Source organism: Phacochoerus africanus, chromosome 3 (genome assembly GCF_016906955.1).
Source record: "Phacochoerus africanus isolate WHEZ1 chromosome 3, ROS_Pafr_v1, whole genome shotgun sequence".
Lineage (NCBI taxonomy): Eukaryota > Metazoa > Chordata > Mammalia > Artiodactyla > Suidae > Phacochoerus > Phacochoerus africanus.
Window position 1 is genome coordinate 96,188,570 of NC_062546.1, and position 123,608 is coordinate 96,312,177.

General features: G+C 47.7%; 2 protein-coding genes across 4 annotated transcripts; one reads left to right on the forward strand and one right to left on the reverse strand.

The window, feature by feature from the left end:
- The first annotated feature begins 7,591 nt into the window (after positions 1-7,591).
- SCTR (secretin receptor) lies at positions 7,592-83,967 on the forward strand. Its single transcript, XM_047772190.1, has 13 exons — positions 7,592-7,856; positions 20,275-20,395; positions 43,181-43,288; positions 51,378-51,484; positions 55,613-55,710; positions 57,654-57,786; positions 58,403-58,556; positions 67,189-67,249; positions 68,594-68,663; positions 74,360-74,451; positions 76,884-77,010; positions 81,445-81,486; positions 81,909-83,967. The coding sequence occupies exons 1-13, from the start codon at positions 7,755-7,757 to the stop codon at positions 82,056-82,058; spliced, it is 1,365 nt and encodes a 454-aa protein (XP_047628146.1). The 5' UTR covers positions 7,592-7,754; the 3' UTR covers positions 82,059-83,967.
- Positions 83,968-84,397: 430 nt separating this feature from the next.
- Positions 84,398-90,406, reverse strand: TMEM37 (transmembrane protein 37). 3 transcript variants are annotated; one of them, XM_047772191.1, is made up of 2 exons: positions 90,297-90,406; positions 84,398-85,195 (listed from the first exon to the last, which is right to left on the reverse strand). In XM_047772191.1, exons 1-2 carry the CDS (start codon positions 90,315-90,317, stop codon positions 84,542-84,544), a joined length of 675 nt encoding a protein of 224 aa, XP_047628147.1. In that variant the 5' UTR covers positions 90,318-90,406; the 3' UTR covers positions 84,398-84,541. The 3 variants fall into 3 exon arrangements, with proteins under 3 accessions (XP_047628147.1, XP_047628149.1, XP_047628148.1); XM_047772193.1 differs by lacking the exon at positions 90,297-90,406 and adding an exon at positions 90,167-90,290; XM_047772192.1 differs by lacking the exon at positions 90,297-90,406 and adding an exon at positions 89,989-90,160.
- Positions 90,407-123,608: the final 33,202 nt, after the last annotated feature.

Consider the following 123,608-nt stretch of genomic DNA (forward strand, 5'->3'; position numbering starts at 1 on the left):
TTTATGACTGAGTAATATTCCATTGTGTATATGTACCACATCTTCTTTATCCATTCCTCTGTCATGGACATTTAGGTTTTTTCCATGTTTGGGCTATTGTAAATAGTGCTGATGTGAACACTGGGGTGCGTGTATCTTTTCGAATTATGGTTTCAGGGTAACTTTTAAATTACTGTTATAAGAACATGATTTGTAGTGTTTGGGGCTGTCATTCTTAGGTTTGTAGGTCCTCCACCTCTGTAGTATAACTCTGAGAAGGGAGAAAGATTTAAGATCTGGAAAATCATCAAAATCAAAGAGCTAGCCCTCTCTGTCTCTCAGGGGCCGAGTGAGTGAATGAATTTAGAGGGTGGACATCTAATATTCCCCACAGCCCCCTTAATGCCTCACAGGCTCCTCCAGAATCTTCCTACTCTCCCATCAAGAAGTAGAGTCTAGGTGTTCCCTGGTGGTGCAGCAGGTCAAGGATCTGGCATTGTCATTGCTGTGGCTCAGGTTGCTGCTGTGACATGGGTTTGATCCCTGGCCCGGGAATGTCCACACACCAAGGGCGTGGCCAAAAAAAAAAAAAAAATAGAGGCAGTGTCTATGCTGCCTTCCCTAGAATTGGCATTGGCTTTTGGCATTGTCTTGACAACAAAGCAGCAGAAGCAGCACCATGTGACTTCCAAGGAGGCTGGGTCATAAATCACAGCCTACTTTCCACCAGCTCTCTTTTTTGGGACTACAACTTTGGGATCAAGAGCTACTATGTAAGAGGTCCAGGGACCCTGAAGCTGCCTGATCCTGAGACTATGTGGTGAGAGCACACAGCCACAGAAAGGGACACTGAGTGAGTACATCGTTTTTTTTCTTTTTAGGGCTGCACCTGTGGCATATGGAAGTTCCCAGTTTATGCCAAAGCCACAGCAGCACCGGATCTGAGCTGCACCTGTAACCTATGCTGCAGCTCACATCAACACCAGATCCTTAACCCACTGAGCAAGGCCAGGGATCTAACTGGCATCCTCATGGATGCTATACTGGGTTCTTAACCCACTGAGCCACAATCAGAACTCCTGAACAAGCGCATGTTAGGGCGACTGTTTGACTGCAACCATGTAAGATAGCCCGAACCAGGACTACCTGCTGAGCCCAGTCAAACCCCAGAACTGTGAAATGATGGTGAATAATTGCTGAAATTTTCCTAGATTTGGATGTAATGGGGTTAAGTCTGATGGAGACAGCTCAGGAATGGGAATCAAAAGTACTAGCAATCCAGGAGTTCTCTGCTAGTCTAGTAGTTAAGAATCAGGTGTTGTCACTGCTGTGATTTTATCCCTGGCCCAGGAACTTCCACATTCTGTGAATGTGACGAAAGAAAGGGAGAAAGGGAGAAAGAAAGATGAGGAAAGAAAGAAAGAAAGAAAGAAAGAAAGAAAGAAAGAAAGAAAGAAAGAAAGAAAGAAAGAAAGAAAGAAAGAAAGAAAGAAAGAAAGAAAGAAAGAAAGAAAGAAAGGAAGAAAGAAAGAAAGAAAGAGAGAGAGAAAAAGAAAGAAGGAAGGAAGGAAGGAAAGGAAGAAAGAAAGAGAGAAAGAGAGAGGAGGATTTCCCATTGTGGCTCAGTGGGTTAAGAACCCAACGAGTATCCATGAGGATGTGGATTCAATCCCTGGCCTTGCTAAGTGGGTGAAGGATCCAGCACTGCCAAAAGCTGTGGTGTAGGTCACAGATGTACCTCAGATCTGGCGTTGCTGTGGCTGTGGTGTAGGCCGGCAGCTGCAGTTCTGATTTGACTCCTAGCTTGGGAATTTCCATATGCCACAGGTACAGTCATTAAAAAAAAAAAAAAAAAAAGTCAACAACCTTCTCTCCCAACTGCATGATCTGGAGTTCTAGCCCCATCCACCTCAGCTTTTCCATCTGTTTAATGGGTATGAAAATATTTTCAAGTGGAGTTATTCTCCTTTTGCATCACTGCTCCCAAATCTATTTTCTACTTTCTCCACCCAGGAGGTTAAACTCTGTGGACAGTTTCTCCCCCATCAATCTGCCTTGTCTCTGGCTTTGGAATGGTCTCCACCAATAGAGGACATCGCCTGGAGACTCGGCCGGTGGAAGAGAGGTCAGGGTGTCCATCCCACCACCTGAGTCCCTCCCCAGGCCACAGTGTTGATGGGCTGCCTTCCTCAGTGGGTAAGACCCTATGGGTGGCTCCACTCCCAAGGTCAGTTCTTGCCAGCTTCAGGGAGAACCGCTTTCCCACTCTGCTCCTTGTTAGTGGATAACTTTCTGACACTTGTTTAAATGGTCCGGAAGCATTTTATGCAAGACTGTTACAATGGGCATATTGCAAAAGGGGAGAGAGCTGGGGCTCAACTTCGAATTCAGCAGGACAAACTGGGAGGCATAGCCGAGATGCAGGGTGAGGGGGTGAGGGGATGGAAGATGACTAAGAGGGGACAGCAAATAGGCAGGTTCTTGCTGAACTGACTTAACAGCTTTCCTGCAGAAGGCACGACAGGATTTAGAAGTCCATGGTGGGGGTGTTCCCATCGTGGCTCAGTAGTTAGTGAACCTGACTAGCAGCCATGCTGGGTGGGTTAAGGATTCAGCGTTGCCATGAGCTGTGGTGTAGGTCACAGACGCGGCTCAGATCTGGCATTGCTGTGGCTCTGGTGTAGGCCCGCAGCTACAGCTCAGATTGGACCCCTAGCCTGGGAACCTCCATATGCCACAGGTGCAGCCCCAAAAGCCAAAAAGACACACGCACATATACACATGCACACACAAAACTGAAATCCATGGTGGGGAGTTCCCATTGTGGTTCAGTGGCTTAAGAACCTCATATTTTCTTTGTGAGGATACAGGTTCGATCCACTCAGTGGGTTAAGGATCCAGTGTTGCCATGGCTGGACTATGGCTATGATGTAGGCCAGCTGCTACAGCTCTGATTCAACCCACAGCCTAGGAACTCCCATATGCTTCAGGTGTGGCCATAAAAAGAAAAAGGAAGAAGAAATCAAAGGTGGGGAATGAGGAGGGAGTTCCCTGGTGGTCTAGTGGTTAGGATTTGGTGCTTTCACTGTGGAAGAATCTTGCCGAGGTTGCATGAAGCCGTCCAAAGACAGATGGGGCCTAGTCAAGAAGAGGCTGAGAGCAGCCTGAGTAAAGTTTGGCTAAGGAGAGAGTGTCTGTCACCCTTCAGGCCCACTGCTGCTGACCCTGGCACCTCATATCCCTTGTCCATTCCCTTGACCCTGTCCACACCTCTGCATGTCATCCTTTCCTTAAACTTGCTCCCATGAAACCATGTAAGCAATGGTTTCTCCCTCTCCTATGGGCCCCTAACGGCTGGTCCTACTGACCCCAAGGAATTGTTTTGAGGACCAAATGAGATGACGCATGCAAAACAGCTCTGGAAACTGAGATAAGGAAGTCATCTTCACAACAGAGAGAACTTCTAGAGATGAGCGAAGGACACGGGGGCCCTGGTTTGGGACTCAGTCCTGGCCTCGAATCCTGGCCCCGCCCCTTGTTAGCTGTGTTATGAGGGTGGGGGAGGAAGGTTTATTTTCTCCAAGCCTCAGGTTCCCAAATGTTGACTTAAAAAAAAAAAAAAAAAAAAAAAAGCACGACCTATGGGGTTCCCATCGTGGCTCAGTGGTTAACGAATCTGACTAGGCATCATGAGGTTGCAGGTTCCATCCTTGGCCTCAGTGGGCTAAAGATCTGGCGTTGCTGTGAGATGTGTTGTAGGTCCCAGATGGGGCTCGGATCTGGCGTTGTTGTGGCTGTGGTCAGCAGCTACAGCTCCGATTAGACCCCTAGGCTGGGAGCCTCCATATGCCACGGGTATGGCCCTAAAAAGCAAAAAAACAAAAACAAAAAACAAAAAACCCCACAACCTAAAAGTTGACAGTTAAGTTTTTATTTTGGGCAAAATGAGGACATAAGCCCAAGAGGCAGCATCTCAAGAAACTGCTCTGAGGAGGTGGGTGGGTGGGGGAGTTAGGATATATAGGGGTTTTTGCAACAAAGAGCAGGTAATAAGAACAAAGGGTTACTGCTAATAGCAGAAAACAGGATATCTCAAAGCTAAGGAATTTAGTGCTTTTCTCTGGGAAGATGCAAATGTCTGGGTTCCCTGAAATCACTCCTCTGATTTGTACCTCCGCTCTCAGGGCCAGTATCATGAGCTTTCACAATCTGAGTGCCCTCCGGGCTCACTATTAGGACTGGCTGCAGTCTGATGGCCGCTAAATGGCAGGTATTCCTTGTTTCCTTCCTGAGTTCCCTCGGGGCTCACTGGCAGCCTTGCATACTTTTCCAGAAGTTTACTGCTGGTCTCATGAAGCTTACTGCTAGTCATGAGAAGCAGATGCTAGTCACCGTGAAGGATTTTAGTTTTTTTCGATACCAGGAGATGCAAGAATTGGGCTCATAAAATCTTTTCCTAAAAATATCTAATTATCTGAAGACTTGTTCCGCCAGTTTTCTCAGAGCACAGAATGCCTCACTCCTGGTCTCCACTCTGAGCTCTGCTCAGGAGGTCCTGCAGGTCGGCAGCTGCAGTGGCTCATGATTCAGTCTGTGTAAAGGCAGATGGCAAGTGATGGCAAGTGCCAATTTCCTGTTCACACATCATATTAACCAAGGAGAGCAAATGTCCCTCATAGAGGCCTGGAGGATTGGCTATGATAACATTTCAAATTATTAAAAGACTCCCCAGCACGTGGCAGATATTAAATATAGTGTTAGGGATTTCCCTTTGTGGCTCAACGGAAACAAATCCAACTAGTAACCATGAGGATGCAGGTTTGATCCCTGGCCTCGCTCAATGTGTTGGGGATCCAGCGTTGCCACACGTGGCTTGGATCCTGCATTGCTGTGGCTGTGGCTGTGGCCAGCAGCTGTAGCTCCAATTGGACCCCTAGCCTGGAAACCTCCGTATGCCAAGGGTTCGGCCCTAAAAAGCAAAAAAAAAAAAAAAAAAAGTATTAGTTTCCTAGCCTTCCCTTTCCACCCTTATTATGAAATTGTTTTCTCTGGCAGGTTTTACAAAGCCACTAACTACATCCACAGCTTCCCACAGGGCACTTCTGATCCTTTTCTCAAAATACTCTGAGAGACACAGCCTCCTGTTTAAAGACAAATGGCTTGCCACAGGTTAGAACTTTATTGAATTGCCCAGAACAAATTTCCTTTTGCTTTTTCACTGGAGATCACAAGGGTCTAATATAGAGCACAAATTACCTTGTTTTCTTTTTATGTCTTTCCATCAAAAAAGCAATACAGACTGTGCTTATAGAAAATATTCAAGCAACACGAAAGTCTATACAGTAAAAATGGCAAGTTCTTACCTCACGCACTTTCTAATGCACATTTAGGGTGTCAGAGTTTAGGGGACCCAGTTAATATTTTTTCCAGTCTCAATCTTGAACCAACAGGGAAACAAGATTAACACAGATGGGGCCCTATATCACTTTTATTAGTGATAATGCTGGTCTTGGAGAATGTGGTGTATACTTGTGGGCAAGCGGGTTTATTAGTGCTGTTTGTCTTAGAGAATGTGGTTTACACTTGTGGGCCAGAATTAGATAAATCACCTCCTGCCACTGGCTATGCTGGATCAAGGCAGTCAGAACCTTGACCTCCAATGGCAGCCTGGCCCAGGGCCATCTAGGTACAGGCTCTCTGCTGGTGGGAATGCTGTGAAAGGCAAGAAGTGTGTGTGTGTGTGTGTGTGTGTGTGTGTGTGTGTGTGTGTGTGTGTGTGTATGAGGAACCTCATGCCAGTCCTCACCCCAAAGCATCAATCATGTAGAGTTTGCCTCACCTTCACATGTGGGGGAGGGGGGTTAATGAGGGGTAGAGAGAGGAAGATTACATCACCTCCTTCCTGCTTTCTGCTACTGGAATAGTACTTCTAACAAACTTGTGCATATTTCATTGGGCCTTTGGGTAAGTACTTCTACAGCAAAAGTTCCTAAAAGTGACTTAGTGGTTATGCACATATTAGGTTGACATGGACTGAATGTTGACTGCGGACCTGGGAGAACTGAAAGCCATTTTTCCCCCTTCTATTTTTTTAGGACCATACCGGTGGCATATGGAAGTTCCCAGACTAGGGGTCGAATTGGAGCTACAGCTGCCAGCCTACACCACAGCCACAGCAACACCAGATCTGAGCCATGTCTGCGACGAACAGATCCCCGACCCACTGATCAAACCCGCATCCTCACGGATACTAGTTGGATTCATTTCTGCTGCACCACAATGGGAACTTCCTCCCCCCATCTATTTCTGCTATGGTTTATCAACCTCATCTCACTTGAGCAATAGCATCTTCAGTAGGGAAGGCTGCTAAGGGCTCCAGTAAGTTACTTTTTTTTTAGGGCCACACCCAAGGCATATGGAGTTTCCCAGGCTAGGGGTTAAATCGAGCTACAGCTGCTGGCCTATGCCCCAGCCACAGCAACACGGGCGGGATCTGAGCCGCCTCTGGGACCTACACTACAGCTCACAGCAATGCCAGATCATTAACCCACTGAGAAAGGCCAGGGATTGAACCTGCAACCTAATGGTTCCTAGACGGATTCTTTTCTGGTGCGCAAGGACGGGAACTCTGAGTAAATTACTTTAATAGCTGCTAAGTAGTCTGACCAGAGGCTAGCCGCTCAGAGTTAGGGTCAGCCAGAGGCGTGTAGATCCAGGCTTTTCCCCTCTGACCTTCTGAATCACAAGTACCTGGTGACATCACTGGTCTCCCTCCACCCTCAATGCCCTTCTGTCTAACAGGCATAAAACCACCCAGGGGTTTGGGAAGAATTCAAAGAGCTGATGTTCTTAAAGTGCCTGGGAGAAAGAAGAAGGAGAGACGGAAAGACGAAGGAGGATATGGAAGAGGCATCAGGGCTGAGAAAGGAAAAAAACGGGTCTAACACCGAGGGGCCAAGAGCCAACCTCCAGGACTTCTGAGCACTCAGACTCACACTGAACAATACTGAGCTATCTCCCTGTTGCTTAAGTGACCTCCGGAACCACAAAGCTTCCGGGGGTTCATCTTTAGCACAGCCCCCAACGCCTGGGGCCAGTTGGTGGTTCTTGGTCTCATTTGATCATCAAAGCCTTCTCAGTGTGATGGAGCTCACAGGTGTAAATAAAACTTTCTGGAATGAGCATGTGTAGCTAATGGGAAAGAAATATGAAGTGAAAATTCGAAATGGAATAGCTGATGGGCAGAATGGATACAGGGCTTTCCTCTACATCACAGGACACTAACACAACCTTCCTACGTCCCGAAGGCGGGTATCCTCAGATGTGTTGTTCCAGAGAACACTGAGGCTCAAAAAGGTGGCCTTCGTCGCGCGTCGCATGCAGCAAAGCGGTGGCAGGACTGACCCAGCCCTTAGGAGCGCGCTCTTTCAGTCCGAGGGGGTGTGGCAGCTGCAAGGCCGAGCCCGCGTGCTTGCTCCCGGTCTCCTCCCCCCACAGCCAAGCCTGTGGGAGCCAGCTCCCCGCCCGAGTCCTCCCGCCCCTGCTCCCCAGCCGGCCTCCGCGCCGGCCCCCAGCCAGTCCCAACTAGGTGGAGGAGCGCCGGCTGCGTCGCGCGTACTTATCAACCCGGCCGGGCGGCATAGCGCGTGCGGCCGCCTCGTGGGAGGAGGCGCGGTCCGGGGGTGGGGTGGAGTGCCCCAGTCATGGCTTTTCAGGGCGCAGCGCCTGGCCCGGGTCCGAGCGCCTGCGGGGGACGGTAAGCCCCAGAACTGGCTATGCGAGCGGGCTGGCGGCCGTCCGGGCGCCGAGGGAGCGCACGGGGCACCATGCGCCTCCGCCTGTCGCCACTGCTGCTGCTCACCTGCGCTGCGCACACGGTGAGTACGCACGCCACCGCCGGCCCCATGCGGGATGGGGGGTGAACAGAGACCCCCAGGATCCTCTGCTGAGGAGCGGGAACCCTTCCTCTGCATCCGTCCCCACCAACAACGATCCCCTCCTCTCCAGAGGCCGCTTCCTCCAAAATAAAAACAGCGTGTGCCCAGGAGAAGGTGGTTCTAAGATAAACCCCCTTGCCCTCCACCCACCCCTTCCTCCAAGCTGCGTCCCCGACCCCCTCCTAGAGAGCAATTCTGGAGCTGCCCCTGGCCATGCCTTTTGTGTGCTGGGCACTTTGCCTGCATTATTTCATTGAAACCTTTATCATCGCCTTTCAAGGTTGATATTATCACCCTCACTTTACTGACAAGGAAACGGACACTTGGAAAGACCAAATATCTTGGCCCAAGAAAAGACAATTGGAACCCAATCCGTCTGCCCCAAAGCCTTGACATTTTCACACACGCTGCCCAGCTGAGGATGGGAAAACGTCCTAAAGCTCTGACTGCAGCTGCTGGGTCTGTGATGGGACTGCTTGCCGCTCCCTGCCTCCTTTCTCCTGTGGGTTTGGTTCCCCAATGTCTGTATGTCTGGGGACTCCTGGGAGCGGCTGGTCTCCGCAAACCAGATCCTGGGAGGAGCTGGAAGAGAAAAGAGAAGGCAGCAATGTGGGTGGCTTGTTTTTTCTCTCCCTCAGAAACTCTGGGGAATCCTGGTCCTCTCCCTGGGGGATTCCTGACTGAGAGAGGCAGACAGGCCTGATGGAAGCAATGCAGAGGGGGTCTTGGGGTGGGCTGTGGGTGTGCAGATTCCAGAACAACTCATTTCCACCCACCTTCCAAACTAGGCTTCCAAGAAACTCCCCAGGCAAAATGCTTGGTAACCCAATTCTGAGTCTTATCTCTGTCCTGGGCAAGTCCTCCCTGGTGTCCAATGACCTTGTCTTTCCTGTCCTCCTTGATTATAAGAAAAATCTGCTTGGAGTTCCCACTGTGGCACAACAGGATCGGCACCCTCTTGGGATCGCTGGGATGCATTGGATCCCTGCCTGGACACAGTGGGTTAAGGATCCGGAGTTGCCGTAGCTGCGACTTAGTTCTCCACTGCCCCTCCACTGCCCCTGGATCTGATCCCTGGCCAGGTGGGGCAGCCAAAAATAAATAAATAAATAAATAAAAATTTTAAAAGGAAGAAAAAGAAAAACCTGCTTCCTGAGCTGATGGGAGCATTGACCCTCAGGAGGGGCCCAAGACCTTCCAGAGTGGGGGTTGGGGCTCTTGTTTCCAGCTCTCTTGTAACCTTGGAGCCTCTCATCCTTGGTGCTGGCGTTGGAAAGTGCTAGGGCAACAGCACCCACTCATTCCTCTGAGCTCTCAATTTGGGGAAGTGCCACCTGAGACACCGAGTCAGTTCAAAACCAAATGCAGCCAGGAGGTGTGCTGTTATTCAGTGCCCATGGGAGGCAGCAGCTCCTCTTCGTGACACCCCACGCCCATGCCCAGCCTCTTTTTAAAGTATTTTCAGTAACTTCTGCTGTCAGAAGAAATCAACAGGTGGCTGGGCTTCAGGACTGAGGTTCAACCTACATTTTAATCTCAAGGGGACCTCTGTGTTATCCGGAATAAACAGAGGGGGAAAAGAGAGGCTTCACTGGGTTCAAGGCTTCCATGTGCCTTCATCATACCCTGGTCCAATTTCCTCTTTTTACAGGGGAGCAAACTGAAACCCACAGAAAGTGGGGGCCTGCTTCACATCAGCAGGTTTGTGGTAGTGCTGGGACTGGACTCCAGATCTCGTGACGCCCAGCCCCCTAGGGCTCCATCCATGACGTCCATGATGTCCCTTGTCATTACACATCATTTTCATCCACTCCCATACTGCTTTGTGCTACATGGTTCCCTGTGGGTACATCTTGGTTCTCTGGTTATTTTATGGGCTTATCCAGACCTGAGGGTCACACTTGGTAGAGAACTCCTTCAATAAATAGGAATGGAACTGACCTACTTCAGCTGGAGTATCTCCCAGCCTATAAAACCCTACTTTTATTCTGTTTGACTCTGAGTGGTCAGACATTTGATTTTGAAATTTAAGGGTATTCAAGTAATTCTTTATTCATTTGGGGCTTGCTCTTCAGGGAAATCATAGGCATCTTCCTAATGAGGGGAGGTCGATAAGTCCAAATCGCTTATTACTACTCCCCCCACCCCCACTACCACCGTCACCTTCCCATATAGGGCACGTCAGGAAGCTCCCTTACACGTGGACTAAAAGGTGATGGTGCTTGAGGGGGAAGTTTTCTGAGTCCTCCATTGGAAGCCCTGGCCACACCTCCCTTTACTGTGCCCCCTCCGTGTATCTCATGAGGACTTTTACCTGCAACAGTATTGTAATTATTTACCAGCACATCTGTCCTCTCCAGTACATTCACTTTGATCTTGAGCTCTGAGACTTTGCCTTGTTCATCTTTATCCCTAGAGCCTGTCAGTGCGAGAGGGACTTTGATGAGTGCGTGTGGGTTGAATGGATGAATGAAATGATGATGCTACCCATAGTGGACGGTCTTAAGCTGGGGCAGTTTCCTATAGCAACAAGTAATGAAGAATGACACCCTGAAAGCAATCATTGCTTACCACATTGCACAAAAATGTGTCAAGCAAAGGAGAAGGAGTCGCTCAAGGTAGGGCTCTTTAAGCTAAAGCACCTGGCAAACTGCCAACCCGATAATCTTAGTGGGTTAAGTGGGGCACAGGGCTGCTTTTTCCTTCAAGCAGGATTTCTTACCTTTGACACTAATTTTGAATCTTAATCCCAGGCTTTCCACAAGGGGTGACAGGAAGAGAGCCAGGCCCTCCCTTGACATGAGAGAGAATGATAGGATGGGGACGGTGGGGACAGGGTAGAGAGAGGGGTAGGCAGATAATTATTGCTGGGGGACTGTCCTGTGCATTGAATGCTACCCACAGAATCCCTGGATTCTACCTACCAGAAGCCATTAGTATCTCTTCAAGCTGTGCCAACAGGAAGTGTCTCCAGACATTGCCAAATGCCCTCTGGGAGCAGGGAGGGCAAAACTGCCCCAGTTGAGAACCATTGCCTTAAAGGTTGTTACGTTTCAGGGTAAATGCATGAACAGGATTCATACCAGGTGTTCACTGGATGTTGGATTCAGGGTAGGGGGTGTTGGTGGCAGGGTGTCTGAGTCAGAGGACAGAAACAGGTGCACCCGATGAAAACCCATATCCGGACAAGGTGACTTCCCCAGGGCCTGGGTTCATTGGTCTTTGCCCCCGCTCCCTTTTCACTCTCCCCTCTCCATCCATCCCACTCCTTTTCTGTTGATGGCTCAGAAACACACAAACTGCAAGGATGGGGTCCGACACATAGACTCCTCCAGCCCGTGGTGGTCCCTACTCCTCTCAGGGTGCCTCTGGGTCCAGAGGCTGACAAGCTCTGTGGCAGCTTGGTGAGCAGAGTTCTCATAAGCCTGCGAAGATCACCTGAGGGGCTGGCCACTGATACGCCTTAGGGAAAAGTTGCTGGTATTTTTGTATCCCTCAACAGTCACTTTCAATTTTCTGAGGAAGTATTTGTGGATTTCTGTTTACGTTTTTTACTCCCCTAAAATTAATGTGACTGATGATGAAGACGAAGATGATGATGATGATGATGATGATGATGGGAAAGGCTTCTCTTACTGAGCACTTATTTCACACCAGCTCCTCAGCTGAGTCCTTCCCAGCACTGCCTGATTTCTGTCTCACATCAACAGTCACCTTTATTGTGCAGATGAAGAAACTGAGGCTCAGAGAGGTGAAGCCGTTTGTCAAGGTTACCCAGCTAGACATAGTGGCGGGAGATCTCAAACCCAGGTGTTCCTACCCAGTACATGCATCTGCTCCCAGAGGCAGAGGCCTGCTGTGGCTTCTGGTGCCCAAGGGGCTGTCACAAAATTCTCTCCCAAACCGCAAAATGACAGTAATTTCAGTTTAATCACTTTATAAAACAAATATTGAAATTATACAGAGTGTTTTATGGAGGGGGCCAGAGATGAGCTTGGGGTCACGGAATCAAACAAACAGGAGGTCCTCTTCCCATACTGCTTAGGGGAGCCCTCGTGGCTTTGGCACCTCCTTCAGGAGTTTCCTTAAAGCTCCCCTCCTTCGGCCCCATTCCCAGGATCCCTACCTGCCATCCCCACCCCTCCCCATACCAAGGAGAGCACAGCTCTATTGTTGAAAGCTCAGACCTAAAAACCAGGTTTAGAGCAGCCCCTGATTTGGCCCCCACATCCCTGCCCTTAGTGAGCCAAGGCTGCTCACCACTGACCTTCACTTGGGCTGTGGAACAACCTGTGGCCCACAACACACAGATCCTATCTACTTGCTTACATTACAAACAGAGGCCTGCCCAGCAGTTTGGAAGACATAAGAAAATAGGGATATCCTGGGACCCACCCAGCTTCACCATTCTGTGTCTGACAGAATCCTCCGGGCTTGTGGGGAATCAACACCCCTGACAGGTCAGGTCCTGCTGCCATGGCCCATCATGCTGCCAGGGTCCCTGAGTTTTCCAGTCTTCTCCAGAATCCCCAGCTGCCTGGCATCAGTTCCCTCCACCTTAGCTCTCAGATGCTCCCCCTGATGTCCTCTAAATTTCTGACCTTAGTATCCTCTTTTATGTGCAACAGACCAGTTGACCTCCTATTTCCTGTGAATCAAGGAATGAACTTCTGAGCAACATCTTCTCTTACAGATGTGTCTATATATTGTACCCCCTATTCCCTTCCTCCTTCCTTCCCTTCCTTCCCCTGGACTGCTGTAACATGATACCATAGACCAGGGGCCTTAAACAGCAGACACTTTCTTTCTATCTTTGATTTTTAAATTTAGGGCCATATGGAAGTTCCTAGGCTAGGAGTCAATTGGAGCTGCAGCTGCCAGCCTACGTACATCACAGCCCCAGCAACACTGATCCAAGCCATGTCTTTGACCTACACCACAGCTCATGGCAACACTGGATCCTTAACCCACTGAATGAAGCCAGGGATCAAACCTGCAACTTCATAGATACCAGGTGGGCTCCTTACAGCTAAGCCTCAACAGAAACTCCATGACACTTATTTTCTAACAGTTCTAGAGGCTGGAAGTAGCAGATCAAAGGCCAGCAGGGTTAGGTTCTGGTGAGACCTCCCTTCCTGGCTTGCAGATGGCTGCCTTGCTCTCACATGGCCTTAGCTGGTGGAAGGGTTGGGGGTAGGGGGGTTGGATGGGAGAGAAGGGAAAGGGGTGGGGGAGGGAAAGGCACCAGGACCCCACTCTTATGACCTCATTTATCCTTAATTACATCTTTATGGGCCCCATCTCCAAAGAGAGCCACATCTGGGGTTAGGGTTTCAAGGACTTTGAGGAACACAGACGTTTATCCACAACAGCACCCCAGTGGAAGAGGCTTTACTCTGGTCCACCACCAGTTGCTACACCTGTGCTCCCAACCCCAAACCCCACCATGATCAGTGACTTTTGCCTTCATCTTGACTGACTTTTTTCATCAGCTGGTCACCTAACCCTGTCTAGCCCTGTGACAAAGCCCCGCCTCCCCCGAGCCCCGGGCCTTTGGGCCACGGTTCCACCCCTGCCCCCTCATGACCAGTGTCTTGGAAGAGGCATCCACGATCACTGCTTCCACTGCCACCCATTTCTCAGCCTGCTGCCACCTGGTTCCCACCCACCATGCACTGACATCAGTCTCCCCAGGGCCTGGTGTTTTGCCACATTCACTAGACACGTTTGGCTTTGCTCTATCCAGGGGACCACATGACTTATGAGGGAGGCTCAACGTTAGGAGGAATGACATCAGGGCAGTGGGCACACACACTGTCCTGGGCAAAGTGGACAGGGGACCCGTGGGACCCTGGAGGTATTCAGCGCTGAGACACGGTCCTTCACACTCCCCCCTCCCTTGGCGCCTATCTTTCTCAAGCTTCCGGTGCCTACCCCGCTGCTCACTAGGTCCCTCCCTTTGCAGTAGTCCCTCCTCTCGCGTGGTTTCTCCTCTCGTGTGGTTTCTTCCCTCTCAAGGTTTCCACTCTCGTTACACCATCCCAGGCTGTAAGGATCCACCTTCCCAGCTGAGTCTGGTGCTCCCTTTCCTCACTCTGCTCTGTTTGACCGTGTGAGATTCCTTTTCCGTCTTCCTCCCATACCAGGAACCTGGCTTTTGTTAACTAAACTTATCTTACCCAAACACCAAAGCTTCCATTTCTTTTCCTTGTTTTCCCTGTTCTTGGAGCTCCCTAGGCATCCAAACCAGACTCTTGGAAGCCATGCTGTCCTTTGCCCTCACCCCCTACCTTAATCCATAACCTGCTCCCACAGAATCTGCCTGCTCACTGTCGCATCTGGGCCCCCTGCCTTATGGGGTGTTGGATGTTCCTGCTTTGGAAATGATTTCTGGCCTAAATGGTAGAGCCACCTCCTGCAGGTTCCCTGCTGCTGCTTTTGGTCCATCACGATCTGGCTGATGCCTTCACCGTGTACTCCAGCCACTGGTCTCTCTGGACTCCTTGGAGACCCATGAGCTTCAAGAACAGGAACCCTGTTCCTTCACCTTCATGTTCTCAGTGATGAGTAGATTGCTGGCCGGCCTAGGTGCCCAGTAAATGTTTGATGATATAATTGTGTTTTGAACGTATGATAGAGTTCCTTCTTTTTAGTTCTCCTTGTGTAAACTAGACTAGTATTATTTCTCTTTTTTTCCCATGGAAACTATTTCTTTCCAGTCTCAAGGTGGCAGACAAATAATTGTAAAGTGTGATGAGCAAAGTGATATTGAGTTTCTTACTTTCTTCAAAATTCAATAGGTTTTCATTATAGCACCTCCCAGATTTCACCTTTTTAGATTTAAATGTCCAAAATTAAACTCTAAAATAGCTAACTGAACTCCCTCTCTCTTTTTTTCCCCCTTTGGATGCAACTGAAGCATGTGGAAGTTCCCAGGCCAGGGATGGAACCAGAGCCACTGCAGTGACCACACTGGATCCTTAATCTGCTGTACCAGAGAGCTCCGCAGAACCCTTTCTTGCTATCTGTGGTCTGTTTCTTTATTCACTCTCTACAGACTGGACTTTTCTGTTGCTTTGTGAAGGATAGAGTATAGCTGCCCCATAGCTTCCAAGCTTACATGCTTAAATGCTGTGAGCTGCGGTGTAGGTCTCAGACGTGGCTGGGATCTGGCATTTCTGTGGCTGTGGTTTAGGCCAGCAGCTGCAGCTCTGACTTGACCCCTAGGCTGGAAATTTCCATATGCCACATGTGCATCCCTAAAAGGACCAAAAAAAAAAAAAAAAAGTTGTGTCCCGGTATATGCCTAGAAGTGGGATTGCTGCATATGGTAGTTTTGTATTTAGTTTTCTGAAGAAACTCTGTACAGTTTTCCATAGTAACAATTTACTTTCCCATCAACAGTGTAGGAGGGTTCCCTTTTCTCCGTACCCTCTCCAGCATTTGTTATTTGTAGACAGTAATGATGGCCATTCTGACCCATGTGAGGTGGTGCTTCATTGTAGTTTTGATTTGCATTTCAACAATGCAGAAAGAGAAGAGAAGTGCCTTTGAGTTTGGAAGAAAAAATATTTTCAACCTGGAATTCTCTGCCCCAGTTTTTAGTTTGATAATTAATCAAGTTAATAAGAGCTCTTTCACTCCTGCGAAGATTCAAAAATTTACCTCCTGCGGATGCTTTCTTAGGAAGTTACTAGAGAATGTGCTTCTGTAATACCAGGGAGTAAAGCAAGAAAATAGTCAAGGAATAGGAAATGGAATGCTAGCCAGGAGAGCCGGGGCGAGGACCCCAAAACCCACAGCCAGGCATCAGGCCCAGGTTGACAAGAGGAAGGATTTTTGCTGAGGAGAGGTCTGCAGAGGTAAAACAAACAGAACTCTTGATAGATGTTGAACAGAACTGGTGGAGCACTTGGAAAAATTAACCGTATGTACATAGAAGAACTAATCCAATGAAAAAAACAAAGTAATTATTGACCACAGGAAAAACAAAATGTACAAGAAGAGACATAATCATTTTACATGACTGGACTCAGCAGGGACCAATATTTCATAGTCAAAAGAAGTCATTATAAATGCAGGCCATTCATTTAACTAAAAATTAAATCAGGAGAAGGATGTGTCGGGAAGTTTAAAAGCATCTAAATCTTTCTCTTCCATAATAGAGAGTTTTGGAGAATGTCCCAAATTGGTAAACCAAGAAATAACATATAAGAGTATAATTTTAAAATATGGATATAAAAATGAAAATAAATAGCTAAAAAAATTGAAAGTGGTTTTCTCTGGAGAGCAGGAAATGGTTAGGCAAGGGAACTGCTATTTTTCATCATAGACACTTTAGTGCTACTACAAGTAAAAGGAAAAAAGGATTTAAATAAACTTGATTTTTAAAAACTGTTTAAAGAGAGCTTTTCAGGATTAATAGCTCTTGTTCTGAGGAAATTTTTATATAAATTTTAACAATACTTTCACCTTCACCTGTTTCTCCTGTGAATTTTAAGTAAAATTATATTTAATACTTTTAAATTGAATAATTATATAAAAACATATGTGTAAACATACATGCATTTGACTTCTAAATATCAGCCTCTCCTCTCCTTCTCTAGGGAAACTTACGTAATAAGGGGGCTTTTTCCCATTCATTCTCTTTCCGAGGCTCCATTGAACACAGGATCTTGCCAGCTACTCCCAGGAACTCCTCAGGCCCCACTCCTTCACTGCTGGCCACTGCCTGGAAGCCATGGACTCAGTCCTTTCGGAATGCTGTTGCTGTCACATGGACATCAGTGGACACCACGTGTTTCTGCAGTTTGCATTCCTCTACACGAGATTATCTTAGTTTATTAAATGGAAGGATTGAGGGAGGTGGGATGATCCACTTCACACCCATTAAAATGGGTAGTATTGAAACAGAAGAATTACAAGGATTGATGAGGATATAGAGAAATTAGAACCCTGTTCATTGCTGGTGGGGTTGTAAAGTGATGCAGCTGCTATGGAAACCAGTATGGTGATTCCTTAAAAAAGTAAATTTGGTATTATCATATGACCCAGCCATTTCACTTCTTGGTGTATAATCAAAAGAATCAAAAGCAGGGTCTTGAAGAGATATTTGTACCCCCACATCAATGGCTGTGTAATTCACAATAGCTAAGAGGTGGAAACAACTCATCTGGTAAACAGATGAACACAGGGTGGTCTATCTATACAGTGGAATATTATTCATCCTTAAAGAGGACTGAAATTCTGATAGATGGTATAACATGGACATGAAATGATCCAGTCACAAAAGAACAAATATTGCATGATTCCACTTATATGGAGTATCTAGAATAGACAAATCCATAGAGTCAGAAATTAGAATAGAGGTTATCAGAGGCTAGAGGAAGAGGTAATGGATAGTTATTGTTTGATTGTATAATTTCATTACAGAGTTTCTGCTGGGCCATTGAAAAAGTTCTAGAAATGGGTAGGGGTGATTGTACAACTTTGTAAATGTACTTGATACCACTGAATTGTACACTTAAACATAGTTATGATGGCAGATTTTTATGTTATGTATATTTTCTACAACTTAAGAAAGAGAAATGTGGGAGTTTCTCTTGTGGCTCAGCAGTTGCAAACCCGACTAGTATTCATGAGGATGTGGGTTTGATCCCTGGCCTCGCTCAGTGGTTAATGATTCAGTGTTGTCATGAGCTGTGGTGTTGGTAGCAGACATGGCTCAGATTCCGAGGTGCTATGGCTGTGGTGTAGGCCAGCAGCTGCAGCTCCAATTCGACCCCTAGCCTGGGAACCTCCATATGCCTCAGGTGTGGCCCCAAAAAGCCAAAAAAAAAAAAAGAAGAAAAAGAAAAAAGGAAAGTGAATTATAGAGTGAAAAATTGATTAAGGCTCGTTCATAGGGTCCTGTTACAGTCACATCCACTCTCTTCCCACCCTTCCTTACCTCCTGACAACCATTTGTATGTTCTCCTTTTTTATAACTCTGCTATTTCAAAGATGTTATATAAATGGAATCATACAGTTTGTAACGCTTTGGGATTGGGTTTTTTCATTCAGCATACCTCTCTGGAGATTTATATAGGTTAGTATGTGATTCAGTTCTTTGTTTCTTTTTATCACTGAGTAGAATTCCATAGTATGGATGTACCATCATTTGTTTAACAATTCATCCGTTGAAAGACATCTGGATTGTTTCTGTTTGAGTTTGTTAGGAATAAAGCTGCTATAAATAGTAGTGTACAGGGTTTTTTTGTGAATATGTTTTTACTTCTCTGGGATAAATGCCCAAGAGTGCTGTGGCTGAGTCATACAATAGTTGCATGTTTAGCTTGTCTTAAAACACTGTCAACTGTTTTCCGGAGTAGTTGCCTCTTTTTACAATTCCCTCAGCAATGCGTGTGTGACCTAGTTTTGCCATAATCTTGCCAGCATTTGTAGTCATCTTTATTTTAGATATTCTGATAAACATGTAGTGAGAGCACACAATGATTTCAGTTTGCGTTTACCTAATAGCTAATAATGTTGAACATCTTTTCATGTGCTTATTTGCCGTCTATATATCTTCTACTGTGAAATGTCTCTTCATACATTTTTCTTATGTTCTAGATTTTTTATATGTTTACTATTGAGTTTTTAGATGCTCTTTATATTCTAGATATTAGTTCTAATTTGTGGATTGATAATATATGGATTGCAGATATTTTACCTTGATCTGTAGCTTGTCTTTTCATCCTCTTCACATGGTTTCTTGTGGAGCAAAAGTTTGTTATTTTGATGAAGTCCGATGTATCAATTTTTCTTTTCTTTTTTTTGGGAGGGGGTCTTTTTAGGGCCACCTGTGGCATGTGGAGGTCCTCAGGGGTTGAACTGGAACTTCAGCCACTGGCCTACACTACAGCCACAGCAACACTAGATCTGAGCTGCGTCTGCAACCTACAACACGGCTCACAGCAACACCAGATCCTTAACCCACTGAGAGAGGCCAGGGATCGAAGCTGTGTCCTCGTGGATGCTAGTCAGGTTCATTTCTGCTGAGCCACAATGGGAACACCTACCAATTTTTCTTTTTATGGGTTGTGCTTTTGGTGTCAAGTGTAAGAAATCTTTGCCTAGCTCTCCACCTTGAAGATTTTCTCCTATGCTTTTTTAATAAATGTTTTAGTTTAATGTTTTGCACTCAAGTCCATGATTATTTTGAGGTAATTTTTGTATAAGGTATGAATCTTAGTTCAAGGTCCATTTTGTTATCTGTGGATGTTCAGTTTCTCTAACACCAATGCCATGCTGTTTTGATTACTGTACCGATATAGCAAGTCTTTAAATCAGGTGAACTGATTTCTTCCACTTGCTTTTTTTTTCTTTTTAGGGCTACACCTGCGGCATATGGAAGTTCCCAGGCTAGGGCTTGAATAGGAGCTGCAGCTGCTGGCCTACGTCACAGCAATGCCAGATCTGAGCCACGTCTGTGAACTTTGCTGCAGCTCAGGGCAATGCCCAATCCTTAACCCACTGAGCAAGGCAAGGGATCGAACCGGCATCCTCATAGATACCAGTTGGGTTCCTAACCCACTGAGCCACAATGGAAACTCCCCCACTTGCTTTTCTTTAACAACTAGAATTTATGTTGTTGAGGGGATTTAGGTTTACAGAAAAACTGTGCACAAAGTATAAAGAATTATCATATGCCCCCTCAACCCCCCTCTCCAGTGTCTCCTTTTTTTGGAGGGATGCACCTGCAGTATGCAGAAGTTCCAGGGCCAGGGATCAAGCCCAAGCCATAGCAGTGACTGGAACCACAGCAGTGACAAAGCTGGATCCTTAACCCACTGAGCCACCAGGGAACTCCCAGTGTCTTTTATTAGTAATGTTGTGCATTAATGTGTACATTTGTCACAATTGATGAGCTAATATCGATACATTCAAATCTATGGTTTACATTATGCTTCACTCATTCTTTTTAAAATTTTTATGTATTTAAGTCTTTAATTGAAATATAGTTGCTGTACAATTTTGTATCGGTCATAGGTGTACAATACAGTGATTCATAGTTTTTAAATGGTATACTCCATTTACAGCTCCTGTATAATGTTGGCTATGTTCCCCATGTTGTACAATATATCCTTGTAAATTATTTTATCTCTAAAAGTTTGTACCTCTTATTCGCTTGCCCCTATGTTCCCCCACCCATTTGTTCTCTATATCTGTGAGTCTTCTTCTTTTCTCTTTTATTCACTAGTGGGCCTCCCTCATTTTGAGCCTCCATCACCTAGCCCCATTCCTGCTCATGGAAAGTCCTCATGTAGTAGAATCAGCTCAGTGGCAGTGGTGAGCATTCTTTGTTTTGGTCTTGCAGGTCGGAGCCCTCCCTCGACTGTGTGATGTGCTCCAGGTGCTGCGGGAGGAACGGGAGCAGTGCCTGCAGGAACTGTCCAAAGAGAGGACGGGAAACCTGGGCATGGAGCAGCCAGCCCCAGGTACGTGGCCCACCTGCATCCACACTTGAGCATGGCTTGTGTCCAGTTCCATCGGGTCAGGGGAAGCTTGTGCCCTGGGCAGGATGGGGATGGAGGGGCTGGACCCATTCAGAGAATGAGCTAAGGGGAAGGGTCTGGAATGGTCTTGGTGATTAGTCTACACACACCCAGAAAACCACATTGTCACCATTCTTTGGTTCTAAGAGTTTGTGGTTACAGCCAGTATTTTTGAAACATTAGCTTCTTCTGCATGATGACTTCATCAAGGTAAGCATTTGGTGAAAATTACTTGTCAAGGCAATGCACTTCTCATTCATTCTCTCACCTCCACTGCCAGTTTGATGGGTGAGGCAATCGGAAAGGCAGTGTGGGGGTCAATGCTGGCTGTGTGAACATGGAAAAATTATTTAACCTTCTGAGCCTCAGTTTCCTGGTCTAAAAATGGAAGTGACAAAGTCTGCATCAGAATTACAAAGATACATGAGATAGAGTAAGAATGTATGTGTGACTGGTCATCTTGCTGTGCAGTAGAAAATCGACAGAACAGTGTAAGTCAGCTATAATGGAAAAAATAAAAATCATCATTAAAAAAATTACAAAGATATATGAGATAGAGTATGTTAAATACAAGTGTTTCTTATTTATTTATTTATTTTTATTTATTTATTTTCTTTTTAGGACTGCAGTGGAGGTATATGGAAGTTCCCAGGCTAGAGAGGAAATCTGAGCTGCAGCTGAGGGCTGTGGTACAGCCTCAGCAACATGGGATCCAAGCCAAGTCTGTGACCTACACCACAGCTCACAGCAATGCTAGATCCTTAACCCACTAAGTGAGGCTAGGGATCGAACCTGAGTCCTCATGGATACTAGTCAGGTTATTATGCTGAGCCACAATGGGAGCTCCTGGTGTTTCTTAAATATTATTAATCTAAATTAATTATTTTTATTAGTCAAGACCGTAAATATTATTAATTTGATATTTACATGTTAATTTTATTTCTGTTCCCTTCTTTCACTTATCTTCTTTGCTTTCTCTCTTAGAAGGGCAGGGAGGGATGTGACATTAAGAAAAGAATCCTTAGGAGTTCCTCTTGTGGCTTAGGGGGTTAATAGTGTCCATGAGGATTCAGGTTCAATCCCTGACCTCACTCGGTGGGTTAAGGATCCAGCATTGCCTCAAGCCGTGGCATAGGCTGAAGATGCAGCTCAGACCTGACATTGCTGTAGCTATCGTGAAAGTCTGAAGCTTCAGCTCCAATTTGACCCCTACCCCGGGAACTTCCATTTGCTGCAGGTGCAGCCCTAAAAAAAGGGAAAAAAATAAGAAAAAGAAAAAAAGAGAAAAGAACCCTGGAGTTCCCTGGTGGCTCAGCAGGTTAAGGATCTGGCATTGTTATTGCTGTGGCTTGGGTCACTGCTCTGGCATAGGTTTGATCCCTGGCCCAGAAAATTCCACATGCTATGAGTATGGCCAGAAAAAAAAAATCCTTTGCAAATGGTCAAACAAAGACTTGCACAGGCAAGGTTTTAGCAGCACTAGTAACAATAGACAACAGGTGGATTTAACCCAAGTGTCTGTCAACTGATGAATGGATAAAGAAAATGTGGTATGTACATACAATAAAATAGTATGAATGAAGTCCTCATATGATCCAGCAATCCAACTCTTGGGTATATCTGGAGAAATCCATAATTTGAAAAGATACATGCACCCCAAGTTTCCAACACTGTAGCAACACTATTCACAATAACCAAGACATGCAAACAACTTAAATGTCCATGGATAGAGGAATGGATAAAGAATGTAGTACTTATACACAATGGAATAGTACTAAGCCACAAAAAGGAACAAAATAATGCCATTTAAAGTAACATGAATGGACCTAGAGATTATCATGCCAAGTGAAGTAAGTCAGACAGAAAGACAAATGTATGGAGTTCCTGTTGTGGCTCAGTGGTTAATGAATCTGACTAGGAACCATGAGGTTGCAGGTTCCATCCCTGGCCTTGCTCAGTGGGTTAAGGATCTGGCATTGCCGTGAGCTGTGGTATAGGTTGCAGACGCGGCTTGGATCCCTTGTTGCAGTGGCTCTGGTGTAGACTGGTGGCTACAGCTCTGATTAGACCCCTAGCCTGGGAACCTCCATATGCCGTGGGCGCGGCCCTAGAAAAGGTAAAAAGATAAAAAAAAAAAAAAAGAAAGAAAGACAAATGTATGATACTGCTTACATGTGGAATCTAAAAAATTATGTAAATGAACTTATATACAAAAGAGAAACTGACTCATAGACATCGAAAACAAATGTATGGTTACCAAAGGGGAAAGGAGGGAGGGATAAATTAGGAGTTTGGGATTAAAACATGCACACTAACATATGTAAAATAGATAACCAACAAGGACCTACTGTACAGCACAGAGTATTGTACTCAATATCTTGTAATAATCTATAATGGGTGAGAATGTAAAAAAATTATATATCTATAACGGAATCATTTTGCTGTACACCTGAAACTAATATGACATTGTAACTCAACTATACTTCAATAAAAACTTTTTCTTTTTTTTTCTTTTTTTTGTTTTTCAGGGCTGCACCCATGGCCTATGGAAGTCCCCAAGCTAGGGTTCAAATGGGAGCTACAGCTGCCAGCCTACACCACAGCCACAGCAACGCCCGGTCCTTAACCCACTGAGTGAGGCCACGGATTGACCCCAAGTCCTCATGGATACTAGTTGGGTTTGTTAACCACTGAGCCATGGCAGGAACTCCTGAATTTCTTTTCAATAGACTATTTTTTAAGAGCAATTCACTGCAAAATGAACAGCAAGTACAGAAAGTTCCTGCATACTCTCTGCCCCACCCCATCTACCCAAACACATAGCCTCCCTACCATATCCTATGCGTGATGGTACTTTGTTACAACTGATGAACCTACATGGACATAGATAGCATCATTAGGGTTCACTCCTAGTGCTGTGTATTCTGTGGGTTTTGACAGATGTATGATTACATGTGTCCACCGTCATACTGTCAGAGTAAATCTCTCTGCCCTAAAAATCCTCTGGGCTTCACCTGTTCATCCCTGCCTCTCTTCTAACCCCTGGCCACCACTGACCTTTTTGCTGTTTCATAGTTTTGTCTTTTCCAGACACTCATAGATTTGGATTCATGCAGTATGTAGTCTTTTCAGATTGGCTTCTTTCCCTTGGTGATATACATTTAAGGGTATTTTCCCTTATGTCTTTTCTTGGCTTGGGAGCTCATTTCTTCTTTGAGCTGACTAATATTCCATTGTTTGCATGTACCACAGTCTATCCATTCTCCTACTGAAAGGCATCTTGCTTGCTTCCAAGTTTGACAATGCTAAATCAAGCTGTTCTATGTGGGTGTAAGTTTTCTACTCAATTGGATGAACGCCGAAGAGAAGGATTGCTGGCTCATGTGATAAGAGGATGTTCAGTTTTGTGAGAAACTGCCAAGCTGTCTTCTAAATGGCTCTGCTGTTTGCTTTCCCACAGCATTGGATGAGCCTTCCTGTTGCTCCACATCCTCGCTAGCATTTGATGTCAGTGTTTTGTTTTGTTTTTTTAGTTATTGTAAAATACATATACATACATCTTACTATCTTAATCATTTTAGTGGCTCTTGATGCCGCTGATGAAAGCAGACATTCCCGGAGTTCCCATTGTAGCTTAGCGGGGTAAGAACCCAACTAGTATCCATGAGGATGTGGGTTTGATCCCTGGCCTCACTCAGTGGGTTAAGGATCTGGCATTACCGCGAGCTATGGTATAGGTCACAGATGTGCCTCAGATCCAGTGTTGCTGTGGCTGTGATGTAGCTGGTAGCTGCAGCCCCAATTTGACCCCTAGCCTGGGAACTTCCATATGCCACAGATACAGCCCCCCCCCCCCCCAAAAAAAAAAGAAAAAAAAGAAAGAGGAGGAGGAGGAGGAGGAAAGGGGAATGGAGGTCCCCAGGCTTTTAAATTAGACTGTGTGATCCTAAACAAGTACCTAATGTCTCTGGGCCTCAATTTCCACATTCATTTTAGGGTTGGTGTCCAATTAAAAGCATTCAAAAAGTATTTAGCATTTACTGTTACAAGGTGAGAATGGTGAGAAAAAAAGGAACTTAGATTCCTCTCAGTGCATAGGCGTGTGTTTTTGTACAGGTGACAGAAACAATATGCCAGCTTCATCAAATAGGGCCTGATTTTTGACACGTTACAAAAAGTCCAGGGTTGGTGCAGAGTACTCAGGTGTCAGCAGATTCCAGATTCCGTCTTTCTGCATAATGTGTGGCTGTTGCACCTCCAGGGAGAAGGGAAGAGGAATGGAGATTTGGGGGAGAAGAGGTGAAGGTGGTGAGTTCTGTTGTGGACTTGCAGAGTGGAGACTTTGGAGGAGGGTCAAGATGTGAACGCTTCCGTTTGGGTGACGGCTGAGGCTGAGGTTGCAGGAGGAGAGGGTGAAGGAAGGGAAGGAGGAGAGGACCCAAGAGGGCCTCGAGATCCCTGAACTTATGTGTCAGGGCCAGCCTGAGGCAGAGGCCACACAGCGTGAATGCTGTGATGTGCTTTAGCCAAGTCACCCCTCCTCTGCATGAGGGATGGGGCAGGATGGCAGCATGGAGCCTCTCCTTCATTTCCTCTAGCCATGGAAGATGCTTTCAGGGAGCCCGACCATAGTCTTATGGCTCTCAGGGTAGGGGCACCACTGAGCCAGAGCCTTCTGACCTCCTGGGCTTGCCACTCTAGAAACTGGCCAGCAAGACCTGCATGTCCCCAAGGGGAACGCCCAAAATCCCAGTGACAGGGCCTGGGGCTTTCATTCAGGCCTGAGACATAAAGCCTAGGGTGGCAAGCTGCTGGGAGAGATGATGCTGACCTTGAGTTCTCACTGAGAAGCAAGGGACAGTTGTTTTAAAAATTAGCATCTGAAGAGTTTATATGTCCCATCGATCCCCAGTGGTTCAGCTTCTGACTTGTCCACGCATCTACCCCAAACAGTTCCACTTGCCTCAACCAAATTGCTTACAGTTTCCTGACTGTGTCAGTTTCTCTCACGCCTCCAGGCCTTTGCACGTACTCATCCTTCTGCTTCAACACCATTCCCGCTTCTCTGCTCTGCCAGCCACTCTCCTTTTTCGACTCCTCCAGGAACAATTTCCCCAATGCTCATAACTGCTGGTTTAGTGGCCACCCTGACTCCTGCAGGACCCTCCATTTCTCTCCCTCCTGGCATCTCTGCACTGCCTCACAGAGATATGTATGCTGGATTGGAAGGGACTGTGTCACTTTCCTCTTCTTCCGCAATGCACAGCACAGGGCCTGCAAGACCGCGTCCTTGGTGTGTGTTTCTTGACTGATTTACTAAATGAATGAATGAATGCAGATATTTGACTGAGACAGAGCAAGGAGAGAGAGAGAAAACAAAAGAGAGGATACTTGAAGGAGAGAGTGGGAGCTGAGGCAGAGCCATTGAGGTAGAGGATGTGGATGCCCGCCCCAGCTTGCCCAGCCGGTCATAAGCTAGCTGAGGTGAGCCGCGTAGCCAGGTCACCCATGGAGGGAGGGGCGCTCTCTAGAGCCTGACCTGGGGTCACCTTATGGGCGCTGACCTCACATCGCAGGACTGGGGAGATCATGAGCATGCCCCTGTGACTGATCTGGAGTAGGTCTGGCCCTCTTTTGTCCCCTAAGGCTCCCTTGTGGTCCTAATTGTGCATCCAGAACTGAGAAAGCTCATTAGAGACCTGCCTCTGGCTCTGCGTCTCGCTCCCCTAGAGAGACCAAACTCTCCTGTGTGCGATAAGACTGTGCTGCATTTGCAGTATTGGAGCCTGTGCCTGGCAAGGCTGCAGCAGGTGGAGGGTGCCCAGCCTGGCCCCACCCTGGGAACAAAGGCTCAGGCCACTTGGATCTGTTTTGCATTTTGGCCTCCTGCAGCTTTCTTGTAGGAAAGGAAAGGGGGTCTGTGGCTTTGAAAACCTGCTTGAAAAGCCCCTAAGGCAGAAGATGTCGAAGGACCCAGCCTCCTAGAAACATCTTCAGGCCTGTTCTGCTGAGAGGTTGTGAAAGCTGAGCCAGAAAACTGATCACAGAGTTTAGCGTGGATGTGGTGGCCCCTTGAGAAGGAAGGTGGAGGAGAAACAGCAAAGGCGCAGAGCTGGTGGGCAGAACCAAGCAGGTGTCAGGGCTGTGGCTGAGGCCACCCGGGTGCAGGTCCAGCCCCATAACCTCCACTCAGGAGCACGATGCGGGGGCCACAGGCCCTCCATCCCCAGGAAGGATCTGTCTGGCGCCAGAGGCGGGGAGGAGGGGCTGGCGAACTCTCTGTTGGGGGCACAGGTTAATGGTTAAGCTGCCTGGTCTTCCCTGGGGAGGCGGTTAATGTTTGAATGCCAGAAGAGTTGCAGGAAACACCACTCACCGAGCTGTCACCAAGCCCTGCACACTTATCACAAATAAAAAATTAACTCTTCAGCTATTCCGGGTTAAGTGGCCAAGGCCTTCCCAGCATTTTGTGGGAACATTTCAGGGTCACCCTAATAACTGCATGGCCTGCTCTACTGGGCTATTTATTGCTCTGTTTTCAGAAGCCGATACCCCCTCAGAGCTGGCTGGTAGAAGGGCTTTGCCTTTCCCTTGGGAAGAATGTTCCATAGACAGTGTGGTGGCAGGAAAGATGTGGGCTTAGCAGTTGGACAGACTTGGACTGCTCTGTCACTTAGGGCTGTATAACCTGGGAAGACCCCGATCCTTTCTGGGCTTTCATGTCCTCGCCTCAAAATTGGGACACGCCAGAGTTCCTCGTGGCGCAGCAGGTTAAGGATTCAGCATTGGCACTGCAGAGACTTGTGTCTCTGCTGTGGCACAGGTTCCATCTCTGGCCCTGAAACTTCCACATGCCATGGATGCGGCCAAAAAAAAGAAAAAAAAGAAAAGAAAAAAAAGTGGGGACATGCCATCCTCTTTTCCTCTGTCCCTGCCAAAGGACAGGAGCAGGAGGGAACTGGCTGGCTTCTTGGGTGGGGAGGTGAAATTCACATACTAACCATCTCAGAGTGAGTAATCCAATGGCATTTAGTATGTTCACAATGCAACCGCCACCTCTGCGTAGATCCAACAACTTTCTCATCACCCGGAATTAAAACCTGAGCCTGTTAAGTAATCACCCCTCATCTTTCCCTGCCTTCTGCCCCTGGAAACCAGGAATCTACTCCCTGTCCCTGTGGATTTGCTGAGTCTGAAGAGTTCGTACAAATGGAATCACAATATGTGACCTTTGTGCTTATCTCCTTCCACTAATGTTTCCAAGGTTCATCCATGTCGTGCTGTGTATCAGTATTTCTTACCTGCTGGCTTTTTTTTTTTTTTTTTTTGCCACACCCACGGCGTACAGAAATTCCCAGGCCAGGGACTGAACCCATGCCACAGCAGTGACAATGTTGGATCTTTAACCTGCCACGCCTCAGGGGAACTCCCATGCTGGCGTTTAATGCAGTTTCTCTAACAGATACACCAGAATCCTTTTCTGGATTCTCCTGGCTGCTGATGGTCTTTGGCAGCCAAACACCCTGGGACAACCTCACCCTGCCCCGAGCTCACCTCTCCCCATGCTTTCCTTGGCACAAGTGATCTTGGCTCATTTTTCAGAAACAAGTAACTTATGTTTATGTAACTTTTTTTTTTCTGCTTTTTAAGGCTCATACCTGTGGCATATGGAGGTTTCCAGGCTAGGGGTCAAATCGGAGCTACAGCCACTGGCCTACACTACAGCCACATCTGTGACCTAGACCACAGCTTATGGCAACACCAGATCCTTAACCCACTGAGCGAGGCCAGGGATTGAACCTGTATCCTCAGGAATACGAGTCAGGTTTGTTACCACTGAGCCACAATGGGAACTCCTACGTAACATTTTAGACATTTTGTTTTCAGTTCTTAAAACAACCTGTGCCATAAGTACCACTATTACAGATGAGGAAATCGAGGCTCTTAGAGGCATAGGATTACCCAGAGCTGAAGCAGGACTCTCAGCCCAAATCTTTTGATTGCAGACCCTGAGGACTATTTTGCAGTCCCAACTGAGCTGTAAGTGACTTATAAGTTCACCCTCCCAAGAAAAGAAGGAAAAGAGAGACTGTCCATGCCAGTTAATGTCTAATTAGTGTGAGAGGCAGCATGCGAGGCAGAGCTTTCAATCGGGGAGGAAGAGCTCTTGGGTGAATGAGGAGGGTTCTGAGGGGCAGGTACATTTTGTACCATTGCTGGGAGCAGGAGGGCTCAGTGTACAGTGCTCAGAAGCCAGCTTCCAGCAGGCCTCCCCAAGGGAGAAGAGCCAGCCTGGCCCAAGGAAGCTGTGCTCAGCCTCAGGTTCAGAGGGTCCTTCATGTTGTCCAGTGCAGCCTCCTAATTCCGTGACCCTCTCTGCTTGAATATTTTCATTGGTGTGGAACTCACTACTCCTCAGGATAGTTCGTCGCCCCAAAAGGCTTGTGCCTCATGGTTTAAAGAGGAACATTCCGGAGTTCCCGTTGTGGCCCAGTGGTTAACAAATCTGACTAGGAACCATGAGGTTGCGGGTTCCATCCCTGGCCTTGCTCAGTGTGTTAAGGATCCAGCGTTGCCGTGAGCTGTGGTGTAGGTTGCACACGTGGCTCGGATCCTGTGTTGCTGTGGCTCTGGCATAGGCTGGTGGCTCCAGCTCTGATTAGACCCCTAGCCTGGGAACCTCCACATGCTGTGGGAGGGGCCCAAGAAATGGCAAAAAGACAAAAAAAAAAAAATAGAGGAACATTCCCACACTCTTTAGCTGTTCCACCTGTGCTGTGCTTTTAAATGCTTTTGCCACCCTGGGCCTTCAGTTCCTCTAACCCCACCCCCACCACCTCTGTGTGTGGTCCAGCTGGCATAAGTCAGTAGCAGGGTAGCGCTGTCCTTGACCTCAATACTGTAGGTCAGGTCATTAGCAAGGAGACCTTACCAGGTTGCCCTTTGGATGGGCTAGGGATGGGGCTGGGGGTGGGCACAGTCAAGCCAAGGAACAGGTGCTGTGCAGAAGCTCCTGAACTACCACTGCAGCACCTTGGGGAGGAGAAAGGGTGGGTGGAGCGGACAGGGCCTGGAGGCATTGTGGAGATGGGTATGGCAGCTCTAGGCAAGAGGAAAGAAACTCTGACAAAAGCAGACTCTGGGAGGAAGTTCCCATTGTGGCACAGTGGAAATGAATCGGACTAGCATCCATGAGGATGCGGGTTCGATCCCTGGCCTTGCTCAGTGGGTGGGGAATATAGTGTTGCCACGAGCTGTGGTACAGATCACAGATGTGGCTCGGATCCTGTGTTGCTTTGGCTGCGGCGATTTGACCCCCCCCCTAGCCTGGGAACTTCTATATGCCGTGGTTTCAGCCCTAAAAAAAGCAGAGGCTGGGAGAGGACATGTGGCGACAAGGCACAGAGGGGCTTGGACTCCCTGATGACCTCCACTGGAAGGGTGTGTGGGGATCTGGGGGGATGGAGAGCGCACAGCCCAGTCCAGCATGGCCCTGGAGCCCTGGCTTGCTCCTGGTCCCATGTCCTTGCAGCCTGACACTCTGCTCCCCAAATATCATCAGGCCACCTGAGCTCACGTATAAATAGTCAAGGCCTGGAGAATGGATGCTCCTCTCCAAGTGAATGCAGGGCAGCTTGCAGTCAGCAGAGGACTGAGTAGAGAGTCTAGAGGTTTTTAAGGCACTGTCCTGCCCTCTCAGATCAGCTCTCCCCTATTCCAGCCTCCTCCCCACTGCCAGGCCTGCCTCTAGGGCCACCTCTTTGTTGGGGTTGGGGCTGGGCAGAGCAGACGGAGGGAATGTTACTGTCTGCTCTGGGCCTGATTCTGAGAGCTTCACGAGTATAAAGGTGACTAGTCTCTGCCCATAAATTCCAGTCGACAGAAATAGGTCTTTCTCAGAGTTCCCTGGTGGCCCAGCGGTTAAGGACCTAGCATTGTCACTGCTGTGGCACAGGTTCGATCCCTGGCCCAGGAATTTGTGCATGCTGCGGGTTCAGCCAAAAAAAAAAAAGAAACCACTTTCTCCATTTTCTGTAGCTTTAATTCTGACTCCATCCTCCTGGATGGCAGACCTCTTTGCCTTGGTGTTTTCTGGATCTCCCCTGAAACTTGCCCAGGGTTTCAGAGATGCATATGGCACCATGGTGTCTGCGGGTCCCGTCTAGTCTCGAGCTTTGCTCCACAGGGTGGCGGCTGACAAACCCCTGTTCAGGGCCAAGAGGTCTTTCTGTGCTTTGCAGGGAGCCTAGGCTCCGCACAGATATGGGTCCTGCTCATCCACACGTGTCCCCCATAGCCACTTCTCCCCTGGACTTTCCCACCGTCTGGGGCAAGCGGGCGGCAGGGTACTCGTGCCTCTTTCTGGAAACTTCTGTGTCCCTGCTCATCACATCACCCTCTTGTCTCCCTGTCCAGAGGAAGGTCCTGCACTTTTTCTGTTTCCTCCCAAGCATTGTGATGATGCCAGGATTCCCCATTCTGCCTCCTGCCCCAGGGGCCTTTGGAAACCCAAGTCAGGATGACTGTAAGTCTGCCTGCCCTCCTTGGAGACTGTGAACCAGCACTCTGAGGAGGAAGGGCAGGGCAAAGGGGAAAAATACCAGGAGGGAAATAAAACCATAAAGAATACTGGATCAGAAAATATTCCACTGCACACAAATCATTTAATTCTCACCAAATGAGGGATATCACTCTGCACATTTTATAGATGAGGAAACCGAGGCTCACAGAGGTAAGTGGCATGCCCGAGGCTCACTCTAGCTCCACCACTCCAACCCAGTATCCCATGCAGTCCTCTCAGGCCACGGGCGCTAGGCTGGCATCCCTGCCCCCCCAGGTGGCATTTGTGGTCTGGTGGTATCTTTCCTTGTTTCCCTAATTAAACTTCCTAGCCTTCCCTCCCACCCCTCCAGCCAGGCAGCAGAACTGGTGGGGGTGGGGTGGGATATGCATTCCCACCCCCACCCCTCACTTACTCCCAGGACCTCACAGTGATGAGTGTTCTATTCTTTGTCCCAAGGGGAGGCCAGGCCAGGACGTCCCCTTCCCATCCCCGTTCCAATCATGCAGCCCTCCCCCAACTCAGAGTAGGAGCCTGAGGGGAGTAGGGTCTTAGGCGGTCCACTCCCACCCTGGGGAGGTACAAGGGGGGCCCTGAAAGCAGCCAGGAGGCCACACAGATGTCCACTCCCCTGGCCCTAGTCCCTCCAGCCCAGTTACACCATGCACCATCAGTACTGTGGTTTCCTTAACATTTTTTCCTTTAAATCAATTGACTTTTTTTTGTCATCATGCTGTATGTTAGATCTTAGACTTATTCATCATACATTAACTTCACCTCTGTAATCTTTTAACCTCTCTGCCTTTCCCCCCAACCCCAGCCCCTGGTAACCACCATTCTACCAGGTGGTACTGTGAGTTCGCCAGTCTATGAATTTGACTTTTGTGGATTCCAGGTAGCGATGAGATGATACAGTATTTGTCTTTCTGTGTCTGGCTTATTTCATTTAGCATAATGTCCTTCAAGCTCATCCCTGTTGTCACACATGGCAGGATTTCCTTTTTTTTTTTTTTTAAGGCTGCGTAATATTTCATTTCTCTATCCATTCATCCTTTGATGGACACTTGGATTGTTTCCATATTTTGGCGGCAGTGAACGTGGGCGTGCAGATAGCTCTTGAGATGGTGATTTCATTTCCTTTGGGTGTATACCCAAAGTGAGATTGCTGGATCATATGGTAGTTTTATTTTAATTTTTTGAGGAACCTCTATACTAGTTTGCACAGTGACTGCACCAATTTATATTCCCACCAATGTTATAGGAGACAAATACTAGCCACAAATCACAGCTGTGGTATGCTTGTTCTATAACTTTTCTAGGGCCGGTCCTGCAGCATATGGAGGTTCCCAGGCTAGGGGTTGAATCGGAGCTGTAGCCGCCAGCCCACACCACAGCCACAGCCACACTGGATCCAAGCCTCGTCTGCTACCTATACCACAGCTCATGGCAATGCCAGATACTTAACCCACTGAGCAAGGAGCAAGGCCAGGGATTGAACCCGCAGCCTCATGGTTCCTAGTCGGATTCGTTAACTACCGCGCCACCACGGGAACTCCTGTTCTATAACTTTTTACTACATCTTAAATTTTCTTTTAAAAAATGTGTAACTAAGAGTTCCCTGGTGGCTTAGGGATTAAGGATCTGGCATTGTCACTGTTGTGGTGCAGGTTCCATGCCTGGCCCAGGAAATTCTGCATGCTGCAGGGAAGGCGGGAAAAAAGAAAGAAAAAAGGAAAAATGCATTTCTTAAAAAATAAATGAGTAAATAAATAAATAAATAAATAAATAAATAAATAAATATGTGTAGCTATTAAAATTAAAGGTGTTGGAGTTCCTGTTGTGGTTCAGTGGTTAAGGACTCAACATTGTCTCTGGAGGATATGGGTTCCATCCCTGGCCTTGCTCAGTGGGTTAAGAATCTGGTGTTACTGTGGCTACAGCATAGGTTGCAATTGTGGCTCTGATTTGACACCTAGCCTAGGAAGTTCCATATGCCACAGGTGCAGCCATAAAAAGAGGGAAAAAAATGAAAATAAAATTAAAAATGTTCAACCAAGATGGGGTTAAGATGGCCGAGTATAAGGACTGGAGCGCAACTTCTCTCATAAAAGCAACAAAATTACAACCAACTGCTGAACACTCTTCAACCGAATAGACTGCAAACTATCAAAAAAGATATCCTACTCCAGAAGACAAAGAAGAGGCCACGTCAAGAAGGTAGGAGGGGCAATTACACAATATAAGCCACCCCATAACTGCTGGGAAAGTAACAGACTGGAAAGTAACTGTATTACAGAGACTCATTTATGGGAATGAGAGTTCTGAGCCCCATGTCAGGTCCCCACACCTGGGGATCTGGCATTGGGAAAAGGAGCCCCCAGAGCATTTGGCATCAAAGGCCAGTGGGGCTTGTGCACAGGAGCTCCATGGGACTCAGGGAAATAGAAACCCCACTCTGGAAAGGCACACATAGGCTTTCACGTGCACCGGGTCCCAGGGCAAAGCAGAGACTCCGTGGGAATCTGGGGAAGACCTGACTGCAGTTCCTGAAGGATCTCCTGGGAAAACAGGGGGTGACTGTGGCTCGTTGTGGGGGAAGGACATTGGAGGCAAAGGTCTCTGGAATAATCAGCATGGCCATTTTGGAGAAATCTGGCCCCATCTATCAGTGCTGAGAAGCCCCAGGCCAAACAATAATCCAGACAAGATCACAGCCCCATCCATCAGCAAACAGGCTGCCTAAAGACCATACAGGCACATAGCTCTCTAATTCCACGCAGAGACAAAGCCCCACCCACTAGAGGGATAAGAATCAGCTCCACTTGCCTGTGGGTAGGCACCAGTCCATCCCATAAGGAAGCCTACAGAAAGCCCCCAGTATCAAATTCAGCCACAATGGTGGTGGACATCAGAAGCAAGAGAGGCTAAAACTCTATTGCCTGCAAAAAGGATACCACGACAAAAATCTATACAAAATGACAGGGCAGAGAATGATGACTCATATAGGGAGCAAGAATAAAAACCCCTGGGAGTTCCCGTCGTGGTGCAGTGGTTAATGAATCCGACTAGGAACCATGAGGTTGTGGGTTCGATCCCTGCCCTTGCTCAGTGGGTTAACGATCCGGCGTTGCCGTGAGCTGTGGTGTAGGTTGCAGACGCGGCTCGGATCCCGCGTTGCTGTGGCTCTGGCGTAGGCCAGTGGCTACAGCTCCGATTCAACCCCTAGCCTGGGAACCTCCATATGCCGCGGGAGCGGCCCAAGAAATAGCAACAACAACAACAACAACAACAAAAAAGAATAAAAACCCAGAAAAACAGCTAAGTGATCTGGAGATTATCAACGTCCATGAAAAAGACTTTAGACTGTTGATAGTGAGGATGATTCAAGATATTGTAAATAAACTGGAGGCACAGATTGATAAATTATAGGAAACATTGAACAGACAAATACAAGATTTAAGGATTAAGCAAGCAGAGATGGCAAAGTACAATAACTGAAATAAAAAAATCACTGGAAGCAACCAGCAGCAGAATACAGGAGACAGAAGAACAAATAAGTGGAGGACAGACTAGTGGAAATCGCTGATGTGGAACAGAAAAGATAAAAAAGATTGAAGAGAAATGAAGACAGTCTAAGAGAATTCTGGGACAATGCTAAATGCACTAATATCCATATTAATAGGGGTGCCAGAAATAGAAGAGAGAAAGGGCCAGGAAAATATTTGAAGAGATAATAGCTGAAAACTTCCCTGACATAGGAAGGGAACCACTCACTCAAATCCAGGGAGCACAATTAATACCACATAAAATAAGCCCAAGGAGGAACCCTGAGACACATATTAATCCAACTGACCAAAATTAAAGACAAAGAGAAAATCTTGAAAGCAGCAAGGAACTTCTCTAGGCAGAAAAGAAAATATCACAACCAAAAACAAAAATACCACAAATGACAAGGTTCACCAGTAAAGGTACATATACAATAAAGATAAGAAATCATCCATGCACAGTTATGCCACCAAAATCAGATATCACGAGAAGAGGAGGGTACAAATGTAGGACACTGGAGATGTACTTGCAGTTAAGAAACCAACAACTTAAAACAAACTTGTATGTATTTAGACTCCTATATCAAAACTTCAGGGTAACTGCAAACCAAAAATCTACAATTGATGTACAAACAAATAAGAAAAATCAACTCAAATACAACACTAAAGATAGTCATCAAACCACAAGAGGAGAGAACAAGAGAAGAAGGGAAGAAAAAAGAGCAACAAAACAAATCCAAAGCAATTAATAAAATGGCAATAGAACATACATATCAGTAATTACCTTAAACATTAATGGACTAAATGCCCCGGCCAAATGCATAGACTGACTGAATGGATACAAAAACAAGACCCATATATATGCTGTCTTCAAGAGACCCACTTCACTTCTAGGGACACATACAAATTGAAAGTGAGAGGATGGATGAAAATATTCTATGCAAATGGGAATCAAAAGAAAGCTGGAGTAGCAATACTCATATCAGACAAAATAGACTTTAAGATAAAGAATACTTTAAGAGATAAAGAAGAACATTATGTAATGATCAAAGGATCAATCCAAGAAGAAGATATAATAATTTTGAATATCTATGCACCCAACATAGGATCACCACAATATATAAGGCAACTGCTAAAAACCTTAAAAGGACAAATAAGACAATAAGAGTGGGGGACTTTAATACCCCACTTAACAGCAGTGGACAGATCTTCCAGGCATAAAATCAATAAGGAAACACAGGCCCTGAATGAAGCATTAGATCAGATGGACTTCATAGATATTTATAGGACAGTCCATTCAAAAGCAACAGAATACACATTCTTCTCAAGTGCATCATGGAACATTCTCTAAGATTGATCACATTCTGGGCTACAAATCAAATCTCAGTAACTTTAAGAAAATTGAAATCATATCAAGCATCTTTTCTGACCACAATGCTATACAACTGGAAATCAACAACAAGAAAAATACTGCAAAAAACACAAACATGTGGAGACTAAACAACATGCTACTAAACAACCAATGGATCACTGAAGAAATCAAAGAGGAAATTAAAAACTACCTAGAAGCAAATGACAACAAAAATACAACACTCCAAAACCTATGGGATGCAGCAAAAGCCATTCTAAGAGGAAAATTTATAGCAATAGAAGCCTACCTCAGGAAACAAGGAGCTGGAACCAGTTTCTCACAAATACAAAGGGATGACTGTAACTCCAAAGAAAAAAAAGAAGAATAAATATCACTGTATATTATATATATGATATAATAAAACACCTACTAATATCTTTTAAAAAAGAACCAAGATGACTGTCCATAACTGGCTACAGAATCATTTTATAATGTAAATATCATAAAATAATGCCTACCAAATAGCAATGCTCCATTGTAAAATCCTGAGGTGCTGATTTTCTTCTGAAAATGTCTTTTTAAAAATAACTTTGCCAAGGTGTATTTAACAATTTTCACCCATAAGTGTTCAGTGTAATGACTTTTAGTAATTTTGTAGAATTTCGCAACCATTGCCACAATCTATTTATTTATTTGTTCACTTATATATTTTTTATTATTAAAGTGTAGTTGATTTACCAAAAAAACCATATTTGATTAACCCTAAAGAAGTAGGCAGCAGAGGAATAGAGAAGTAAAGAGACCACATAAGACACGACTTATATTCAACCATGTCATGAAATCAGAAACCACATCTTTCTTATTCACTACTGTATCCCCATTACTTTGCACAATGCCTAATAAAGATTGTTCAGTCAATAACTTAAAAAAAGTATTGCTGGGGAGTTCCCGAAGTGGCGCAGTGGTTAACGAATCCGACTAGGAACCATGAGGTTGCGGGTTCGGTCCCTGCCCTTGCTCAGTGGGTTAATGATCTGGCGTTGCCGTGAGCTGTGGTGTAGGTTGCAGACGTGGCTCAGATCCTGCGTTGCTGTGGCTCTGGCATAGGCTGGTGGCTACGGCTCCGATTAGACCCCTAGCCTGGGAACCTCCATATGCCGTGGGAGCGACCCAAGAAATAGCAAAAAAAAAAAAAAAGTATTGCTACTCCAGCTTTCTTTTGATTCCCATTTGCATAGAATATTTTCATCCATCCTCTCACTTTCAATTTGTATGTGTCCCTAGAAGTGAAGTGGGTCTCTTGAAGACAGCATATATATGGGTCTTGTTTTTGTATCCATTCAGTCAGTCTATGCATTTGGCCGGGGCATTTAGTCCATTAATGTTTAAGGTAATTACTGATATGTATGTTCTATTGCCATTTTATTAATTGCTTTGGATTTGTTTTGTTGCTCTTTTTTCTTCCCTTCTTCTCTTGTTCTCTCCTCTTGTGGTTTGATGACTATCTTTAGTGTTGTATTTGAGTTGATTTTTCTTATTTGTTTGTACATCAATTGTAGATTTTTGGTTTGCAGTTACCCTGAAGTTTTGATATAGGAGTCTAAATACATACAAGTTTGTTTTAAGTTGTTGGTTTCTTAACTGCAAGTACATCTCCAGTGTCCTACATTTGTACCCTCCTCTTCTCGTGATATCTGATTTTGGTGGCATAACTGTGCATGGATGATTTCTTATCTTTATTGTATATGTACCTTTACTGGTGAACCTTGTCATTTGTGGTATTTTTGTTTTTGGTTGTGACATTTTCTTTTCTGCCTAGGAAAGATCCTTTAGTATTTGTTGTAAAGCTGGTTTAGTGTTGCTGAATTCTCTTAGCTTTTGCTTATCTGTGAAGCCTTTGATTTCTCCTTCAAATCTGAATGAGAGCCTTGCTGGATAGAGTAGTCTTGGTTGGAGTTTTTTTCCCTTCATCACATCAAGTATATTGTGCCACTCCCTTCTTGCCTGCAGAGTTTCTGCTGAAAATTCTGCTGGTAACCTTATCAGGATTCCCTTGTATTTTATTTGTTTATTTTCCCTAGCTGCTTTCAAGATTTTCTCTTTGTCTTTAATTTTGGTCAGTTGGATTAATATGTGTCTCAGGGTTCCTCCTTGGGCTTATTTTATGTGGTATTAATTGTGCTCCCTGGATTTGAGTGAGTGGTTCCCTTCCTATGTCAGGGAAGTTTTCAGCTATTATCTCTTCAAATATTTTTCCTGGCCCTTTCTCTCTCTCTTCTCCTTCTGGCACCTCTATAATATGGATGTTGGTACATTTAACATTGTCTCAGAGTTCTCTGAGACTCTTTTCATTTGTTTTCAGTCTTTTTTCTCTTTTCTGTTCTGCATCTGTGACTTCCACTAGTCTGTCCTCCACCTTGCTTATTCGTTCTTCTGCCTCCTGTATTCTGCTGTTGGCTGCTTCTAATGAATTTTTTCATTTATTGCATTTTGCATCTCTTCCTGCCTAATTTTTATGTCTTGTATCTCTTTGCTCAGTGTTTCTTGTAAATTATCCATCTTTGCCTCCAGTTTATTTCCACTGTCTTGAATCATCTTCAGCATCAACAGTCTAAAGTCTTTTTCCTGAGAATCTCCTGATCACTTCACTGTTTTTCTGGGTTTTTTCTTTCTCCTTTATCTGAGTTATAGTTCTCTATCTTTTCATTTTTATAGGTTTTTGGTGTGGTGACCTTTTTACAGATAATAGAGTTGTAGCCTCTCTTACTTCTGGCATCTGCCCCCCTTGTGGCTGAAGTCAGTATGGGGGCTTGCTGTAGGCTTCCTGATGGGAGGGGCTGATGCCTGCCCACTTGTAGGTGGAGCTGATTCCTATCCCACTTGTGGGTGGAACTTTATCTCCGGGTGAGATTAGAGGTGGCTGTGTGCCTGGGGGGTCTTTAGGCAGCCTGTTTACTAATGGGGCTGTGATCCCATCTGGGTTGTTGTTTGGCCTGGGGCTTCTCAGCACTGATGGTGGAGCCAGATTTTCCCAAAATGGCCACCTCCAGAGAAAGGCACGCTGAAGAATATTCCCAAGAGCTTTGCTTCGAATGTCCTTCTCCCACAACAAGCCACATTTACCCATTTTCCCAGGAGGTCCTCCAAGAACTGCAGTCAGGTTTGACCCAGATTCCTATGAAGACTTTGCTTTGCCCTGGGACCCAGTGCATGTGAAAGTCTGTGTGTGCCTTTTAAGAATGGGGTCTCCATTTCCCCCAGTCCCTTGGAGCTCCTGCGCACAAGCCCCACTGGCCTTCAATGCCAGATGCTCCTGGGACTCTTTCTCCCAGTTCCAGATCCCCACACTTGGGGGTTTGATGTGGGGCTCAGAAGTCTCATTGCTGTAGGTGAGTCTCTGTGAATCAGTTACTTTCCAGTCTGTGGGGCTTCCAGTCTGTGGGGCTTCCCACCTGGGGGAGGTATGGGATTGCTTATATTGTATAATCGCCCCTCCTACCTCTTTATGTGGCCTCCTCTTTGTCTTCTGGAGTAGGATATCTTTTTGAAAGTTTCCGGTCCATTTGCTTGAAGATTGCTCAGCATTTGGTTGTAAATTTTGTTGTTTTTTTAGGAGGGAAGTTAAGTTCCAGTCCTTGGCCATCTTAATCCCATCTCCTGGAGTAGCACTACTCTTATCAGACAAAATAAACCTTAATGAATATTATAAGAGACAAAGACGGACATCACATAATGATCAAAGAATCAATCCAAGAAAAAGATATAACAATTGTAAACATATATGCACCCAACATGGGATCACCTCAATATATAAGGCAGCTGCTAACAACCTAAAAAGAGAACTTGACAATAACACAATAGTAGGGGTGGACATTAACACCCCACTTACAGCAATGGACAGATCATCCAGACAGAAAATCAATAATCTCTACCTCCTGACTCTCTAGATCCCCTAGCTTGGCTCTAACAGGAGGACTCTAGGAGGCTGGAGTTGGTGCCTCCTGGATCATGCAGGGGGTGGTAACAGTTACCTCCCAATCCCTCTATTTCTTGGCTGTGTGGCAATACCCTGGGAACCCACTTCTCCCTGTTTTGTTACCTCGTTTGTGAAATGAGAACAGAGCTGCGTGCCTTGAAGTGCAGCTGTGGATTAAGTGAGCTCCCGTGTATAAAGGACAGAGTGACTCCCACTAGCAACAAAGCAGAGCTGGCAGCCAGAGGACTGGGAGGCCAGGACATTCACTCGGGATTTAGAAGTCAAGTGGGCATCATGGAAAAGTTCCTGTTGTGGCTCAGCAGGTTAAGACTCTGACTGGTGGAGTTCCTGTTGTGCAGTGGAAATGAATCCGACTAGTATCTGTGAGGATGCGGGTTCAATCCCTGGCTTTGCTCAGTGGGGTGGGGATCCATTGTTGCCATGAGCTGTGGTGTAAGTTGCAGGTGCAGCTCGGATCTGTATTGCTGTGGCACAGGCCAGCAGCTGCAGTTCCGATTCCACCCCTAGCCTGGGAACTTCCATATGCTGCAGGTTTGGCTGTAAAAAAAAAAAAAAGCAGGCATAATGGAGAAAGCCCATGTACAAGGGCTGCATGATGGGGAACAAAACAGGGGTCAAGGCTCGGACATTCGTCCATGCCTTAGCTGCTTGTTGAGTACCTGTGTTGTGCTCTGCCTTTGTGGGCACTGACCCCCAGCAATTGGGAATCAGATAGATCCTGCCCCTTCCTCGCTGCCCACCCCCGGGGCTATCTGCCCAGGGCAGGGGAGCCATCTGCACCCAGGCACCAGAGGGAGCCGCTGCTCCACAGTAACCTCCCTGGCCTCAAGAGGTGGCCTGTCTCACCACCATCTGGGTTTTGCTCCTGGGAGCCCAAGGCTGGTCTGAGCCCTGAAATAGTGCAGAGATTCTTTTTTTTTTTTTTTGTCCTTTTTGCCATTTCTTGGGCCGCTCCCGCGGCATATGGAGGTTCCCAGGCTAGGGGTCTAATCGGAGCTGTAGCCACCAGCCTACGCCAGAGCCACAGCAACGTGGGATCCGAGCTGCGTCTGCAACCTACACCACAGCTCACAGCAACGCCAGATCCTTTAACCCACTGAGCAAGGGCAGGGACCGAACCCGCAACCTCATGGTTCCTAGTCAGATTCGTTAACCACTGTGCCACGACGGGAACTCCTAGTGCAGAGATTCTTGAAGCAAAGCTGGTGTATGGTGAGGCAGGACTGGGATCCGGTCTGTGGGACTCAAGAGTCCGGGTTCTTTCTGAAGGTTGTGGGCTCCAGGTTGGTGTGGTCTGCTCTGTGCTTCTCAAACCGGAGGAGGGGTGACTGCTGACCTCACGGGTGTCATGTCACCTCAATTTCTGGCCTGCTGCAAACCTCCCTCCATGATGTCCTCCCTGGTGGTGGGTGGCGTGGGCCCTCAGAAGCCTGTCACAGGAGCAATTTCCCTGGCTTTCCTCCTTTGAGCTCAATTTTGGGAGAACTGGGGGGTGCTTATATTAAATGATAATTTTTCTTAATTAATTTATTTATGCATTTATTTATTTTTAGGGTAGCTGCACCTGTGGCATATGGAAGTTCCCAGGCTAGAGGTCAAATCGGAGCTGCAGCCACCCGCCTGCATCACAGCCACAGCAACACAGGATCTGAGCCGCCTCTGAGACCTACACCACACATCCATGGCAATGCCGGATCCTTAAACCACTGAGTGGGGCCAGGGATCAAATCCATGTCCTCATGGATCCTAGTTGGGTTCATTATCGCTAAGCCACAATGGGAACTCCTAAATGATAATTTTTTAAAGAGAGTATAAAAGAGAATATAAAATGAATACCCGCCAAACATTGTACTTAAGTAAATGAGAGAACCCATAAGACAGTACCATTGGTGCAGAAGAGAATTCAAAGAGGCATCATACAGGCAGAATGGTAAAATGATTTTACAAATAGATGCAAAATGGGCTGAAAAAAAATTTGGGTAAATTCTTGATAACTCATAGCGATGCAAAGGCAAAGTGACAGAAATGTGGATTCACATGCCTTTGGACAGGAATCATTTGCATAGACATCAGTTATCTACAGTTTGTAGAGGTGCAAAATAGCTCAAAGCAATAAAAGGCCAAAGAGCCATAGAATCAGATAACACTGATTTTCTGAGGCTGTGCTTAGACAGTGCCTAATTTTGCATTGAAAACCCCCAATAATCTTTTCGGGTCATTCCAAAGCCTTTCAGTTAGGAGAAGTGGGAGGATCTGGCTCTTGAGCTTCCTAGCAGCCAAAGCAAAGAGGAAACACCCCTAAGACTCAATGTTTATAAAGACAGATAAATACTAGTTTTTCACCCTTAGTTCAGCTTTTCCTTCAGGGAGGGGCTTCACCTAGGGAACCAGCGAGGTGGAAAGCTGTGTCCTCAACAACATTCTTACCATATATGCAGTGGCGACTCTGGTGCTGCTTCCACAGGCCAGGGCAGTGGTTCCCAAAGCGTGGCCTCAGACCAGCAACACCAGCTCCCCTGGGAACTTGTTTAAAAATGCAGATTCTCGGGAGTTCCCACTGTGGCACAGTGAATTAAGGATCTGGCTTTGCCGCAGCTGTGGAGTAGGTCATAGCTGTGGCTCAGATTTGATCCCTGGTCCAGGAATTTCCATATGCTGTGGGTGTGGCCAAAAGTGGGGGAAAAAGTTATGGAAAAAAATGCCAATTCTCAGGCTCCACAGAGATTCCAGAGTGGGGCCCACCTATCTGTCTGAACAAACCTTCTGAGTGATTCTAATACAGGCTGGAGCCTGAGACTCATGGGACAAGGTTCTCAACCCTGCCATCATGATGGAATTCCCTGGAAAGCTTTAACTCCAAATCATGCCTGAGCCCCACCCAAGGCCAATGCAGTCAGGATCCCTGGAGGTAGGGCCCGGTTATGTATGTTTTTGAAGCTCCCCAGATGGTTATATGGGACAGCCAGTATGGAGGCCCACTGTCACTGAGGCGCTTAGTGAAAGCAGAGGCCAAGAGATGGTCCATCTTCTCTGGAGGCCTTCTACCCCATGCCCGTGAGGCTTGTGCGTTCACCCCTTCCTTCCTCCCTTTATGTCTTCAGCCCTGAGTACCTACCATGTAGGGGCACCTACCTGAAGACAAAGGGCACATTAGACACCAGTGGCTCCTGGTCTCAAGGAGTCAGTACCTAATGGGAGCACCCAGGCAAGGGTATGGGGGGAGGCCCTGGGTCCATGCTCTGTCCCTGTCTGATGCTGCTACTCTTCTTGGCAGGCTGCGAGGGGCTCTGGGACAACATGAGCTGCTGGCCCTCATCCGCACCTGGACAGACCGTGGAAGTGGAGTGCCCCCGGTTCCTCTGGATGCTCGTGGGCAGAAATGGTAACCACTCAGCCCCAGGGGCCCGGCTGGAAGGCTGCAGGGCACCCCTTTGGGTGGGGCCGGGGCCTGGGCCTGGAGGCATGAGGCCAAGGACACTTCTCTGGGGCCAAGGAGTGAGTGGAATGACGGGGGTGGCCCTTACTGGGCACTGAAGCCTTGGCTGGGGAGGTGTGGTGTGGGCTGGGCTCAATTCTCAGGGTGCCGAGCAAGGGGGCAGGATGGGGGGCACATACCTGGAAAGTGGTCATGAGGCCAGGCTTGCTTCTTTCTGCCCCATGCCCCCACTTAGGGGCACCCCTCCTTCCTGCCACATTTCTCCCCCTTAGGACCCAGGGCCTTTGCTGCAGCCCCCATGTCTGGGTCCTACCTGGCCCTTCCAGGCCTTCCAGAAGACTTCCTCTGTGCCCAGTGGCCAGGTCCTGCTGATGAAGCTTCTGGCCTCCTGGCCCCCTTGGGGGAGCGCTAGCCTGAGCAAGCAGTTTATAAGGATTCCCTTAATTTCAGGCAGGGAAGCAAGGAAGTTGTCTCAGACAGCGGGCACTCAGAGGTGAACACTGGCTGAAGCCCCATCATATCCCAGGCATTTTGATTTGATTTGATTTGTATAGCTTTTGTTTTTATTTATTTATTCATTTTTGCTTTTTAGGACCACACCCACGGCATATGGATGTTCCAAGGCTAGGGGGTGGAATTAGAGCTACCGCTGTGGGCTTACACCACAGCTCATGGCAATGACATATCCCTGACCCACTGATGGAGGCAAGGGATTGAACCCACATCCTCATAGATACTAATCAGAGTCATTTCTGCTGTGCCAACACCAGAACTCCCAGGCATTTATATATATATGAATTTATGTAGTCATCACAAAACCCCTGCAAACCACAGGCCCTTTCTCTCCACTTGAACCAGTTTAAGAGTAAAAATAACAGTCTAAGAAGAGTTGAGCCACTTGCCTCAGGTTCACAGCTGGGAGGTAGAGAAGCCAGAACTCAAACCCAGATTTCTCTGAATTCAAAACCAGTGCTCTGGAGTTTCCTGGTGGCTCAGCTGGTTAAGGATCCAGATTTGCCACTGGTGTGGCTCGGGTTGCTGCTGTTGGTGGTACAGTTTTGAGCCCTTGCCCCAGAACTTCCTCATGCCACCAGTGGGACCAAAAAAAAAAAAAAAAAAATCAAATAATAAAACCCCCACACTAGGAGTTCCCGTTGTGGCTAACAAACCCGACTAGTATCCATGAGGATGCAGGTTCAATCCCTGGCCTCACTCAGTGGGTTAAGGATCTGGCATTGCCATGAGCTGTGTTGTATGTAGGTCACAGATGCAGCTTGGATCCTGTGTTGCTGTGGCATAGGCCAGCTCTGATTGGATCCCTAGTCTGGGAAATTCCATATACTGTGTGTGGCCCTTAAAAAAAAAAAAATTAATAATAAAATTTGGTTAAAAAAAAAAAACCAAAAAACCGAACTGGTGCTTTGTCCTCCAGGCTATGGTCCAGGAGGATCTACAGACCCTGGGTTTAGGCAAGGTAGTTTTTTGGCCTTTGGCCCCTGCCCTGAGGGTGCTCATTTTTAGTTTAAAATCTGCTGCCCCACCTCGCTCATCCACGCGGGACAGGAAATGCTGCCTGATGAGGCCCTTACCAAGAACAAATGAAAAAAAAGATGATTTAACACTGAAAGCCAACAGCCTTCTAAAGCCAAGCAAGGTAGGGATGGCTGTGCAGCGTGAGAGAAGAGCGTATGTCCTGCATCTTTTCATCCTTTAGTGCACACGGGCACACGTGCATGCCAGATTTGGGGAACATGGTTCTACAGCTCCCTGTCCCACTCAGCCTCACCTGACACCCCTGATAGAGGAATTGGAGGGGACCAGGGGGTTTTTAGAGGAATTGGAGGGGACCAGGGGGGGCCGGTCTGAATCCCACTCCTCCATTGACTGCTTGGGTCCCACTAGCTGCCACAGCAGACCGATCCCTCAAATCCTAAAGCCTGCATGCACTGCCTGCCCACCTGAAGCCTCTGTGGGAGCTCCTGGCTCTCAGGAGGCTCTCCATATGGTGAACCCTGAATCCCAGTCCCTCTCTGCTAGTGCTTTTGACACCAGCCTCTCTTCTGACTGGTGAGGGGAAAAGGACCCACAGGATCACATGGGGGAGACTGAGAAGACCAGGCCTGGAGGTGACAATTTGTCTGCCCACGTGGCCTCTGCCAGAGCTCAGTCATGGTGATGCCTACTGCAAGGGACGTGGGGACATGGGGTCCAGCTGGGCACCAATCTGTCTCAGGGTCCAAGTTCCTCATTATCTCTTAGTCTCAATTTTCTCACCTGAAAAATGGGGAGAATAAAAAATTTTTAAAAATCAAAAAAACAAAAACAAAAATAAAATAGGGGAGAATAAAGAATACCTGCCCATAAAGCCATGCTTGGAAATAAATTTTAATTATCTTCCTTTATCCCTTCTCTTCTCCCCTCAGGTCCCCCCCCTTTTTTTTGAGTGTTTGATGTGAATTTTATTTTTTTAATAATGACTTTTAATTTATTTCCATTATAGCTGGTTTACAGTGTTCTGTCAATTTTCTACTGTACAGATACAGTTCCCAGTGCTAAACAGCAGGATCCCATTGCTTATCCATTCCAAAGGCAATAATTTGCATCTATTAACTCCAAATTCCCAGTCCATCCCACTCCCTCCCCCTTGACAACCACAAGCCTTTTCTCCATGTCCATGATTTTCTTTTCTGTGGAAAGTTTCATTTGTGCCGTATATTAGATTCCAGATATAAGTGATATCATATGGTATTTGTCTTTCTCTTTTTGACTTACTTCACTTAGTATGAGAGTCTCTTGTTCCATCCATGTTGCTGCAAATGGCATCGTTTTGTTGTTTTTTATGGCTGAGTAGTATTCCAGTGTGTTGTGTTGTGTGTGTGTGTGTGTGTGTGTGTGTGTGTGTGTGTGTATACCACATCTTCTTGATCCAATCATATGTCAATGGACATTTAGGTTTTTCCCATGTCTTGGCTATTGTGAATAGCGCTGCAGTAAACATGCAGGTGCACATGTCGTCTTCAAGAAAAGTTTTGTCCGGATATATGCCCAAGAGTGGGATTACTGGGTCATATGGTAGTTCTATATATAGTTTTCTAAGGTACCTCCATACTGTTTTCCACAGTGGTTGTATCCACCTTGTCTCTTCTTGTCCTTCCTCTCCTCCCCAAAATCAGGCCAGCAAACTTACCAGCAGTTTTTAATCTCCTGGCACGACCCTCCATGTCCCTCTCTGGGATCTGAGGAGCTCAGGCCACAGGAGGTTAAGTCAGACAAGGTTGACTGGAGCAAGACCAGCCTGGTCTCTAGCTCCCGGTTCAATGCTTCTCTCAGTTAGCCAAGGTCTCCTGTTGGAGGGACTTGAAGCTCTCTTCCTTCCCCAGCCCTCCCTTCACAGTCATCCCACAGCCATGGTGCCCCACCACCCCCATCAGCATCCCCTCTGCTCTTCTGCAGAGGGGTCAGGCAGAGCCATGCTCAAGGCCACATCTCTCCCCAGTTGATTACTTGAACTCCGGTCTGCCTCATTAACTATAAGCCCACAGTTTCCTTCTTGAGGCGCCCCAACCTTTAAATACACATGACCAGCCAAGGTTACCCAGGCGTGGTGTTCAAGTATGCGCTCTGGCAGGCAGGGACGTCCTCTACCCACGTCTGCTGAAGTTTCTTCTTTCTGCCACATGGTGCCGCTGTGGGGCTGCCTTCACGTTTGAAAGGAGGTGCTGCCCACCTCTGATCCATCCCCCACTGCCACCCTAACCCAAGTGCAATGCAGGATCCAGGAGGTGGGGCGGGGCGGGAGGGTGGGCAGCCAAGGAGCATAGGTCAGGACCAGTCCAGCGTCAGTTACTCACCAGTAACTGCCCTCCCACTGCCACCTCCCTGTCCATGGATTCACCTGGGGTCTGGGGATCCTCCCAGCCCCTCCTTCTCCTCTCAGGAAGGAAGGCTCCTCAGTGGTGTCCCAAGGATTTCAGGGCTCCCCATCCCAACCCAGGGAGGGGCACCCAGTGAGGACTGGCTGGTGCTCTGGACCTTTCTTTTTGAAAGAAGAAAAAAGTAGAATAAAGGAGTTCCCATCGTGGCCCAGAGGTTAACAGACCCAACTAGTATCCATGAGGACATGGGTTCGGTCCCTGGCCTCTCAGAGTGGGTTAAGGAACCAGCGTTGCTGTGAGCTGTGGTGTAGGCCAGCAGCTGTAGCTCTGATTTGACTCCTAGCCTGGGAACTTCCATATGCCACACAGTGCCACCCTAAAAAGACACATACCAAAAAAAGTATAATAAATTAATTCTTTCTCAGGGCACCCACTGCATGGGCCCAGACAGGATGAATATCCATGTGACTGGAGAAACCACAGGCTGGTTTCTGCCCCCAGATATTTGGGGCAGGGCTTAGAATGTTCCCTCTAGGATGCATTCCTTTGAGTCTTAAGAGGGCACTGGTCTTCCTGAGTTTCTTATTTAAAAACACGCTTCCCCAGTGGGGTCAGGCCTTGGCTTTCTTTCCCTGCTGTCTCGGTGGGCACTGGAGCCTTAAAGCAGTAGAGATTCCTAACCTGATTAGGGTCCTCAAAGCTTTTAAGAATCAAATAAAAGCTGTGGCCTGGCTCTTCCCCAAGCTGCACACATGTATCCATACAAAAATTCTGACTGTACTTTGGGGGCCCTTGAGGTGTTTAGGGACCTGACCCTGGGTCAGCACCCCTTACCTATTAGGAGTCTAAACCCAGAGAAAGTGGGTGGGATAGAAGGGACTCAAGAGGAGAGCCCAGACCTGGTCCCCTCTGCAGTTCTACCAGGAGCCCAGTGGCAGAGGCACCGCCTTGTCCTCTGCTCTGGGCACCTGGCCTGGATCATGTGCGGCATCTGTCTCGGGAACCCTGCTGCCTCCATGAGGAGAGGCCTCGAGACTGGCAGCCCAGCCTCTAGGGACATGGATCATGCTGTCTGATAAGAGCCTCTGGATTCCAGGGAATTTGTGTGCTTTTAATTCAGCTTCTCATCCAACCAGCCTACCTTTGAATACCATTCTTTCCTGTCTAACAACCTACCTTGCTTGAGTTAATTACAGAACTCTTCCGTGCTCCTGAATTCCAAGACTCCAAGCCCCACCACTCCTCATATATTTTATTTAACTGCCCATGGCTTACGGCAGTTCCCGGGCCAGGGATCGTATCCAGTGCCTCAGCTGTGGCAATGCTGGGTCCTTTACCCACTGTGCCAGGCTGGGGATTGAACCCATGCCATTGCAGAGACAACTCTGGATTCTTAACCCGCTATGCCATAGCAGGAACACCTCCTGGTCTATTTTAGAAAGGTCCAAAGCAGAAGGGAAGTAGCCCCGCGGCTCACACACTCTCTGTCTGGCACCAGCCTCAGTGATTTCCATGTGCCGCCGTGCTTCAGGCCAGGTCCTGCAGTGTGGTTGATTATTTCCATTGGGCGCAGGGAAGTGTTGCACCTAAGGGCACGCAGCAACCAAGAGCCAGTGCTGGGTTTCCAACTCAGATTCACCTGGTTCCAAATCTGTGCGGCAGGACTCAGGAGCTGTCATAGACCTGGCATGCCCAGACCCCAAAAGCCACAGGATCCTGCTAGAGCTCCCCCTGGGATGGCAGGGAGATGGCCAGGCAGGAGGGCAGTGCAGTATTGGGACACATCCCTGCTGGGCGCTGCTACCTGATTCTGGGCCTTGATTTTGTAAGATGGGCCAGCAGCATCTCCCGCAGTGGGTCGCTGTGAGGGTTAGATCAGAATCTGTACATCAGCATTAGTGGCTGGTTCTAGAAAGGCACACCATGTTTCTCCAGCTCAGAGGAAACTGATTCTAAACTCTGAGAGACAGTGGCCTAGACCCTGGGCCTGCCAAAGAGGAGCATGTCAAGCCCAGCTGGGGAGGCTGGGGGGCCCTGGGCAGGATACTCATCAGAGCAGAAGGAGAGGCAGGCTCCCAACAGCAGGGCTGGGATCAGCTCCCTGCACCGCAGCCTCCACAGCATCCGGCCCAGGGACCGGAACTCGGCCAGCCCTCTTTGGCAGCTGGAGTGGAGGAAGCAACTGGGCTGGTCCGTGCATGCAGAGACGCTTCTCCTGAGGGCTTTCCAAGACTTCCTTCTAGGCTGGCAGCTCCTCTTCCTGTCTTCGGGCTCCTGTTCTAAAATCCCCCTGTGGGCACCCCCCCGCCCCCGCCGCTTCTGTTATAGAAGAGTTTAGAGCAGGCTCCTTTTCCCCCCTCATTTGCTCTCCTAGCCTGCCAGACTGCAGGTGTTTGATGAGCAAGGGCTCTGGGCAGCCCCTGGAGAACACGCAGGAGCACATCATTTGCTAGGGGAGGCCAAGGAGCCATTGTCACCACGGTGTGAGGGGCGCAGAGTGCAGCCTTGTGCTGGAGGGTTAGGGTGCAGTCATCTTGTGATGTATAATGCAGAGAAACACAGGGTGTATCCTTGTCGTCATGGTTGAAAGACTAGTAGATCCATTCCTTCCAGGAGGGGCGGCTGCCTGGAAGGTTTTAGTTCTGCGGCCACTCTGCTGGTTTTCAAATGCTGAGCAGCAGGATGTGAAGTTAGATGTAAAACAGAGCTACTGGAGTTCCCCTTGTGACTCAGGGAGTTAACAACCCCACATAGTATCTGAGGATGTGGGTTCGATCCTTGGCCCCACTTAGTGGGTTAAATGGCGTTGCCTTGAGATGTGTGTAGGATCACAGACGAGGCTCGGATCCTGAGTTGCTCTGTTGTGGTGCAGGCTGGCAGCTGCAGTTCCAATACAGCCCCTAGCCTGGGAACTTCCATATGCCACAGGAGCAGCCCTAAAAAGAAAAAAAAAAAAAAAAAAAAAGAAGCCAGAAGGGACACCTCAGGCAGGGGATGGAGGATGGGCAGTGGGGTTTGGAGCCAGGGAAGGAATGGCGAGGGCTGGGGTGGTCATGGATGGGCCTAGGATGAAGTGGGTTGCAGTGGCACCAGATGTCTAAGAGACCCCTGGAGTGGGGCTGGGACCTTAGGGCAACGAGCAGAGTCAGAGCAGTGACACTGGAACTTTTGCTTGGGCCTGGCTTTTTGGTGCCTGGGGCCTGTGACATGTGTCAGTCACATCCCTTATTGTAAATAAAGCCTGGTGCCTGGCACAGTGGGCCGTAGGGGGTATGGCTGAGGATGTGGGTGAAGGGGTACTGGTTCAAGGCCATCCCGGTTTGCAGGTCCAGGGATCAAGGATCTGTGCACCACGCACATGCATCCTGGGCCTTTACCCCTCTAAGGCCACCTGCCTACATACCTTTCTCACCACTTTTCCCAACTGACTCTTACCAAGCCTTCAAGAACCAGTTGGGCTGGAGTTCCCTTCGTGGCTCAGCAGTTAACGAACCCAACTAGGATCCATGAGGATGTGGCTTCGATCCCTGGCCTCAATCAGTGGGTTAAGGATCCAGCATTGCCATGAGCTATGGTGTAGGTCACAGACACGGCTTGGTTCCTGAGTTGCTGGCAGCTGCAGCTCCGACTTGAGCCCTAGCCTGGGAACCTCCATATTCTGCAGGTGTGGCCCTAAAAAAGCCAAAACAAAAGGAAAGAAGAAAGGAAGAAGAAAGAAGGAAGGGAGAAAGGAAGGAAGGAAGGAAAGAGAGAAGGAAGGAAGAGGAAGGAAGGAAGGAAGGAAGAAGGAAGGAAGGAAGTGAAGGAAGGAAGACAAGGGAGAGGGAGGGAGGATGGGAGGGAAGGGAGGGAAGGAAGGAAGGAAAGGAAGGAAGGAAGGAAGGAAAGAAAGAAAGAAAGAGAAAGAAAAGAAAAGAAAAGAAGAAAAGAAAAGAAAAGAAGAAAGAAAGAAAGAAAGAAGAGATAAAGAAAAAGAAGAAAGAAAGAGAAAAGAAAGAAACGAAGAAAAGAAAGAAAAGGGAGGAAGGAAGGGAGGAAGGAAGGAAAGAAAGAAGGAGAACCAGCTGGGCGAATGGGGAGCTGGTTCAGAGAAAGGGACAGGGTGACGGAAGGGCAGTCCCAGGTCCCCATGCTCACCTCAGGATGCTTGGCCCCCACAGGTTCCATGTTTCGAAACTGCACGCAGGATGGCTGGTCGGAAACCTTCCCCAGGCCTGACCTGGCCTGTGGGGTTAATGTGAACGACTCCTTGCCCAACGAGAAGCGGGTAAGCCCTCCCTGTGGGGCAGAAGTGTCTGGGGGAGGGTGGAGTGAGGTGCCCCAGGGCTGAGGTCAGGCGACCTGGGGCTGCCCCTCCTCACCTCCCCTGCTTTCCCTGGGGTGGCTGGCCCACTTCCCTGCCCTGGTCTGTCAGCCCAGAGATGACTGTATGTGCAGCCAGAGTTTGAACTCAGCCTCACAGCCATGGTGGGATGGGGAGGACTTAACTTCCTTGTGCCTCAGTTACTTCACCAGGGAAATGGGGTTAGGAATAGTCCTGACCTCACAGGATCGTCAGGAGAACCAGAGTAAACCCATGGAGGTGCTGAGGCAGGTGCCTGGCCACAGTGCGTGCTCACATATGTCCCTTCTCAGAGGAGCCTGGGGCTCTGGCAGGCAGGAGAGCCCGGCTGCCAAAATCATTGCACCACAGCAGACACTCTTCTTTTCTTCTCTTTTTTTTCTTTTAATCAAATGATGCTGAAAGTACACATTTGCTGATTGTCTTTTTGCAACTTCCTGGCTTGGCACCCACCAGTTGCCAACGGTGGACTCACATTAGCACCAAGACCAGGCAAAGCTGCCATTTGGAGAAATAAAATGGGATTTGCTTACCCAGAGCAGAGGTTAGCCAACTTTAGCCCTTGTGCCAAATCCAGCCCACCACCAGCTTTTCCAAATAAAGTTTTATTGACACACAGCCATGCCCATTTGTACTACAAGCGCAGAGTAGAATAGCTGCAAAAAAGACCAAGTAGTACCCACACCTAAAGTGTTTACTGGCTGTCCCTGTATGGAAAAATGTCTGCTGGAGTTCACATTGTGGCTCAGCAGGTTAAGATTCTGACTAGTATCCATGAGGATGCAGATTCGATCCCTGGCCTCACTCAGTGGGTTAAGGATCTGGCATTGGTGTGAGCTGCAGCATAGGTTGCAGGTGTGGCTTGGATCTGGCATCGCTGTGGCTGTGGCGTAGGCCGGCAGCTGCAGCTCTAATTAGACCCTTAGCCTAGGAACTTCCATATGCCGCAAGTGCAGTCCTTAAAAAAAAAAAAAAAAAAAGTTTACTGACCCCTGGTGCAGAGGGTGGCCCAACCAAGACACAGAGCAGAGAGATAGGCAATTGGGTCCAGGACAGACAGCAGTGAGGCTTCTGTCTGCATCTCCACTCTGCTGGCGGCTGCACAGCTGCTGATGTTGAGGGCTAGGGCACTGAGATCACACATGGCTTCTTGGAAACAGGGTGAGATCTTAAAGGCAGAGCTGGCCGGGGTGTTCTGAGGGTTCCTGACAGACTGTAACCCAGCCACAGGACGGCACAGGATACTCAGCCTGAGCACTCTACACTTGTCACCCCATGCCTCAGGCTGGCCCAGTCTGCTTCTGAACTGAAAGCTGCAAAACCAGGTCCTGGGAGTGAGGCTGATGCCCTCAGCCATGGGGGGCATCCCGGACATGGCAGGATCCTAGGTTGACACATTGGTCCTCCAGCTTTTTGTTTGGTTGTTTTTTGGCTGCACCTATGGCATGCAAAAGTTCCTGGGCCAGGGATGGAACCCAAACCACAGCAGTGACAACACTAGGCCACCAGGGAACTCGAGTCCTCCAGGTTTTTTGACATTTCACTGCTCTTTGATGTCCCCAAATTTAGGAACCATTCATCTGGTGCAAACTACTGTGTTTTGACTCTCCCTCTCATTCCTGAGAGGTGGCTCCTGGCTTCTGGAATTACAGTCATCTCAGTGGGGAAGCTCAGTGGCACGTGGCAACCAATCCATCAACCCTGTCCCCTTTCATTGACAGAAAAAATTGGGTCTCTCTGAGTTAAATCTACTTTCTGGTAACTCCCCCTGCTGGAGCTCACTTAAGCCTTTTCTTATCTATCATTTTAATACTTTTCTTCCCTATGTTTGCTTTTTTCCTTTGGGGTGTAGTGTATCCAGTTTTTTAATGCTCTCTTCAGATGACCCAGTCACCGTCCTCCAGAAATCCTCCAGTTTATTAATGCTTCTCTTACAATAACATGCCCAGAACTGGATGAAACACTCCAGACTTGACAGCTGCTCCAAGGCACTTCATTACTGTAACTGACAAGAGGCCTGTTTTAGTAGCTACCTCATACCTCATACTTCATTCCATAATCTCAGACTGTTGACTCAGAATGAATGATGGGTGGGGAGAGGTAGAGGGTGAAGATGGGGGGAAACTAAGGTGTACTGAGTGTCTTCTAAGTGCCAGGCATTATCTAGATACTCTACCTGATACCCTATTTGTTCTTCCAATAAGCCTGCAAATAGATATCATCCCCATTTTGTAGGTGAAGGCTCTGAGGCTCAGAGATGTTAAGTAATTTTCCCAAGGTCACACAGCTGGTGAGTAGTAACAGTCCTGGGTTTGGAACTCTGTACAATATTTTGAACCTAAAAAATACAGGTATTTACATTTATTTCATGTCACATTATTCCGTTATATTGAGATCTTTTTGAATCAAAGATGAGTTAGTAGAACAAGTAAATGACTATTTGGCTGTGTTAATAGGAGTGCAGTGTGTAGATCAGGGGAGGTGATGGTCCCACTTCATTTCTTCCTAGTCAGAGAATACCTGTGGAGCTCTTCAGCTATCTGGTTCTGGGTGTTTTACTTAAGAAGGACATTCACAGAGTTCCCTGGTGGCCTAGTGGTTGAGGATCCAGCATTGTCGCTGCTTTGGCTCAGGTTCGATCCCTGGCCCAGGAACTTCTGCATGCCACAGGCACGGTCTAAAAGAAAAAAAAAAGGGGGCATTCACAAACTGGACCATATTAATTGAGAAAAATGATGAAGGGCTATGGAAAGAGATTAAAGACATGGAATATTTAATGCTCAGATGATAGGTGAAGGACAGGTAGGCAGAATAGCTGTATTCAGAAATGATAAGCCTCTTTGTAGAATCTTTGTCACTCTTCTATAAACTATTCTACAATGAAAGTTTATTTTTAAAATAACCATGGGAGTTCCATTGTGGCACAGCGGGTTAAGGATCTTGGGTCACTGCTATAGCGCAGGTTTGCTCCCTGCCCCAGGAACTTCCACATGCTGAGGGTGAGGCCAAAAAATAAATAAATAAAATAACAATGAGCTCTAGGTACAAGACAAATTAAATTTATTTTAAGTGGCTCTGGGAGCAGAAATGAAATCAATGGGTACAATTTTAAAGTAATAGATTTTAAAATAAAAAATAAAGTAATAGATTTTAAAGGATATCCATGGGAAAACAGTCACAATTCAAATTGGTCTATAGTGTAGCTAAAAGTATTGTATCAGTGTTAATTTCCTGGTTTCAATAATTGCACTCTGGTTATGTAAAATGTGAGTATTAGGGGTAGCTGGATAGAGGATAAACAGAACTCCCTGTACTGTCTGCGCAACTTCTCTGTAAGTCTGAAATTATTTCAACATAAAAGTTTTAAAACTTTGATTTAAAATAAAAGTAATAGATTTTTGGAGTTCTCGTCATGGCTCAGCAGTAACGAAACTTTCTAGTATCTATGAGGATGCAGGTTCGATCCCTGGCCTTGCTCAGTGGGTTCAGGTTCCAGCATTGCTGCAAACTGCAGTATAGGTGGCAGACAAAGCTTGAATCTGGCATGGCTGTGGTGTAGGCCGGCAGCTGCAGCTCCGATTCCACCCCTAGCCTGGGATTCCACCCTGGGATTCCACCCCATGCCACGGGTGTGACCAAAAATTTTAAAATAAAAAAATAAAATAAGAACAAAAATTTTTTTAAAAAGTAATAGATTTTAGACTCACTTGAGAAAAAATTACTAATCCTTTGCACTGTTGTATACCCAGTGACTTCCTCAAAAAGCAGTGAGATCCTTACCCCTGAAGTAGACAAGCAAAGGCTTGAATTCAGGGTGGTCAGGGGCTCTGTATATGGGGTAGAGGTTTGCATTGGCATCAGGTGATCCCCAAGGCCTTTTCCTAAGCCAAGATGTCATGAATCTATGGTTTTCTGTCTTTGGGTTATGAACAGAAGAGCTGTTGGAGTTGAAGGGGTTCAAGGAGCCTATAGCAGGTACACTCTGAGGCAAAAAGGGGCAGGTTCAGCCAGGGGTGGGGGGCTGGGAACTGACACATGCCTCTCTCTCTGCAGTACCAGTACCTTCTGAAGCTGAAGGTCATGTACACTGTGGGCTACAGCTCCTCCCTGGTGATGCTCCTGGTTGCGCTCAGCATCCTCTGTGCTTTTCGGTAAGAACACACCGCCAGCTTGCCATCTTCCCAGCCTTCCCCAGACACAGACTTTGGGTCCTTTTTAATTGCTCAGATCAGAGAGAGGAAGATCCGAGTGGGCCATTTCGTCCTCTCTTGACCTAAAGCTTACCTGGAGTTCCCATTGTGGCACAGCCAAATGAATCTGACTAGTGTCCATGAGGATGCGGGTTTGATCCCTGGCCTCACTCAGTGGGTTAGGGATCCGGTGTTGCAGTGAGCTGTGGTATAAGTCTCTGACACGGCTCAGATCCGGCGTTGCTGTGGCTGTGATGTAGTCGGCACCTTCAGCTCCAATTCGACCCCTAGCCTAGGAACTTCCATATGCCACGTCTGTGGCCCTAAAAAGCAATACTAATAATAATAACATTAATGATAATAATAAATCTTACCTGGGGCTAAACACTGAAGCTTCTGTGACCTCATTCATTCCTTTACCCATTCAACATTTGCTGAACATCACTAAGAACTTGCTGTACCTGCTGCTTTGCATACATTATTTCTAATTTTCACACAATGCCATGAGATAGGGATCATTATCCCCATTTTACAGGTGTATTACCCAGACTCTAGGTTGCAAGAAACAGAAATCCCAGATGCGGCTGGGATCCCGTGTTGCTGTGGCTGTGGTGTAGGCTGGCAGCTGTAGCTCAGAATCAACCTCTTGCCTGGGAACTTCTGTGAACCATGGGTGCAGCCCTGAAGAACACACACAAAAAACCACAGCCAAAATAAAACTTATCATTTACCAAATTGGTGAATTTTTATAGAAATAGTAAATATATGGAAGCTAAATGTCAATTAATGAAGAGTTAAAAAAAAAAAAAAAACAGCTTAAGAAAAACAAAGGTGACCTGAAGCACAGTAACTGACAAGTTTAGGGGCACCGGCTTTAGATGTGGCTGGATCTAGGTGCTGAAAGGTATCCACAGAAGTCGGTATATCTCCCATCATTTCTTCGCCCTGCATTGGCCTCATCCTCAGGCAGGCTTTCTGAAGGGGTGACAGAGACAACCACTAGTGGCTGCAGAGGCACACACTACCAGCTCAGTAATACCAGGGCAAAGAGACCTTCTCCTTTAGTCGCAGTTCAAGTCCTGGGGGAATTCTCAAGGCCAGGCTTTGGGTCACGTTGAGCCAATCACTGCAGCCAGCTGATTGGTTAGGGGTGTCATGAGGTTGGGGGGTGGAGTCATCCCCACCCAGAGCTGAAATGTGTTCCCCATAAGAAAGCCTGTTTCCCATACCAGAAGAAGGGGAACAAGTGACAGACTTCTGTCCCCTACAGCAAGGAGGAAGCCTAGGCTTTGATTAGTACAAGGCTTGCTCTAGGTCTTGTAGCTGAAAAGTAGCAGAACCTGGTCTGATTTCTCCCCCACAGCCTGTGTTCTCTCTGTGCAACTTGTCCCCGCCAATGCACACAATTCTGGGAGCTGGAAGTAATAGAGCAGAATATAATCTTGCCCTTAAAATGTCAGCTTTTTTCTTCTTAAGTTTTTTTTTTTCTTTTTTGGCCACCCCATAGCATTGGGAGTTCTCAGGCCAGGGGTCGGATCCCAGCCGCAGTTTCCACCTATGCCTCAAGTGCGGCAACACCAGATCCTTAACCCACTGTGCCTGGCTGGGGATCAAACCTTTGTCCCAATGCTCCAGAGAAACCACCAATCCTGTTCTGCCACAGTGGAAACTCCTTTATTTATTTATTTATTTTTGTTGTTGTTTGTTTCCATTTGCAGCGTGACACAGAGTAGCCTGGGCACCGGGAGCCTGGGCTCTCACCAAGGTTCTGCTAGCAGAGCGCTTCAGAGATGTCACGAGCAGGACCTGGGTCTCCCTGGTGTGCAGGGGAGGGGCGGGCCTGGCTGAGCCCCAGCACCTCTGGCTCAGGCTCTAGCCCACCTCCCGGCATTCTCTCCCTCCAGGAGGCTCCACTGCACCCGCAACTACATCCACATGCACCTGTTTGTGTCGTTCATCCTTCGGGCCCTGTCCAACTTCATCAAGGATGCCGTGCTCTTCTCCTCCGACGATGCTGCCCACTGCGATGCCCACAGGGTAACATGCCTGCTTGGGCCCCTGGTGTGGCCAGGCCTGCCTGCCTTCCCCACTCCCCGCCCCCACCCACAGCATCCAGAAGGGCCAGTGCCCAGGCCCAGCTGAAGAGGCAGATCTCAGCTAGCAGCACCCTTTGGGCCAGGTTCCCAGACCCTGCCCAGCTGCCATCACTGAGGGAGCAAGGTACTGGGGACCTAACAGGCTCTTAGGCTCTTCAGACCATGCAAACCACAGCTGGGTCCCATGGACGGCTCTACTCTCAGGGTGACTGCTGTGGCCATTAGGTCACAGAGGTGGGGCCTGGGCCCAGCCAGTGGGCAGCCTCAGCGAGGGCTCTGGAGCTCTGCAGGACACAGCCTACACCTGCCCCAGCCCACCCCACCCCATCCAAGTCACCTACCCACCTGAGGCTAGAGGTCCTGGAGGGCCTCAAGTAGAAGGTGTGGATCCCCTTCTCACTGCAACTCTCTCTGCCATGAGGCCCACTGCCTCAGTGACTGTTGGCTGGACGGGACCTCTAAGGATCCCTGCTGACGGCCACCTCACCCCATCACATGGCCACTTCTGGAGAGAAGCCCACAGGTGCACCCTTGGGCTCAGCTGTCTCTCTTCGTAGGTGGGCTGTAAGCTGGTCATGGTCTTCTTCCAGTACTGCATCATGGCCAACTACTCCTGGCTGCTGGTGGAAGGCCTCTACCTTCACACCCTCCTTGTCATCTCCTTCTTCTCAGAAAGGAAATTCCTCCAGGGATTTGTTGCCCTTGGATGGGGTACGTTTCTCCAGGGGTGTGGCGGCTGCGGGGTATGTGGGAAAGGGCACTGGGGCAGAAGGGTTTTTCTTTTTCCCCTTTCATTTTTATTTTTATTTTTTTATTTATTTCATTTTTAAAAATTTTTTGTCTCTTTGCTGCTTCCTGAGGCATATGGAGGTTCCCAGGCTAGGGGTCGAATCGGAGCTAGAGCTGCCGGCCTACACCAGAGCCACAACAATGAGGGATCCAAGCCACATCTCCAACCTGTACCACAGCTCACGGCAATACCGGATCCTTAACCCATGGAGTAAAGCCAGGGATCGAAGCCGAAACCTCATGGTTCCTAGTTGGATTCATTAACCACTGTACCATGACAGGAACTCCCTTTTCATTTTTTAAAGTTTTACTTAAGTATAGTTGATTTACCACATTGTAATAGGATTTGGTTTCTAGTTCCAGTTGTGCACTTACTTAAGTTAGTTAACTTGTGTAATGATATTTAACCCTCTGGTTTGAGTTTATTTTCTGTGAAATGGGAACTACTAGCTAAAAGCTAGCCCCAGTTTCTGGCAGCCAGACCCTTTTAACAACGTGATTCCCCAGCACTCGTTGCCTCATGTTCCTTAGATGGTCCATTCATATGTCCTCATCCTTGTGTCCTTTCTGTATCAGTTTGGGTGCTTTTGACTGTAGGTATCATAAAACCTGGCTTAGGCTTTACACATAAAAAATTAATTGGAGTTCCCATTGTGGCAAAGCAGAAGCAAATCCGACTAGGAACCATGAGGATGTGGGTTCAATTCCTGGCCTCACTCAGTGAGTTAAGGATCTGGCATTGCCATGAGCTGTGGTGTAGGTCGCAGATGCGGCTCGGATCCCACATTGCTGTGGCTGTGGCGTAGGCCAGCAGCTGTCAATCTGATTTGACCCCTAGCCTGGGAACCTCCATATGCAGTGGGTGCAGACCTAAAAAGAAAAGAAAAAAATATATATAAATTGGGATCACCAACTTCAGGTGAGACTGAATCCAGCAACTCAGTATCATTTTCATCTTTCTGCTTTGCCTTCGGAATGTCAGTGTTATCATTAGGCTGGTGCTCCCAATGTAACTGCCGACAGTTTCTGGACTACTTGTTGGGATCACCATTACATCTAATGAAAGAAAAAAAAGAGGCCATGTCCCAGCATTCCCAGCAGATATTCTGAGATTCACTCTGATTGGACCAGCTTAGGTGTCATACACAACCTGGAACCAACCACAGAGGACTGAGGGAATGGAGTATATTGATTGGCTTAAGCTACTCAGACCAGCTGCCTAAAGGAAATTCAAGATTCAGTTTCCAGGAAGGAGGGGAAACTATAGCCAGACATCCACCTGCAGCCCTCATTGCCTCTCTCCCTTCTTTCCTTTCTGGTCAATGAGGATGATGACAATTCTGACTTCATGAGCACCTGCCATATGCCAGGCATTGAGCACAGCACTTTGCATGCATTATTTAATCAGCGCAACAACCTCCAGAGGCCTCTCAGAGGAGCTTTGGCTCAGTGAAGTGACATAAGGTGCTCAGCTCACACTGAAGATAAGGGTCGAAGCAGAATTCAAACCAAGGCCTGCCTATTTACAAAGCCCCTTAGCTCTTATTCTATATAAATGAATATCCATCTGTCCATCCTTCCATCCATCCATCCATCTACCCATCCATTCACACACACATCCATTCATCTATCCATCCATCCATCTACTCATCCATTCACACACACATCCATACATTTGTCCATCCATGTACCCATCTAATCACACTCACATCCATTCATCTGTCTATCCAGCCAGCCAGCCAGCCAGCCAGCCACCCACCTATCTGTCCATCCATCCATTCCTCACTTGTTCATTTAATAAACATATGTAAGTTATCCACTGAGTTCTAGACAGAGTCAGGTTTCTGTGAGCAATTCGTAGGCTTAGAGGGCTAGTCCTGTGTATCAGTCATTAGCTTCATTTACTTTCTTCTTGGTTCCTTTAATTAAGAAGTGCCCCTGCCAGGAAAGTCCTCCACTGACTTTTCTGCTTGTCTAAATCCTTATGTACAAGGGCCCTATCTCCTCATGAGACCATCAGGGAAGTTGCCCAAACTGGCAGAGCTTACTTAGCCCTCCTGCTTCTGTGCTTTGGCAGCCTGATTAACACATGATCCCTGGCCAGCGGGAGCCATAGGGCTCTGCATATCTGGAATTCCTTGAATCCCAGATATGCTGAGATTTCCATATATGAACATGGACAGTTCCATCATCTATCATATCAGGGTCATAATTTATTCACTCTTTTTTTTTTTTTTTTTTTTTGCTTTTAAGGGCCACACCCACGGCATATGGAGGTTCCCAGGCTAGAGGTCCAATCAGAGCTACAGCTGCCGGCCACAGCCACAACCACAGCAATGCGGGATCTGAGCTGCACCTGTGACCTACACTACAGCTCATGGCAACGCCAGATCCTTAACCCACTGAGCTAGGCCAGGGATAGAACCCACATCCTCGTGTATCCTAGTTGGGTTCGTTAACCGCTGAGCCACAAAGGGAACTCCAGAGCTTTTACATTGTTAAGATGACTTGGGTATCAGTCTGTGCCCAGAAAAGGGATATATCTCTGGCTTTTACGGGAAATGAATCAAGCTTCTACTCACTGAGGGAACTCAGAGCAGTGGTTCTCCCCCTGAATCATACAGGGGGCTTAGCCATCCCGACTCCCTGGCTCCAACCCCAGAAGCTGGAGCCAGTGAGCCAGTGCTAGAGCCTGAGGCTCTGCATTTCTAACAGGGCGCCTGGTGACTCTATTTCTGGTCCAGGGACCACACTGAGAACCAAGACTTAAGCCGTTATCAGTTTTTTTTTTTAATTTATTTTTTATTTTTATTTTTTTTGTCTTTTTTGTTGTTGTTATTGTTGTTGTTGCTATTTCTTGGGCCGCTTCCGGGGCATATGGAGGTTCCCAGGCCAGGGGTTGAATCGGAGCTGCAGCCACCGGCCTACGCCAGAGCCACAGCAACACGGGATCCGAGCTGCGTCTGCAACCTATACCACAGCTCACGGCAACGCCGGATCGTTAACCCACTGAGCAAGGGCAGGGACCGAACCCGCAACCTCATGGTTCCTAGTCAGATTCGTTAACCACTGCGCCACGACAGGAACTCCCCGTTATCAGTTTTTCAAATTTCCACCAACTCACTGTTAAAGATGTAAGAAAAAATAATAAACAGGTGGCTCTCAGAATCCATGTTTGTCCAAAGTACCCAGAATTGAGGCAAATAATTTTTTTTTATCCAAGTCACATATGTACTTAGTTTAAAGAATTAAATAGAACTACAAGTATCATAATGAGAAGAAAAAAAAAAAAGCAGTCTTGTGAAAAGGCTCCCACTTCTGCTCCCAGAGGTAACATCCTTCCACTCATCAGCTGTTCCTCCTAATATTTACCCTCAAGTTTCTAAACAACATTTTACTGGCATTCCCTGGTGGTTCGGAAGGTTAAGGATCTGGTGTTGTCATTGCTGTGACCCGGATTTGATCCCTGGCCTGGGAATTTCTGCATGCCACGGGCACAGCCAAAAAAAAAATTCTACTATATCTTGATTTGTTCATCTGAAGCATTATTTGTTGACTCCTTATGATGGAAGATAAGGATATAAAATTCTTCATCCACCACCATCATCCTTTCTTTAGAGTTTTTCAGGTTTCAGCAAAATCATATCCAGTGTATATACATCAGTATGTCTGTGTACATATTTTTTACTCCTGAGCTAACTGGTGGACAATGATTTTACTTCCAACATTTAGCTTTTTATTTTTCATGGAGTCGCTTTTAATTTACTCATTTTATGGTGCCATCATTAATGCTCCCAAATTCTCAACAGAACTGGAAAATGCTGTAGTGTCACCTCCTCCACCCATCATCTAATGCAACAACATGAAATCTTTTAGTTCCCTTTTTTTTTTGTTTGTTTTTGTTTATTCCTGCTGTACGAGTAAACTAGGGCTGCTGTGAAAGTTGCCACAAACTTGGTGGCTTCAAACAATAGAAATGTATTCTCTCCAAATTCTGGAGGCCAGAAGTTCAAAGTCAGGGTTTGGGCAGAGCTGATCCTTCTGCGGGCTCCTGAAATGAGATGTTATATGCCTCTCTCCTCATTTCTTGTGGTTGCCCACCATCCTTGGCATTCTTTGGCTTATAGGTGCTTTGCGCCAATTTCTCCTCCATCTTTACATGGTCTTCTTCCCTCTGTGGCACCGCTGTGTGTGTGTGCGTATGTATCTTGTGGCCTTAAAACCAGTCAGATTAGATTAAGGTCTGTTTAAGTATACCTCATCTTAACTCATGATACCTGCAGAAACCCTGTTTGGGTCACATTCTAAGGTTCTAAGGATAGGAACCTTTGGGGAAGTTACTATTTAACCTAATATGCCCACCCATGTTCTTTCTAGAAGGGCCTTATACCCTCTGACTGGTTATTCTCTAGCTTTGCTCAACTCCTTTAACCTTCGTGCTGAGATCTCCTTCATTGCCCTCCAAAAATTCTACTCCTTGTCTTCTTGTCTCCCTCTCTTTGCTTTACCCTCTTCAATGTCCGTCTAGCGAAGAAGGCATGGAAGGAACAGTTTTTTCATGGCAGAGCTTAAAATATCTTTGTTGAGCTTTCACATGTAATTTGTTGGGAGGTTTGAGGATTTTTTTGCCTTTTTTTTTTTTTTTTTTGGTGACATATGAAAGTTCCCAGGCAAGGGCAGCCGTGGCAACACAGGATCCGACCTGCATCTGTGACCTACACTGCAGTTTGTGGCAATGCTGGATCCTTAACCTACTGGATGAGGCCAGGGATCGAACCTGCATCCTCACAGAGACAATGTTGGGTCTTAACTCACTGAAGCTACAACAGGAACTCCTTTTACACCTAACTGGTAGTCTTGCTGGGCATAGAAATTAGGTTGAAAATCATTTTCCCCCAGAGTTTTGGAGGCCTTCTGTCTTGGCATCTGGTGTTACGGGACATGCCATGCCATTCTATTTCCCAAGCCTTTTTACTCACCTCTCTTGTAAGCTGCAGAACCTTCTTTCTGTCCTCTGCATTTTTTTTTTGGTCTTTTTGCTATTTCTTGGGCCGCTCCCGCGGCATATGGAGGTTCCCAGGCTAGGGGTCCATTCGGAGCCGCAGCCACTGGCCTACGCCAGAGCCACAGCAACACGGGATCCAAGCCGCGTCTGCAACCTACATCACAGCTCACGGCAACACCGGATCCTTAACCCACTGAGCAAGGGCAGGGACCGAACCCACAACCTCATGGTTCCTAGTCGGATTCGTTAACAACTGCGCCACGACAGGAACTCCTGTCCTCTGCATTTTGAAATTCAGGGATGTGGCCCCGAGTGAGTTTGTTTTCATCCTTTCTGCTGGTTTGTAGAGGTCCTTTCATCTGGAAACACGCATCCTTCATTTCTTGGACAATGTTCTTACACTATCTGTTTGATCATTTCCTTCCCTCTGGTTTTTATTTTCTCTTTTGAACTTTTAATCAGATGGTACACATCCTGGAATCGACCTCTAATTTGCTCATTTCTTTCCTCCTACTTTTCATGCCACACTTTGTGTTCTGCTTTCTGGGCAATTCCTATCTTCTAACCCATCTATGGAATTTTTTCAATCTTGGTTATCTTATATTCGGTTTCCAAGCCCTCTTCCTTCTTTTCTGAATGCTCCCTGTTTTCGGCATCCTGTTTGTGTCTTTCAGAGGCAGTCATCTCTCTAATCTCTCTGACGCTATTTCTTGGGATTGTTTTGTTCAAGTTCCTCCTACAGCTTGTATAGTCTGTTTCCTCCAAGTTCCTTTTCTCTGGTTGTTTTGGTCCTTGTCTTTTATGTAATCAGCTTTCCTCAGACGTCGGTGACCTTGATGGCTCATATTTAAGAGTGAGTCACTTCAGAAGGCCCTCTGTGTGTGTGTTTGCTGGGGAGCGGGGGACATGTCTCAAGGGAGACTGGGCTGGAAGTGGCTGCAGTGTTGGGGGTTCCTCAGCATTGCTATCTATAGGCCCTTTGTCTGGGGCTGTTTGGTTCCCCCAGAGAAGAATCTTTTCATCCCTGCCTGGGGTGGGGTTGGAAGGTTGGAGCTGGAAGGAATCCTAGCTGCTCAAGGTCTGAAAACTGAGCAGCCTTGGGGAGGGGTGCTCTTACCAGTTGGGGGTGAGGGGAAGCCCTCATGTCCATTAGAAAGAGACTCTGTTGCATATGTAACAACATTTTCTAGTATCCACAGTAAACACAGTAAAAAGAAATTAATTTTTTCACTAATTAGTAATATACACACACACACACACACACACATATATTTTTGACTGCGCCTATGACATACAAAATTTCCCAGGCCAGGGATCGAACCTATACCATGGCAGTGACCCAAACTGTCACAGTGACAACCCTAGATACTGCTGCACCACAAGAGAACTCCAATAATAGATTTTATTTAACCTAATATAACCAAAATATTAGCACTTCAGTGTATACATTTTTTTGTCTTTTTAGGGCTGCACCCACAGCATATGAAAGTTCCCGGCCAAGCCACAGCAATGCTAGATCCAAGCCAAGTCTTTGACCTATACCACAAGTCGCAGCAACACCGGATCCTTAACCCACTGAGCAAGACCAGGGTCAAACCCAAATCCGCATGGATACCAGTCAGGTTCGTTACCATTGAGCCTTGATGGGAAATCCTTAAAAATGTTAATAGAAGTTCCCGCTGTGGCACAATGAGATCAGTGGCATCTCTGCAGCACCAGGACACACGTTCAATCCCCGCCCGGCACAGTGGGTTAAGGATCCAGCATTGCTGCTGCATAGGTCACAACTGCAGCTCAGATCTGATCCCTGGCCTGAGAACTCCATATGCCATTGGGCGGCCAAAAAAGAAAAGAAATTGTTAATAATATATTTTACATTATTTTATTCATGCTATATATTCAGAATCTGCTGTCTTGCACTTTTAGCACAGCCCATGTAAGAACAGCCACGTATCAAGAGCTCCATAGCCACTTGTGGTGAGAGAGACTGCTTCACAGGCAGCACCAGCATATACTCTCACTTTATCCCTGTGCTCAGCTGAGAACCCCTCCCACCCTCTGCTGGGCCAGAGTCCTGATTCCCCTTGGCTCAGTTTCTCCAGAGAATGAACTTCTGTCAGGGAAGAACAACTAACTGTTTGGCGGTGGGAGGGTCCTACTGGCCCCCTGGAGTGATATCTGCTTCCTCTTCAGACTTCAAACCTTCCTACTGTTCCAGTCCCACCCCCTCTCCTATCTGCTGGGGTCCCAGGGACCCCCAGCCCCGGGCATGGGCATCCTCCCAGCAGTAGGGAAGGAGTTTGTGTTTCAGACCTCTCTGCTCTGGGACATCAGTCACTGCTCCTTGGCCAGCTTCTGGGTTCCCAAGTGTGTTGACATCTCTTATCCACTGTACCCTTCTTCCCCATTCGTTATGCTTATGGGCTTGTAGCATTTTAATTTATTTTTACTTTTTGATAGGCAAGAAGTAGATTTATTAAGATAGGACACTTGTGAGAAATGCAAGCAGGCAGACAAGGAGGCTCTGCCCCCTGGATCCGGTCTCTTTTTATTTTTTTAATTTTATTTTTAATTGTTTTTGCTGTGCCCACAGCATATGGAAGTTCCTGGGCCAGGGACTCAATTTGAGCCGCAGCTGGAGTAATGCCGGATCCTTAACCTACTGCAAAGGGCCAGAGATCAAACCCATGCCTCAGTAGTGACCTGAGCTGCTGCAGAGACAATGCTAGATCTTCAACCTGCTGCGCCATAAGGGGAACTCTGAATTTTTAATTTCTTTATTATCATTTTGGAGGGATTTCAGTGAGAAACAAAGATAAATCTATAGGTTCAATTTGCCATGTTTAACCAGAAGTCAGGAAATGTTCTTGTGTTTTTATCTTTAAAATTCCTGGGTACTTTCCATTCTTTAGTCCCCCCATTTTTTTTTTTTTTGGCTGTGCCTCTGGCATGCAGAGGTTCCCAGGCCAGGGACTGAACCCGAGCCACAGCAGCAACCTGAACCACAGCAGTGACAATGCTGGATCCTTAACCCACTGATCCACCAGGGAACTCCCAAAATGTATTTTCATTTATATGATTTCGATAGCTTACATTACCAGTTGAATGACTAAGCTCTTAATAAGCCAGTATTTGACCAAAACAGTTTTCCTATGGCCTTGTGTCCCACAATATTCCAGTTTGGGAAAGGGGCACCCTTTCCCACATGGCCTCCACAGGCTCACTGGGCCTGCCCAGGAGGTCTTGACTCTTGCCTTCTTCCCCACAGATGTCCTCCGGAGTCTGGCCCCAAACTCCCAGTAGACCCCAGCCCTCAAGCAGCCTTCAGGATCACTCTGATCCTGTCCCAGTTCCCAGGGAATCCTTGGCACCCTTGGAGCATAAGGCTACACATTTACCCAGGATGGCAAGGGGGTTTCCATGGAAACCAAACCTTGGCACCTGTTCGCTCCATGGACTGGAATCACTGATGGTCCTTTTTCTCTTAAGGGTATTGAAAAGTGAGTCCTCTCTCTCCTTCCCCTCAACCCCCTTATTTTTAATCTTCAGGTTCCCCAGCCATTTTTGTCGCTTCGTGGGCTATCACCAGGCACTTCCTGGAAGATGTTGGGTAAGCTTTTGCACAGAGAAGGAACGAGAGTCTTTTTCTTTTTTTCTTTTTGGCCACCCCGAGTTATATGGAGTTCCTGGGCCAGGGATCAGATCTGAGCTTCAGTTGCCATCTAAGTGGGATCCTTAACCCACTGTGCTGGCTGGGGATCGAACCTGCTCCCCGATGCTCCCAGGATGCTGCCAATCCCGTTGCACCACAGCGGGAACTCCAAAAGAGTCTATTTTATACTGTCCAGTTCTTCTGACTTCTTTGGTGTTGGCTGGGCAAGTCCTGTTTCTCGGACATGGGGCCACGGTCGGGTTTTTGGGAATGTGGGCTGCTGAGTGCCCAACTCTCCCTGGTGTGAGTCTGCAGGAGGGCTCAGTCGCCTCCACTGTGGCTGCATCCTCCCAGGCCCTCCCACTGGCCCTGCCAGCTCTGTGGTTAGGTCAGGTGCCAGCCGGGAACTGTGAAACTCCAGGCTGGTACCGATCCATGAGGAAGCTTTAAGGGCCAATCCAGTTTTTCCTCCTCCTGGCCCCTCCCTGCCCTGCTCCTCCCGACATGGGGTGTTTGACGCCCAGGAGCTGGTGAGCAGAAGCTGCATCCTTAATAACCTCTATGGGCACAGGGAGACCTATTCTTGTCCTCTAAAGCTTTGCGCTCTGGGACAGAGTAGACCCAGGGGGGTTCCTGGGAGTGGCTCCTGGAAGGACAGCCTGCAAGAAGGCCAAGGGGAGGATGTGGGGCTGAGGGACCGAGCAGGCGGCTGTGTCTCTTTGCCACAATGACACAACTGGGCTAGTGAGTGGACCAGGGCATCGGCGTTTACAAATGTCTTGAATTCCAACTTCAGTCCAAAATAGTTCCTTTAATTGGATGAATTCACTTTAAAAAAAAAAAATCTGGATTTTCAGCTTCCCTACAGTAAATGGAAAGTTCTATCAACATTTCCCATGTGCCCTTGTCACAAAAATCAGCTGGACAGAGTTGTGGCTGCCTTAAACCAAGCACGTACTCTCCAGTTTGCCGAATACCCTCCCCTGCTTGCCTGATGTCCCTGGGTCCCCAGGTCACATGGCTGTCACCCAGACACTTCACTGCCTGATGTCGCCTGCCTGGCCTCTCTTAGCAGTGGAGTTTGTCATCATGCTCCCTGATGGATTCTGTTGGTGCTTCTGCTCCTCAGATGCTCCCTGGGCCCCACCAGAGCTCCTGGGCAGCAGAGGTGGGTCAGCCTTAACAGCCTCAGAGGTTCAGACCATAACATGGGTCCTTCACACAAAGGGCAGCTTAGAAAACGAGTCTCTTGTGGCCAGCCCGGCTCCCCACGCCTACTGATGCCTGCCTGTCCTTCCCTAGGTGCTGGGACATCAATGCTAATGCATCCATCTGGTGGCTCATTCGAGGGCCTGTGATCCTCTCCATCCTGGTAAGTGGCCGTCCTCCCCTGAGCTGGGCTTCGGTGGGAGAGACAGAAATAGCCCCAGGCTTGCTGAGCATAGGGGTGGGACAGGGTAACATCGCTCCCTCCAGGTGTGTGGAGGGTAAACCTGAGCTTCCAGAGGTTGGTCAGCAGTAAGAGGGTCTGGAAGCTCCTCCCACCAAGAATGTTGCCTGGGAGCTGAGTGAGGCAGGCAGGGGGCAGGAGTTCACACATGCCTTCCAAGAGCAGCAGCAGCCCTGCCGTGTTGCGAGCAGGGTTCTTACCATAACTGGCTGGCTCTGGCCTGAATCTTCACTGGTTCAGATCTTTGGCTCGTGATTTCTTTCCTTCTACACTTCTTTTTTCTTTTTTCTTAGGGCCGCACATGTGGCATATGGAGGTTCCCAGTTGAGGGGATGAATCCCAGCTACAGCTGCCAGCCTACACCGCAGCAACACTGGATCTGAGCCGTGTCTGCAACCTACACCACAGCTCACGGCCATGCCAGATCCTTAACCCACTGAGCGAGGCCAGGGATGGAACCTGTGTCTTCATGGACACTAGTCAGATTTGTTTTCGCTGCACCACAACGGGAACTCCCCATGATCATTTTTGTAGTCATTCTCTTGTTAAGCTGGGAAGACTCACTGAGCTGGGATCACAGGAGAGGGTTGCACCTGGGGAAAGCCAAGGGACTCTGTGGTCTTGGGCCTTAGTGGTGCTGTGATGGGGAAGTGTGGAGGGGTGGCCCCCAGGGGAGCGATATAGGGACTCATGGACAGGGGAGCTCAGGGCGTCTCTACCCTCCCTGTACTCAACCTAGGAACTTTTTAAAAATACTGATAGCCTGGAATTCCCACTATGGTGCAGTGGGTTAAGGATTGAGTACTGCTGCAGCTGTGGCAGAGGCTGCAGATGCAGCTGGAATTCAGTCCCTGGCCCAGAAACTTCCATATGCCCGGGGTGTGGCCAAAAATGGAAAAAAAAAAAAATACAGATAGCCTAGAGTTCCCTTGTGGTTCGTCAGGTTAAGGATCCAGTGCTCTCACTGCTGTGGCTCTGGTTACAGCTGTGGCCTAGGTTCGAGCCCTGGCCCCAGAATTTCCACATGCTGCAGGTATGGCCAAATAAATAAATAAATAAATAAAAATACTGGTAGCCAGAGATTGGGGCTCTCCTTGTCCTGAGGAGGGGCCTGGGTGCTCGCATTGGTTTTAAGTTCCAGGGTGATTGTGCTCTGCAGTCGGGGTCTGGAGCGTGGTAGCTGAGCCTGTGGATGTGGATGAGAATAAGGGGGCAGAGGCAGGAAGACACATGGGGGCACCTGGGGGCGTCTCATGGAGTCAGCCTCTCAGCTGGAGGGATGTGTGCAGGCTCAGAGGGAGGCCAAGGCTGCAGAACCAGGTGACAGAAAGGGTACCTCCTGGAGCAGAGAGAGGGCGGGACAGGACAGTACCCCCTTCCTCCATAGGCAGACAGGGTCACTTCCTGGGGCCTGTTGAGAGGAGGGGGTCAGCGTATACCCACTTTTTTTTTTTTTCTTTTTTGGCTGCCCTCAGCATATGGAGTTCCTAGGCCAGGGATCAGATCCGAGCTGCAGTTGGGATCTAAGCTACAGCTGCAGCGGATCCTTAACTCACCGTGCCAGGCCAGGGATTAAACCTGTGTCCCAGTGCTGCCAAGACAACACCAACTCCATTGCACCACAGTGGGAACTTTTTTTTTTTCTTTTTTTAGGGCTGCACCCATTGCATATGGAGGTTCCCAGGCTAGGGATAGAATCAGAGCTATAGCTGATGGCCTACACCATAGCACAGCAACTTGGGATCTGAGCTGCATCTGTGGCCTATACCACAGCTCAGCAATGCCAGATCCTTTGAGCAAGGCCAGGGATCAAACCTGCATCCTCATGGATACTAGGTGGATTCATTTCTGCTGCACCACAACAGGAATTCCCTTTTTTTTTTTTTTTTTAAATAATATAATTTTGGGAGTTCACTGGTGGTCTAGTGGTTAGGATTCAGTAGTTTGACTGCTTTGGTCTGGGTTCAATCCCTGGTCTGGAAATTGAGATCCCACATGAAACTGCTGTACAACACAGCAAAAAAAAAAAAAAAAAGTTACATGATCCTACCTACTGTCTCAGCTTGCAATAGAAGGTTTGGAAATTGTAGAGAAATCCAAGTAGCATTAGGCCACTTAGTAGCTCAGGAAAGCATAATGACTTCTCCCTTTTCTGGTTCGTCATAGCAAAATGTGAGGGCCATTCATGAGTCTGGAAGCATGGAAGGGAGGGGCTTCTGAGAAATGTAGTACCTGCTGGGATAGCAATGTGAAGTTTACTTAAAGCATGGGACACAGCTAGTACTGTTTTTGTTTTGGTGTCTTTGGGGGGATTTTTTTGGCCATGGTGTACAGCAGCTTGATGTGGGATCTCAGTTCCCAGACCAGGGATTGAACCCAGGCTGCAGTGGTGAAAGCACCAAATCCTAACCACTATGCCACCAGGGAACTCCCAAGTAGCTAGTATTTTACACTAAACTTTATTTTTGCTACCCTAAGACATTATTATCCAAAGTCATTTTATGGTAATAAATAAATAACTTGATTATAATTTTGATTATGCTAACTTCAGCATAGTGTTTTATAATCTGACTAAATTGAAACTTAAGCAATGATGAAGGATATTAAGCTGCTTTTTCCTACTACAATCTTAATATGTTGAGAACAATATATGAAACCTGCTGTTATTGCCCAAAAGTTGTTTTTCATCAGCATGTCACATTTAAGTAATGTTATAATATTTTTTATTAGGTTGATACTATGATGAGAAAATATTGATTCTATCTATCATTAACTATGTTATACTAAAAATATACTTGTTTTTCTGTAAAATCAAAACGTATTGGCATTTCTAAAATAATAATAATGGAATTCAGGTAAAAAAATGTATTTATTTATTTGACTCTACCTGTGGCGTGTGGAAGTTCTTGGGCCAAGGATCGAACCTGTGCAATAGCAGTGACAATACCAAATGTTTAACTGTTAGGCTACGTGGAAACTCCCAAAATGTGTTTTTAAAAAGGGAATAAGGGAGTTCCCATTGTGGCTCAGTGGAAACGAACCCGACTAGTATCCATGAGGATGCAGGTTCGATCTCTAGCCTCTCTTATTGGGTCAGCGATCTGGTGTTGCCCTGAGCTGGGCATAGGCCACAGATGATGCTCAGATCTGGTGTTGCCGGCTGTGGTGTAGGCCGGCAGCTGTAGCTCCAATTGGACCCCTAGCCTGGGAACATCCATATGCCGCAGGTGGGGGATAAAATCACCCATTAGCACCTAGATGCACACTGTAATCATGTGCTTTTCCTTCCTGTCCTTTTCTTTGAGCACATATACTTTTCTTTTTCAAAATGAGTAATGTAGTTTTGTGTGCTAGTTTTTTATTTTTATTTTTCCACTTAGCAATAGATGTGAGCTTTCCCATGTCATGTGAAATTATTTGACCAACTGATGTGCTGTCGCTGCCTGATATTCCCACAGAAGGATGTTTCCTCACTTAGTTGAGCGGTGTCCTTGCTGTAATTCTGGGATTTTGACAGCCCAGCCTGGGAAGAACCCTAGGGTCCAGGTTGATTTCTAAGACTCTGGTCTCTTTAGTGCCTGAGGAATGTTCGGTGGACACTCCTGATGCAAATGTCTCGCAAACAGCCTATCATGGGGCCTAGAATTCCACTCTTTACCACTCGTTTTTGAGATAATAAAGATTTTCCCTTTTGTGTTCAAGTGCTCCCTATTACATTTAATACAACTTGGGAGTTCCCTGGTGGCCTAGTGGTTAGGATTTGGCATTTTCTTTCTTTTTTTTTTTTTTTTATCTTTTTGCCTTTTCTAAGGCCACTCCTGCGGCATATTGAGGTTCCCAGGCTAGGGGTCTAATCGGAGCTGTAGCCACCGGCCTGTGCCGGAGCCACAGCAACTCGGGATCCAAGCCGCGACCTGCAAGCTCACGGCAACGCCAGATCCTTAACCCACCAAGCGAGGCCAGGGATTGAACCCGCAACCTCATGGTTCCTAGTCGGATCTGTTAACCACTGCGCCACGACGGCAACTCCAAGGATTTGGCATTTTCACTGCTAGAGCCTAGGTTCAGTGCCTGGTCTGGGAACTGAGATCTCACATCAAGCTGCAACATGCTACAGCCAAAAAAAAAAAAAAAGAGTAAAACTTAATATCAAAGTCAATAAAACTGTATTGTAAATAAAAGAGTTGTTAGTTTACATCACCCATAGCCAAGCAAGACACACAAACAGTGAGCTGAGAAGTGTTCCTGAAGCAGGGGCCCTGGGCTTGGGGTCTAGACAGGCCACTAATCCTGTGTCTTTTGGCAATTGGCACCAGGCCCCAGGCTACTCATATGAACAATGAAGGTGCCCAAATGGTCAGTTCCACTGACCCCTGCTTCTAAAACATGGTTCTAGAGCTAGTGAGTGAGGGGGGAAGAAAGGGGTCACCATTTGGGCAACTTCATAATGCTGCCGGCACTGGGGCTGGGGGAGAGGACACCAAAAGGACACTGAAAGACTGTTGTTCCTATCCTTTAGAAAGTTAGAATTGAGGAGTTCCCACTGTGGCATGGTGGGTTAAGGATTCAGTGTTGCCACAGACATGGTTCAGGTTGAAGCTTCGGCTCAGATTTGATCTCTGGTCCAGGAATTTACATTTGCCACAGGTGTAGCCATTAAAAAAAAAGAAAAAGAAAAGAAAGTTAGGGAGTTCCCATTGTGGTGCAATGAGAAACAGTGTAAACTTGGGAGCGTTGGGACAGGCACAGTGGGTTAAGGATCTGGCGTTGCTGCAGCTTAGGTTGCATCTGTGGCTTGAATCTGACCCCTGGCCTGGGAACTCCATATGCCTTGGAGTGGACAAAAAAGGAAAACAAGAGAAAAAGAAAGAACTGAATTGGCAATTAGTGGATACACAGAGAGATGCTTGCATTTGGCTCCTTTCAGATATTTCAAGTGCTCTTACACAGAGCATCATCCCTACTACAGTGAGTCAGGAAAAGGAGGTAATCAAGAAGGCTTCCTAGAAAGAGTTCACTGGGGGCTCAGCAGGTTAAGGACCAGGTGTTGTTACTGCTGTGGCTCAGGCCACTAATGTGATGAGAGTTCAGTCCCTGGCACGGGAACTTATGCATGCCGTGGTTGTAGCCAAAAAAAAAAAAAGAAGAAGAAGGCAAGCAGTGGTTCTTCCTAAGCCAGCATCTTCACCTGGGAGCTTGTTAAAAATGCAAATCTTGGCAGTTCCCATCGTGGCTCAGTGGATTAAGAACCCGACTAATATCCATGAGGATGTGGGTTCCATCCCTGGTCTCACTCAATGGGTTAGGTATTATCTGGTGTTGCTACAAGCTGTGGGCATAGGGCACAGATTCGGCTCAGATCTGGCGTTGTTCTGGCAGTGGTGTAGGCCGGCAGCTGCAGCTCCAATTCGACTCCTAGCCTGGGAATGTTCATATGCCTAAAAAAAAAAGAAAAAAAAAATGCAAATCTCATTTGCATTTACTAAACCCATAACCAGTGCTGTGCCATCCTACTGAGTTCGGCAGTGCCCTCTCTGCCCTCAGGGCCAGGGCCAGGCCAGGAGAAGTGCGGGAAGGCACATCAGTCACCTTTAGCCCCACTGCCTTGTGTTTTACAGATTAATTTCATCCTTTTTATAAACATTCTAAGAATCCTGATGAGAAAACTTAGAACTCAAGAAGCAAGAGGAAATGAAGTGAACCATTATAAGTAAGTAGAGGGCAAAGACTCAGGCATGCTCAGTCAGCAGGCATTTACTGAGCATCTTCTGTTTACTCAGCTCCTGCTAGGCACTGTTGGAGACAGAGGAAAAGGAAAAACCTTTTCCTGGGGAGTTTACAGTGGAATCAGGGGGAGGAGGAATGGTTTCATGTGACACCTGCCCTGGGGTTAGAGAGAAAAGAAATCTAAGCAGGATCCCGAAGGGGGATCTCGGGACAAGGCTAGGGAGTCAGATAGTAGGTCTCAGGGACCCAAATTCAGATTTTTTTTTTTGTACAGCGGCCCTCCTTAGCTGTGGGTTTTGCATCCAAGGATTCGACCAACCCTGGATGGCAGACTGAAAATATTTGAAAAAAAAATCCAGAGGCGTCCTGTTGTGGCTCAGCAGTAATGAACCTGACTAGTTTCCATGAAGATGCAGGTTCCATCCCTGGCCTTGCTTTAATCCTTGGGTTAAGGAGCCGGTGTGGCCATGAGCTGTGGGCCAGCAGCCCTAGCCTGGGAACTTCCATATGCTGAAAGTACAGCCCTGGAAAAAAAAAAAAAAAGAAATCCAAAGGCAAGCATATACATTGTATGAGGTATTATAAGTAACCTAGGTGATTTAAAATATATGGAGAAAAGTGTATAGGTTATATGCAAATTCTACCCCATTTTATAGAATTGACTTGAGCATGCAAAGGTTTTGTTATCTGTGGAGGGTCATGGCACCAGTCCCCAGGGATACAAGGGTTGATTGTATGTGCATTTTCCAGCTTTCACCAGACCTTAGTTTTCACCAGATTTTCTTTAAGCTGTTCAAGAAAGATGTTGTATTAGTCTGCTCAGGCTGCCACAACAAAATACCACAGATTGGCTGGCTTCAATAAGAGAAATTTATTTACTTACAGTTCTGGAGGCTAGAAGTCTAAGGGGAAGGTGTTGGTGGGTTTGCTTTCTTCTGAAGCCTCTGTCCTTGGCTTGTAGACAGCCTCCTTCTGGCTGGGTGCATGTGCAACCCTGGTGTCCCTTCTTATAAGGAGACCAGTTGATTGGACTGAGGTCCCACCCTAAGGGCCTCATTTAGGCTTAATCACCTCTTAAGAGCTTCTGTTGTGGCTCAGCAGGTTATGAACCTGACTAGTATCCATGAGGATGTGGGTTAAGGATCTGGCGTTGCTGTGAGCTGTGGTGTAGGCTGGCAGCTGCAGCTGGATTCAACCCCTAGCCTGGGAACATCCATATGCTCCAGATGCAGCCCCCCCCCCAAAAAAAAAGCAAAAAGCAAAAAACCTTAATCACCTCTTTATAGTTTCTTTCTGCAAATAACATACACATTCTGAGGTACTGGGGGTTAGAGCTTCAGCTTACAAGTTTTGGGGAGGGGACACAGTTCAGCCCATAATAAATGCTAAAGACAAATCAGAGGCTTTCTCTGTGATGTTCTGAGTCTTGAGAATCTGGCAGAGAGTGTATGGACGTTCCCAGGCTAGGGGTCTAATCAGAGCTGTAACCGCCTGCCTATGCCACAGCAACACCAGATCCAAGCCACGTCTGCGACCTACACCACAGCTCATGGCAACGCTGGATCCTTAACCTACTGAGCGAGGCCAGGCATTGAACCCACAACCTCATGGTTCTTAGTCAGATTTGTTTCCACTGTCCATGATGGGAACTCCATGAGGCCTGAATTTCTTGGTGACAGATTTCCCAGGCTATCTCTAGAGCAGTGGGCTCCGAAGTAGGGTGGAGCTGGGGATCCATGAGAAAGTTGCCAGAAAAAATACACGATGCTCAGTTTCATTTCAATTTGGGATAAATAGCAAATAGGTTTTTTTAGTACTCACACCAAAGCATTATCCATTGTTTATCTGAAATTCAAATTGAACTGGGCATCCTGTATTTTTGTTTGCTAAATTTGGCAACCCTAACCTGGGAAGAATTAGATATTTATTTATTATTAAACAAATAGGAATTCTGGCTTTGCTAATAATGTGTTAGACACAGAGTGGTAGTAATACATGCATGTAAGTTATAAATAAATAAAGTTACTTATTGGGCATGGGTTCACATATTTTTACTGACAGGGTCAGAAAGTTTTAGGACTGGCCATAGACTGATAAGTATTGAATCTGGGTAACGGATATAGGGAGTTGGAAATGTTCTGAAATAAAAGTAAAAACAAACAAAAAAGCAGTGGGGGAGTTCCCCTGTGGTTCACTGGGGTAAGGATTAAGGATCTGGTGTTGCATTACAGTGGCTCAGGTCGCTGCTGTGCTGAAGGTTGGATCCCTGGTCTGGGAATTTCCACATGCTGTGGGGGTGGCCAAAAAGAAAAAAAATAGCAGTGGTGACACTACTGCCAAGCCTCCAGCAATCAGGGGGTGTGCCTGTGGGACGTACAGGGGCCCCGAGACTGCAGCCTGTCTCTGTGTCCCCAGGCGTCTGGCCAAGTCCACCCTCCTGCTGATCCCCCTCTTCGGCATCCACTACATCATCTTCGCCTTCTCCCCGGAGGATGCCCTGGAGGTCCAGCTGTTCTTTGAATTGGCCCTTGGCTCCTTCCAGGTAAGCTCCAGGGATTGTGACTTGAAGGTGTAAGGAGGTCTTCTCTCCCCTTAGAGTAAGAAGGAGGCCCTGGAGACCAAAGCCACATGTTGCCCGAAGAGTCTAGCAGTGCTTTCGGGAAGGCAGGTGGATGCCTCACTTGGCAGAGATCCAAGAGAAGCAGGGGCAGGACCTCATCGTGCGATGCAGTGGGACCCATGTTCCCCATCCGTCACATGGGGGTAGCAGTTACAACACCGGGGTGGGGTGAGGGGGGTGAGACTGACTTTAAGGAAGACCAAAGGGGAAGGTAAGACCAGCGCACTGTCACACAGCGCTCAGCGGCGGTACAGACTCAAAAGGGCTTTAGCTGAACCGTCCAGAAATGGGGCAGGGTGTTCCCGCTGTGGCACAACAGGATTGTTGGAGTCTTGGGAGCGGTGGGATGCAGGTTTAATCCCCACCCCTCACAGTGTGTTAAGGATCCCACGTTGCCGCAGCTGTGGCTTAGGTCAACTACAGTTAGGATCTAATCCCTGACCTGGAAACTTCATGTGCTCTGGGGTGGACAAAAAAGACAAAAAAAAAAATAAAAATAAGTGGGGCAGGAAGATGAGCACTGTCGGAGAGTGGGAGGAGGGGAGGCTGACTGAAAGAATAATATCCTCATCTTCACACTGGGAAGTCCATAAAAATGCCGCAAGCAGAAAAATCCAGAAGTAGCAGCATCAGCATATTATTCAGAATCAGTTCAGAGAGTTCCTCTGAGAAACAGGAAATGGGGGTAGGGGTGGCAGGCTACAGCTTTCTTTCTTTCTTTTTTTTTTTTTTAAATTTATTTTGTCTTTTTAGGGCTGCACTCACGGCATATGGAGGTTCCCAGGCTAGGGGTTAAATCGGAGCTGTAGCCACCAGCCTACACCACAGCCACAGTGACACCAGATCCGAGCCGCATCTGCCACCTGCATCACAGCTCAGGGCAACACCATATCTTTAACCCTTGGAGTAAGGCCAAGGATCGAACCTGTATCCTTAATGGATACTAGTCAGATTCATTTCCCCTGAGCCACAATGGGAACTCCTCCTACAGCTTTCTTTCCTTCTTTCCTTCCTTTCTTCCTTTTATTTCGTGTGCATGAGACAAGAGACATTTGACTCTTTGAAACCAATTACATATACAATTTACTAAAAATAAAAACCAACCTTAAAAAAAGGAGTGCCCTGGTGGCTCAGTGGGTTAAAGATCCCATGTTGCCACTGCTGTGGTGCAGGTTCGATTGATTCCTGGCCCAAGAAATTCCACATGTCACAGTTGTGGCCAAATAATATAAATAAATAAAAAGGGGGAAAAAGGAAAAAAGGGGAGAGGGGAGAAATCACCTACCTACGAAGTTTAAAAAATGTAGTAAACCTGTTTGTACAGAAGGGACTCAACATGAACCCCAAACTTTACAATGCTATTTGTTTATTTGTAATTATCTCCTTCCAAAAATAATTGATGTAGCTTTCAGGAAAAACATACAAAAGACAGAAAATAAATAGATGAGGGAATCAGTGAGGAAAGAGAATAAGCCCAAAGTGAATTCATACACAGAAACAAATTCCATGAAGTCCTTTGAAGGTGGGAGAGGTGTGTCATAAGTCTGGTTTGGAGCTTCCCAGAAGCCAAAGCAAAGACAGATACACAGTCTGTTCCAAGGTTTCTGCTATCTGTGGATGAAAACAAGCTGGTTTTCCAGGAGAGGCCTCATATTATAGATTTTGGGGCCTGAGAGAAATTTCTCCCAGTGGCTTTTCCTCAAGGAACCAGCCTGTCTTCAACAGCATTGATAGTTCTGCAGAGTCTTCTTCACCTGGGCAGGCCCCAGCCTCATGTTGAGGCTTGGAGCCTCCCTCATGCCTGGAGTTCTGTCTGGGACGGGTGTGTCCATGACTGTCTTCCTGCCATGCCCAGGTTCCAGAGAGGACACGTCACCGGGAACAGTGGAGTCAGGTTAACCCACACCTTCAGATCCCACCCCAGGGCTGCCCTCTCTAGCCTCCCCAGAGTATGTGTTTCTAAAAGACAAAGGCTTAAAGAACACACATGAACCACAATACCATTATTACTGACATATTTTTTTTTAAACTAGAGTTTATTAGCTCTCCTGATTATAGAAATAGTTGCTTACTGAGGAAAATTTGGAAAATGAGGAAAAGTTAAAAGAAAATGGAAAATTAACCCATAATCTCATAACTTGGATATAACCTGTGAAAATGTTGGTGTGTTTACTTCCAAGTCTCTTTTCTAAGACACATACACACACACACACTAAATGAGATCGTGATGAGTGGTTTTATATCCTCATTTTAATTCTCTATCACTCCATCATGAACATTTCCTCAGGTCATTAAAATTCTTCAAAGACTTCATTTAAAAAAAAAATTTTGGCCACACCCATGGCATGGGGAAGTTCCCAGGACAGAGATCTAATCTGTGTCACAGCAGCGACCAGAGCTACTGCAGTGACGATGCTGGGTACTTAACCCACTGAGCCACACAGGAACTCCTCAGAAACTTCATTTTTAATGCTGGTTTAAATATTGGAATTTCTTAAACTTGATGGCTGTGGGAGGCCCGCCCTATGCGTACCTGGGGCACCTCTAACCTGCCCTCACCTGAACAGTGATACTGTGTCTCCGGATCTTAGAGATCCATGAAACCCTGGGCCCAGTGAGATGGGAGCAGCCTGACCACCAGCTCTGGGGCCTGCTGAACCCCATGACTCAGTTCCTTCATCTGCAAAGTGGGGCTCCTTCCCGGGGCTCTGACAAGTAGTAAACGAAGCATCTGGAACCCAGAAGCCTGCAGTTACACAGGCTAAGCTGCACCCCACACCCAGCTCTGGTTTATTTCAGAGCCTGCCTTTCACACCCTCTGACAGCGACTCCTAATCAGTGATGCCCTTTGGAACCATCATGGGGTCTTTCAAAGCTGCTGATGGTCACACCCCAGGCACTGGAATTTGGGGGTACAGAGAGCACCCTGAGTAAGCTGCCAGGTGACATTCATGTGCAGCAAAACTTGAAAACCGCTGTCTTGAGTGTTCCTGCCTCAACCCCCATGGTCACCATCCATGTAGCTTCATCCATGGCTGAAACGCTACAACAGGTCCCTTGAGCTTGTTTCTCTTGCTAAAATGCCAGACCCCTGAGCAGTTGTGTATGAAGCCCACCATAAATGGGTTGTTCATCATGCCCTGGGGTCCTGTGTCCTAAGTAGCTAACGGCAGGCCTGGAGGGACTGGATGGCGAGGGGTTTGGGCCACCTGAGCCAGGGCTGTGGCACCCAGGCCTCTACAGGAAAGGGTGCTCACCAGCGGGAAGCCTGGGAGTAGGATCTGAGGGTCCTGAGGGCATGAGCAGCACAGAGGAACTGAGACACCCTCATTCACAGCTCATGTTTCCGTGCAAGCCTCTCAGGCTCAAACCCTGCATCTCAGCCTGTAGTCCCTGCCTGGCAGATCTCCATGCCTGGAGTCCAGGGGCACCACTGGGAAAACAGGAGCTCTGGATGCTAGGGAGGGAGGGTCCTGATAGGTACAGACCCCATCACACCAGGGACATAAAGCATATGCAGCCCTGAAGCCTCTGACCTGGGAGATGTGAGCAGGGAGTCAAGCTCCACTGTTAGCTGCTGGAACCTGCTCCTGAGGTGGGTTCAAACACTTGTTTTTCTTTCTTTTTATCTTTTTTTCTTTTTTTAGAGCTGCACCCACAGCATATGCAAGTTCCCAGGCTAGGGGGTTGAACCAGAGCTGTAGCTGCTGGCCTTCACCACAGCCACAGCAACGCCAGCTACAAGCCATGGTGGCAACCTACATGACAGTTCAGGGGAACGCTGGATCCTTACAATGAGCAAGGCCAGGGATGACACCCACATCCTCATAGATCCTAGTCAGATTCATTACCGCTGAGCCCAGCAGGAATTCCCAAACATTTCTTTTTTCAACTTGAATAGCTCTCCACTTAAACCTCTCCAGATCCCGCGTTCATCCTGCCAAGGAGCCCACCCAGGCCCAGGGGCTCATGTGGGCCACCCGCCTTGTTGCAGGCAGGACAGGCATGCGTCCAGTGCCACTGCTCCGTGCCTCTCTGGATGGCCCACCTTAGGGATCCCAGCTACCTGCCTAGTCTCTACTGAATGTGACTGATACCAACTCTGTGCAACACACTGGGGACATCCTTGCCTCCAAGGGTCTCAGACTGAATGGGTGACGCCAGCACAGCTAAGGGCATGTGGGGCCAGAATAGGAAGCCCCAGTTCTCCCTGGGGTGGGCGAGGTGTAGGAACACTCTGAAAGAGCTATGGGAACAAGTGAGCCTAGGCTGGAGATTAAAGGGCTGAGGGTGGGGAGACTGAGTCTGGGGGCTGGAGTCCTGGCACCAATCCCTGTAACCTTGCCTCCTCCACAGGGCCTGGTGGTGGCTGTCCTTTACTGCTTCCTCAATGGGGAGGTGAGTGTCCCGGGGCTGCCCTGATGCCTGGGGGAGCCTCCCGGGAGGGATGGTGGGGAGCGGGGTGCCACGTGGCTGGGCGAGGCCTGGGCCTGTCTTCTAGGAGTTCCAGCTCACTTCACGGGGGCAAGAGAATCACCCAGAGGCCTTGTTAAAACAACCACTGGGTCCTCCCTTGTTTCTAAATCAGCAAAAATGGATCCTGTAGGTCTAGACTGGAGCTGTGAATGAGGTGATTATCCTCGGGCAGGTCTAAGGAATGGCTTTGGAGAGGGATGGCTGGAGATGGCAAATCTGCACAGCCAATGGGAGAGGGGACAGTGTGCCCAGGAGCAGGAGTGGCACAGCCTGGGCTGGGGAAGAGCAGGACCCTGGCTACAGGGTCATCCTCTCTCTGACTGACGATTGGTCTCTGGGGGCAGGTGCAGCTGGAGGTTCAGAAGAAGTGGCGGCAGTGGCACCTCCATGAGTTCCCACTGCGCCCGGTGGCCCTCAGCTCCTCCTTCAGTAACAGCACCAAGGCCAGCCCCTTGGAGCAGAGCCAGGGCACCTGCAGGGCCAGTGTCATCTGAGGCCGGAGCAGGGCCATGCACCCACAGAGGCCAAGATGGGTCCCCAACAGCTGCAGGGCTCCGACAGACAGTTGTGACCTTCTATGACTAACACTCTCCTCCAGGCCTTGGGGTGGGGGCGTGGTGATAATTCCTCAGAACTGAATGAACCTGGGATGCCCTGGGGCAGGAAGAGGCCTGGGATTTGGGTCTGCTGTGTTTTCTGGGAAGAGCAGTTCTGGGGGTTCCAGAAGGGAGGAGGGGAGTAATGACAACCAGAATGAGATTTGTCAATATTCTTGTCCTTGAGACACAAGGCGAAGGATGCTCTGGCTCTGTCCCTACCCCTTCCTGGAGGCGGGGCTTCCCTCATTCCCCTGCCCCAGTTCAGGGACAAACTTAGAAGCCCAGGAAACAGGAGAAATTGAGGCCCTTGGTGGACCCTCCATCCCCTCAGTGCAGGTCACCCAGCCAGCAGCTCTTACCCCAGAGCCTTCAAGACAGTAGCCGAATTGGATCACATCACAGAGGACCACAGCTGCTCTTAGTCACCCCAACATGGTAGAGGCCCCTATTGCTCTTACTGCTCTTGAGTTAACAGTTATTCTCAGTACAGCTGGAAATGGGGCAGAATCCCACTTGACAGAAAAACCAGTTCGCCAAAAGGTCCTGTGACTTGACCAAGATACTCAGCAAAGAAGTAGCAGCACAGGCTACTGCTTTTGTTTCAAAGCCCCATGCGCTGGGGCTGTGTCCCCTTCCCCTGCTCCTGGGCAGGAGGGACAGCAGCCTATCTCCACCACCAATGGAGACTTGGGTCTTACCCTTAACCCTCTGGATCCTGGGTCCCTTAATATCAGCACTCCTTCGCCACCAGCCACGTAAGGATGGAAGAGGACTGAATATCTGAGCCCTTTAAGGAAACAAGGCCTATGTGCTCAGGGGAGAGCATTCTGCACAGAAGCAGAGCCAACCCCCACCCCGCAGCCAGTGGAGATGAGGGCGTCTTGCTGGTGGGTGGACCCAGCTCTAGTCCTGGCTTTGCGTGACCCTGGCTCCCCACTTCTGCATCTCATCCCTGCAGACCAGGTCACCACCTCGTTTGCACCCTGTAGACAGCCCCTGGGATGGAAGGCCAGATGCCCCCTTTCCAGGGCAAAGACCCCAGCCTGTAGGGTTGACGAGCTTTGCTCTCCAAAAACCCTGATTGGTCCACAAAACCTTTCTCCAGTGACCTCTAGGGACTCCATGGAGCTTGGAAACAGTGTTTGAAAAAAAATCACAAGAGGTAGGTATAGTCCAGCCCCACAGAGGGGACCTAGCAGGGCAAAGACCAAACCCCACGCAATCAGCAGCAGCCAAAATGAACCAGGAAAGCCAAGGGGCTAAGCATAGAATGGAATGGGCTGAGGAAAGAAAAGAACCTGGAAAGGGGTCAATTCAAGATACCCAAAATATATATCTGCCAGCAAGGGTGGAAATATCCACTGGCTCCCAGTCCATTTAACCTTCGGGCATCTGCATCCAGGCTGGTTGTTCATCATTACTGGGGGTCTGGTCAGTTCCCTGTGCCCCCTGCAGTCCAGTAGCTCCAGATACGTGCTCTTTGCAGTGTGTTCTAGCATCAAAAATGGAACCCTGCAGGGGGAGCAAGGCGGTGGGGTCTGACCCTTAACCAGTGTGGACTCATGCTTTCTCCAGAGGACAGTGTATTAGAAGTCAGGTGGGCCCTCTTGGAAAGGCTTAAGGCCAGATTCACAGGGAGGGTTCCCAGAGGGGACTGCCCCTTGCTGGAAGCCAGGGTTATCCAGGGATCATGGGGTCCCCCAAAGGGCAGGGCTCAAGGAAAGTTAAATGACTGGAAAATCAGGAGCTCCCGCCATGGCACAATGGGTTAATGATCCAGCTTGTCCCTGAGGCAGCGCTGGTTTGATCCCTGGCCTGGTACAGTGGGTTAAGGATCTACTGTTGCCCCAGCTGTGACATAGGTCTCAGCTGTGGCTTGGATTTGATCCCTGGCCCATGGACTTACATAAGCTGTGGGTGTGGCTGGAAAAAAAGTGGACTGAACACCTACCACAGGAAAGAAATTCTGACCTCTGCCTCCCTGGCATGACCAAGCTAAAGCAGAGAAACTGCACAAAAGTCCTTTGATTTGGTGGAAGAAAATCCAAGGCACTGAACTTTGCTGGAAGAATGAGTTACTCCTAGCGATGCAGGAGCCCCCAGGGACCCAGCAGCCCACATCCCAGCAGAGTCAATAATGCAGGTGTGAACTGTGCCTGGCTGTGCAGCCAACCTGGGCACCTGTTACCTGACCTCCTTCCAAGTCCATTCCCGTCCCAGGAAGGATTCAAGAAAAGGTTTTAAAATTTCTTCTTGTAAAATCAACATCCTAATAACTTGGCTAAAACAGTACAGCTGGTGGCACTGAGGCACCCACTGGCCTCTGGGCTTCAGACCAGCTGCAAAGGGCCTAGGGCTAAGAGGTGGCAGATTCAAGGTCATAGGTTGGAAGAGTCACTTGATGACACTTTCTGGTAGAATTTGAGGTCCTCAGAAGGAAGCCTGAATTTCATAGGCTGGCCCCAGGAATGGGTGAGGCTGTTGATATGGGTGAGGCTGTTGATGTGGAGGCCACTGATGGCATTGAGGAATAAGAGGAAGGAGGCTGTGAACTCACTCCAGAACATCAGGGTGAAGCCGATGAGCCTGACCTGGTTCCTGAGAAGGATCAGGAAGCTCAGGAGACCCCCGAAGGAGAGGACGAAAGAGACGAGGAGGAGGATGGAGCCCATGGCCCACTTGTGCCGTGAGTGGAGGTCCTCACACACCTGGGACACCATGAGGAACTCCAGGCCAAAGATGGCGACCACCACGGCCAAGGTGGCCATGCTGCGGGCCAGGACCATGCCCCAGGCCAGCTCAGGCACGTGGGCCTGACTCAAGTCTCTGACGCAGTGTGGGGCAGTCTGGTTGGAGGTCGTGCAGAATTGCCACAGCCCGAAGAGGCGGTCCTCGGCCAGGAGCCAGTGGCCATCGCAGATGGAGATGGAGGAGAGGATCACAGCCAGGGAGGCACACAGGATGATGAGGGTCCGGATAAAGGACTCAAAGAAGGACTGATGAGGCCTCCTTTGGGCCAGCAGCCTCTGGGCCTGGAAGAAAGCAGAGGAGCATATCAGGGAAGCCCTGCCTCACTCCACCAACCTCTTCAGGGAGGCAGCCTGTGCCTTCCAGCTTCCCACCGCCACAGTGTTCTTCTCCCTTTCTAACTGCTCCCAGCCAGTCCTCCAGTAAGCATTGTCTTTCTGGTTATTCAGCAGGCAAAAAGTCCCCAGACCTTCCTTTTGTTTTTTGAAAACATTTCTGAAGTACAGTTGATTTACAATCGACTTTTCTTTCTTTAATTATCTCTATAATGAGTAAGAAATTCAAATTTTACAGACAGGGAAATCTTTGTCCATTCTGAAGTCAGGAGAATTTGTCTGGCCTGGCTGGTGTGACTTCGAACTAGCAGCCTGCCTTGGTTTCTCTGTGTGCAAAACAAGAAAACTCACAGTGGGCTGTGGGGGCAGTAAAAAACCCTGGATGTTAGCATATCGATACAAAGCTAAATTGTTCCCCTTTAGCTCCCTGGTCTGCTTGAACACCAGCCCTTTTTGGGGTGGGGGGGGGGCAGCGCACACTCCCAGGACATGCAGAAGTAACGGGCCAGGACTTCCTTTGTGGCTCAGCGGGTTAAGGATCTGGCATTGTCACTTCAACAGCTCAGGTTGGATTCCTGGCCCAGGAAACTTCCACATGCAGTGGGTGCAGCCAAAAATAAAAATATAAAAGAGAAGTAACTGGACCAGAAAATCAGGCCCAAGCCACAACTGTGACAATGCCAGGTCCTGAACCCCTAGGCCACTAGGGAACTCCAGTACCAGCCCAAATTTATTCTAACCCCGATCCCACTGCTTCTGCAGGTCCAGGATCCAGGACTGCATGTTACTCCCTGATTTTCCACAGTACTCAGGGATGTTTGCACTTTGCCCTTCAGCCCAGCTCAGCTTGTACCCCACCCAGAACTTGCCAACAGCTATCTGTCCCTGCAGCTTCCAGGCAGGGGAGTCCCTGGGGCTCTCCTTCAGTCTCCAGTTTCAGCTCCAGGAAAGTGCATCCCCCCCCCCCCCGGCAAGCTGGACCAAGGGTTCAGTGAGCTGTCCCTTTTCTCAGCCCTGGGACACCCCCCTGGTCACTGTTCCCAACCCCTGGCCCAGAAGCAAAAGAAATGTATCAAAGAGTAAAACCCCATATGAGCCCCCTCCCAGGGCCTTCTCCCCAGCCACCTCCTTCAGGCACAGAGGCCCTCTTCCCATGCCCAGGACAAGCCTAGAACTTTCTTCCTCAGGCCTACTGGCCCCTCCATCTGAAAAGCTTTTATCCGGGCTGCCTCCTTTTCTCCATTCTTCAGGTCTCAGCTGAAATATTACTTCCTCCAAGAGGTTTTTCCTACCCACCCAGCCCAAAGGACCCGCCTCTGGTCATTCTCTGTCAGGCAGTGTTCTGACCCCAAGTTATCCATTCCTGTCTGTTTTGTACATGTACATATATATGTATTACTGTCTGTTACTGTCTATTACTGTCTATCTCACTTGGGAATTGTGCTCTGAAGGAGGACAGGGCCTCCCTTTAATCACAGCTGTGTCCCCAGCGCTTGGTGCCCTGTTCAAGAAGAGCCATGAGATAAATGAAAGGTCAGGTTGGCAGTCACTTCCACATGAAGCTCCCTTTAAACAGAGTCGCCTGCCCAGTCATAAATTACACCCTTTATGTGTGTGTGTGTGTGTGGAAGCTGCCCAGTTTGCACCCTTGTTTGCGTGGAAAACAAGACAGCTCATGGATGAAGGTCATGGCTGGAAAACCAAAAGGGGATTCTGGGATGAGCCCTATACCACGTGCAAATGGAGGAGTCCACACATGCAGGTCTGGGCCACAGCTCTCAGGGAGGGCAGAAAGCAAAGCTACACTCCTGGAAGACTCCTGTGGTCAAAGCCCCTGCAGGTACACCAGGCTGCCTCCTAACTTCCAGGGACCCCCAGGGACATAGGAAGAAGGATCTGGTAGGATTTCTGCTCTTTTGCCTAAGTCAGGGTCCTATTTCACTCTCTACCTGGGAGGTTAGTAGAGCAGAAAGCTCCATGAGGAGTATGGAATCGGAGAAACTGTCACACAGCAGTCAGGTGACCTGCCTAAGATCATTCATCTAAATCACAGTGAAGCCTGGTCCAGCTGCCTGGACGCCTGTATCAGGTGCAGGGGTGGGATGCATGCTGCCCATAAACACCAACTGGTTCTTTGTGGGAGGGGCTCGATGTTACCAGTGAGGACAAGGACTGGAGGGTCCAGAGGGCTGCCCGAGGGCTCAGGCAACCAGACCCAAGACAAAGGCAGTCGGGGCCTTGGAAAGAGCACCTGGGCAGGGGTCCTGGCTTTGGTTCTGTGTCAGCATGTCCCCTAGAGGGCTTCCAGGTGCTAATGCAGGGGAGTAAGGGGTTAGCTCTGGCCCCCTCACCTCAGTCACAAAGATCCCTCTTAGCTGCTGGAGACACTGGGAATCTAAGAGTCTGCGCTGGATTTCATTAGGAAAAACAGCCCTACTGCTAAGAAACCAAGAGAACTTTGAAACCTGTGTCTATGAATCATTAAAGGTGTTTGTGTGGTTTCTTAACCTCCTAAGCCCTGGTTTTGTTATCTACAAAGTGGAGTTAGTGCCCCCTGCAGGAAAGCCTGAGCCATGAAGTCACCAGGCGAGGTTACAACAGCCCCAGAGCTATCAAGCTCTAAGTTTAAGTTATTAGGCCCCTAGAGGTCCTAAGTTTCCAGGATGGGAGAACCCCAGCCACAGGCAACAAGTCACAAGAACACAGCACCCAGAGGCCTTTTGACCTCATACATCACACTGTCTGGAGAAAAAGCACATGCTGTCCTGCCTTGGCCCCACCTGTCCTGGACACAGACTGGACTTTAACCTCCAGGCCCTCAGACATCACACTGGGATCAGAAGATGACAGCTGACATCAATCAGGAGATCTCCTCTCTCCCAGCCCAAAGGAGGGCATCATTTAAACTCTGACACCAATAAAATGTGATCATGTATATAAAGGTGCCTGGCATGTGAGCAGTGAGCTGTTCCCAGAAGCTATTCCTGATATTAGTAACAATAATAAGGTCCATTGGAGTCCTCATTCCTCACCACTGCCCCTCACGCCAGCTGCCAGCACTTCTGCAAACTTTCAGTGATCCAGGGCCTGAAACCCTCTCCTGGAGGGGCCAGCAGCGTGATCAGGGAAGAAGGGACAAGAGCAGTCCCTGACCCTTGGGCCTTCAGCTGTGACCTTGGGCAAGTCAGTTTAATCTCTTACAGCCTGGACTTTCTCCATTAAAAAAAATGAACAAACAAACCTGAACATTGATTTCTAATGATCACAGTGTCACTCCTTCGTGGGCCACTGAGTCCAATGCCAAGGTCTTGTCTTCCTCTCTAACGCAGGACCCCCCTCTAACCAGGATCTAAGTAGACACTTTGGGCTGCTCACTACTCATTCTCCACATCCCCCCTCCCTCCACCCCCACCCCCTACTCAGCCCAGGGCCTGGTCAGGCCCTCCTCCTCCCCCTCCTCCTGGATCAGCTGGATAGAAATCTCAACAGCTTCCTAAAGAGTTAGCCCGCCCCATTCAAGGCCTGACCCATCCCTGCCTGCAGGACCCCAGGGCACTGGCCAGGCAGAGGCAGGAGCCAGCCTGCTTGCTTTTTAGCGATTTGACCTCTGGCAAGTTATTTATCCCCTAGAGGTTACAGAACCTACCTCCTGCAGTCCCGGTGAGTTGCAAAGAGTTCTCAGCACCTCCAGTGCTTAGGTCAGTCCCTAAGCACTATTTTCGAGCAAGCACAGCCCCCACCCCCACCCCAGTAGACCCCCAGGGTTTTTCCGCATCTTCCCCACACCCCCTTCTCCTTCCTCCATCAAAAAGTCAAGCCCCTTTACCTGGCTACTGGTCTTCCTGCCCCTCCTAGCCTGGCACAGAGCCCTCCCAGCTCAGTTAATCCTGCCAGCAGTTCCGGTACCTCTTCACTTAGCACTCATTTCCCCCCATCTCTTCTAAATCCTGCATTGAGGTCTCCCTCCCTAACTGTGCCCTCAGTTCCTCCAGCAAAGACCGCACCCAATCCCACCCTTCTCATGGCTCCTTCCAGGACTCCAGACCAGGTCCTAGAACAAAGAGGAACTCACTTCATCACCTTCTCAGTCCCACCCCTCAGGCTACGGTGTTCTGTTTGGGGGATGGCCTTGGGTGCAGTTTCTCCCGTTAGGGAGAGGCAGAAAGGACACGTGGCACTGGGAGCCAAGACGTCCCAGTTTTGACTCTGGATTCTGATCCTGAGCTGGCCGCCAGGGGCAGGGTGCTCACCTCTGAGCCTCAGTCACCTCATCTATAAAATGGGCGGAGCAGTATCCACCGGAGTCAGCGTGCTGGGGCTCTGCGTCCTTGCAGGCAAGTCTGCGAGCCTCTCTCAGGCCCAGAACCGCCCTGCGGGGAGGCTCCAGAGAAGGCAAGCTGGCGGAACGCCTCCCCTAAAGGCAGGGCGACCACAGGGCAGCGGTCCGGCAGGCTAAGACTTCCCTTTGGAGAGCCTCACGCCTGAGGGGGAGGAAGCAGGAATGCACAGGTTCTCATAAACAAACACCTAGCATCACTCTAAGGAGAAATCTAATCTTTGCGATGCGGGTCCTCCCTTTACTACAGCCTTTTCTCTGACGTGTCTGCGCTCCCCAGCGATCCCACCCCTGTCCCCCATGATCAGTTTTCAGGAGGGGAGATGGTCTTGCCAGTCCCGGCCAAATAAAGTGCTGGCTTCCCCAAAGATATCTCCACTTGTTGCATAAGGAAAGCCTCACGCACCTTCTTTCCTAAAACGGACCCCTCTGGTGAACCTAACGGACGGACACGACGGACCCCACAGAGAAGCAGAACAATTCTCCCCAAGAAGTTAGGGAGCCCCGGGTACTTGCAGGGCCGCGACGAGACCTCGCGCAGGAAGAGTGCTGGGGTTCGGGCTCCCAGTTGGCTTCCAGCTCACCTTCCGGATCCCGGCGGAGCACCCGCACCCAACTCCATCCCCGCCCACAAACCCGCTGCTGGAGCTCCTGACGGGTGCGAGGCCCGGTCCTCCCCCAGGGTGGGCAGGCCCCCGGCCTCCGCGGGGCTACCTGCACGCCGAGGGAGGTCATGCTGCGCCGCGGATCAGCCGCGCTCTCCCGTCTGGCTCCTTCGCGCTCCTCCGGTGCGAACGGCCGGCTCTGAGCCAAGTCTTCTCACTGGGGCGGGGCGGGGCAGCCGGGGACGGGGCGGGGCGGGGCGGGGGCAGAGAAAGGGGGCAGTCCTAGCCGAGCAGTTAACCTGAGGCCGGCTCATCCGGCTCCCAGCCATCCGAGGCTTGGTTTACGCTGAGTCAGCGGGGGCCGCCCAGAGGAGCCCCCCAGGGATGGAAGGGGAGGGGAAGGAAGGGCTGCGAGGACCACGCCCAGAGTGGGGAGGCACTCCCAAGTCCGAGGCTGATAGGCTCAGGCCCTTGATTTCCAGGGAGAGGGCGAGTGTGCCCAGGGCTCCTAGAGAGCTTCCTAGAGGACGGGAAGGCGCCGGCGGAAAGGCCCCGGGGCGGGGATCTAGTTCCGCCCCAGCCTGCCCACTCCAGCGTCTGAGGGAGGCGGTGATGTCCAGACTGAGCAGGCTCGTGCCTGTGCTCTGCTGCCTTCACCACCTTGGGCTGTGTGGTCTTGGGCTGCTTGTTTAACATCTCTGAGCCACTGTTAATAATGAGATACTATTTGTGAAAGGTCAGGGTCTTGCAAGGCCCTAGGTGAGAGTGGAATCCTCTGGGGCAATCTCTACTGCGTCAGTTTTCTCTCTCTCAAAGGGGGCTGTAAAACTCTGCTGGCCCATTTGTCTCCTGAGGGATCATCAAAAAGGCAACTAGGACAAAAATCATTGCTCTTTCTTGAATACGTCAGGCCTGAGTTCTCCAGGAGGCAGTGCATAAAGTCCCCACCTCTAAGAGGATAAATTCCAACTAAGACCCTCCCCTGGTTCTCAATAAGAGTTGATAAAGAGGGAGGGTGGTTCTGCTTAATGTAAAGGAAGATCTCCTTTTTCCTCAAGGAGGTAGGGTCAGTTAAATTCTTTGGCTCACTCAGGCAGGCAGGCAGCTCCTTGGTGACTTTACCCAAGGACATTCTGAATAACCACACTTATGGCTTCCCGCTCCCCAGAGCCATGTGAGAAGTGGGGGCAGTTACAGTGGTCCCTGCAACTCCTGTGATTCATCTGATTCCATCATTGCCAGGGAGACCTTTTAAAATCCAAGCACCCACCTTGTTTTTCCTAAGATTTCTTGTGTGGTCAGGCACATTTGTGGGTGTGCTGCCTGGTATGCTTTCTTGGTAAGAATAGAAAGTCTTGAATCAGTGGAATTTAGAGGCACATGTCTTGTCAGCAAGACTGAGAAACAGAAATGACTTAGGAATAATAAGGAGGAAGTGATGGTTCCTTCCAACCATTTTAGCGCCATTAGAAGGCCCGGGACATGGCCCGAGTCCAGGCGGAGTTTGTGTGGAGGACCAGGCACCCATTCAGGTCCCCTGGGTGGGACCTCTGCATTGTAGGGCCTGAGGTCTCCTAGGTCACTCCGTGGGGCCAGGGCTGAGCAGAGCAGGTGAGGCGGCATCCACAGCAGGCCCTCAGTGCACCTGCCACCCCTGGTGAGAGAGTGAAGGGGCAGATCACTCACACAGCAGGAGCTGACCATCTGGAGGGCAGGGGTTCTCAGTGCCGTGGGGGCCGTGGCATGGGCAGGGATGGGACCTTCCAGGGTTAAAACCAGGAGTGGCATAGGGGCGAGGGTGGGATAGCACAGAACCCACCCAATTGCTGGACTTTCTCTGCATCTTCTCCAGACACTAACAGGTTAGATACACATCCTACTTCAAGGCCTGGCAGGTTAGGGGAAAGAGGAATGGCATAAAGAAAGGGAAGGCAAGAGTTCCCATCATGGCACAGCAGAAATGAATCTGACTAGGAGCCATGAGGTTGCAGGTTCGATCCCTGGCCTCGCTCAGTGGGTTAAGGATCTGGTGCTGCCAAGAGCTATGGTGTAGGTCACAGATGCGGCTTGGATCTGGCATTGCTGTGGCTGTGGTATAGGCTGGCAGCTGTAGCTCCTATTCAACCCCTAGCCTGGGAACCTACATATGCTGTGGGCGAGGTGCTTAAAAAAAAAAAAAAAAAAAAGGAGGTCATCAGGAGTTTCTGTTGTGGCTCAGTGGTTAACAAAATCGACTAGGGATGAGGGTTCAATCCCTGGCCTCGCTCAGTGGGTTAAGGATCTGGCATTGCCCTGAGCTGCGGTGTAGGTCACAGATGGGGTCGGATCTGGTGTGGCTGTGGCTGTGTCATGGGCTGGCTGCTACAGCTCTGGTTCCACCCCTAGCCTGGGAACCTCCATATGCCACAGGTGAGGGCCCTAAAAAGACAAAAGACAAAAAAAAAAAAAGAAAGAAAGAAGGGGAGGACATTACCCCTCACCCAACCCTCTGACCATTCTTGCCTGATGAGAAAGACAGAGGCATTATTCTTAGAAAGTTCCAGGGAAAAGACACAGGTACTGACTAATAAATCCACAAGCTCAGTCAGCCAGCACACTTCCATCTCTGGGCCTTTGATTTTTTTGTGGGTTTTGCTTTTGTTTTTTTGGTCTTTTTAGGGCCACACCTGTGGCATATGGAAGTTCCCAAGCTAGGGATCAAATCCGAGCCAGAGCTGCGACCTAAGCCGCAGCTGAAGCAATGCCTGATCCTTAAGCCACTGCACCAGGCAGGCCAAGGATTGAACCGGCACTTCCACAGAGACAAGCCAGATCATTAACCCACTGTGTCACCACAGGAGCTCCACCTTTGTATTGTTGGGTCACCAGCTGAACCTTTCTGTTTGTCTGTTTTCCTCTCTAAAAGACTCGACACAACCCGGGCACTAGGTCTGTCTCTTCTTCACCCCCACCCCCAAGCCCCGTCCCAAGAGCAGGGACCTCTAGAAATGGTTTCTGATGGATGGACCAGGCCTCAGATGCATTCTGGGCAAATCACTTCCTCCGTGGGAGCCTCGGTTTTCTGTCAAACAGGGAAACATTCTTCTCGGTGCTGTGGGCACCAGGTGGGGCAGTGGGTGTGACATGCCCAGCAGAAGGTCTGGCCCAGAGTGTGCAGTGACCCCTGACCCAGGGGAAGCATAGATGGGGCAGGAGGCTCCACTCTGCCATTAGGGGGAGCCCTGCTCTGGGGTTTTCTCCTTTGAGGAGCTGGGGTGGGGGGACTCCTGGTCTAGGAGGCGAGGCAGAGCAGACACACAGGGAGACCCCAAGGCACTAGCAGGGAGGCTGCTAGGAGCTGCCTCTTCCCTGGGTGTTTTCAAAGCTGGTGACTAACTGCCTGCCCGAAGCCTGGACCTCTGACCTCTGCAATGCTCCCCTGCCTTGGCACCTGCCCCTTTGCCTCTCCTGCCCCTTTCTGTCCCCTCCCTCCTCCCACCACCCTGCCTTCATCCAGGGTCTCCTCTTCTCCCAGCCCGCTCCTCAAGCTTTCCTGACTCCAGGCCAGGTCCAGCCCCTCCAAGCAGGCCTCCTCCCGCCCCTGGCTTCCTCTGCCTCTAGCTCCAGCCCTGCCTTCCTACCTCTTCCCAGGGCCCTGATGGCCACACAGACTTTGTTGACCACATCCTAGTGGCCTAGGGGCTTCCCTGGGCCTCCCCGGGCCTCTTCTTTATAAGCTTCCCTCTGGGCCCAGGGTGATGTTGTCCCTGAGTGCACAGGGTCAGCCTCAGAGAGCCCCGGGGCACCAGCTTCTGAGGAGGGAGGTGGGGAAAGGAGCTCACGGTGCTTGAAGTGAGAGTGAATGAAGGAAGCAGGGATGTTGCCTGAGCTGTGTTATGGGTCAGAACTTCGCCATGTTGCTGGAGGAGGCTGGGCAGTGATGGAGGTGGACGCAGAGGGTCGCTTTTCTGCAGACTTCCCACTTTTTTGTTTCTTTTTAGAATCTCACTTGAGGTATTCATAAGTTCCCAGGCTAGGGGTCGAATCAGAGCTGCAGCCACCGGCCTATGTCACAGCTAACCACAACGCAGGATTCTTAACCCACTGAGGGAGGCCAGGGATGGAACCCGCATCCTCATGTATACTATTTAGGCTCCTTTCCACTGAGCCACAATAGGAACTCCCGACTCTCCACTTTTACAGTCAAGTCCTTCCTTGAGATGGCAGCCCCTCCGGGGGCACCAGGACCCACAGATTTCCAGGCTGACCTTATACCTCTGTCAGGGAGACTTCTAGCACCATTGCAGGCTAGGATTTGTCAGCACACCCCAAGACACCCAGTCTCTAGGGGATGGTCGCCCAAGCAGACACACCCAGGGCAGGTGTATAGCACAGGCTGGAGCCTTTCCTTCTCCCACATGGGTCCTTCCGTCATTACAAGAGAACGAGCACTCATCATTCTCAGACTCTCCCCATAAATATAAAAGGCAGATACACAAAAAATCATTTTAGGAGGCCACCATGATCCTACTATTAGAGCCACACAGAGACACGAGAAGAAAACTATGTGCCCATCCCCTTGATGAGTCAGTGCAGACATCATCAGCAACATACTAGCAAACCCAATGCAGCATCACCTGCAAAGAGTCACATACTGTAATGGAGTGGAATTTATTCCTGGAATAAAATGATGTCTTTTTCTTATATTCCATTTTTCATTGCAAAATAACAGATAGGCCCAATGGAAAGATAAACAAAGGGTTTTGGAATACTTTCATACATTGGAAGTTCGAAGGTCAGCCTGATCAGAGAATGGGCTAAAGAGCTAACTCATTATTGCCTACTCTAAATTCTACCCTTAGGGGTATGTGAACTCATGCATCCAGTATGGGAGATGGTAGGGAACACATCAGGTTAGGACTCGAGGGACAGCTAGGATCGATGCAGTCTTAAGCATAGACACGGATGGTGGTGGCTGTAGGGGTTCTTTCCTCCCCGCTTCTCCTGCTCCAGCCACACGTGGGCCCTCAGTTCCCCACCACAGCCGAGCTCCTCCAGCCCAGCATCTGGGTCGTTCCTCTTCCCTTTGCCTGGATGACCTTGTCCTGACACTTCAAGTGACTGGCTCCCTCTTGTCTGTGGGGTTTCACTGTCACTGTCAGCTGTGAGAACAGCCTTTCCCTAGTTCCCTCTCTGAGCAGCCTCCCTGGCCCACCCGTGAGGCGCACCTGCAATGCCCTTCTTCTTTCTGTGTCCTTCTCACCATCTGAAAGGGTCTCTCTCACTTGTGCACTTGCTGACTGTCTGTCCCCCCCCATAGCGTGTCAGCTCCAAGAGGACAGACACTGGGTCTGTCTTGTGGATCCCTCTGTTCCCTGCCCATTCCCTGTAGATTCCTCGGAAAACAGCATTTCAAATAGTCTGATAACTGTCCGTGGAAAAAGGCAGCTCCTTGACTTTATTCTTTCCTGTTTGTGGATAGAAAGGAATTTCTGGTTATCCATCCTGATGCAGTGCATCTCTGTGCATGCCTTGTCTGAGCTGGCCTCTGGAGGTTTTGTTCAGGAATGCCTCCGAAGCAGAAGTCTTGGCTCCATGAGGGTGCAGGAGTGTGTTTCAGGCCCCTTCATCCGCATGGCCACACTGCATTCCAGAAGGTCCAAGAAGACCCACCAGCAGAGCCACCACCTGAATGTGCAGGCTGAGAGACAGGGAGTCTGGAGACCAGCAGAGCCCATGAAACCCCTGGGGATCTGGACACGATGCAGATTGTGCTGCAGGGGTCAGGACTGGGGCCAGAGATGCTGCCTTGCTCACAAGCTCCCCAGAGAATTCCCCCAGAGGCTCCATCCTGCCTGCCCTCTCCTGCAGTGTCTGGGCTCCGCAGGGATCAGCCCCTGGGCCCCGAGCCTCTGCCCTGCCTGCTGCCTCCCAGGCCAGCCACCCCAGCAGGAAAGCCTGTGCTTATGTCTGGTCTGCTGGCCTCAGGCCCTGTCTCCATGTGGCTCTCAGCCCAGGCTGCAGAATCCCTGATGCCTGTGTGGTTCTCGGGGCTCTGGGTGGGTTTTCCACTCAGTGTGGAGGAAGCATCCCTTCAGTTCCCAGGATGTTCCAAGGCCCTGGGTGAGCTAGTGGACATCGGGGATGATGTTTCCTGCCTGTCCCGTGTCTCCTCATCTTCTGCCCATAGTCCCTCTTGGATCCCATGAAGTCCCCTCCCCCATCATTTCCTGGTCCAGGGGGCATGGAGGAAGGTGAGCCTGTCTAACACCCCAGTGCAAAGGGGAGCCTATCACCTAGATCGGCAAGTCCACAGAATTCATCTCTTTGGTTTCGGGAACCTGTTGGAGGGTGGACCTGTGACGTGGTCCTGGGAAACCTGTGCCTGGCCTTGGAACAGCGCTCTTGTGGATGAGAAGCTCGGTCCCCTCTGGGGGGCTGCCAGGCCACTTGTGGCTGACTGACCAGGGCGGGAGGCCCCCGTGGAAAGCAGAACGAAGGTCAATCCTGATGTCATCATTTTTGGCCCTGGGTCCAGCTGGACCTGAAGCTGACTGGAACTCCTTGGGGCTTGGCCACCTGGGAGCTCGTTTGAAAACCATCAAACAAGGCACCAGCTTGGCCTGAGGCTTGTGTGTGTCAGTGTGTTCAGCACAAATTCAGGAGGAAGGGAGGCTCCAGAAAGAGGAACCCCAAGAGAGCACCTGCCCTCCCTCCCACCCACATGTCCCCCCCCACCACCCATGCACCGGGCTTGTGGGCGCACACAGAGTCCAGGCCAGAGGAGGGGGGATCATGGTGGGGGTGGGGAATGGCAGCCAAGAGAGACGAGGGCAGCTCCAGGTGGATGGCAGGTGTTTCCCGATCACTGGCATCTTGGCCTGTTTCCCAATTAGCTTGGAAACAATGAAAACCACAGATGCCTCAGGTGGGCGATAAGGAGCTGTGTGAGAGAGGGAGTCCAAATCAGAAAAGGGCTGTATTTTCACCAAAACCCCAAAGGCCAGGTCACCAGCCCCCTTGTCCTATCAGTGGCCAGACATTCAAAGCCACCTTTGGGATGGTTTCCTTGAGGGGAACATTGGCGCAGGTCCAGAAACAGAGACCAAGAGGATGAAGGCTTGGTAGAGGTGGGGGGACGGGAGCCTGCTGAGTCTGTCCCTTGGGTACAAGGCTTTCTTGGGGTGGGGGATGAAAGAGGCTGCAGTGAGATGGGTGTGCTGGTTGCACAGCCCCGGGAATGGACTGCAGGCTCCTGAATTGCACAGCATAAAAGATGACATGGTGCAACTTGGAAATTTTATTTCTAAAACATAAAGTAAATTACACCATACATAACATGGAAGAGAAATAGGAAGTCAATACACATCCAAAGACAAATGGCGAGAGGGGAAGGAGAGTACATTTCGGGAGGAGGAGAGGGTGAATGGGGCTTTTGGGGAGCTGCTGGGGAGGGCACTTGCAGGGGTGGAGGGGGCTTTGGGGAAGGTGGTTTTGGAAATTGGCCTGGGGCTCTTGCCTGAGCCAGCTCAGGACTTAGTCTAGGGGCCGCTGGAGCAGTCAGTGCAGGCTCTTCCTGCAGGGCTGCTGCGATTCTCCTGTGGCCCTTGGTCTCCTGCAGGAGCCGAGAACGTTTTCCTCCAGTGGAGGAAAATGCCCGTCAGTGTCTGGGGCTGGGGCCAGAGCGGCTGCAGGTTCTTCCTGCCCGGTGGTGTCTTGGCCTCTGGCTGGGTCTCCTGCGGGAGCTGTGAGAGAGAAAAGCATCCCTGCATGCCTGCCTTGCCATGTGCTCTCCCAAGGATAGCAGTCTTCCCAGAACCTTCCAGTCCAGTCCCCACCCAGCAGCTTCTGGTGTGCAGTCCACCAGTGGGTGGGGGGGTGAGTTTGTTCCTGGCCCAGCACCATCCTCTGGGGTCTCCCCACCGTGTGGCCCAGAACTCAGCTCCCCCACCCTCACAGGGTCCCCATTTCTCACCTTCAGGCTGGGCCTCAGGGGGGGCCAGGCCATCCAGGGTTCTCAGGCCCAGGTGGTGTCTGTCCTCGGTCCCAGTGCCGGATGTTCTGAGCTCCCTGTCAGCCCAGGAGAGGCCCCTGGGGGGCGGCCTGGGGGGCGTTTCAACTGGAGACCTTCTGCCTTCCTGCCCAGCTCCTGGGAGTCTCAGGTGGGGGGCTCTGCAATGAGAGTGAGGGGCAGGGAGCCCGGCCCAAGGGGTCAGAGCCTGCGGGGCCATTACCTTCTCTCTGCTTCTTCTGCCCCTTGACCTTCTGCTCCCAGATCAGGTGAGGGCTTGTCTGCTCCGATTACATCCCCCCCCCACCCCGTGAGGAATGAGACCTCCCCGGGGGGCCGGGGGTACAGCACACACACAGGGTTCAGCCCGACTCTCAATCAGCCGGCTTTGTCCTGGGGTGTGGACATGCCCCAGGGACATCCAACCCCATCAGGCTGCTCTTGCTCGAGGCAGACCCACTCCTCACACCCCCCTCTGCACACAGTCATCCCAGGAGGGGACACGGGGCTACCGTGTGGGATCAGAGAGGTCCCTGCGCTGAGCTGGAGCTCCCTCTCTCTGTGTTACCTCTGGGCCCCTGCGGGCAAAGGCCCGAAGGCGTCTGCCCTGTGTGCTGATCCATCGTCTGCTGCTTTCGATGAGGTTTCCTCCTCTGGGCCCTCTCCTGCGGCTTCGGCCTCGGGAGATGGGGGCGCAACAGAGCAAGTCCATCCTTCCTCTGTCCTTTCCTGGAGAAGTGGGTGCCTGGCCACCCAGGTTCCAAGTTCTGTTGGGCTCTGTTGCCAGGGAAGTGAGGTCACTTCCTGGGGTCCCCTTCGCCGGGCTTCCTCCTTCCACCAAGCTCCCCAAGGGTACCTCTGGGCTGCTCCAGCTCACCCCCAACCCTGCCATGTCTCAGCAGCGTGACTAACACAACACAGTACAGAGCCATGATGGGAACTCCTTGAGTGGTTCATTTCTTTGTATTGCCTTCAGTGTCTTTCACCAAGTTCTTTCAGTTTTCTGAATCCGAGTTTTTGACCTGCTGGGTCAGAATGTACTCCCAGGTGTTTTATTTTTGTGAATGTCACTGTCCACGAGGTTGTTGTCTTGATTTCTCAAGCTCTTCATTTCTTAAACTCCTCTGCTGAGAGTTTGTGACGAGGATGTAGATATGCAAGCAATTTCTTCTTTTAACTCATTGAATTTCATGGCATTTATCATTGTATCATGATCATCACCACCCAAGTAGGTAGCATTTCCACCCCAAACCTGCAGCACATCCCCCCACCCCTACCCTGTCTGCTTTGGAAACCATACGTTTTTCAGAGTCTGGGAGTCAGTATCTGTTTGGCAAAGAAGTTCATTGTGTCCTTTTTTTAAATTAAAAAATGCTTTCTTGTTAAAGAATGCCAGAACTATTACAGTAGTAAAAGGAAAGATCGCTGATCACAGATTGCTGTACCAAATACAGCAATAATCAGAACGTTTGAAATATTGCAAGAACGGCCACAGTTGTGACCCAGACACATGAAGTGAGCAAATGACATTGGAAAAACAGCATCCAAAGACTTGATTGATGCAGGGTTGCCACGGAGCTTCAATTTGTAAAAAACTCCATAAAGCAAAGCACGATGAAATGATGTATGCCTTTATTCATAAAACGGGCAATAAAATCATGAAGATAAAAATATCACACATTTGAAAATCATTTATAAGTAGGGTTTTCACCTTGGTAATACGTGGGGAGGAGCCTCCATATTTCAGTGAACATTCCATTAAATCTCATACGCAGTGATTCCAGAAAAGTCTAGCAACACACTCTGATACCAATAAATTTTGGGGTTATGCAAATACACTGCTAAGCTCATATACTTGCCTTTTGAATAACCCTTACATTTGAATGTATTGGGAAGATGGTTGGCTGCCTTTGGGGGAAAATACACCACATGGAGTATTATTTAGCTTTTAATTTATTCTTCTTTCTTTCTTTTTTTAAATATAGACATGGTAAAACATGCCTCTGGTAAATTTATACATTTTTTTTGTCTCTGCCTACAAAACCTCACTGAGAATATGTAGAATATTTTCTTCATTTTCTCGAGGCCATATTAAGTTATAAGATAGTTTTTATTTCCCTGCTTGGGAACAGCTACATTGAAAAGAAAGTCACAAAACTCTACTTCAAAGAGACACATGCACCCGCATGTTCATTGTGGCACTATTCACTATAGCAAGGACATGGAAACAACCCAAATGTCCATCAACAGATGATTGGATTCAGAAGATGTGGTATAGCACAATGGAATACTACTCAGCCATAAAAAGAAGGACATAATGCCATTTGCAGCAACATAGATGGAACGAGAGACTCTCATACTGAGTCAAATGAGTCAGAAAGACAAAGACAAATACCATATGATATCTCTTATGACTGGAATCTAATATCCAGCACAAATGAACATCTCCACAGAAAAGAAAATCATGGACTTGGAGAATAGACTTGTGGCTGCCCGACAGGAGAGGGAGGGAGTGGGAAGGGATCGGGAGCTTGGGGTTATCAGACACAACTTAGAATAGATTTACAAGGAGATCCTGCTGAGTAGCATTGGAGAAACTATGTCTAGATACTCATATTGCAACAGAACAAAGGGGTGGGGGAAAAAGGTATACATGTAAGACTAACTTGATCCCCATGCTGTATAGCGGGGGGAAAAAAAAAAAAAAGTCTCCTCTTCTAAAATACAAATTCAGAGGATTTATAAAATTTTATGTCAATGTTATGGTGTATGAAAGCAATGCATAGGCAGATTTTTCTGCAACTACCTTTTATTGGAACTACATATGCTCTTTTCTGATGTTTTCAATACCTTAGTAAAGTTCACCAGTGGTCACATATACTTATGCATTACTATTTAGGTTCTTTTTTCATGATGTGTATAAAGCTAGGGCTATGCTTTTCATATTATTATGAGGCCTGGAATTTACTCATATAAATATATGTACATTGGTTGAAAGGATCTACATATAAATATGAGTAGTATATACGGGTATTGATAAAAGTATCATCACTAATTATCCAACAGTAAGTGCTTCGTCTCTGTGGAACTGATATGTAAGAACAGCTATTACCTTGAAAAATGAACAATGACACAACTTGCAATAAACAGCCAAGGGCAGTGATACATTTACTAGTGTCGGAATGGGAAAAGCTTTATACTTTCAAGGAAAAATATACAATAAGGTACACATTCATAAGGAATTAACATGTTTTAGATGATATTTAGAATTATACAAGCATTAACTTAGTTTAAGGAATAGATCTTTAAGATACGAATGTACTAGTAACAGTGATGCATTGACAGGGATTCAGATGCATTTCCCCAAGTAGCCACCAGATGGCTATATGAGCCCGTTCCTGATTTTGAAGTTTAGTGGTTTCTTTTCTTTCTACAAAACTGAAGATTTAAGCAATTCATTATATTTTCTTATGGACTTCGGAAGTAACTGAAGTGTGGTGAAATAATGTATACAAATGCAGGGACATGCACATGTAATTGTTTCTTCTGATTTTAGCATAAAGATTGAAGACAAATTTTTGAGAATTATCAAATCACAGAACTTTAAATATTTAGCTCTCTTCTAGTCCTAAATCTTAATTTGAAAAGTTAAGAATTGATACATAAAATATTTGCAGCCCTCTATCTTTTGGGCTTTCTTTTCACTGGCAAAGTCAAGTGGAAGTGCAACGAGTCACAGGAGTCACATGCAGGATTAGGGAAAGGACAACAAAATGACCTGTACAACCACTCCCCAAATAAAAAAAATAAGAGGCTTATTTATTTAATAATTCAAGAAATTATACTAATCTAGTGCTGAAGTTTTTACTTTGCTTTCATTCTGTCAGTGTAATATAGGGAAAGAATAGGCCACATAGAAGGAAGTCTAAAGTATTTTTGTGATTATATCTTATCAGTATATTTTGCTCTGAATTATCTTTTTTTTGTAGCTGGAAAGGGAGCAGCATTTTAATACAAATACTTTCAAATAATTACAGATATTCTTTAATATTACAAAACCTGAAAAGTTGCAGTTTCTTTTTTTTAAATTACTCAGTGAATTTTCTTACCTTCATAGGCGTACAACAATCATCACAACCAAATTTTATAGAATTTCCATCCCAAACCTGCAGTACATGCCCTCACCCCCCAACCTGTGTCATTTGGAAACCATAAGTTTTCAAAGTCTGCAAGTCACTATCTGTTCTGCAAAGACGTTCATCATGTCTTTTTGGAGATGCCACACGTAAGTGATAGATAGCATAGGACGCTGTGTCTCACTGTCTGTCTAACTACATTGAGCATGATCCTTTCTAGGTCCATCCATGCTGCTGCCAATGTCATTATTTCTTTCCTTTCTAATGGCTGAGTCATAGTCTGTTGTGTATATGTGCCACATCTTCTGTATCCACTCCTGTGTTGATGGACATTTAGGGCGTTTCCATGTCTTGGCTATTGTCTATAGTGCTGCAATGAACAATGGAGGACATGTATCTTTTGGAGTCACGGTTCTCTCTGGATAGATGCCCAGGAGTGGGATTGCTGGATCAAAGGATCATTCTGTTTGTAGTTTTCTGAGGAATCTCCATACTCTCTTCCTCAGTGGTTGTACCAATTTACATTCCAACTGACAGTGTTCCCTTTTCTCCACACCCTCTCCAGCATTTATTTGATAATGGCCGTTCCGGCCAGTGTAAGGTGGTACCTCCTACAGGTTTTGGTTTGCAGTTCTCTACTGATGAGTGATGTTGAACATCCTTCATGTGTTCTTTGGCCATCTGTATGTCTTCTTTGGAGAAGTGTCTGTTTAGATCTTCTGCCCATTTTTGGATGCAGTTGTTTGTTGTTGTTTTTTTTTTCTTTTTTTGGTATGGAGCTGCAGAAGGTGATTATAAATTTTGGAGATTAATCCCTTGTCAGTCGATTCATTTGCAAAGATTTTCTCCCATTCTGTGGGTTGTCTTTTTGTGTTGTTTAGGGTTTCCTTTGCTGTGCAGAAACTTTGAACTTTGAGTAGGTCGCATTTGTTTATTTTTCTTTTTATTGTCAATACTCTGATAGGTGGATCTGAGAAGATGTTGCTGTCGTTGATGTCAGAGAGTGTTTGGCCTCTGTGTTCCTCTAGGAGTTTGATAGTGTCTGGTCTTATATCTAGGTCTTTAATCCATTTGGAGTTTCCTTTTGTGTATGGTGTTAGGGAGTGTTCTACTTTCATGCTTTTCCATGTGGCTGTCCACTTTTCCCAGCACCACTTATTGAACAAGCTGTCCTTTCTCCATTGTATATCCTTGCCTCCTTTGTCATAGACGAGTTGGCTGTAGTTGCGTGGGTTTCATTCTGGGCATTCTATCCTGTTCCACTGATCTCTATTTCTGTCTTTGTGCCAGTACCCTATGGTTTTGATGACTGTTGCTTTGTAGTATAGTCTGAAGTCTGGGAGCCTGATTCCTTCAGCTCTATTTTTCTTTTTCAGGATGCCTGTGGCTATTCTGGGTCTTTTGTGCTTCCAAACAAACTTGAAAATATTTTGTTCGAGTTCTGTGAAAACCGTCCTTGGTAATTTGATAGGGATTGCATCAAATCTGTAGATTGCCTTGGGTGGTATAGTCATTTTGATATTAACTCTTCCAGTGCAAGAGCACGGTATGTCTTTCCACATATTTGTGGCATCCTTGATTTCTTTGATCAGTGTCTTATAGCTTTCAGAATACAGGTCTTTTGTCTCTTTAGGTAGGTTTACTCCTAGGTATTTTATTCTTTTGGATGTGATGGTAAGTGGAGTTGCTTCCCTAATTTCTCTTTCTGATCTTTCACTGTTAGTATATACAAATGCCATTGATTTCTGTGTATTAATTTTCTATCCTGTGACTTTGCCAAATTCATGGATGAGCTCTAACAGTTTTCTGGTAGAGTCTTAAGGATTCTCGAGGTATAGTATCATGTCATCTGCAAATAGGGATAGTTTTACTTCTTCCTTTCCAATTTGGATTCCTTTTATCTCTTTTACTTCTCTGATTGCCGTGGTTAGGACTTCCAAAGCTATGTTGAAGAGTAGTGGTGAGAGAGGACATCCTTGTTTTGTTCCTGGTCTCAGTGGGAATTCTTTCAGCTCTTCACCATTGAGAATGATGTTCGCTGTGGGTTTGTCATATATGGCCTTTATTTATTTATTTATTTATTTATTTATTTATTTATTTATTGTCTTTTTGCTATTTCTTGGGCTGCTCCCATGGCATATGGAGGTTCCCAGGCTAGGGGTCGAATCGGAGCTGTAGCCACCGGCCTACACCAGAGCCACAGCAACGCGGGATCCGAGCCGCGTCTGCAACCTACACCACAGCTCATGGAAACGCCGGATCGTTAACCCACTGAGCAAGGGCAGGGATCGAACCCGCAACCTCATGGTTCCTAGTCGGATTCATTAACCACTGCGCCACAACGAGAACTCCATATATGGCCTTTATTATGTTGAGGTAAGTTCCCTCTATGCCCACTTTCTGAAGGGTTTTTATCAGAAATGGGTGTTGGATTGTGTCAAAGGCTTTTTCCATGTCTGTTGAGAGGATCATATGGTTTTTATTCCTCAGTTTGTTAATGTGGTGTATCACACTGATGGATTTGTGGATATCGAAGAACCCTTGCATCCCTGGGGTAAGTCCCACTTGAGCATGATGTACAATCCTTTTAATGTATTGTTGGATGTGGTTTGCTAGTATTGTGTTGAGGATTTTTGCATCGATGTTCATCAGTGAAATTGGCCTGTATTTTTCTTTTTTTGTGGTATCTTTGTCTGGTCTTGGCATCAGGGTGATGGTGGCCTCATAGAATGAGTCCAAAACTCCGTATTTGAATATTCTACTGCCTACTTGACATCTTCACATGGATGTCTAATAGGCACATCAAACCCCAAAAATACCATAGAAAAATTCTTAAATTTCCCTGTCAAACTTCCTCCTCCACACTCAGCCAACCATCTTCTCTATTTCAATAAATGGCGGCACCATCCACCATTTTCGTTTAAGTGAAAAGTTCCAAAACATTGACTTCATCTCAAAAACTTATACCAAATTAAATCGATGTCTTTCCATCTCAATTGCTACCCATCCCAAGCCAACATCGTCACTTGACTAGTGCAAAAACTTTGCCTACCTGCTTCTATTCTTACCCTACTCTCTCTTACACACACACACACCCCTCTTCTACAAGCAGCAATCAGAGTGATCAGAGCTCTCTCTCTTTTTTTGGCCCTGCTCACAAAATGTGCAGAGTCTCAGGCCAAGGATCAAACCCTAGCCACAGCAGTAACCCAAGCCACAGCCGTGACAACACCAAGTCCTTAACTGCAGTGACACCAGGGAACACTTAGATCTCTTAAAACTATTGGTTTCCTACTGAACTTAGAGTAAAATCTAAACTCAGCCTAAACCATTTATATTATACGGTGCAGAATTAATGAAACAGACTTACGAATATTTTTAAAGTGTTTAAAATCCTCAAAGAGAGTTTTCATCATGTCTTAGCAGAAACAAACCCAACTAGTATCCATGAGAATGTAGGTTTGATCCCTGACCTGGCTCAGTGGGTTAAGGATCTGGCATTGCCATGTGCTGTGGTGTAGGTCACAGATGTAGCTTGAACCCCACATTCCTGTGGCTGTGGCATAGGCCAGCAGCTACAGCTCCAATTTGACCGTAGCCTGAGAACTTCCTTATGCCGTGGGTGCGACCCTAAAAAGACAAAAAAAAAATCCTCAAGGAAATTAAGGAATGTTGATAATATGCAGCAGAACTAAACAGAAGCAAGAAGAAATGCAGAGTATGACAGAATAATAATTGAAATATGGAACTCTACAAATTAGATAAATAATAGAATGGATAAACCAAAGAATGACTTAGTGAGCTATCAGATCAGGCAGAGGATTGTTGCTGAACGCATCAGGAAAGGATTTTTTTTTTTTTTGGCTTTTTGCCATTCCTTGGGGCGCTCCCATGGCATATGGAGGTTCCCAGGCTAGGGGTTGAATCAGAGCTGTAGCCGCCAGCCTATGCCAGAGCCACAGCAACACAGGATCCGAGTCAAGTCTGCGACCTACACCACAGCTCACAGCAATGCTGGATCCTTAACACACTGAGCAAGGCCAGGGATCAAACCCAGAACCTCATGGTTCCTAGTCGGATTCGTTAACCACTGAGCCACGACGGGAACTCCAGGAAAGGATGTTTTTTAAAGGAACATACTAAAGTTAACAGATACGGAGAGAAGGTAGAAGGGACAGAATTTATATAACCGAATTCCCAGAGAGAAAAAATAATATGAACCAAATATTTGAAAAAATAAGCAATAATTTTCCAGAACTGAGGAAAGATCAAAAATCTCAGAGCAAAGTGTCTGGAATACAACCTGGCACAAAGTAGACTCCCAACAAATGAATGTTTGTTAAATGAAAGAATGAATGAACGAGGGAATGAATATGAATCCGAGTGCCAAATAAGGGAGGAAAGGAACTACACCCAGACACACCAGAAACCAAAAAAGGTAAGCAAAACATTCCAAAATCTTCTAGAGAGGAACTGCAGGTCACACATAGGAAAAGAAATCGCATCGACGTCAGAACTTCCGAAGATCAACATGAGAGGCAAGAAAACAATAGAGCAATATTTCAAAATGTTAAGGGAAGAGACTTTCAAACCAAAAATCTCTCATCAAATGAAGCTATCATTTAAAAATGAGGGTTTACCAATGATATTTTCAGGTATATAAAGGCCTTAGAATATACACATACAAATAACCTGAAAATTGCTTTCCAGTAGGCACTCAAATAAGAACTAAAATGTATCTATTAGAACATCATGTGATAGGTGGGACTTAGTAAATGACCTGATACACCTAACGTTTCACATAAAAAGGAAAATTACAGATGAATGCTTGAAGAAGACCCCTAAAAATCCAGAAGTAAAATTCTACAAAACATGAGCATGGCTGCTGGGACACTGCAGGGGTAGGAGGTGGGGTGGAAGAGGCCAGAGGAAAGTGAGAAAGTGGTCAACGTACTTGTCGTATTCGAAGGGAAGAAAGCATACACGCTGAAATGCGTTAAATATGTATTTATAAAATTATGACAGTGTGGGAAACGGATGGACATACAATGAAAAGAATGTGAATAATCGCCAATGTATGTGTTACTACAATACATTGATTACATTGATTATAATAAATGAAAATGGATAAACTCTTTCATCCAAAGGGTCTCTGGGGTTGGATACAAATAAGATTCAGCAATTGACTGTATAAAAGAGACTGAAATAGGATACTAAAATGGTTGACAATAAAAGGATAGGAAGAAGAAGTACCAGGAAGTATAACCCCAGTCCGGTACACAGACTTTTCTTTAGGCCCCATTCATAAATAATGCAGACCCTTCCTGTGCGGGTGCAGCTCCCCGCCATTGCTGGGCCTATGGATTCCAGGGCTGCCTTAAAGCTCGCACACTAAGTAGTCATCCAGTTTCCTTATGGGACAGGGATTCGATTTCTCTTTCCTATTATGACATCAAGTTTTTTTTCCTTTAGACACCTGCATATTCCTCTTTCTTGCTTTCAAGCTCGGCTGTGTTTTTTTAAATTTTTATTTTTACCGCGCATTTCCATATATGTTATTGAAATGAAGGGAGTGTCCACACTTTGCCATATCGTGCAGATATCCCCAGAACATGCACTTAATTTTTTCAATCTTACTTTCTTCATCTATAATACGGAATGGTAAAGCTCAAAACAATTAGGCTAAAAGAAGTAAATAAAATCATATCCTACCACACATAGGCCTGGGTGCATATAAAATAGTCAAATGCCGCCCTCTAATTTTACCACCAATTTTACATTCTGTCGAAAGACAGTAAAGCTAGGACCAGAAGCATGGAATACAAGTGCCCAACTTTTCTCCAGTTCCAGCTTTCACTGGGCTGCAGTTTTGTTGAGGGTAAAAATGCTTCCTCTAAAACTGTTTTGAGAAAAAATATGGGACTCGTAAAGGACCAAATTATAGCAACAGAATTCAATGACCCCTAAGAGGCGTTCGGTTAGGAAGTGACTATCGCTTTCTCTGGGATTTGATCTGGGATTCGAGTCTCAAGAGTCTATTCTGAGATCTACCACTGACTTTCTGATTGACATTCATCACATCTCCGTATTTCTGTTCCTTCCTGAAAGGAAATTTAGGCTAGATAACACTGAAGAGCTCCTATTTTCCTAAAAGTCTGCTTCCAGAATAAGAGGTTTAGAACAATTTCACTCCGTTTTATTTTTCTATGAATACAGAAGTGGTAGCTTAAGTTACTGGACAATTATGACATCTTTACTGATGTGTTCCCCCATGCAAAAAAGAATAAACCATTAGACATACAGACTAAATATTTCCTATCTTAACAAAGACCAAAAGCTTAGTTACCTCACACTTAAAAAGTGCCCTTAAAGTAAAATGGAAAATCCTCAAGGTAAATGGCCATGCTTCTGGGACATTAAATGGACTCCCCCCATTACCAAAACCACTTAAAACAATCCAAGTGGAAATGCATCTATGGAAAAGGTTTGTGCTTGCTTTTATCATGCCTTCCTAAAGCAAGCCTTGGTTGATTTTCACCACAGTGGTTCCTGGTAACTAGTCTATGCCATTTTCCCACAAGCATATGATGGTCATATTCCAGACCAAGAAATGAGTATCATAAAAATCACAAATTTAACCAACGACATGAAAAAGATGGAAAACATCCACATACTTTAAAATAAACTGTCTTCCACACCATCCTTAAGACAATGATTTTTCAACTCCTTAAGGAGTTCTTATGGCCTATTGTACACAGCTTCTATAATGAACATGTACTACCTGTGCAATGTGAAAAGACAAATTTTAAAAATAATAAACCAGGTCGGCTTCCACCTGGTTTGCTGGAAGCTCTCCAGTTTCTCCACTGGAGAGCCGCAGTGTTCTGGTTAGAACCCAAGGGGAGAGAATAATGAGAAGGCAGGTGAGAGAACTGCTTCAGAGAGAGAGGAAAAGAGGAAAAAGGTACTTTTATGTATTTTATATTTTCCAACCCAGCCATCAGAATAGGAAAGGAAGCAAAAGACGCAGGGCAGAAGCCCAATCTAGTAAATACAGGTGCACTTTCAGTTGTGCTCCTGTGTATTTTATCCTTTAGGAATCTGAGCATGACAGTCAATTCAGAAGACTATACCGAGTAAATGCACTGTAAACAGTCATTTGGTTTAGCTATTTGTGTGTATTACTTTCCAAATTTGGGAGGTGCCACTGGGGCGCAGCAGAAACGAATCTGACTAGGAACCATGAAGTTGCGGGTTTGAACCCTGGCCTTGCTCAGTGTGTTAAGGATCCGCCGTTGCTGTGAGCTGTGGTGTAGGTTGCACGTGTGGCTCGGATCTGGCATTGCAGTGGCTGTGGCATAGACCAGCAGCTGTAACTACAATTAAACCCCTAGCCTGGGAACCTCCATGTGCCGCAGGTGCAGCCCTAAAAGACAAAAGAACAAACAAACAAATTCCACAAGGTTAAACCAATGGTGTAACACAGAGTCATACTTGGACAGCCAACTGTTTGAGAGCTTTATTATATCTCCCCAAAGGAAGCCACGGCTGATTTTCAGCACAAGGTTTCCTGGTTCTGTTCCACACCATGTCACCCCAAGAAAATGATGACTGTATTCCAGACCAAGAGACAACACACGGTCACAAAGAAGAGGAGGCCACACTGAACAGACAGCAAAAACCAAGGCACAGTAGGGTAGAAAACGAGGCTAATGAAAGGAGGAAGGGATCACGACAGGAAGCACCTTTTCGTTGTCTGTATAAGGACAACAGCAATTTCTTTTTCTTTTTTCTTTGTCCATGCCCACGACATGTGGAAGTTCCCAGGCCGGGGAACAAGGCACAGCAGCAACCCAAGCCACTGCAGGGACCACGCTAGATCGTTAAACCCCTGCACCACAGGAAAACTCTGACAAAACCAACTGAAGGATTTGAAAAAGTAGTGACACCATTTGAGCAGCATATTTTAAAAGGTGCTGTTGGTGAAACTATGGAAGACAGACTAAAGAGGAGCTAGAGGAGAGACAGGGAGGCCACTTCAAGTGTAACAACCAGACTGTGAGGTGGGAAGAAGGAGTGAACAGAAGCAAGGCCGCCAGAATGACAATCACGTCTCTGGCTCCAGCAACAAGATGTAAAAATGCTTTGAAAGTAAGTTAAAAGAAGCAATTCGCATGTATCGCTTATATTTATCTTCTAAAAGTAATTTACCTAAGAGTCGTGACTTAACAACACTTTAAGTTCTTAAGTACTTTCTTCACTTTCTTATTAACAATACCTCAAATTAAAAAAAAACAAAACTCTCTTGTTATAGCTGTGGCTCGAACCCCTGGCCACAGCTCCAATTCACCCCCTAGCCTGGGAACTTCCATATGCCAAGCATAGGGCCCTAAAAAGACCAAAAAAGAAAAAAAAAAAAGGAAGAAAATTCTTATTCTCATTACTCCATCAGATAATATTACAAAAGAGATTAGTGGTAAAAAGATTTTTTTTTTTTTTTTGCCTGTCAAACATTGGACCAACCATATGAGAAGTTCACATTCTCACAATTCATTTGGAATTTTTGTAGGAAGGAAAACAGGAAGTTGTGTTTATAACTATTTCCTTTGATATTTATATTCCTTTGATATCATATATATATACACATAGAGAGAGAGCTATAGCTATTTATTTCCAGAATATTTAAGGTCAGTATATAAAACACTCATCTACAATGGACAGAATTAGCGTGAATGACTTTTAAGGCTCTGAGTTTCTGAAAATGTGTTGCAATGCTTGCTGACCTCTTTCTAGCCCTACAAGGCTCTAAACTGTGCAACATCCATAAATCAGCAGAGGGCTGCAACAGCCCAGAGAAAATGGTCAGGCAGCTTTACTTGCATCTCTGGCACTGGCAGGTAGAAAAATCACCACCCCTGAAAGCAGAAAACTAAAAGCCACTATACATTCACTTCATTGTCAACAGACTCTAAAATGGGGGCAGAAGCAATCCCCCAAATCCTAAAAACTGAAAACACTCATAATTAAGCATTTTACCAAGCTCCTTTCTCTTCTTGCAAGAAAGTGAGTGTTTGGGAAGCCAAACAAAATCTCACTAACAAAGAGTAATCAGAAGTGAAAAAAAATCAGTTAAAATGAGCTAGCCACTCATGCGTCCTTTCAGACCACTGCTCCACACTGCTGCTACTGGACTAATCTTCCTAAAAGGAAGGTTACTCGCAGATCTACTTTGCCCATTTTGTTCTGCATACAGTGCAGTGCTAAAGTCTGACATTACTTTGGCTAGATTTTAAGGTCGATTCCAACCTCATACATAGATTCACTTTTCAGCTCCCCTGTTGTGAATGCTCTTACCGTTCCATACAACATGCAATAGAGTTGAAATGGAAAGGTCACTCTGGTGACCTGTGAAGAAAGAAACACATGTGCATAGGTCTAGGGAAAGGGAAAAGCCACCTTCGGAAAAGTCTGTGCAAAAAGGGAGACAGGAATTTCCCTGGAGCAGTGCAGAAGTGGCTCAAGAGAGGTACACAGGGGGCTTCAACTGAATTTGTAAGGGTTACTTCTTAAAGCTGGGGAGAGGTACCAGGTGCTCATTGTGCTATTTTCTGTACTTTCTTTGGGCTGCACCCACATGGGGAAGTTCCCAGGCCAAGGAGGGAACCCAAGCCACAGCAGCAACCTGAGTCACAGCACGGACAATGCCGGATTCTTAACCCACTGACCCCACCAGGTTACCTGAAATATTTCAAAATAAAAACAGGCTTTGGTATTGTAACTTTGCCCCTCAAAAGACAAGCAGCAATCTATGCAAGCGGTCATACATCTGCCATCTTACTCAGTACTACTCACAGATTAATTACAAGTAATGAGAATTAATTACAAGTAATGCCCTACCTCATTCTTAGCGCTTTCTTTAAAAATGAGAGATCGTTCCCTTCGTGGCTCAGTGGTTAACGAACCTGCCTAGGATCCACAAGGATTCAGGTTTGATCCCGGGCCTCACTCAATGGATTAAGGATTGGCGTTGCTGTGAGCTGTGGTGTAGGCCGGCAACTGTAGCTCTGATTCAACCCTTAGCCTTAGCCTGGGGACTTCCATATGCCTAAAAAAAGTAAAAAAAAAAAAAAAAACCAACAACAAAAAAAAGGTAGATACATACATTAGCCTTACAGGAAAGGAAAGGACTTTGAATTGCTTCTATAACTGGCTGTACTTTGAAGAGTGGCACCAAAAATGAAAGAGATTTGGGACATAGGGCATGGCATAAAAATTCAGACTAGTTTATGATCATCACAGCTTCTGCAATAAAGCCTGAGGACCAAAAAATCATCTGTATTTTTTGTTTATTTGGTTCATATTTGTTCTTTTGTTTGTTTTGTACTGTTTTAAGTCCGCACCCAGCATATGGAAGTTCCCAGGCTAAGGGTCAGATCAGAGCCATAGCTGCTGGCCTATGCCACAGCCACAGCCACACCAGATCTGAGCTGCACCTGTGGCCTATACCACAGCTCATGGTAATGCTGGATCCTTAACCACTGAGGCCAAGGATCAAACCTGAGTCCTCAGGGATACTAGTCCATGTGCTGTGGTGCAGAGGAAGTATTCACCAAGTAGCAATGTTTTAATTTTATAAACTTTTTAAATTTTATGTGTTGCCTTCTCATGGTTTCACAAAAATCTAAGCCCGTGGTCAAGTAGCTTTTCTTCTAGGCTTGCTTCTACAATTTTTTCACATGTTTCTGTTCTAAATGTGTTTGTGGCTCATTTTGCGTGAGCACCGGTGTACGATTTAAAGGGTGTGTGCATTTGTTTCACTACATCTGTTCTCTAATTGAGTTACTTGTTCTCTAAGTTTTGAGAAGTCCTGGGATATTGGCCTCCCTCCCTGTGAGCTTCCAAAGCTGAGTGGATTCAGCAGGACTGCCAGTGGGGAACTCAGCCTCCCCTGACCTGGGGTGGGGCGCAGCCTGAATTTCCCAGTTTGCCAGCAGAGGGCGACAAGCCCACCCCTCTTGCCAGTGCTTTACCTGCCTGCTTTGCCCAGAGCCCTGGCTCTCTGCACAGCTGATAGGAACCTGGTCCAGATCCCACTGGGGATCGAGCTTCATGACACAGGGCTGTCTTCACAGAGAGGGTAGCGTCTACACTGTCTGGTGATTGTAGCTTCATTCGATGGTTTGACGTCAGGGGGTGTGTTTCCTCTTGCAACTGCCCTGGTTTCTCAGGTCAGGGATCCCCTTTGGCAGGTCAGGTCCTTTGTAGTTCCATACGAACATCAGGCTCATCAGGTTCAGTTTCTGAGAAAAATGCCATTGGAAGTCTGATAGGACTTGCGTTGCATGTGTCTGTTTGGGTGGAGGGGCATTTGAGTGCTACTCATTCTTTGCGTCCATGAGCACAGGCCTCTGTCCAAGTCACTGCATCTTCAGTGTCTTCATCCACATCTTAACATGTTCATTGGGCAGGTGCTCTCATGACTTTTTCTTAGGTCTATTGTCTTTGGATGTTCTTGGGGATGAGATGGTGCAGGGGCAGGTGCAGGTTGCCAAAGAGGTGTAGCAGGTGCTGGAGGGGAAGCTGCTGGGCTGCGCCATGCCCCCCTCCCCTGCTGTAGGACTACAAGGGGCAGGGCTGGGCCATGGGGACAGAGATGCTGCTGAGCTCCCTGCTGGAGGCCAACCGGGTGCCCTCACTCATCCTGTGGGAGTCCCGGGCTGAGGCAAGACCATGCAGGCCCACGTCATCACCAACAGCCGCAAGAACCCAGCATAAGATTCCTGACATTGTCGGCAACCAAGGTCAGTGAGACAACCAACATGGACAATGGCATCAAACAAGCCCAGAAGGAGAAGAGCTTTCAAGAGGAAAACCCTCCTTTGTGTTGACGGGATTCATCAGTCCAGTGAGTCAGAGTAGGACACGCTGCTTCCTCAGGTGGACTATGGGATGATCAGGCGGAGGGGGCAACCTCGGAGAACCCCTCCTTCCAGGATCTTGCATCTCTTCTGAGCTGCTGGGTTATGTTCTTGAGAAGCTTCCAGGGCAGGCCATAGTGACTGCCTTAAGGTGGCCGCCAGCTCTCCGGGGATCCGAGTCCCAGACACCAGATGCCCCGCCCTCCTCTGAGTCACAGCAGCAACAGCAGTTTTGAGCCCTCTGTGTTCACAGAGGACAAAGTGGTGGACACCCTGGCCCATCTCAGTGACAAGGACGCCTGGGGAAACCTGGACTGGACTGAACGGACAGCAGCAGGTGGTGCTGGCCAGGCTTCATGAAGTGAATTAATACTATAAGGAATTGCCTGTTCCATCATAGTATTTACGTCACAGTGTTTTTTCAGGATTCATTTCTGTAGGTTTCCTTCTGCTTTAAAAAGTATATTGTGAGTTTTCTCAATTGGTTTAAAAAAATGTAACTGACTTAATACTGCATAGCATTTCAGGTGTTTTATTGTCTTACTGGTTTTTTTCCTGAACCTGCAGGATGTGGAAGTTCCCAAGCCAGGAACTGCACCCACACCACAGTAGTGATAAGAGCTACGGCAATAATAACTCTGGATCCTTAACCTGCTGAGAAACCAGGAGGCACCGGAGGCTTAGAAGTAGGTTAAAGCTTTGCAAATTAGACACGTGTCCTGGAGGTCTCATTGTGGTTCAGCAGGTTAAGAACCCAACTAGTCTCCATGAGGTTGCAGTTTCAATCCCTGGCCTCAACAGAAGGTAAAGGCTCCAGCATTGCCACAAGCTGCAGTGTTGGTCCCAGATGCGGTTCGGACCTGGCGTTGCTGTGGCTGTGACATTCATGGGCAGCTGCGGCTCCGATTCCACCCCAGCCTGGGAACTTTCATGTGCTGCAGGTGCAGGCCAGAAAGTTAAAAGAAAAGAAATGCTTGCCAAACATTTGAAAGAGGCTGTCAGGAAAGGGTATTTGGTGAAATATTTCCCTATAACTTATAGGGTGCTCTTGTCTCTACAGACCACAGTACTAGACTGTCTACACATGCGCAAGCATGAGTTTCAGAGAAAGGAAGTCAGGCTCAAGTGTATCTCTGTGATGTTTGCTCTGTTTTCAAAATATTCTTTTGGGGAGTTCCCTTCGTGGCTTAGCAGTTAACGAGCCTGACTAGCATCCATGAGGACGCAGGTTGGATCCCTGGTCTCGCTTAGTGAGTAGAGGATCCGATGTTGCCGTGACCTGTGGTATAGGTTGCAGACGCGGCTCGGATCCCACGTTACTGTGGCTCTGGTGTAGCCTGGAGGCTACAACTCCTATTCGACCCCAGCCTGGGAACCTCCATATGCCACAGGGACAGCACTGAAAAAAAAAGACAACAAAAATAAATGAAAAATAAATTAAAATATTCTATCTGGTGCTCTCTAGTAGCTCAATCGGTTAAACTCTGTCACGGTCACTGCTGTGGTACAGGATTGCTCCTTGGCCCTCGAATCTCCCACACACTCCTGAGGCAACCAAAAACAAAACAAAACAAAACAAAAACAAAACAAAATATTCTATCGATCAAAAGATATGACCCCAATAAATAAAATGCACAAGATTTTACAAATGGGAGATTCCATTTTGGAATCATTTCTTTTGTACATTAAAACAAAACCAAAAGGAAATCTCTCTTCATTGCTAATTTTTTTTCTATTGCTAATAACCAGTTCAGGGCCTGTTTCCCTCCTTCCAGCCTCCCCAGCTGGCCCCAGGTTTTGTTCCTGAAACTCTGCCTGCCTGAGACCCAGACCATCTCCCTGCCCAGATGCCAGAGCTTCCTGTTGCAGGCTCCTGAGAGAGAATGTCCTTAGTTAGGGAAAGCTGGCCGCTCAGTTTAAAGGGAGGCAGATGGCCTGAGAGCTGGGGACTCTGGGGCTGAGGGTCCTGGGCCAGGAAAGCTGTAACCAAGGGCTGGGGGCAGGGTCTCGAGGTATAAGTCACAGCCTCCTGGGCAGCAGAGACTCTGGCAGGAAAAGGCTGCACACTTCACAGAGAGCCCCTCCCCCTGCCTGAGCCCCCTCCTCTGGAGCACGGGTGTAGGCACTGACCTGCCAGGCCTCTCAGACCCCTCTCTGCCTGGTCCTAGGCTGGCCACCCCCTTTTCAGATGGTATCACTTGTTGATGATGAGGGGACACCTCTTCCTCTCTTCCACATTTGGTCTGGATGATATTTGGTCTCTGACCTTATCAACTGATTTTTAAAATATATTTCCAGAGTTCTCAGTGCACTGTTCTCCGGCTTTTCATTTTTTTCTGGATAGTGACATGATTCTCAACCTTTTCCAATGGACACACTCCCCCAACGTTCTGTTTTGTTGGAGCCCAGCCAACCATTCTCAGATCATACACATCAGCCAACCTTGCATTCCTGATCCTCCAGGAGGTTATTTTCCTTATTTCATTCCTCCAGTGGTACTGCCTTTAATGTGTTTCATGTATACCCTTAACTACTGTGTATACTTGTGTGTGCATGTGTTGTGATTTTTGCTTTGGTAAGTGATATTATACTACAAATCCTTTTTTTTGGGGGGGGGGGATTGTGCCCATAGCATGTGGAAGTTCCCAGGCCAGGGACTGAATCTTAGCCACAGCTGTGGCAATGCAGGGTCCTTTAACCCACTGCTCTGGGCCAGGGATCAGACCCACACCTCCACAGCCACCTGAGCCACTGCAGGGGGATTCTTAACCCACTGGGCCACAGCTTGAATGCCAATGCTATACATCTTAAGTTCCCTGCTGCTCTCACCCAAGGGCCTGCTTTAAGGCTATTCCTATAGACTTATAGGTCACTCAAATTCAGTGATTTACAAATGATAGGCTGGATCTGAATGGTGGCTCCTGACATCAGTCTGGTGGGGGCATCATCAGCAATGATCAGAAGGAAACCCGCTCCTGGCCTTGGCGCCATCCTCCGAGACACCCACATGCTCTGCAAACAAAGTGGAGGAAGAAGCAGCTGTTTCCAGCTGAAGCCCAAAGGTAGGAAGATAGGGGAGAGGACCACATAAATCTGTACCCCCATGGAAAGCACAGGAGCAGAAGCAAGGAAAGCCCAGAGGCCACGGACGCTGGTACCACTTTTTGGACCGCACACCTTCTGTCTGGAACTGGACTCAGTGGATTCGGGAACACCTCTGGCCATTCTGATCTCCTCGACCACTGTGAGACCCACTTGGCTCATATCAAAAAGGTCCCTTTGGGGTTTTTGTGCTGGACCTGTGACATTCTGGACGGACCAGTTCAGGTCTCATTTGTGGCTGAAGAGGAACACGGGCATCAAGAAATCATTGCTTTCTAAGCTGAATTTGAAAAAACAAATAAATACAGTATACTAGAAAGTATCAGAGTGCCTCAAACATAAGGAAGGTACATGTTTGCTGAATCTCTTTTCAAAAACAGACAGGTCGCTAGATACAGGAGGCAACTTCCTTTTCTCCAACTATCCTCTCCGACCTTGACCTGGAACTGACCTGGGTTGTGAGGAGCATATGAACTGGAATTTCTAAGTGGCCTTATTTACTTTCCTCAAGGAGGTCAATTTGGACGTGAAGATACTGGTTTACAGAGACGAGAGTGAGAATTCATAGTCTCCCCTGGCAGTGTAGATAATCGTAAAGTGAAACCCTTAGGCCAAGGCTGGATCCTATGCCAGGGCTGCCAACTGTAACTGCACACTGGAACCACTTGGGGAGCTTTTTAAAAATAAAAAAAGGAGGGGAACTGAATCAGATGGGGGATTTGTAGATCTGTGGCTCTCAGGCTGCCCTCCCAGGCCCCTGTGCAGGCTAGCTGGGCTGGCGGGTGCTGGAGACAAGGGAGAGCACTTTTTCTCACACTTTGGTCCCTGGCTGCTCATCCCAGGTTGCCATCAACAGCATGGTCCTCAGTGGGAATTAATGAGGCTTCCCAAGTTTTTCTATGGGCAGAACCCCACAGGCAACCAGCATATCCCAAGATCTAAGTTTTACAACAGCAACACATGCCAAAAAGGTCCCAAACAATCTGGGATACATGACATCTCCAAAGGAACAAAACAAACTTCCAGTAACTGACCCCAAGAAAAGAGAGATCAATGTATTGCATGAAAATATATTCAAAATCATCATGTTAAAAAAACCTCATTGAGTGAAAAGACATTTCAGAGAGAGAACTAGGCACATTTAAAGAAAGCAGTACATGATCAGAACGACAGGTTCAAAAGAGATAGAAACCATCAAAAATGAATTCTAGAGCAAAGAATGTGATGACCCACAGCACCAACAAATTCCATAAAGAGCTTCCAAAGCAGTCTTGCCCAGCACAAGAAAGAATTGGTGGACTTGAGGACAAGGTGATTTGAATTCGTCTACTCAGAGGACCAAAAGTCCAAGGAAATGAAGACTCAATAATACCCTACAGAAATTCTAGGGCACAATCAAGAACTAACAGCATAACACAATGGGAGTTCAAGAAGAGAAAGGAGAAGGGCTTTTGAAAGAATTGATGGCTAACTGTCCGACAAATCTAGGAAAGAAAAAGGACATCTAGATTCATAAAGCCAAAATTACCACAATGAGGTGAACCTAAAAAAGTCTGGGGGCCTGGCATTGGAAGGAGGAGCCCCAGAGCATTTGGTATGGAAGGCAGTGGGGCTTGAGTGAGGAGCTCCACAGGCCTGGGGGAAACAGAGACTCCATTCTTGGAGGGGCACACAGGGTTTCATGCGCACTGGGTCCCAGGCCAAAGCAGTCACTCCATACAAATCGGGGTCAGACCTACTTGTGGGTCTTCGATGGTCTCCCAGGAAAGGAGTGGTGACTGTAGCTCACTGTGGGGACAGCACTTTGGAGGCAGTCATCCCAGGGAATAATAATTAGCATGAGCTCCCCTGGCAGTCACCATTTTAGAAAAATCTGCTTCCCATATTTTTCAGCCAAATCATGGCCGAGAAGCCCCAGGCCAAACAGCAAACAGGCTGTAAACACAGCCTCAAATATCAGCAAACAGGCTGCCTAAAGTCCTCCCAGGCACACAGCCGCCTCTAATCAAAACCACAGACAAGCCCCACCCACCAAAGAGACAAGACAAAGTTCCACTGACCAGTGTGCAGGCACTAGTCCCCCCCACAAAACCGGCCATAAACCCCTCTGTCGACCTTACCCACAAGGAGGCAGACACCAGAATAAGGAGACTATAATCCTGTAGTCTGCAAAAAGGAGGCCACACAGAAAACTAGACACAATGAAAAGACAGAGAGGAGTTCCCGTTGCGGCTCAGTGGTTAATGAACCTGACTAGGAACCATGAGGATGCAAGTTTGATCCCTGGCCTCGCTCACTGGGTTAAGGATCTGGCATTGCCGTGAGCTGTGGTGTAGGTCACAGACACGGCTCGGATCCCACGTTGCTGTGGCCATGGTGTAGGCTGGCAGCTGTAGCTCTGATAGGACCCCTAGCCTGGGAACTTCCACATGCCATGGGTGCGGCCCTAAAAAGCAATCAATAAATAAATACAACAATAGCCACGACATGAAAACAACATAAATGTCCATCAACAGATGACTGGATTAAGAAGATGTGGTCCATTATCCACATACAATGGAATAATCCTCAGCTATGAGAAGGCCAAAATATTCCATTTACAGCAACATGGATACAACTAGAGATTCTCATGCAAAGTGAAGTAAGTCAGAAAGAGAAAGATAAATACCATATGATATCACTTACATGTGGAATTAAATATATGGCACAAATGATCCTATCTACAGAACAAACAGATCATGGACACGGAGAGCAGACTTGGGGTTGTCAGGAGGGAGGGGAAGCAAGTGGGATGTATGGGGATTTTGGAGTCGGTAGATGCAAAATGTTACATTTAGAATGGACAAGCAATGAGATCTTGCTGTATAGCATAGGGAACTAGATCCAGTCTCTTGGGGTGGACCGTGACAGAAGACAGTATGAGAAAAAAATGTAGAAGGATCAAGATGGCGGAGGAGTAGGGCCTTATGCTCACCTTCTCCCACAAACACATCAAAAAAACATAACTACATGGAGAGAACATTTCTTGCATGTTCCATGGGTGGCAGTGTTGTGGCTCAGTGGAAACAAATCTGACTAGCATCTGCCCTGACACCACAGCGTGTGATGCTTCGGTGGGGGCTGGGCACTTAGACACAGGCTCTGGAGATCAGTTCCAGGGAGAGGACTAGGGCTGGCTGTGTGGAGACACACTGAGATCCTAGGGAGTAGTGTGCCATGGGCTTGGGAGAAGAACATCACACCCAAGGGAAGCTGGGAGGACTCCGGGCCTGCAGGAGAAGCAAGGCGCCATTGCTGGGGATGGTGAGAGGAGGAAAGGGGGACCACCATAGGAATCTCTTTCCCGGTGCACGCATGGCCTCTCAGGGGATGGGGTGCCTCTGGTGTGGGTTGCAGATGGTGAGAGGCCACGTGCTTGGTCTGCAGGAGACTGGGCGCCTCTTCTGTGGGCTTCAGGTGGCCAGGCACCTCTTGTGCGGGCCAAGGGCAGCAGCAATGTGGTGCCTCTTTTGTGATCTGTAGACGGTGGGAACAAACCATAGCAGTCACCTCAGAAACCAGAGGGAGGCATGGCCCACCACCACTAGGTGTCTGTGAACAGGCTCTGCCTGTGGCCCCAGTCATCTCAGAGGTCAGCCAGAAAGAGGGCATTGCAACTGAGCACCACCCATTGTTGCTCTCACTCCTGTGAACACACTCACCCTCCTGCTGCCACTACCAAATGCTCTGGGCAGTGCCCACATGAGCCTCATCACTGTCACTTCCCAGGACCCTGCAATTAGGAGCAGCCTGTGCAGCACCCCCTGCATGGGCTAGGCAGGATGAAGTATTTCTTGCATGTTCTATGGGTGGTAAGGGCAAACCACCGCAGTTATCCTACAGCCAGGTGGGCATGGCCCACCACTACTAGGGGTCCCTAAATAGGCACCACTTGCAGCCCCAAGCACCTCAGAGGTCACGACAGAGAAGGGCATTGTGACCAAAAACCACCTGTTGTTGCTCTCACTCCCCTGGGAACTCTGCCACTGCCACTGCCAAATTCTCTAGGCACTTCCTAAAACTGCCTAAGACTCATTCCCACTTCCCATGACTCCGTAACTAGGAGGAGCTTGTGCCACCTTCCTGCAGGTCCTTGCTACTGTCAAGACCAGCAACCAGCAGGCCCTGACAGCTATCCCTGCCCATTGCCTCTTTCTCCCTGGAAACACACTCAGGGGAATAATAGCCTGCTTCACACCAAAGAAAGAGATAGCACATATTCAAACTCCCACACCAAAAATAAATAGTAACCCCCGACAAAATACAAAGGGGCATTCTTGATAGAAATAGCCCTCCAAGACTACAGCAGTTGGTTTCCATAAGCTCTCAGAAAAAGAAAAAATGAGTGAAATGAAGACACCCAGGAATCATTCCCAGTTAAAGGAAAGGGAGAATTTACCTGAAGCAGCACACAATGAAAGAGACACCTGAAGTCGAAGAGACACTGAGTTGAAAAGGGAGACAGCGAAAATCCTGGAGGAATTAAGGGTGACTATGAAGGAATTAAGAGCATATAGAAACATAATGCAGATGACTTTAGCAAGAAACTAGAAAATCTAAGGAGGCCAAGAAAAAATAGAAAATTCATTTGCAGAGATACAAACTGAGTTAAAGGCACGAAAGAGAAGAATTAATAATGCAGAGGAATGAATTAGTGACCTGGAAGATAGAATAATGGCGATCAACCAATCAGGACAGCAGACAGAAAACCAAATGAAAAACCATGAAAGCAATATGAGAGCTATGGGATAATATAAAGCAGGCCAATCTGTGCATAATAGGAATTCAAGAAGGAGAAGAAAATAAAAGGGGATTGAAAATACATGTGAGGAAATCATGGCTGAAAACTGTCCGAATCTAAAGGACACAGTTGTCAAGATACCAGAAGCATGAGGGCTCCAATCAAGTTGAACCCCAACAGGCCCACACCAAGACATATTATAATAAAAACAGCAAAAGTTAAAGAAAGGATTCTTAAGGCAGCAAGAGAAACACAAAGGGTTAATTATAAGGGAATCCCCAGAAGGCTATCAGCTGATTTCTCTACAGATACACTACAGGCCAGGAGTTCCCTTCATGGCACAGTGGAAATGAATGCAACTAGGAACCATGAGGTTGTGGGTTTGATCCCTGGCCTGGCTCAGTGGGTTAAGGATCCGGTGTTGCCATGAGTTGTGGTGTAGGTCACAGACATGGCTCAGACCTGGCATTGCTGTGGCTGGCAGCTGTAGCTCTGATTGGACCCCTAGCCTGGGAACCCCCATATGCCACAAGTGTGGCCCTAAAAAGCAAAAAAAAAAAAAAAAAAAAAAAGGAAAAAAAACCCCTCCAAAACCAACCACTCCAGGCCAGAAAAGAGTGGCGAGATGGATTCAAAGTTCTAAATAGGGAGGTCCCATCATGGCTCAGCAGTTAACAAACCCAACTAGCATCCACGAGGATGCAGGTTTGATCCCTGGCCTCGCTTAGTGGTTAAGGATCCTGTGTTGCTGTGAACCGGGGTGTAGTCACATACACGGCTTGGATCTGGTGTGCCTGTGGCTGTGGCATAGGCCAGAAGCTGTAGCTCTGATTCAACCCCTAGCCTGGGAACTTCCATATGCCATGGGTGCCACCATAAAAAGAGAAAAAAGACCAAAAAAGAAAAAGAGTTCTAAACAGGAACAATTTGCAGACTAGAATACTCTACCCAGCAAGAATATCCTTTCAAATAGAAGAAGAAATAAAGAATTTCTCCAACAAATAAAAATGAAAAGAGTACAACAATACTAAACCCATGCTAAAAGAGATTCTGAAATGGCTTCTCTAAATAAAAAAGAAGTAAGAAGAAATCGGATAGAGGAAATCACAACTGGAAAGCAAACACTTAAACCAGTACACAGATCTAAAAAGAAAAAAACCCCGAAAAAACATATTGTCAAAGTGAAGGTAAAAACAAGGAACAGCAAAAGGACAAACATGAAGATGTTTAAAAAGAACTTCACAATCATAGAATGTGGGGAAGAAAAGTAAGAAAATCTGGACTTTTTTTTAAAGAATGTGTTTGAGCCTATATGACTATCAGGCTAAAGCAAGCAGATAATAGGTTTATTTTTTTTCCTGTTTTTTCTTTCTCTCTCTTTTTTTTTTGTCTTTTTGCTATTTCTTGGTCTGCTCCCGTGGCATATGGATTTCCCAGGCTAGGGGTCCAATCGGAGCTGTAGCCGCTGGCCTACACCAGAGCCACAGCAAGGTGG

Coding starts and splice junctions, on each gene's coding strand:
- TMEM37 (XM_047772191.1), bottom strand. CDS start 90,317: ATGACCTCCCTCGGCGTGCAG. Junction 85,196..90,296: donor TGACCTCCCTCGGCGTGCAG/GTAGCCCCGCGG, acceptor GCTTTCTTCCAG/GCCCAGAGGCTGCTGGCCCA.
- SCTR (XM_047772190.1), top strand. CDS start 7,755: ATGCGAGCGGGCTGGCGGCCGTCCGGGCGCCGAGGGAGCGCACGGGGC. Junction 51,485..55,612: donor CCTTGCCCAACGAGAAGCGG/GTAAGCCCTCCC, acceptor CTCTCTCTGCAG/TACCAGTACCTTCTGAAGCT. Junction 67,250..68,593: donor CACTTCCTGGAAGATGTTGG/GTAAGCTTTTGC, acceptor GTCCTTCCCTAG/GTGCTGGGACATCAATGCTA.